This window comes from Melozone crissalis, unplaced genomic scaffold (genome assembly GCF_028551555.1).
Source record: "Melozone crissalis strain CALT ecotype California unplaced genomic scaffold, PUWL_Pcris_2 ptg000279l_1, whole genome shotgun sequence".
Lineage (NCBI taxonomy): Eukaryota > Metazoa > Chordata > Aves > Passeriformes > Passerellidae > Melozone > Melozone crissalis.
This window is the reverse complement of record NW_026536033.1, coordinates 78,506-220,692: the sequence shown is the minus strand read 5'-3', so window position 1 is coordinate 220,692 and position 142,187 is coordinate 78,506. Positions and strand designations below refer to the sequence as shown.

The following is a 142,187-nucleotide window of genomic DNA, read 5'->3' as shown; positions in this document are numbered from 1 at the left end:
CGTGGACGAGATGATAGCCCGCTCCAGACCTTTTGGACTATCACGAATACAGGGGTGTTCCATAGGCTGATGGAGGGTTCTATGTGACCCCTTTGCAGTTCGCAATCGATCAGTTCCAGCAAGGCTGCCGCTCGAGGCTCTGTCAGGGGCCACTGCTTGACCCATACAGGGTCTGATGGTTTCCAGGTCAGTTTGATTGGCAGCGAAGGGTGTACGGCAGTGGCCCTCAGGATAAATTTGTAATCTGGAATCCTAGCATGGAAAGAACGTCCCTTCCTAACAGGGGTGGAGAATTTTGCAGTATGTAGGGATAAATCGTGACTGTCTGTTCTGGCCCCTTTTTCGTGTGAAGTGTTATAGCCACCAGCTGTTGCCTTCTGGAGCAAGGCAGGCGACCTGGTTCAGACGAACAGCACGGTGGCCCACTCACCAGGGCCACTCGGGCCAATGACACACGCAGACATCAATGTGATGGACGGTCAAAAGGCATTTATTATCTCATCTCTTGGGTTTTTATAGTCTAAGGGGTCTCTACATCAGCATGGGTCTGTCTTTACCATCTATGGTTAGTAAGAGGTGGACTGTTACTGGGTAGGGGATGGAATGTTACTGGAATTTGGTTAAGGGAGGCTACCTTCCTATGTTAGTTTCTTATCTACGGGAAGCAGATGGTCTTATCTAAGGGGAACAGAGGGTCCTGGTTTTCCGTGACATCACGAGACCTTCCGCAGCGCCTTTCCCTATCTACCACATCTCCGCGCCCTTTTTCACAAATGAATGAGGTAGTCATGCTCATAGGTACTTAAATGAGGTATAAGGTTGTAACTTGACAAGGGAAAAGGGTCTTTGGAGTCCTGAGTAAGCTTTTGTCAGACAAGTTCGGAGGATCTTGTGACTGACAGTGTTCCCTGGTTGAATTCTCTGGTTGAATTCTCCGGTTGAATTCTCCGGTTGAATTCACAGCAATTGTTGTCAGCCTAAGAACAGGATGTTGGTCCGTTCCAGGCGGGTCTGAACGAATGAGACCAGCTTGTTCAGCAGGCGTGGTCCGAAGGTGACTGTTAGAAACAGCATCGCCAATGGACCTATCAGGACAGAAATCAGAGTGGTTAGCCAAGGTGATTGATTGAACCAGGACTCGTACCAGCCCTGTTGGGCCTCCCTGTCTTTCTGTCTCTGAGCCAGTCGGTTCCGGAGTTCTGCCATGGAATCTCTCACGACTCCCGTGTGGTCTGCGTAGAAACAGCACTCCTCCTTCAAGGCGGCACACAGGCCCCCTTGCTGCATGAACAGGAGGTCCAGACCTCGCCTGTTCTGCAAGACCACTTCTGAGAGTGAGGAGACCGACTTCTCTAGAAAGGAGATGGATTTCTCGCTCCTTTGCAGGTCCTCGTCAATCGTTGCCTGCAGCTGTGACAGACCTTGGTGCTGGGTCGCTAGGGCTGAGACTCCTGTGGCCGTTCCGGCTGCTCCCAGGCCAAGCAGCATTGCAATAGTTATACCTGTCAATATTTCTCTTTTGTGGATCCGGCTGTGTCCCTCAAGAAGATGGTACATTTCTTCGTCTGAGTGGTACAGGATCCTAGGAACAATCAGAACTTGGACACAGAAGTCGTTAGAGTCATTGAATTTGGGAAGGAACACACAAGGACTCACTCCGGATCGCTGGCAAACCCACATCCCCGACGCGGATGGGACTGCCCACTTATTGTTTTTCCTGTTAGGCTTGACGATTTTGGTGCAGATGTTGCCTCCCCGCTTAGCTAGGGTTGCATTGCCAAAGCATCTGCCTCGGCCTGTGACTTGACTCAGGGTGATTCCCTTGCGAAGGGTGTCCCATCTGCACTGGTGAGGGGCGTCGGCTGAGGAATAATTGAAGGGAGTGTTTAAGGCGACTCCTTCGAAAAAGGGGGGTTTGACGTAACAAAGTCAGCAGGATTCGGTTAGGTTAGGGTTGGATTCGTTCAGGGATACAAAGGTAGCTTCTAACATGCGAAGGATTGGGTCTGAGGCTGACTCAGTCAAGCGGCTCATCTGAAAGGTTTCCGCTTGACCGGTCGGGACTTCTCTGACCCCTGTGGGTAAGGTTTTGGGGTAGGTTACGTTTCTCCCTTTCAGCACGCTTTTAATCGCTTTGTTGGGTCCGATTGCTCAGGGTGCTGACGGTTGGAGCCTGATAATTTCCGCGTTCGCCCTCTCTTTTGACCCTTGAAGGACCACTGTCCATGTTCTGCCTGTGGCCCAGCTAGGATGATCTGGCTGCAAGACCGTCATGTTGTACTCAGTGCATGCCCGAAATCTGGGGACTTTATGTTGGTTTCGATGGAAGTTTCCGTGAAAGAGGGGTATTTTGCAACCGATGGGTGCCCAGGTGAACTGTAAGAATTTGTCGGGCTCTTGTGGATCCCACCCAGGCCCCGATGGTCTGGCATCTTAACTATGGTTTCGCAGCCCCAGTGCCCACAATATCCCCACCCTGGGTGATTGCAGTAGCTTTTCCCAGGGTTTGAAGCTGGGCACCAGTAGGATTGGTACGAGTGTGTGACGTGTGGGGAATAGGGGTGTAGCTTTGGCTGTCCTGGAAACAGGTCGGTGATGTGGAGCACGAAGGATGGGGTGTTCGGTGTGTTGATTTCTCTGAGCACTTTGCCACTACTAAGGTGTCGCATGACCCTCCTGAAGGGCTGATGGGGGTAGTGGTCTGGGCTGGCTTGCCCCCGGCAACAAGCCCCCCGGCTTGCCCCCTGGCAACAAGCCCCAACAGCAAAATCACACAGAAACACCCTTGGTGCTTGGGTCTCACCCGTGCGGGTCTCTCGGGTGCTGCCTGGAGGTTTGGTGGTCTGTCGCTTTCGTCTGGAACCGGGAAGTACGCATCACGAGAACGTCCCACGAGCAGGTCCTGTGAACAAAGACTCGCAATTCTCGTCAGTCTCATTCTGCTCGCCCTGAAGGTCCGGTTTAATCGACTTAAGTGGACACCGCCTGATTTTGCCGTCCTTTTTGACTGCTGCGTACCCTCGCCCCGTGAGCATCAGCCTCCAACCCCGTTCCCACTCGCCTAGCTCGTTTCTGATTACCACCTGCGGGCCCTCTTCTAGCGTTCGAGTGGCCCAGTGTTTTTGAATGGGACTGGTTGTTTCATCCCCCCTAGGGAATTGATTCAGTGCCAGCAAAGCGGTTGCCAGCATACGTGCCTGATCTCCTGGGGGAATGGCATTGGCAAAGCCCTCTGCTTCTGCCAACACTTCTATCTTGGTTTTCAGGGTCTGGTTTGCTCTCTCTACTATGGCCTGTCCAGTACTGTTATGTGGGATGCCATGCACTAGCATGATACCCCATTTCGAGGCGAATTCCTGTACTTGTTTGGATTTGAAGTTGGAGCCGTTGTCCATTTTGATCTGCTTGGGGATACCTAGCCAAGCCATGGCTGTCAGCCAGTGCTGAATTGTGGCTTTGGAGTTGGTTTTGGGGTGCTGTGTAGGTACGATCGTTTCGCTATAAGTGTCTACTGTCACTGCAAGCCATGCTCGGGGCCTCAATATTTCGCACCAGGTGAAGTCCGACTGCCAGATTTCTGAGGGCTTGAGACCTCTCGGGTTGACTCCGTAGGTCCAAAGGGGTGACTTCTGGCAATGAGGGCAGGTGGCTACCACATGTTTTGCGTCCGCTGTCGAGATTCCGCATCTCTTCGCCAGTGCTTTGACTCCGATGTGGAGTGACTCGTGCAGTTGACGGGCTCTTTGCAAGGTCCAAACGCCTTTTGCTGCGGCGTCCGCTTTGTCGTTGCCGATCTGGAAGTAACCTTTGACTGGGTCATGGCTGTTGATGTGGATGACTGACACGGTGCCCTGTCGCGAGGAGAGTGCTTCTTCCAGCATTAGGGCTGCTGCTGATGTTGACACTCCTGGTCCTGCCATGGCTAGGCTGAGCCTTGCCACGAATATGGAGTCCGTTACGATGTTGAGGTGTTCGTCTTGGAAGAGTCCGCATGCCAAAACCGCTGCTGCTGCTTCCAGTTGTTGCACTGACAGTGTGGGTTCCCTCGCTTTGACGCAGTGCCATTGCTCTCCTGCCTGCCACACTGCTGCTGCGGTTGAAGTCGTGGAGGAAGCGTCTGTGAAGACTGTTGGTCCCGGCTGCAGTCTGTCCTTGACCTTCGGTGGCATGTCCATGTCGACTATGGTCAGCAGCTGAGTCCAGGGTGGCTTGGAGGAGTAGGAGATTTCTCCTCCAAAGCCGGAGAGAGCAAGGGCCAGGTGCTCCGATATTGCGGCTGACTCTGGGGTTGGTTGCTTGCGAAACGGAAGGTGGATGCTTGTCGGCTCTGTCCCTAGGTGTTTCAAGGCGAGTTTCCTGCCTTTCATGATGAGGTTGGCGATGCATTCGATTCCTGGGGAAAATGCACGAGCGGGTCTTCCGAGGACCACCCATTGGATCGGTCGGGCCTTTTCTGCAAGTCCTTGGGCCAGTGCTCCCACTCCCCCCTTTGGTGTAAAGTGGACGTACAGGTCCAGTGGCATGGCTGGGTTCCACCTGGCAAGCGTGCCAGTGGCCATTTGTTTTTCGATGAAGTCGAGGGAGCTCGTTGCTTGCGGTGTCAGCTCCTTGGGATCCCAGGGGTGCTTTCCTTTCAGGAGGTCATACAGAGGGTCCATGACCTCGGGGGGAATCAGGATGATGTTGCGAAGCCACTGCAGCGATCCCACCAGGCGTTGCACGTCGTGGAGCGTCTCGATGTCTCGACGGACCTTCGTCTCAGGGGGGGCCACGTAGGAGCTTGTGATGCCTACTCCCAGGAAGGTCACCCCAGGAGGGTCCTCTCTTGATCTTTGCGCTCACGATCTCAAAGCCGTTGGCTTGAAGGGTTTCCGTGACTGTGGTCACCAGGTGATCCACTTGGCTTTTCGATGGTGCTGCGACCAGGATGTCGTCCATGTACTGGATGATGGTTGCGGTGGGGTAGGAGTGTCGGACTGGCGTCAGTGCTTTGTCCACGGTGATTTGGCATATGGTCGGGCTGTCGACCATGCCTTGCGGAAGCACTCTCCATTGGAAGCGAAGGTTGGGCCGCTCGCCGTTCCGAAATGCCACGGAAAAGGCGAATCGTTCTCTGTCCTCAGGGTGCAGAGGTATTGAAAAGAAGCAGTCCTTGATGTCCAGTACTGCACACGGCTGCCCTGTGGGGATGGCTGAGTTCGCGGGTAGCAGTGTCTGGACAGGACCCATGGGTCTGATCGTCTTGTTCACCTCTCTCAGGTCGTGGACGAGACGATAGCCTTGTCCGGACCTTTTGGGGACCACAAATACCGGGGTGTTCCATGGGCTGGTGGAGGGTTCTATGTGACCCTTTTGCAGTTCTCGATCGACCAGTTCCAGCAAGGCTGCCATTCGAGGCTCTGTCAGGGGCCACTGCTCAACCCATACAGGGTCTGATGATTTCCAAGTCAATTTGAGTGGCAGCGGGGGGTGTACGGCAGTGGCCCTCGTGGCAAATTTGTGATCTGAAATCCTAGCAAGGAGAGAACGTCCCTTCCTAACAGGGGTGGAGAATTCTGCAAAATGTAGGGGTAGATTGCTACTGTCTGTTCTGGCCCCTTTTTCGTGTGAAGTGTTATAGCCACCAGCTGGGTGCTTTTCCATGCCCGGGACTGCCCCCCCACTCCGTTCATTGGGGGGACTTCTTTGAATTGCCAATGTCCGGGCCAATGCGTTTGGGGAATAATCGTGCAGTCTGATCCCATGTCCGCCCAAAACTGAAGCCCTATGACGTGAGGATCTTGGCTGCCATAAAGGTGGCATGTCCCCCACACCATCAAGGGCTCCTTCCCTATTTTCATGACCAAGGCCACTCTGGGGCGTCCCCTGCTGTTCCTGTGACTCCGGCGCGGGTTGTGGTGGTGGGGGGTGCGAAGGTATTGAGGGTGCTGCACAGCTCTGCCATTGTATTGCTGGGAGGGATGCAAAGGTGACTGCTCCCCGTGGGGGCATAGGGTATGAGAGTCCCCTGCCCCACTGGGGGTTGCTGTAGCTGGGCCGCTGCATATTCCAGGTGGGGGGGGGCTGAACACGGCCCGGCCACCCCCTCCCTCTCCCGTTTCCCTGGGGCCTGGATCTGCATTCCTTAGCTAAGTGCCCCATCCTTCCACACCCCCAGCACAGTCCCCTGCCTCCCGCTTGGCGCTGGGGAGCAGCTGCTGATAGGCGCCTTGGCTGGGGGCAGTTTACTGCCAAGTCGCCTGCCTGGCCACACTTAAGGCACGCCATCACGCTGGTTATTGCAGTTTGAACTGCTTCTTGGATGGGGGCTAAGTGTTCCTCCTTTGCAACGTGTCTGATCATGGCAGCTATATTAGACCCCTGTGGCAGTGATCTTAAAATGTCCTTAGTGGCTGAGTTGCATTGCTGGCATAAGTACTCTGCCAGCACGGGACCCTTCGCCTCTGAGGGTAATGCGGAGGAATCTAATGCGGCCTGGAGCTTGTCCACAAATTGAGTGAAACTCTCACTCTCACCCTGTTTTATGGAAGACCATGGAGAGGGTTTAGCTACCACTTTAGAAGCGTCACGGATGGCTTTTCGGGCAGCTCGGGTCGTTGTCATGACCTCATGGGCTCGCAAGCCCTCAGCCTGTTGCTGGGGGGTGATCATAGTGGGGTCTGTGCCCATTAGCCTCTGTATGCTGGAGGCGTGCAGTGGATGGTCTGCCCCTGTTACCAAGGCTAGCTGTTTCATGCAATTATCCTCCCATTCTTGTTTGAAAACGATCATCCCTGCTCCATCGAATATCATTCTACACGTCTGCTTGATATCGAAGGGAAGCATATCGTCCCCACCAAAAAGGCCGTCAATAAGTGTGCAAACCATGGCAGAATTAATTCCCTTATCCGCAATCGCTTTAACAATTGCCTGCACATCTTTCGGATTGACTGGTGAATAAGTCCTTTGGTTTCCGCCTGTCCCCCCCACACGGACCGGGAACACTAAAGTGGCAGACGGAGCCCATTCCGCGCAAGCCATTTTTATTTTCCGCCAGTTTGTGAGTGGGGTTTGGTTTTTCTCTGGTAACCCCTTCACCCAAGCGGGAGCGCTGTGGCTAGTGACCTTACATGCCGCTTCTCTCTCTCTGTTAAAGCCGTAATCCAGATTGGAATCCTCCGATATTATCTCGGGCTCGGAGCTCGAGCCCGAGTCCAAGCCAGAAGTTGAATAAGGAGATGCTTCCGGGCTGCTCTGCCTTTTCCCCGGACTCCGACCCCGCCCCCCCCTGCGAGGGCCGTTCCCTCTCCCTGGGGTCCCCCCGCCTCCTGCTGGGGGAGGTCCTTGCCCTATAAGGAACTAATGTGAACTGAGGGCTCTGATTGATCTTACGTGTCTCCGCGGGGTCCGCCCCGTCCCCCCGCTCGCCCGCGCATGCGTTGTTAAGCGGGCTGACCGCGCTTCCGCCCCCCGCCTCCTCCTTTCCGCCTTGACCACGCGGTTCGGCGCCATTTTCAAACGCATATGGTGGGGGAGCGTTTTTATCGGTCCCTACGGGGTCCACCGATTCGGCCGCGTTCCGCGCCTCCTCCGCGAGCCCCCGCCAGAACATCCGCGGGTGTTCCCCCCCCTCCGATGGTGAATCCGCTCGCTGAGGGGGGTTTGGCATTCGCGCCTCCGCGCGCCCGCCCGGGTCAGGCCCCTCCGCGGTTTATGTCGCCGTGCCCACCCCCAACTGCGGCACGGCTAATAAACAAGTTCGCGCGGCTATCCAGGTTTCTTGCTCTTGTCGAGCCTTTTGCAGAGCCTGGACAACCCTGCCCCACGATTTTTGGGCTTTCCCTGAGCCCGAGGACATGGTGTCCTCCACCAGGGCTTTTGTACAATTATCCCACACGTCCGAATGTAGGACGTCCACGGGGCTTTCAATAGCCCCAAGCTTAATCAGTCTCGGCAATGTGAGAGATAAATCCCTAAGTTTACATTCTATACCCCATTGTGCATGCATCTCTGTTACAACCTTCGCAATGGCTTCCATGGTCCACGCTGGTCAGGAGGTGTCCCTCCCGCTGTGGTCAGACCTGCTGCCAGCAGCCGCTGATCTCTGGCCAGGAGAGTTCCCGAACCTCAGGCACTGCAGCAGTCCCGGGTTCGGCACCAGTTTGTTGCCTTCTGGAGCAAGGCTGGCGACCTGGTTCAGACGAACAGCACGGTGGCCCACTCACCAGGGCCACTCGGGCCAATGACACACGCAGACATCAATGTGATGGACGGTCAAAAGGCATTTATTATCTCATCTCTTGGGTTTTTATAGTCTAAGGGGTCTCTACATCAGCATGGGTCTGTCTTTACCATCTATGGTTAGTAAGAGGTGGACTGTTACTGGGTAGGGGATGGAATGTTACTGGAATTTGGTTAAGGGAGGCTACCTTCCTATGTTAGTTTCTTATCTACGGGAAGCAGATGGTCTTATCTAAGGGGAACAGAGGGTCCTGGCTTTCCGTGACATCGTGAGATCTTCTGCAGCGCCTTTCCCTGTCTACCACACCAGCTGGGTGCTTTTCCATGCCCGTGACTGCCCTCTCACTCCGTTCACTGGAGGGACTTTGAATTGCCAATGTCCAGGCCAATGTGCTTGGGGAATAATCGTGCAGTCTGAACCCGTGTCCACCCAGAACTGAAACCCTATGACGTGAGGATCCTGACTGACGTAAAGGCGGCATGCCCCCCACACCATCAGGGTTTCCTTCCCTATTCTCATGGCCAAGGCTACCCAGGGATCCTGCTTTGGGGTGCCTCCTGCTGGCCCTGTACCACCAGCGCAGGTTGTGGCAGTGGGGGGTGTGAGGGTGCTGAGGGTGCTCCATAGCTCTGCCATTGCCCCGTAGGCGGGGATGCAAAATTGACTGCTCCCTGTAGGGGCATTGGGTATGAGGGTCCCCTGCCCCACTGGGGGTTGCTGTAGCTGGGCCGCTGCATATTCCAGGTGGGAGGAGGCTGGTCCCACTGCCCCCTCCCTCTCCCGTTTCCCTGGGGCCTGGATCTGCATTCCCTAGCGAGGTGTCTTCCCGCAGCTCCTACAAATCCTTCTCGGGCGTGCTTGGAGTGAGGGTGCTGCCAGGGAAAGCCGTGCCAGCTGGGGACAGCTCGCTGAGTTGCTGCCCTTCCCCAGAAGCCTGGGCTAACACGGTCGTCCCGCCACTCCTGCCTAAATACAATCCGCCCCGCCCCATCAAAAAGCATGCAGCTTATTTGCGTAATATCAAAAGTGAGCAGATCGTTATTGCTAGAAAGGTCGTCCTCAAGAGTGGGTACTACAGCTGAGTTGACCCCTTTTTCTGAAATCGCTTTGGCTTCTTTTGGGTTAACTGGGGTATATGCCCTTTGGTGGTTCCCCCACATTCCGGCAACCCCCACCGGGAAAGCGTGCATGGAGGCTGCCGGTGCCCGGTCCCCACAAGCTGCTTTTAATTTTCCCCAGTCGGTGAGTTTGTGTTGCGATTGTTTCCCGATATTGTTTAAAGCTTTATTCGGTTTCGCTCGAAACTGTATTAATTCTGCTCTCTTGGTTTCCGAGTCCCAGCCGGACTCGGTCGGCTCTTCCGGGCTGTCCGAGCAGCTGTTACTTGACTCTGAGGCGGAAGCTGACTGCGGGTACACTTCCGGCGCTCCGTGCCATTTTGTTCAGCTTCGACCTCGCTCCTCCCTTCGGGGATGGTGCCGTTCCCTCCCCCTGGGCTCCCCCTGCCTCCTGCTGGGGAAGGTCTTTGCCCTATAAGGACCTAATTTGAATAGAGCACACTGATTGGTCTGATGCTCCTCTGCGGGGGCCGCCCCTTCTCCCCGCTCGCCCGCGCACGCATTGTTAAGCAGGCTGACTGCGTTTCCGCCCCCCGCCTCCTCCCTTCCGCCCTCGCCATGTGGTTCGGCGCGATTTTTAAATGCACATGGCGAGGGCGAGTTTTTACCGATCCCAGTGGGGTCCGACAATCCAGCTGCGTTCCGCGCCTCCTCCGCGAGTCCCTGCCAGAAGCATCGCGCGCGCTGCTCTGCCTCATGCACCGGATCGGCGACTGGCGGGGAAGGGACGGATAGAGAAACCGCGGATTTCTCGCATGCTTCCGCGGGGGGGCTGGGACCCGGCGGGCTCCATGGGAGGGTCGGGGGGTCCCCTGGGGGCTCCGGGGGGTCTCCTGGGGGCTCCGGGGGGTCAGGGCTCAGGCTCGGGAAGGGGTGAAATGCGCCCGGCCCCCGCATATTCCCACCTTCAATCCAATCACTCTCAGAGGCAGTTTGCGTCGCGGCCCCCACCCCCGGCTTTGGTGTAGGTAATAAACGTGTACGCGCGGCTTTTCGCGTCTCTTGTTCTTCTAACGTCTCGCATAGGGCCTCTTCTGCTTTCCCTCACGCTTTGCGGTTTTTACCACTGCCTGCGGACTTAGAGTCCTCTGGTAAGGCGGCAGTGCACTTCTCCCACGCTTCCGAATATAATATATTTACCGGACGTTCGATCGTCCCCAGCTCTAGGAGCCTTGCAATAGCAAGATTAGAATTCCTGAGCTCACCTTTAAATCCCCATTGCTCATGAGCCTGACTTACGACCTTTGCTGTGGATCCCATGGTCCACGCGGGCCCGAGGGCGTCCCCTCCGCTGCACTAGACGAGCTGTGCAGCCGCCGTCCTCTGTCCAGGAGAATCCCCATTCCCCGGGCGCTGATCGGCTTCCCGGGTCTCGGCACCAGTTGTTGCCCTCTGGTATAAGGCAAGGCGACCTGGTTCTGAGAAAATGGCACGGCGACCCACTCTCCAGGGTCGCTCAGGCCAAGGACACACGCAGACATCAATGTGGTGGACGGTCCAAAGGCGTTTATTATCTCATCTCTTAGGGTTTTATAATCTTGAGGGTCCGTCTACGTCAGAGGGGGTCTGTCTTTACCATCTATGGTTAGTAAGGAGTGGAAAGTTACTGGGTAGGGGATGGAAAGTTACTGGTATTCGGTTAAGGGAGGCTACATTCCTATGTTAATTTCTTATCTATGGGGAACAGAGGGTCTTATCTAAGGGGAACAGAGGGTCCTGCCTTTCCGTCACATTGCGAGATCTTCCGAACGCCTGTCCCTGTCTACCACAAGTAGTCCTTTAGGTGAACTTTTAATAAATTGGGATACTAATGAGGGAAAGAAGGATCTAGATAAGAGAAAAATGGTAAGATACTGTACACAAATATGGCCTAAAGAGAGTATTGCTGAAGGACCTATTTATTGGCCCTGGTACGGGACAAAAGAAAGATGGCTGTGTATAGCTTTAATTAGATATGTCAATACCCAAATAGAACCTTGTGACGAAGAGATTAGATATGCTAAATGTTGGTTACAATGGGAGAAACAGGAAGAGAAAATAAAATTATATAAATTATCCAGAGAAAAAGAAAAAGAAGAAACTAAGCTACCAGAACGGAGGTGGGATCCTTTAGAACATCTTCCTCCGCCTCCCCCTCCTGATCCCTTAGATGACCTCCCGTTACCTCCTCCTCCGTCTCCTCCTATAGACCATCTTCCTCCTCCCCCTCCAACATTGTACCCCTTGGTACCATCTCATGAGGTGGATGTAATTTCAGTATCTACTCCCACAGGAATTTTGAAATCACCTCAACATTTTAATTCAAATTGTCCTGCTCCCGGCATCCCCTCTTCAGTATCTCCTCCTTTCCCAAATATACCAGAACCTGCCCATTCTAGTGCTCCTTCAGTTTTGCAGATTCCCTCCAGTTCCTCAAGTACCCAGACGCCGGTCTCTAGTACCACTCAGAGCGTCCATACCCCAATCTTGGCTCCCAAAACTTTCCAAAATACCCCTCTTTATTTTTCCCCCATACTTCAACCCATAACCCAAAGTACCTCTCCCCTATTGTTATTCCTGGATCATCCCAAAACATTTCTTTTTATTTATCCCCTGTACCCCAACATACCGAGAGTCACAAGCAGGAGGAAAGTTTGCAAACAAAAGGTCAGGGAGTGAAAAAGGCCTGTTGTTGTAAAGATGTTGCGGTGTGCTGTAATGTCCCATTTTAGGCTTCCGGGTTCCTTCCCCAGGTGTGCCTATACCTCTCTCCCTTCCCCCTTGCCCCCATGCTGAGTGAGTCCTGTCAATCAGGCTTAACATTGCAGCAAGGCGTCGTGTGGTTGGTCAAGTTCAAAAGATGCCCCTATGCCCAGGGGTCATTGGCCAGTCTAGGTGTCGTCCCCCCCTGAGACCCAGCCCCCCTCACCTGGTTGGGTGGCTCACCTGTACCTCCCCTCCCCCTGTCCCTGAGCTTAAAAGGTTAATCAGACCATGCGGCTGGGAGTTCTGCTGGAGCAGCTGCTCCCGTCCAGACCTCTGTAACCATGGAATAAACCACTGGATTAAACCCTCCAGCAGAATCCATCTCCTTTTTCTCTTCACCATCGCCAGAAGCTCTTCCTCCTGAGGCAAACGAGTTCCTGACAAGCCTGGACTTGTTCAGTGCCCTGCTGCAACCACCAGCAAGCCACAGGTATCTCTGGGGTGATTTACACCGCAGTTGCTGCCTTTGGCCCAGCAGCGAGGGTCAGACTGGCCCAGGCACCATCTAACTGGTAATATTGGGATTCATATTCCAATAACTGGCGTCCCTGGGTGGGCAAAGCGACTCTGCAGCCCGAGACAGACTCGCAGTACCTCGGAGAAGCTTCTGGCAGCCGTGCATCCAGCTGAAAAGGGCTTTGGTTGCATCGCCCTCAGCTAGAGACTTTGGGAATATTCCCAGAAGTAATTTCGTGGATTGTTCGGCGCCTCTGGAAAGCCCAGCTCCATTTTGGTGAGCAGATTTTCCAGAGGAAGAACAGGGGAGCCTCTCTCGTCCATAGAGAAGTCCTGTTCCGGTGAGGAGACCTGCCTGTACCCAGCCAGCTTCAGCTTCCATTTCAGGTGAGTATCTCTGCTTTCGGTAGAGCAGAAGCTCAAAAACAGACTCTGCCGTGAGTTCTGATCCTTTTTTGCCTTTGCATTTTTGGCTGCGCAGCCCCACAGGGGAATTCATTGCGTTCTAGCGTTTAGCTTTTTGCTGCGTGTGTTACTCTCTTTTGGAATTCGCGCCGGAGCGGCGGGATTGCTCTGCCCTTCCCCCCGGCTTTGCAGCGCAGCATGCTCGGCTCTCCACGTGGCTGGGGGATCCCTCTCTCTCTTTCTCTCTCTGTGTGGGGGAGGGGGGGGCTCTCTTTCCACGTGGCCGGGGGATCTTTCTCGGCGGGGGGAGGGGGGGGCTCTCGGCTCTCGCTGCGGGAGACTCTCTTTCTCTCTCTGTGCGGGGAAGGGGGGGCTCTCTTTCCACGTGGCCGGGGGATCTTTCTCAGTGGGGGAGAGGGGGGTGTTCTCTGCACACGTGGCGCGGGGGGGCCCGGTTTCAGCTTGCCACGTGGCGTGGGGGAGGCTGCTCTCTCTCAGCTCCGCGAGAGGGCTGCATTCCACGGCGGGGGAGGCTTTGTTTCTACCTCGCTCGGCAGGGCGTGCCCTGCTGCTGCTGCCCGGGAATTTTAAAAGCAGTATATACAGCTGCATTGTGAAGCTTTTGTCTGCTCGTTATCGCTTTCTATCTGTGGTTTTTTTCGAAATCGGTAGCTGATTTTAGCTTTGTTTTTGGTCAGGCAGGATTCAGTACTTTGCTTTTTACATCTAACATGGGTTCGAAACTCAGCATTGTACAAAAAATGTATTATAATATTGTTAGCATTTTAGTCAGTGGTAATGTGAAGTTCTCTAAAGGAAAATTAAAACAGTTTATAAGATGGCCTTTCCTCCACTTCCCAAATATCTCCCCTGAAGAAATACACAATATTCAATTCTGGGATAAAGTTGGGAATGAATTGATAACCTTAGGACAATCTGGCAATGTACCCTCAGCTAAATTTGTGTTCTGGAGTTTACAAATTCGAACAGCATTGCTCAAACAAAAGGAAATGGAGAAAAAGCCAAATGCAAAGCCATGTACCTCTGCTCTCCCTGTTTCTCCCTCTCCTAGCTCTAAAACCCCTAAACCTCTTTCCCCAAAACTTGGTATTTTAAAGAGAGCAAACTCATTGGGAAGTCGACTCCCAGAGTCTGCTGAAATAACTGAGTTGCCCTGTCCACAAGGCCCTGGCCAGGCTGCGTGGAACCTTTCCCAATCCCCTGTGTCCCATCCTCTGAAACTCACAGCACATGTCAGCTTTCCAGAGAGCAGTGATGCCCAAAATGGCCCCCAGTCCCTAGGTGGTCCGCAAGATGGTGGATGCCACATGGCATCTTCCCAAACCTGGTCTTCTTCTTCCCAAAATCCTCTTAAGCATCCCAAAATTCCTGCCCCATCCCCCTCTCCTCCTGTTCCCCGTGACACCTTCCCCCCTTCCCCCCCCTTTCCTGCAGTACCCTCAGCTCCGCCCCTCTACTCCTCCCAGGGGGCGTCTGCTGACGTGATGTCACCAGGTGTCCCCGCCCCCTGCCTGCCCCTTGACCCCGCCCCTTGTTCCCACGGTTTCCCCGCCCCCTGCCAGCCCCCTGTCCCTGCCCCCTCCCCAGGTTCCCACGGTGGGGACACACCCACTGCCTGTCCGCAAACCTGTAGCTGTGATCCCAATGCTTCTGTTTCAAGGGATACAGAGCAGGGAACAGCAGATTCAATGCATAGTCCCATGTTGTCACTGGCTCCTGTTACCTTTCAGCCTGCAGCTCAGGGAGGAGCAGCCCCAACTGCTAATTGGAGTTCTTTTGGACGACAATTGATTAAGGAGATCTGTAAATCTCATAAAGAATATGGTCCACACAGTCCATATTTCTGTGGCTTTTTAAATTCTGAATTGAGTAGGACTGTGGTGATTCCGCATGATTTAAAACAGCTTTTTTCATGTCTCATGACCTCCACGGAATTCAAATTATGGGAAATTGCATGGAAACAACTGCTACAAGACGCTCTCCCAGGCTTGCATGCTGATACAAATACAGCCAAAGACAACAGTGGTAACCCTATTACCATTGAGCACCTCTGTGGTGAGGGCCAATGGTCTTCACCCTCAGTCCAAGCTACTGCAATTCCTGCAGAAACACTTGAGAAAGTAAAAGAAGCAGCTGAAAAAGCATTCTTTTCTCTCCAACCTGAGGGGCCTTTTGAGCCCTATAGTAAAATTAAACAGCTACCATCAGAGCCTTTTTTGAAATTTGTAGAAAGGTTAACTAGAGCTATTGAAATACAAATTAAAAAAACAGAATGCTAGAGAAGCAATTTTAGAGGAAATGGCATTTACAAATGCAAATGCACAGTGTCAAGCGGAAATCCTGAGCCTTCCTATAGAACTTTCCCCGACACTAAAAGACATGCTTCTAGTCTGTAACAGGAAAGTGCCTCTGATGAGTGTGGCTGAAGACACCAGACCAAGGCTGCTGCCAAGACCACCTCAGCGTGTCGCCGTTGCCAGCCCTGCACCTTTCCCCTCAGCACAGCAGTACCCTGGGCAGCAGCGGAGACCAGCAATGGTTGAGCCCACAAAACCATGCCTGCTTTGTAATAACCTAGGGCATTGGAGTAACCAGTGCCCCTTGAAAAGGGAATTTGATGAATTTAAACATGGCAGGGGAGGAGAACTACAAGCCCTCCCTGGGGGTCAACAACAAAAAAACTGAAAAGAGAGCGCTGGCCTGCCAGGCATGCAGACATAAAAAGAGCAGGCCAAAAGAATAAGGGTAGCAAAACAAATCAAGCGCGCGATAATATTAATATTTGTGTAAGTGGAGCAAGTGCTTCAAAGACCAAGTCTGCTAGTACGCTGTTGAAAGTGAAACAAAATAAGCTTTGTTATGATTTAAGTGATCCTGTGTTAACCACATCTTCTGTCAATGAGCCTTACAGGTTGCAGCTGACAGAGTCACTCCACCTGGAGGACACTGACTGGCATTTTGTCTCTGTCAACCCTGAACAGAAGGGTACTTGGAACCGAATTCGTTGTAAGTACATCCTCATTGGGGACACCAAACACACACCACAAGAGATCAGAATTGCTCCAGGAATGACAACATCAGATCCTGAGCAATTTTTTCTCAGCCTGCACTGTTTCCACCCGCCCCTGTTTCTTCCCAAGGGACAAATTGTTGCACAAGCTATCCCTGTGCCATCTTTACCTGAAAATATCGAAAAACAAGGGCCCACAGTCGCCCGGGTCCAAGTTATTGGGAAAGATAAACCCAAATTATTGTGCAATGTCAGTGGGGGTGGGGAGTCAAAACGCATTGAGATGCTTGTTGACACAGGTGCAGACTGCACAGTGATTCCAGTACAAGACTGGCCAGAACATTGGCCTTTGCAAAATGTTGCTGGTCACCTTCAAGGTGTGGGAGGCCTGCAATTGGCAAAACAATCCAAAAGCATTATTCAATTCGAGGGACCAAACGGACAATTGGCAAATGTCCATCCATTTGTTTTAGATTATTCGGAACCTTTGTTAGGGAGAGATTTAATGGCCCAGTGGGGTGTCGCAATTGATATTCCAGACTCTCCACAGCATATTTGTACAGCAGTCATTGAACAACAGCACCCCACCCAAAAACTGAAGTGGAAAACAGACAAACCAGTTGATGTGAAACAGTGGCCACTCAGTAAACAAAAAATAAAGGTGCTTGAGGAACTTGTAGAAGAGCAACTAAAAAAGGGCCACATTGTGGAGACCATGTCCCCATGGAACTCTCCAGTGTTTGTCATCCAAAAAGCTGACAAAAAGAGATGGCGGCTCCTCTGTGACCTCCGACAAATTAATAATGTAATTGAAGATATGGGTTCTCCCCAACCTGGTATGCCATCCCCAACAATGCTTCCCCAAGATTGGAAATTAGCTGTTATTGATATTAAAGATTGTTTTTTCCAAATCCCCTTGCACCCTGACGATGCACCGCGTTTTGCATTCTCAGTCCCTTCCATTAATATGGAATCCCCTATGAAAAGGTACCATTGGACCGTTCTTCCTCAGGGACTCAAGGTCTCTCCAGCTATCTGCCAGTGGTATGTCTCTTCCCTGCTTTCCCCAGCGCGTGCAGCCGCAGAGAAGGCCATTATTTATCATTACATGGATGATATCCTTGTGTGTGCCCCCAATGATGATTTACTCACACATGCGCTTGACCTAACGATTGATGCATTGATTGTTGCAGGGTTCGAGCTCCAGGAAAAGAAAATTCAAAAGATGCCACCTTGGAAGTATTTGGGCTTAGAAATTGGAAATAGGACCATTGTTCCTCAAAAACTAGAAATCAATCCAAGGATCAAGACCCTTGCGGATGTCCACAAGCTGTGTGGGTCTTTGAATTGGGTAAGACCATGGCTCGGTCTGACTAATGAAGACCTTGCCCCTCTTTTCAATTTATTGAAAGGGGGAGGGGACCCAGGTGCTCCTAGGTCTATTACCCCAGAGGCACGGAAAGCTCTAGAAAAGGTTCAGATTGCAATGTCCACAAGACAGGCCAACCGATGCCAGCCTGACCTGCCATTCAAATTTGTCATTCTAGGTAAGTTGCCACACCTCCATGGAATTATTTTCCAGTGGGAGGAAAAACAAACACCTAAGGCAAAGAACACACCAAAAAAGGACCGGGACCAGAGGGACCCTCTCTTGATCATAGAATGGGTTTTCCTCAGTCACAAAAGGTCCAAGAGACTGACAAAGCCTCAGGAGCTGGTAGCAGAACTGATCCGGAAAGCAAGGACCCGGATCAGGGAGTTAGCAGGATGTGATTTTAAGTGTATTCACATCCCAGTTAAGTTAAAATCAGGTCAAAATACTATGAAAATACTGGAACAATTGTTTCAAGAAAATGAAGTGTTGCAGTTTGCTCTGGATTCTTACTCAGGACAAATTTTGGTAGCACGGCCCGCTCACAAATTGTTTGAACAAGATGTTCAATTTACTTTAAAATTGAGAAGTGCTCTAAGTAGGAGACCTTTAAAAAGGGCTCTGACTGTCTTTACAGATGCGTCTGGGAGGTCCCACAAGTCTGTTGTGACTTGGAAGGATCCTCAAACCCAGCAGTGGGAGACGGACATTGCTGAGGTGGAAGGTTCACCTCAGGTTGCTGAATTGGCTGCGGTTGTTAGGGCTTTTGAAAGGTTCTCAGAACCATTTAATCTGATTACAGACTCTGCACATGTGGCCGGAGTAGTATCCAGGGCAGATCAAGCAATACTGCAAGATGTATCTAACATCGCACTTTTCTAATTGCTCTCAAAACTGGTAAAGTTAGTCACTCACCGAGAGCAACCATTTTATGTGATGCATGTCAGGTCAAACACTGACTTGCCAGGGTTTATCGCTGAAGGCAACAGAAGGGCAGATGCTCTTGCTGCACCTGCAGTGATGGCCACTCTCCCAAATGTTTTTGAACAGGCAAAAATCAGTCACCAGCTTTTCCACCAAAATGCACCTGGCCTGGTTTGTCAGTTTAACATCACTCGAGAACAGGCCAAAGCGATTGTGGCCACGTGCCCAAATTGCCAACAACATGCACTCCCTACAGTGAGTACGGGAGCAAACCCAAGGGGACTGAATAGTTGTGAACTGTGGCAAACAGGTGTAACACACATACAGTCTTTTGGACGGCAGAAATATGTTCATGTTAGTGTAGATACCTTTTCTGGAGTGGTCTATGCTTCTGCCCACACAGGAGAATCATCTATCGATGCTATTAAGCACCTCTTACAGGCTTTTTCTTTCATGGGCATCCCAAAGGAGCTGAAAACTGACAATGGGCCTGCTTATAAATCCAAGTAATTCGGGAGCTTCCTGCAGCAATGGGGAGTAGAGCACAAAACTGGCATCCCCTACTCCCCTATAGGTCAAGCCATTGTAGAAAGAACTCACCGTGATATTAAAAGGGTCCTGGACCAGCAACAACAGGTTCTGAAGGTAGAACCTCCCCACATCCAGTTATCCAGGGCTCTATTCACAATCAATTTTCTGAATTGTTCTTTTGACAGCCTGAACCCACCCATCCTACGCCACTTTGGGGGGAGCAGTCACAGGTTGATGAAAGAAAAACCTCCGGTTTTAGTAAAGGACCCTGAGACTTGGAAAATGGTGGGACCTTACAAATTGGTTACTTGGGGACGTGGATACGCCTGTGTGTCCACCCCCTCTGGTTTAAGGTGGGTTCCTTCCAAATGGGTAAAGCCCTATGTTCCCAAAGTCTCAGAGAAATCTGCAGAAGCACCCCAGGTTGCTCATGCTGCCTGGAGAAGAAAACGCCGCATGCGTTCTCTGGAGGAAATTCCATTTAAGCCTCCTATCTGGAATAGTTTGTAATATATGTTTGTCTTAAGTTTCCTTTTACCGATTTAGATCCTGCTGTTCGTGTGCAGTCTCGAGACGCCATGAGACCGAGCCTGCTTCTCGTCCTACTTGCGATCATTTGTCCAGCGATCTCCTGGTTAGTCCCTCAGCCCAAAGCGAATGTATGGACCACTCTAGCCAGAGCCCTTGGACAAGATCACATTTGCCTCTCCACCGCGACAGCCTCTGACCCCCTGTCAACTTGCCTGGTGGGAGTTCCTTTTAAATCCTCAGAATTCCCGAATGAAATGTGGAGTGCTTTAAATGAAGTTAACTTACTCGCACCTTCCCCTGGCCGTTACCCTGCTGACAATCCTTTGCTGTTTTGGCAGGAGTGGGCGAGAAAGTTACCAGTGTCAAAAAGGGAGCCACAAGAGTTCCATCTCTTAGGCTCCATGAATGCAACCTTTTGCATTCACTTTAAATTCAATTCCCGCTTACCATATCATGAAGCTAAACCAAACACCTATCCTGACCCTAGCAACCCACACTACACAGACAAGAACTGGTGTGAAAATTCAGTCTTAGTTATACACTCATCAGGTGGTGATTACAAGCCTTGTGAACTCCCAAAAGGTGTGTTTTTAATATGTGGAGACAGAGAATGGGCAGGTCTCCCTCCTCGTCTGCTCGGAGGTCCGTGTACATTTGGCAAGCTGAGCCTGTTAACACCAAATTGAACAAACCTAATACATTGACAAACTAAAAACAACACACATACATTGGCTATCAAAAAAAGAGACATAAGGCAATTAGACCCTGACTGTAGTTCAGAAATTGTTCACTGGTCCAGACTTAAGGCCACTGCAATTACAGTCCTTCTGCCGTGGATCTCAGCAGCAAAAACTATGGGAGAATTAGGCCGATTGGAATGTTGGGTTGCAAAACAGGCAAACCTCACTTCTACTGCCCTGAGTGACCTCTTCTCAGATGAGGAAATTACCAGGCAAGCCACCATTCAAAATAGGGCAGCCATAGACTATCTGCTCCTTCTGCACAACCATCGCTGTGAAGAATTTGAAGGACTCTGCTGTCTCGACTTGTCATCAAAGGCAGAGAACGTCCATGCCACAATTGACAAGATGAAAACCATGGTGAGCAACATCAAGAGAGAAACTGACGACTGGCTGAGTGGACTTTTCAAAGGCTGGGGACTCTCGGGCTAGTTGGGATCTATTCTGAAAACTGTGGTTTTAGTGCTGTTTATTTTAGTTATAGTTAGTAGTTTTTAGCATTGTTTTTGGGCTAATCAAAAGCATGGTCTTCAAGTTAATTTCAAGCTCATCTCCCCCTCCTGAGGTCTACCATTTGGAAGCCCTCAGTGCTCCAATGGATGACCTGGAGGCCTCAGTGGAAAACACTGACCCTCCTGTAGAGGAAAAACTGATTTACCAGCCATGGTTTGGCAATCATTCTGCACCACAAACCTCTTTTTTTTAAACAAAACTAGGGGGAGATGTTGCGGTGTGCTGTAATGTCCCATTTTAGGCTTCCGGGTTCCTTCCCCAGGTGTGCCTATACCTCTCTCCCTTCCCCCTTGCCCCCATGCTGAGTGAGTCCTGTCAATCAGGCTTAACATTGCAGCAAGGCGTCGTGTGGTTAGTCAAGTTCAAAAGATGCCCCTATGCCCAGGGGTCATTGGCCAGTCTAGGTGTCGTCCCCCCTGAGACCCAGCCCCCCTCACCTGGTTGGGTGGCTCACCTGTACCTCCCCTCCCCCTGTCCCTGAGCTTAAAAGGTTAATCAGACCATGCGGCTGGGAGTTCTGCTGGAGCAGCTGCTCCCGTCCAGACCTCTGTAACCATGGAATAAACTTCTGGACATCAAACCCTCCAGCGGAATCCTCTCCTTTTTCTCTTCACCATCGCCAGAAGCTCTTTCTCCTGAGGTAAACGGAGTTCCTGACAAGCCTGGACTTGTTCAGTGCCCTGCTGCAATCTCCAGCAGGCAAGGTATCTCTCGGGTGTTACACCGCAGTTGCTGCCTTTGGCGCAGCAGCGAGGGTCAGACTGGCCCAGGCACCATCTAACTGGTAGTATTGGGATTAATATTCCAATATAAAGATATAGAGGAAAAGAAGTTAATTGAACCAGATGAGCATGTAGCAAGCTATCAATATAATACAAGGTTCCAAGCAAAGAAAATTTAAGATGAATGAGGCAGAACTGAAAACTTGTTTCCTCTAAGGGAAGTGCCAATTTGTTTCCTCTAAGGGAAATGCCTAGGGGGGGGCAGAGGCGGTGTTGGTTTTGTGAATGCCCCATTAACCGCCTCTGAAGTTAGAAATTTTAAGAAAGAAATTAAGACTTTATTAGAAGACCCAATAGGCATCTCCCAACAATTAGACCAATTCTTAGGGCCTAACATCTTTACGTGGGAGGAATTAAATTCTATCCTAGAAATACTGTTCTCTTCCGAAGAAATACAAATGATTTGTACTGCAAGTATGAGGATTTGGGAAAGAGAAAATAGAGGAGGTCCTAGAGGAGAAGATAAAATGCCTGTTGACCCACCTAATTGGGATCCAAACCAGGAAGAGGGAAGAGCGAGCATGAGGCAATACAGGACACTAATTGTAAGAGGGATAAGAGAGGCAGTCCCAAGAACAAATAATGCAAGATTGGCATTTGATAGTCACCAGGAGCGAGATGAATCACCAAGCGCCTGGTTAGAAAGATTAAAATGAAACTTTCAGTTATTTTCAAGTGTGGATCCAGATAGAGCAAAAGGACAAGCTTTAATTAAAATTCAATTTGTAACTAAGGCCTGGGTGGATATACGAAGGAAATTGGACAAGTTAGATGATTGGCAGGAAAGAGGAATGAACAAGTTATTAAGAGAGGCGCAAAAAGTATATCTAGGGAGGGATGAGGAGAAGACCAAGACAAAAGCAAAACTTATGGTAGCAGTAGCGAGAGAAAGTGCTAAATTTGGGAATAGTGAGTCACCAGGTGATGGAAAAAGTGTGTGCACAGGTCCAAGAATAAGGGGATTTAAAGATCAGCCAAGTAGAAGGTATGAGCCAGACAGAGATAATAAGTCACCTTGGCCTGAAAGAAGACCACCTTGGGCAGAAGTCATATGCTTTTGTTGTGGTAAGAAAGGACATACCAGAAATTTCTGTAGAAAAAGAAAGATGGATGAGACTATTGCTCAGGAACAAGACACCTTAGGGAGAAGGCTGGAAGGAGAGGACTAGGGGTGTCAGGGGCTCTACGCTCTGAGGGATGATATTGGATATCAAAAGGAGCCCCTCGTAAACCTAGAAATTGGCCCTCAGAGTGAGGAAATGGAATTTTTAGTGGATACTGGAGCAGATTGTTCAAGTATTTCAAAGATTCCCAAGGGATGCAAATTAAGTAACCAAACCTGTAAAGTTAAAGGTGCTGAGAATAACCCTTTTAAGTACCCGTTACTGAAGAAGTACCTATAAAAGGAAGTTTCAGAGAAGGCTGCGCTGACCTGCTGTATATGCCTGAATTAGACTGTAACCTCTTAGGCCGGGATTTACAAGTGCAGTTAAGAATAGGTGTAGTCCCTGAAGGAAAACATATGGTAGTGAAAATGATGGTTTTAAAAGAAGAAGATGAGAGAGAGACAGATCTGAGAGTGTGGGCAGAAGGAGGGGGTCATGGACTGTTGGAAATTCCACCCATAGAAATCAAAATTAAACCTTACATTCCCCCAATAAGAGTTAAACAACATCCAATTTCCGTAGAAGGGAAACAGGGATTAACACCTGTAATTAAAGATTTAATTAAAGAAGGAATTTTAGAACCATGCATGTCTCCACGTAACACCTCAATATTACCCATAAAGAAACCTGATGGTACATACCGATTAGTCAAAGATTTACGAGAAATAAATAAGCAAACTGCTACTCGATATCCAGTAGTAGCCAACCCCTATAATTTATTGAGCAAAGTACCATCGAGACATGCATGGTTAAGTATTATAGATTTAAAAGATGCTTTTTGGTCCTGTCTGCTTGAGAAAGAATGTAGAAAATGGTTCGCATTTGAATGGGAAGATGAGGAAACCGGGAGAAAACAGCAATTACAATGGACAAAGTTGCCTCAGAGATTCACGGAGTCACCAAACCTATTCAGCCAAACTCTGGAAGAACTAATGAAACAGTTTATATCTGAAGAAGTATCTCAAATCCTCCAGTATGTAGATGATCTATTAATTTCTGGGGAACAGAAAGAAGAGGTACAAACAACAACTGTTAATTTACTGAACTTCCTAGGGGGAAAGGGGTTAAAAGTATCTAAGAGAAAGTTACAATTTGTGGAACCAGAAGTAAAGTATCTAGGCCATATAATTGGGAAAGGATATAAGAGATTAGATGTTGACCGAATTCAGGGAATACTATCATTGCCAGCACCAAAAACAAAATCAAATGTGAGAAAATTACTAGGATTAATTGGGTATTGTAAATTATAGATAGATGGACACACAAAATTAGTTAAGCTTCTATATGATAAATTAGTTGAAAATGAGCCCATAAGTTGGGATGAAAATGATGAGAAAAAGTTAGAAGACCTAAAAGAAAAGTTGGCAAATGCTCCAGTACTAAGTTTGCCAGATTTAAATGGACTGTTTGAACTATTCGTCAATGTAGAAGAAGGAATAGCTTATGGAGTTATTGTACAAGAATGGTGTAGGGTGCAAAACCCCATTGCTTATCTCTCGAAGTTGCTGGATCCGGTAGTTAGAGGCTGGCCCACTTGTCTCCAGGCAGTGGCTGGAACTGTAACTCTTGTGGAGGAAGGTTACAAGTGAGCACTAGGAAACAAGATCAAGGCGTATACTCCCCATGATATAAAAAGTATAATAAGCAAGAAAGCCTGCCAATGGATTTCAGACAGCAGGCTTTTAAAATATGAATTGATATTAAACAAAAGTGAAAATATAGAATTGACAACAACAAGGATCCAAAATCCTGCACAATTTTTATATGGAGAACCAAAAGAAGAATTGGAACATCACTGCCTTGAAACCATAGATTTGCAGCTAAAAGTTAGAGAAGATTTATTAGAACTACCTTTACCTGAGGGAGATATACTGTTTATAGATGGTTCATCACAGGTAGTAGATGGTAAGCGAGTATCAGGGTATGCTATTGTAAATGGACATACGATGACAGTCATAGAAAAAGGAAAGCTTCCCAATAGTTGGTCTGCACAATGCTGTGAACTATATGCATTATTAAAAGGGCTAAAATGGCTTGATCAAAGGAGTGGTACCATATTCATTGACTCTAAATATGCCTATGGGGTAGTACATACTTTTGGGAAGATCTGGGCAGAGAGAGGATTTGTCAACTCAAAGAGAAAAACCCTAATTCATGAAGGCCTCATAAAGGCAGTGTTAGAAGCCCTGAAGAGACCAAAAGAAATTGCAGTGGTACATATAAAGGGACATCAAAAAGGTGATACTAGAGAAATAAAAGGGAACAACTTGGCAGCCGCTCTAGAAGATTCTGAAAAGATCTTCACATTAAATGACGTAGGAGATGGGAATGAGAAAGATCAAGAAAAGGAGGAGATCCCTATTACTGATCCTGTGATCTGAGAAGCGATAGAGCATTCTCCCACACACCTAGAAATCTGGCTCTAAAAGAAAGAAAGAACAGCTTGATACAAAAGGGGAAGTAGACTCCTGCAACAGTAACTGGTAAGAACAGCACAAATAGTAAAGAAAGAGAAGAGAAGGGGGGGCAAGACCTGATCAGGATATACTCTTGCCAACAAGAGTCGCTCATCCTCTGCGGAGAGGAGACATGAATGGGAGAGTAGCCTGTACCGGACCCCCAGTTCTATTGATCCTCCTACTTATCAGCATCAATAAGGGGAGATACAACTGTGTGAAAAGTGCTATCATCCTTTGTATGCAGGAGAGTCTCGGACAGCCGTCCTCAGAACACACTCGAATCCGAGCCCCAATTGTATCAACTTTTTATCGTTAACCACCTCCATAGAGGACGGCAGAGTGTATTGGCTATTCGAAAATATAGGGAATTTTTAAACAGAAAGTGTTGGGGGAATGCCCTATGAAAGAAAAATGGATCTGTTCAGAAAGGAAACAGATTAAAGGAGAAGTAAATCATGTGGCTTATGAAACAGATTTATCAGACATTGAGACAACTAAACATGATTGAAGAGGAAACATGTTAACAAACTGATTAAAAGACTGGTCAAGAGACTAATTGAATAACTGTCAAGAGGTTGATGCGGGCTAAAGCCCGATCAAAGTTTTAGAGGGGGAAGTTGTTATAGGTAAAAGTTAAGTTAAAATAGGATATAGTTCAATTATATTGTATTAATTATGTTATATTATTTGTATTATGTTAAAGGGCGGGGGGGTTATTAGAATGTGCTAGAAGGGTCTAGGGTTTGGTGAAACAGGTGTCTGACGGGGCAAGGCAAGGTTGAAGAGAGATTGGACGAAAGATCTGACCAATCATTCGAAGCCCTGCAGAAACGATTGGTCCAGAATGAGCGGCGGTAAGACCAATGAGAAGCCTGGAAATGGACCAATCATCATGAGGATCCAAAATGCACCAATCATGGACTCGAAGGGGGCTATAAATGGGGGGAGTTCAGTTGGGTTGGGGTTCTTCTTTTTGGATACTTGTTTTGTGGGGAGAGCCCCATTGTTTTTCTGGGGAGAATCCAGTGCACTTGGGGTTAGTGCACTGTTTTGTTTTTGGCTCGCTGTGTGGGTGCCTGGGCTTATCCTGGGCACTCCGTTCCTTGTAGCTATTTTAATAAACGAGAACCTCTTTCTCTGGAGAAAGTTTGGCCTTGTTCGTATCCATAACAACAATTGTGGTGGGATTTCTACCACACCAGAGGACAATCAATTTTTTGTTTTCTCCTGGAAATAACTACAGCACTTCTGGGTAGCAAGGCAAACATGAGCCTCTTTTAATGGCCCTTGAAACTGGCCATGTGAAATGAGGGACACAAAGCCAAAGGCCAGCTGAACCTGTGATCTCTGAATGTCTTCACAATCTTCCCAGGAAGATGAATGGCAATCACTGTTCTGCCAGGGAAACTGCATGTGCTGTGAATGGGGTGTAGAAAATGTGCTTTCTGCTCCTCTCAGAGCCAAAATTCCTACACATTTCTTGTAAGTCCCTCTTAGAAAAGGACCATGTTCAGCTGAGTGACAGTGAAGCAAAATGGCAGTCCAGGAATAAATGTTCCTGTGCACAACATCCTCCATTCACATGGATGCTTCCTCACTGGCACACAGGAAAATGGAAGGAACAAAAATGCATCATTGTACATCAAGTCAAATATGTTGAGGGATGAACAGATCTCACAGGCATATGGAAACTTCCCCTGAAAACCCAGTCCAGGGAGAGCCTGAGCTGTTTTGTGGTTCTAGACATGAAGATGCTCAGGATCTTCCACAGATGCTCAGGATTGTGCCTGGATCTTGCTCTGGAAATGCCAGTGGCTCAGCTGAGAGCTGTGGGGATGATTTACACTGCACTGAGAGGGGCCACAGTCCTGCAAGGGTCTTTTATCAGGAGCAAACAGCAGCCTGGAGGGTGGGGAATGCTGGGTCTGAACCACTGCTCATCCTTCACCTTAATGTGGAGCTGCCCCCAAAGTTGCCATGTATCACTTTTTATTTTTCTCCTGTTGGGTATATTTTGGAGCAGCTGTTTTATGTGGCTTTTTATGGTGATCCTGTGGGAAGCAGCCATTTGCCTGCTGTGATATCCTCACAACTAACACTAACTCCTCATTCCCTTTGGTTTTATTTAGGGTTTTTTATTTGTTTGGTTGGTTTGCGTGGGTTTGTTTATTTGGGGGTTTGTCTGTTTTGGTTTGAGCGTTTTATTTGCTTTTTTATAAATGACTGGTTAAGTTGGCATAGCCAAACTCAAGAAAACGTAAACCAGGCTTGACTTTCCAGAAATTACTTTTGGCTGGGTTTAGCTGCATCCCTAGACTCAGGATCACCAGTATATTTGCAGGTTTTGCTCTGCATCATCAGCCTGCCCAGACTCTGCTTGGTGTTTCACAAATGGAGAAGACAGTGGACATTGTGCCAAGCTTCCTTTCAAACAGAAAAACCATCAGCATGACAGAAAAGAAGAAAAAAATAAAATTCACTAGTTAGAACAAGTGTCCCACCATCTTTCCCTCCACTGTTATTAATTTTGTACATTTAGAGGTAAATCTGGGTCTAAAACTTCCATCTCTCAGTTCCTGATGCTATTTGCTACCCTTCAGCCTTGACATCTCCTGATCTGACTGACTGCTGTCCAAGTGAGACTGGGGATGCTCAGCCTGAAAAGAGGAGACACTGGGAGGCCCCACTGTGGCTGTGCAGGACTGGGAGGGTTCCACAGGAAAGAAGGGGACAGAGTGTTCAACAGGGCCTGTGGTGACAGGACAAGGGGGATGGCTTTCAACTGCCGATTGATTGAAGCTGGATCTAAGGAAGCTGCTGTTTTACACTGAGGACAGTGAGGCACTGGCCTAGGCTGGGCACAGAGGCTGTGCATGCCCCATCCTTGGGAACAGGACTCCCCCAAGGTCTGGGGGAAGATTGCTCAGCTTGGAACAAGATGATCTTCAGGGTCCATTTCAAGCCCAACCATTCAGGGATCCCCAGTGACCCATTCTGTTGACCCTGGAATCTTGGGATCTGTGTGATGTCACTTCCAACGTTCCAACTGGAACTGCCACCACCCAGCACAGAGAACAACTCAACCACTGGCCCTTGTGTCAGCCTACCGTTCGGTCCGCTCCTGCTCACCCTCGTCACAGTTCTTGCGGCCCTTCTTGTCACCTGCCTGCTGCTACTGCCATCAGTCCTGAGAGTTCCCTAGTGCCTGGATTTTGTCATCCATCACTTCAGGATGCTCACGTTTATCCTTTGTCTCATTTGTCAACTGAGGGAGGTATGGTGCCATTCCATGGAGGTGGACACCTCCAGCTGCCCGAGTGGGCTGCAGCTCTGTGGGGATGGTGTGGGACAGGGACCCCACTCTGAGGTTTTGCCACCTCTGCAGGCTGTCATGGATAGAGAGGAAGAGATGGAGGTGGACGTCCAGACTCCTACAGTGGAGGACGTGGAAATGGAGGAAGAAGAGACTGAAGAGGAAGAGATGGAGGTGGATATGGATATGGATATGGATATGGATATGGAAGAAGAGATGGAGGTGGATGTGGATGTGGAAGAGGAAATGGAAGTGGATGTTTATGAGGAAGAGGAGGAGATGGAAGTGGAAATGGAAGAATACATTGAGGACATGGACATTGATATAAAAGATGAGGAAGAGGAGATGATTTGGGGATGAAGACCAATGCCAGCAGCAGGACAGGCACATGATCCCCACAGGCAGAGTGGGTCCCCTGCTGCCAGACTGGAGCTAGGCTGGTCCCTGTGCAGAGACATGGTACCTCGCGAACTGGAGTCTGGTGGCCACACACTGCCTGTCCTGTGCTCACTTTGGGCCACTCAAGCTCCATCCCACAGCCAGCCAGGCTCAGCTCTGGTAGCAGAGTCCTGCTTTGCCCACATGTGCCAACCTGGGGACACATGGAAGAGCTCTCTGTGCCTAACTGCAGAGACCACGGCACCTGCTTTTCTTCCAGCACTGGTGAACGTTCCGGACAGAGATGCCACCCTTTTATACATATATTCTACAGTTTTTTGTCTTTAGGAATAGGATTTAGGACTTAAGACTTTTAGAATTTTTTTATCTTCTACAAATGCATTTCATATATTTTAGCTAGATAGGTTCTTATGTATATACGTTCTACGGATTGTTGTTGTTACAAATGTTCTTACATTGTTAAAGTGTTCTGTATTGTTGTTGATGTTCTTCTGTAATAAACAATTTTTTTTCACACCCCCGCTCTCTTACCATTTGCATTGGGCACAGGCAGCATTTGCAAATTTGTGGTTTCCACTTGCTCCAGGTTCTCAGGGCTGGAGGTCCCTGGGGGAGCTGGCACAGCCACCCCAGGAGTGGGGGCACCTGTGCACAGAGGGGTCCCACTGACAGAGGTCACCCCCTCCCTGCAGTTTCTCTGGACACACCTGGTAGCTGCAGGGGCAAATCCCAGCGTGCCCTGTCCCATGGGATCCCATGTTGGAGCAGGGCTGAGCCTGCCTGCTCCTGCAGAGCTTCAGCCATGGCTCTGCCCTTGAGAGCCCCAGGGCTAAGGAGGGTGCACTGGGCTGTGGGGAACCCCTGTTCCTGAGCACCCTGAGGGGCTGGACCAGCCTGGAGGGAGCCCCAGCCCTACATGGACCAAGATTTCCCTTGGAAACCCCGTCCGTGCCCAGACTCTGGTACAAGCACAACAGGAATTGATCCTCCTAGTTAAAGGTGTTAATTGGCACAAATTTATCCCTTGGACTTTCTAGTACAGTAAATGTCAGCACTTGTAATCCCTTTTCTGCACTCCCTGGTCAGGCACCAAAACATCTGAACCTGACAGAACATCTTTAATTAGCACCAACCTGCAGAGAGCTATAAGGGAGAACCTACCCCCAACAGCCAGAGAAACACTTGACATTGATAGTCTGGGGCAGAGCTGAAACTAAAGCATTTTAATGCCAGGAGAGAGGATTTTTTTATTGAACAATAATGAAAGCTTTTGGTCTCCTCACCTGCCACAGATGTGTATTGCCAAGGTTTGCTTCTGGGTTATGACTGATTTTTATTAATCTGTTCAGAACTCTGCTGCTGTTCCTGGCTAAGATGCAGAGATGATATTTCAGAGCCGGATGAGCTCAGCACAGCTTGTGCAACACACAGTTTCCACACCCAGACATTCACACCGTGCAAACTGATACTTTTTCATCTCTGTGCAAAGATGAGTGTTGGGACATCCCTGACGTACCACACACTTCTCAGAGCTGTCCCTTTCATCCAGCTCTCCCCAGTCACTTCACAGACTTCACTCCAAGCAGTTTATCTCTGATAGAGTTCAGTGGCACATGGGATTTAATCCTGGTTTTTCTTCATCTTCTCCTGAGCTGTCTCCAGACACAGTGTGTGGGCACTGTCAGACAGCAGCGGCATTAACGTGTCACCTTCCTGACAGTGAGGTTCATGTCACAACTTTTCATCAAAAACAGCAAATAAATGATGCCCACTGCGTCCCACACAGCTCCATGGGGATTTTGTGTGGCTGCAGTTCCAGCACCAGCCCTGGTGCACAGGAATTTCAGGAGGAGATACAGAAGGAATCAGCCATTCACAGAGAAAAACATCACTTTGCACGGCCCAGATCCCCACAACACTGCAGACTCTGGTGACACAGACTCTGCATTTACACTTGGCCTCTGTGCCTTCCTTTTCTTCTCACTAAACTCCTCCCAGTTTCCCTCATGCTCAGGTTCCCAAGATAATCAAAAGCAGCATTAGGAGCACAGATAGATGACGGGAACTGTCCCGAGGCTTGATAAAATTTATCTTTTCAGAGAATTCCAGCCAAGGAGAGAGGAGAAGCGTGCGTGAAAGAGGTGTGAAATCAAAGCAGTAATCAAATTGAGGTATAATGAGAGAAGCTGAAGAGGTTTTCAATGTTCAGAACAAGATTAGCAACTCCAGGCACAGGAGGGATGGGACAATTTCCCTGCTGTAACAACTCTGTGATGCAAATTGCATCTCAAACCATTCTCCCCAGCTCTGGGACCTGTTCAGCCACAAACGTGGTGCTGAATTTTTTAAAGCAAAGTGGAAGCTGGTCAGGGAGGTGGTTTGCAAATAAAAACCACAGAGGACAGCTGGGAAGCAACAGCTGGAGCAGAGAGGGGCAGAGCCTGTCCCTGAGGTGCAGCACAGCCTGAAACTCTAACAAATTAAAGAACTTACCACTTGGTTATTTCCCCCCAGGAGCTACAGAAGCTGCTTTATGGAATCCCTACCTCCTTCACACCGCACCAGCCTGCAGGAGAGCCCAAGGATGAAGATTACAGCCCCTTCAGCTGCTGCTTCCATCTCCTGACTCAAATCTCATCAAAATCTGTCACCACTGGGCCTTCCCAAAGCCTCAGATTCACTCGGTCTGTGCAGGATTTCAGTTCTGAGGAGCATGAAGGAAGATAAAGGCACTTGCAGACACCAGAGAAGCAATTGCTGCCTGAGGTGCATTTCGCTGCCCAGGTTAGTGCCTCTAAAACCATCAAAATCAGCCCCTTTGAGAGCACCAAGCCAACAGCAGGACATCAGGGCCTGCACATGGTTGAAAATGCCATTTTTTAATATTCCTCTCTCTGTCTCTCATTTCATGGTGCTATTGCAGGAGTTAATTCCATCACTTGGCAATCAGCTTCAGATGGATTTTTAGTGCTGAGCAAATAAGAGGCAATTTTGTCTCCAATGAATGAAATTTCACCTAAATCAGACAAACTCTGTGTTCTGAGGCTGGCCAGGCACTAACCACTGCCAGGTCCCCAACCTGGATGTCAAACAAATCAAAAGTTAATTTGGCTTTGTGTACAAGATTATTCTCTCTCAAAAGAATTGGAATCCATAAAATTGCATTTCCAAGCACTAAACTCAGACCAGCCACAAAGAGCACAAGAGACAAGAAAAGAAATAGGGATTTCTAAGGAGATGGAAATTGAATGCTGAGTTTTTTCCCATTATAGAAAGTTTCATAAATTATCACCTGCCAGCTCCTTGCCTTCACTTGTGTGGCCACCACTGAATACACTCACAGATAATGTGAAAATGTTTGTCCTACTGAAAAATGGGACTAGAAGTAGAAAAAGGCTCAGATATCTGAATTAAAAGACAACATAATGAAAAGAGCTGCCTTATAATAGCAAGATATGATGGACAGCAGGAATGGCTGAAGCCAGCACAGATAAGTCCATGCTACAAAGATTTCTGACAAAACCCCCAATAACCCAAATACAACGTTTTGTCTGGCAGAGCTGATAGGAACCCTGTGCATTTAATTCAGTCATTGGCAGCAAATAGAGATCAGCTTGAAGCTCCTTTGGTCCACTACTACTTATTTTTTTTCACCCAAAAAATGTAATTACATCTACTCTTTGGGAAGAAATTACTGCTTTGAGTGGTTCAGTGCAAAGAGTTTCTTTCCATACCCACTGATAATCAGTCACCAAGAGAAACATTTTCTAAAAAGATCTCTTCAAAATTTTGGAGTGACTTTCAACATAAATAACTGGGTTATTTTGCTCAAAATGATAAGGGAATTGAATTGGGCTCCCTCATCTTAAAAAGAAGTGTTTCTTCCTGGTTCTTCACAAAGAGGAACAAAACACTTTGTTGCAGCAGACTGAACGGAGGAAGAGGTTTCTTTCCCCCTGAGCTGCACAATAGGAGACAATTTTGTTGCCAAGAGGCAACAAAACCCAGCCGATTTACAGTTCTTTTAGTGTAAGGGAAAAGCTCTGAGGATCACAGCTGTGGGAGACACAGAGTGGCAGGAGAAGGGGATCTGCTGGGGGGTTTTGGAGTGGGGGACAGATTAAAGAAATACTCAAGCAAAACCTGTGAGAGGTCAAGACTCCATCCCTCAGAGGAGAAACACGATTTGACCCAAATGCCATTCAAATCCAACCAACATTGAGGCATTTCCCCAAGCTCTGCTGAGCCATCAGGTACAACCCAAATCACTCTGTGGGACCAGGGCAGCAGATCCCAGGCATGCGACAGGGATGCTCCCCTGGAAAGTCACCTCCATTGCCCATGGGACTCACAAAATCTGCTTCTAAAGACCCCAACATCAAAAAAACTCCACATTAAAAGCCTTTAATTTGGGGTTTCACTTCTCCACCTGTCTGCTGTCACTAGGCAGCTGCTCCACTTCAACACCCTTCTGATGAGTATAAATTTTCTCCTGATTCCCAGCCTAAAGAGGAAGTTATTTCCATTTATTCTTCTGCAAGTATGGGGAGCTTGTACCTGCTTTGCTCTTTCTCTCCTGGTGTGCACATAAAATGCCAAAGCCAAGAGCATTTCCTTGTTTAAATCATGTCATTTGTCCTTATTATTTCTTTCCCATAAAATTGCATGGATTTGGTGCTGGCTCAACACTCAGAATATTGACAGCACGAAGTCCAGTTCTTACACTGACCTCTCCAAGTTTTGGACCAAGCTTGCAAAGAAGGAAATACAGCAAAGAAATTCCAAACAGGGGCCCTAATAAAGGTAATAAAATGCCACCTGTGTTTGCTGCAGGGAAGAATAGTGCTGATTATTAAATCATTACAATTAAAGCAGCAGAGGGGAGGAAGACAGCGCTATCGTTTCCAGCTCCCCAGCCCTCTGCCACTGGCAGGAATTTCATAAAGCACAAATCTCCCAGCAGAAATCCCTCAGCAATTGATTTGTTGCTCGTGGAACACAGCAGGCACACACCCTGGTTTTCCTGACCAGAAAAAGAGAATTTGCCTCGATGATTTTCCCTCGATGTTTTGTGATGTCAAATCCCCCTCCCTGCCCTGAAGTGACATGTTTCTGTAGGGTGACAGTCCTCTGGAGAGGCACAGAGAGCTTTGTGTCAGTGTAAGGGATCCCCACAAGGGCAGATCCCTAATTCAGGCTCCATCCCTGCTTACATGCAGTTCCTAGCAGAAAATTCATTGCATTTCCCCAGAACAGGTAATTTCAAGCACAGAGCTGTTCTGCCTTCCACAAAAGCAGCGTGCCAGGGATTGCTTTGGAGACCAGCATCAGGAAACACAGCAACACCTAACAGCCAAGACCATCCAAACCCACTTGTCAGCTCACCCCCACATCTCCTGGACTCACTTGAATGCCCAGGAGGGTCTGAAGAGCCAACTGTTTTCTAAGAAATGGTTGTGCAATCAAAAGGTAAATGACAGGGACAACCAGCCCCACACAGGTGCCCCAGGCAGGAGAAAGAGCAGGAGGGATCCACCCCTTACTGACAGAGGTGCAGCTCAAGTGATGCTCTCTCACTGTTTGGGTTGGTTTTGTTACTTTTACATTAAAAACACATCCTCTCAAGAGACAGTCTCATTTAAATCTTCTACCTCTTTAGCTCTGTACACTCAGCCCACTACATTGAAAGATTTTACCTTAATTTCTTCTCCAGGAAAGAAGTAATTGATCTTTTATTTGTGGCACTTTAAATTGGCATGTTGACTACAAAAATCCACTGCTCATCACATCAAAAGTTGATCCAATAGTGCCAGTTACTCCAGTAATGGAGATCTTTAGAGGGATGGGTGGAAAGGAACAGGATCAAAATGGATGGGTCTTCTCAGAGGAAGAAGCAGAATCTGGGAAGACAACACAGCTTTAAATTAGGATATCTGCTGTGCATGGCAAGACAAAACACAGCCCATTCCTCATCCTGGCTCCGGATGTGATTCAACCCACTCGTCCCCAGCTCTGGAGGTGTGGTGGAGTCTGATCCTCAGTCCCCTGGCAAATGACAGAGCTGAGCTGATCTCAGCCTGGAATCCCTGAGGGTTGACAGCAAGGACTCCTACCAGATGTAACTCGTGTGTTTGCAACAAGCACAGCAGCCACTGGCAGGGAATGATTTGCTCTTCATCCTTCCCACTCTCCAGGTATTTCTCTAGGAAAATCCACTCTCTAGTGCGGACAAAGCAGTAGATATGGAAGGTTCTGTGTACCCCAAAAAGCCACTAGCCTGTTCACCCCACAGCTCTGCCATTCACAGCCACCAGCTCTGCACAGAGCAGGCAGCAAACTGGTGACTACTGGCACTGCCTGTGGTCTGAACTGGGAACTGTGGATCACCATCAAGCTGCAAGTGTTTTCTAGTGGGAAGCATTTTACCCAGTTCCATACAGATTCTTGTTCTGGGTCAGCCCCACAGCAGCTTTGGGGAGTGTTTAGGTCAACAGGATCTCCCCAGGCTGCAGCTGGAGCTTGGGGCCTCCTTCCAAACTACAGCACAGTAAAAAAGATATACTAAGGTCACAATGAAAAATCCTCTGCTGAGCCTTCTTTAGTGTCCCTCAACTCCTAATTCTGATTGTAAAATGCTATTTAGGAAGATCAGACTAATCAAAATCAGGACACCTTTGTGGATTTTTGTAAAAATGTGTTTTGAAGCTTTAAGATGAGGTATTTTCACTGAAGTCGTTATTCCTCTTAGAAGTTTTTCAGCATCCTGTTGTTTTGACTGTCCACTCTTATCTCCTGCCAACTTTTACCTGCCCAGAGCCAATTGTTTTGCTGACAGCTGCCATGCCCATGTGCCATTTTCTGAGCATCACCTGCATGAAGCCTCAGGGGCTCACTAAGGAAAACTCACTCCCTCATATTCTTTGCAGAACCAGGAAAGATCTTGCTTGGAAGATCTCTTGCCCAATAGAAAAAAGAGTTTTTTATTCAAACCTACTCTATGTGCCATCACTGATGTATTTTTGACTCAGAGAAATCTGTTTATTTTCTATTCTTAAATCAGGAGTGAGCAGCTCCATGAGCAGCAGAGGAAACACAAACAGGCTGTTACTCAAACACCATCTCTGAAAGGATTGTGCTCTGCTTTTCAGATGAGATTAAGAGCTCAATTGCAGTAGAGAAAAAGGCTTTCATTAAATCACACATAGAACATAATAAGGATAAATTACAAAGCTCTTCAGAAGCAAATCTGTGTCAGACTGCCTGGTAAGGAGGCCCTTTAGGGGAGGTCTTCAGAGGTTTCTCCTGCCCTTCTGAAGAAATGAGTCCTGCACACCTCATCTCACCATGTTTTTGAGGAAAGCTCACAACCAGAATCCTATGGGGCCTCCAGTGTGCAAATCCCATAGACAGAAATATCCACTGGCCTCTGGATTTGCAGATGTGAACCTGGAGGTGAGGGACTGGATGCTTTTCCCTCCCCAGAAACCCAAGGCACTGCATGGCAGAGCTCAAAGTGGCCAGCAAAGGGTTACCCAGAATCCTGCACCTGGGAAAGGGGAAGCCCAGGTTCAGTCACAGAGTCGTCACCACTTGATTTTGTTCCCTTGTTATTTTGCTCTCCTGGAATGTATTATGGTTAATTAAAGGCAGTTAGCTAATTGGATGGTAAGCAGGTGCTGGTTAAAAAAAACCAAACCACTGTTCCCCTTTGAAATGCCAGACAGGAGATTAATTGAAATTCCCTTTGAAAAAATATCCCCAAACCTCCTAATCTGTTGATGAAAACAGTCAAGGAAAAGTCAAGGAGAAAAAAACAAACAATGTTTTTCAGGAGGTTTCACAACGCAGGCAACTGCAACCCCCATCAAGCATTAGGATTGAGGATTGTCATTGCCACACCAGGAAACCTTTCAAAGTCTCAAAATCTTTCACTGAACAGCAGTGCCAGAATGCCCCAAAGCTGAATAACAATCCCATGAAGGCATAATATTTCCACCAAGACCAGGATGAGATGAGTAGGAGAGGATGACTGGGGCTCTTCAAAAGCCAGACCTCAGAGCTGAGACAGGATTTAATCCTGATATCCCTCTGGTTATCCAGAAAATGATCAAGACATGTGAGGGAGCTCAGAAAGCCAGAGTGCTCAAAAAAGCAGCATGTACACAGAAGGAAGAAGAGAAAATACAGCTGGATACTTCCTAATGCTCTTCTTTGGACTGACCTGGTGCAGTGAGTCACAGAAAACTTGCTCTAAACATGGGTGGCAGAACTGAAAATGCTCACTGGCAAGTGTGGAGAAATGGCTACATGAGAGAGGTCACGTAGACATTTGCTTGTTAGCCGACCAGGAGCTGGGAAAGTACCGAACACAGCTAGTTTGAGTTTTGCACCTGCAAAATAGCGTGTCCTTGGGCCTAGCTGGGTATGATAACAAGTGGACAGAGAGACGTGGGAAATAGAGAATGTAGGCCCAAAGGAATGAGGAAGAGTTGATGGTATAGTTTAACCAATAGATTGCTTGGCTTACAGAATATTCTTAAGCTTATTATTTGGTGTATAAGTGTCTGATGCTCTCTTCAATAAATGGAACTTGCTGTTGACTCATATTGAGTGTCCGAGTCTCCCTTCACCGACAAATGGCTCATCCCCGACAAAGGCCTCATTCTGCAACAAATGGTGCCCGAACAGAGACCCTATGGACTCTACAGACTCTACAGACCCTACAGACCCTACGGACTTCACAGAAGATTTGGGCCTGCGAGCCACGGTTGGTGCAGTATTTGGGTGTCAGTCCCAACGCAGCCCGGGAGGCACAAAAAGCGGGCCCTGCCTCAGGCGACCTTACAGAGGAGTCCTGGAAAAAGGCGAAAGGGCGGGCTTCGGTGCCCTGGCGACCTCACAGGAGAGTCCAGCTGATTGAATGCCATCGACGTTTTGCAAAGGGCTGCAGCAGCGCTGACTATCAGGTTAGAAGGTAATGGAAAGGCAAGCGGCTAATCACCTTTTTAGATGCTTTTTAGAGAAACGAGGATTGCAGGGTATAGATTTGCTTTTTAGAAAAGCGGGGAGTATAGACTGTCGACTTGGGAAGAGAATTCCCGAGATTGCTGCATATAGACTTGCAAAAACATGCGTTGTGGTGCTGGCACTGCAAGTACACGCACAGTGGGCCAGCGACCCTGCTGTGATGGCGCTAGCAGCCGCGGCTCGGGGCGCCTGCGGGGCTGTGCCACTCCGAACTCGGCATGGGCGCTGCACCATGGGGAGCAGCCGCGGCGAACAGCTCGCCTAAAGTGGCAGCGGCGGATCCAAGCGGCGGCGGGCATGGGCTGCTCGCCTGAAGCGGCAGCCAAGGGGGAAGCGGAGCCCCGCCGCAAGGGGAGCCACCCGCACCGCCGCGGATGCTGCGCTGCGAGTCCGGCACACACAGTGAGTCAGCCTACGGCACGTCTCACGAAACAAGAAGCCCAGCGCCAGGGGTTCGCCCGCTCCGACACAAGCAGCGCAGGACCAGAGCGCTTCTCCAGCGCGAGCGCTTCTCCCTCCGCCCCGCGGCCGGCGGGGGCCTTAGTTTCAACTTGGCAACCTAAACAAACTGTACCTTAACAGACTCCAAGTATAGCTGCGCGGCTGAGCTGGTGCCGCCATGGACAGTGTCTCCGGCACGCAAAACTCGGTGCGGCCGGCCGGCGCTCGGTGAGCAACAATACAAACAGCCACGGAGCCTGAGTGAGGCGGGCGGTGCCGTGCCCGCGGTGCGGTGCGGTGCGCACCGGCCAGGCTGGGTGCGCGGAACTCAGCGGTGAGCGGGCAGCCTGTGGCGGGGCCCGCCGTGCCCTGCTGGCAGCCTGAAGCAGCGGCAGCGACGGCGCAAAGAGGGCGCAGAAGGGTGGAGGGGCCCCCGCCGCGGGGCCGCGACTCGCGCTGCCGAAATGCTGCACTGCGTCCAGCAGCAGCTCCGTTAACCCGCCGCACCACAGCGACACGAGCAGCAGCGGCCCGATCCCAGGGCCTTCCAAGCGCGACTACTTTCCCCCCTCCGCCCCGCGGCTGGCAGAAGCTTCAGTTTTAGACCTAATAGCCGTAATAAATGTGACTCTTGTCAACAAAAGAAAAGATCCCTACTGCAATTAAGAGACCAGTGATAATAAATAAGCGACACTGAACAGCATTGCTATCAAGACGCTCCTCACCTAAGTTAAAAAGACTTTTTCTTCTTCCTGGCAGAGACTGTTCAAAAGAAATCAGCGTGGTGAATGCGTGGGCCAAATTCCAGCCGATTTGGCTTAGCATCCATTATTGCTGCCTTTAAATCACCTGTATTAACATAGACTTTAACATCAGAAGCCCAGATAACTCAGTCGGTGGAATATCAAACTCTGAAATTGTATTTTGAAAAATTTAAAAGTGTTAAAGATGTGTTAAAGCGATTGTATAAGTAAGATGTAATGAGTGTGCTTTTTGAATTCTTTGAGCTTTGCTTGGATGTGGTAGATGTAAAAGCAAGCACTTAATTCAAAAGAATTTTTCCACAGCTATACCTTGGACAAACTCCTTATGTTTAGGTGCATTCAAGTGTAAAAATGCTGTAGCAAACACATGAAAGAAGTTGTTTTAGCTTAGTATTTTAGAGTCAGGTCTGTAAGTAAGTTATAGTAAATTCTACATTCTATTCTATTTCTATAGTAGGTTCTATCTGTTGCTAAGTAATTTAAGTTAAATTATCTATTAAGTGCCATTAAATGTTAAATACTGTTAAGGTTAAATTTTGTTAAGTTTATGTCCTGTTAGGTTTAAGTGCTGTTCAGTTTAGTTTCTGTTAAGTGTTATTAAGTGAAGTTAGATTCTGTTACATTTAAATTATATTAAGTCTAAGTTATGTAGAATTTAAAGTCAGTTGATTTCCGTTAAAGTTAAGTTCTGTTAAATTTAAGTAATTTTACAAGTAAGTTCTGTTGATTTGAAAATGTTTTAAGTTTAAGTTCTGTAAAGGTTAAGTTTTGTTAAGGTTAAGGTCTGTTAAACTTAAGTTCTGCTAAGTTAAAGTTCGTTGAGATTAATTTCTGTTAAGTTTAAGTAAAGATAAGTTTAAGTGATGTTAAGTTCTGTTAAGTTTAAATATTTTAAGTATTTTAAGTCTAAGTGCTATTAAGTTTAAGAGATGTTAGATTGATTTATGCTTTTATTCTAGGCATTTATTTTATGACTTGTGTGCAAGGTGTTGTCGTGAACATCAGAGAAACTCTAGTTAAAAGGGACAATCAGAAGCATTTGTGAGTAAAGCCATTCTAGTTTGAAGTATATCTGCTGTTTGAGAATGGAAAGCAAACTTACCAGACGATCAACGCAGATGAAACCTGCGCACATGTTGTTCCTTTAGCCTATTGTTGTAGGTTGTACTGGCACACCTGAGTTTTGTTTGAGCCTTGTAGCAGCATAGAATCCTTTTTGTATCTGTCGTATGGCATATCCTATAAATAGTGATAGCCTTTTTGGTTTGTCTCCCTGGCTTAGATCCCTTGTAAGAGAGAAACCTTGCTAGCTGAGAATACTGCTTGTAATGTCATAGTTGTTAGAATTACCTATTCTTATATTGCAAAGAGTATGATGCAGTTAACCCATCAAACCTTGCTTGTGCAACAAGAAAACAGGGGAATTGTGGAGAAATGGCTACATGAGAGAGGTCACGTAGACATTTGCTTGTTAGCCGACCAGGAGCTGGGAAAGTACCGAACACAGCTAGTTTGAGTTTTGCACCTGCAAAATAGCGTGTCCTTGGGCCTAGCTGGGTATGATAACAAGTGGACAGAGAGACGTGGGAAATAGAGAATGTAGGCCCAAAGGAATGAGGAAGAGTTGATGGTATAGTTTAACCAATAGATTGCTTGGCTTACAGAATATTCATAAGCTTATTATTTGGTGTATAAGTGTCTGATGCTCTCTTCAATAAATGGAACTTGCTGTTGACTCATATTGAGTGTCCGAGTCTCCCCTCACCGACAAATGGCTCATCCTCGACAAAGGTCTCATTCTGCAACAAATGGCTGCGCCAACAGGGACCTAAAGGAAGTTTGAACTTGAGAGCCATTCTGCAACAGCTTGGAGCATGGGAAGAGCTTCAGACAGAGCTCCGAAGTGATCAGCCACCAGATGATCCGCACCGGGGAATGGCCCTACAAGTGTGGGGAATGCGGAAAGGGCTTCAGCTGCAGCTCCGCCCTCATCACCCACCAACGCATCCACACTGTGGAGAGGCCTTATGAGTGTCCCCAGTGTGTGAAGAGGTTTCAGACCAGCTCCCGTCTCCTCCTGCACCAGCGCATTCAAACAGAGGAGAAGCCCTTCTGCTGTCCTGACTGCGGGAAGGGCTTCAAGCACAACTTTACCCTCATCAGGCACCGGCGCATCCACACTGGGGAGAGGTCCTATGAGTGTCCCCAGTGTGGGAAGAGCTTCTCACAGCGCTCGTTCTTTACCGGTGACACCAAAAGAGTCACCGGTAAAGGCAGCCCTGTGAGTGCCCCAGCTGCAGGAGGAGCTTCATGCACTGCTCCAGCTTCATCCCCCATGGGAGGACCCACGTTGGTCAGAGCCCTGGCAATCCACATTCCCTATGATCCATGTTGGGAAGACACTGGGCTGGTTATTCTTTTGTTTTGGCCCTAATTTTTTTTTATTCATCTTCATCCCTTTAAAACAGAGAAAATTGGGGTAAAAATCAATAAATTCATCAAGGGCATCTAAAGCCTCACTTTTTACTTGTGTTTCAGGGGAATCTGGGATTCAGGGAGATAACTGGGAGAATTTGGGGGTTTTGGGGGTATTTGGTGTACTTGTTTCCCTTTCTTGGCACTGAAAGAGACAAGAGGGTTCAATCTGTCATCTCAATGCCACTGAAAACTACTCAATCCCACCCCAAAATTCCTTGATTCCACAGCTCTTTGGTGTGGAATGGGGTTGGAAGGGGATTGAGCAAAGTGGGGTTCAAATCAGGAGGGTTGAGATGGGCATTAGGTGGGGCAGGATGGGAGGGATGGGGTTTGGGAGGTGGGAAATGGGGGAAATATGGCTTGGGAAGGGGGCATTGATGTCCAGGAGGGGTGGGATATGTTGAGGTTGGGACTGGGGAGGTGGGTTGGGGTCTGGAATGAGACAGCCAAAGTTTGGGGATGATGAAGGGAGGGGGACCCCATTACTGAGTGAGTTTTTTTAATAATCCACATTCCTGAAGAGATTTTGAGGTATTTCATGTTTCTGAGGTGGTTTTTGGGCACTCCCCAGCTCTTGGGGGTTTCCTGAGAGCAGCTCCATGGACCCCCATTGCCAGAGGTGGTTGCCTTGGGCACGAGCTCAGAGCTGTAGCCAGAGTTCGTTGCCTTGGTGCTGGAGAGCAGAGAAATGATGAATGGCCCCAGACATCTCCAGTGTGTGTTTGGGGGCAGGGAGAGTTCTGGATAGGTGGGGTGGTCGCTGCCCCACCCCAGCCACTGCAGCCTTTGGGGCAGCCCCAAAGTGGCTGCCAAGCCCCTGGCACCCCAAAAACCCCACCTGAGAGAGGGACCAGAGCAGGTCAGGCTGTGACACAGGTGTGACCCTGACACATCCCACGGCCCGGGAGCTCACAGCAGCTGAGGTCCAACACTGACTGTGGATCTCTGTCTCCCTCTCTCTCTTCTCCTGACTTCCTTTTATCGAAATCTGGATAACTTGAAGTTGGACAGGTTAGAGTTTGCGAAGCCAGTGCTTTGTCAAGTGATTTACTGTAATTCAATGCTGTTTAAGATTTCCCAAGTACCTCATTCTCTGAAGTTTGCAACTAAAAATTTGTTCTCCACCCTCCTGAGAAATTTGTTGTTTTCTCTCCTTGGCCATCTGTCCTGCAGGCTGTGCCCCCCGTGCGTGCTGCTCCTCTGCCCTGGCCGGCTGCACTCGCCCATCTTGCTGTGCCCCAGCATTTCTCACCCAGCCTTTCTGTGCCCTCCCTGGGCTCCCTGCACCCAGCGCTGCCGGCTCCTGGCACACAGAGCCAGGGCAGGAGCCCACCCTGCCAAGGGGCTCTGGAGCAGGGCGGGGGCTGCGATGGCTTCTGAGCTCAGCAGCTGCTCCTGGCATGGTTCCATGGAGACCGAGCACAGCAACGCTGCTGCACATTGTCCCTGCTGAGGGTCACACACTGCCAGGGCACATTCCCTGCCTGCAGGATTGCTGAGCATTTTCCCTGCTGAGGGTCACACGCTGCCAGGGCACATTCCCTGCCTGCAGGATTCGTGCCCGACCCAAGCGCTGCACTGATGGCTCCAGCATTGCTTTCCAACAAAAACAGGGGAAGGCAAACTGTGTGCAGCTCATGGTATTTTAGAGTGTCTAAAACTCACTAACTCATTGATCTTAAAGGTGAGATGCATTTGGAACTCATGGCATGGAGAAGTAGTGCAAGATTGAAAAGGGGAGCATGGAAATAAATAGAGGAAAACATTTCAGATGGTTTCTTTCCATTTTCATTTCACTTCTGGAAAGCTGGTTCAGTTTTCCAGGAATCTTCTCCACAGTCCTGTCTGCTTTTCTCAAAAACCTTTCCTAGAAAATGAGGTCGAGCTCCTGTCACAAGATCTGCCACCAACTGCAGCTTCTCTTGGCTTTCCACACTGTGCATGCAGCAGGACTCTTGCAGCAAAGCAGGACAAAGGTTTGGAGAACTTGACATCTTGTCCTTTCTTTTCCTGGTGGACTGGGGAGTTGTGGCATTGGTGAGGTTTTCATTGTGGGTGTTCCAACCTTGGAAAACAGGAGGTGGTACCAGGACTTGTTGGGGAATGCAACCCAGCCTGAATTCAGAGAAAGAATCTCCATGAGCTGCAGCCAGAAATGGAGGGTTGTATGATAATCATTCACACATCTCCATAGACACCTGGAAAGTTATCTGGAACATGAAAATTGGTTGTCAGAGGCAGTTTCTTTCTGTTTTCAGTTTAGATGATTCTACATCTCTCACGTTGGTATAAATTAAGAGCAGAATCAGTTCATGATAAGCAGCAGAAGAAGCTGCACCTCCCAGAGTAGTAGATTGAAAGAATCTGGAAAGGAGAAATGCAAGGAATGACTTGGTGAACCTTGTCTGTAAGAAGGGTAATTTTTTCTAAGAATTTCTAATCAATTTCCTCTGCTTTTCTCCTTCTTAATAAGGCCATTTCCATCCCAGATTCCTCATGAAATGAGAAGCCTGAGCTTGTGGAAGTGCCTGAAAGATGCTCTGTTCCTCTGCAGGGACAGTCAGGGGAAACAGGACCAGCCACCGAAGTCAGGCTGGAAGTGGGGTGTCTGCCAAGGGGTTTGCTGCAGGGAGTCACCCAGGAGCCAGTGCAGCAGTTCGTGTGCTGCCGAGCCAAGGCTGTCGGGGCAGTCCGGCCAAGCCAAGTCATGTCAGGGGGGAGCTGCTGAACCAAGGGGGTCAGGCTGGGCCAACTGCTGAGCCAAGCCAAATCAGGGCAGGCAGAGACGCTGAGGCTGAGCCGAGTCAGGCCAGGGGCAGGACTGCAGCTGCTGAGCCAAACTGGGGCGGGCAGAGCCTCCAAGTTGAATTGGGGTGGGCAGAGCCACTGAAGCCAAACCAAGTTGGGTCAGAAGTTGGATGGAAGCCACTGAGTTGAATTGGAGTGGGCGGAGCCACCAAAGCTGAGCCAGGTTGGGCCAGAGGTGGGACTGCAGCTGCCAAGGTGAATTGGGCCAGGGCAAGCCATAGCCAAGCTGAGCAAGGCGGAACAGGGAGCAGCGTGCGACCGTGGGACCAGAGCATTGAACCAAGGAGGAGAGGAAGGGTAGGGACCAATCCGGTGATATGGAAGCCCCTGGATCATAAGAATTTTTTTATTTTTACTTGTAAAAAGAGAAGTACAGTTTTTTAGGTTTTTTCTCTCTCTTCCCTTTCCTTCTCTTTCCTCTTTTCCTTGTTTCTTTTCTTCCCACTCCCCCTTTCCTTTTCCCTTCTGAGAGAGGCAGGCTCTGTCTGGAGGGCCTGTGGTTGGAAAGGTGGGCTCTGTCAGAGGAGAGCCTGTGATCGGCCAGTCAGGATGGGACAATGGGCAAATAGGGAATCCCCAAGGGGAGGAGTAGAAATTGAGGCAGTACCAATAGTTATACCCCCAGATGGCCCACTGGGAAGGAAACTAGCCCTGTGGAAATATGACCCAAATACCAGAGATAAGGATGAGCTCAAAGTGATTCATTATCGCATGGTAGAATGGACTAGAATGGACCAAAAGGGAAATTAGGAGCAATCATGTATACTGGCCGAGGTATGGGTCAGATGAAAGGTGGATGTGTCAGGCATTAAACATCCATGTAAGAGCTAAGAAGCCAATCAGGAAGAGAGTGACTACCCTGCCTGCTGGGACGGGGAGACCTCACCCTCAAAGGCGAGCATGTTTAAGGTATCAGAAAATAAAGAATGGGACCCATTAAAACACACAGCCCCTCCACCTTCAATAGCCCCATGCACTCCCCTACTCCCTGATGGGCCTAGTCAAAACACCAGAAACAGGGTGGCACAATGAGAGGAAAGCAGATCAGGGAATGGGAACCAAGCAGTGGGATTATATCCTGTGAGGGAAGTACTCCTGTGTGGGGTGCAGGGAGTAATTAGATTTGTAACCGTGCCTCTCAGTTCTTCTGACATGAGAATGTTCAAGAAATAATTGAAAGGATTACTAGATTAGTGGAACAGTTGATCAGTGGAATAGTTTCTGAGGCCCAATATTTACACATGGGAGAAGATGCAATCAATAACAATTTTGTTGTTCACATCAGAGGAAAGACAGTTCACATCAGAGGAAAGACGTCACAATGATCCGAGTGGCTGAGATATGGATATGGGGAAGGGAGCATGTGCAAGGACTTCCTGGGGATCTGAAAATGTGCATAGCGCACCCCATCTGGGACTACAACAGCACTGGGGGGAAGAAAGACATGGAGGAATACAGAACACTATTTACAAGTGGTATCAAAGAGGCGGCTCCATGTAATCAAAATTCCCATCAGGCTTTCGATGAGCAGAAAAAGAGGGAAAAAACCCCAACAGAGTGGTTAGAAAGGTTAAGGAAAAATATGAGGCAATATTCAGGAGTTGACCGTGACATGGTGGCTGGACAGACTTTACTAAAGATAAATTTTGTCACTCATGCCTGGCCAGATAAATGGAGAAAGTTAGAAAAGCTCGATGGTTGGCAAGAAAGGAGATTAGAGGATCTTTTAAGAGAAGCACAGAAGGAGTATGTAAAGGGGACTAAGAGAAGGCCAAGACAAAAGCCAAGGTAATGGTAACTGCCATTAGGGAAGGAAACCAGCATGTAAAGAACAATCCAGGTAAGGGAGGAGGATTCCAAGTGCGGGAAGATAGATGGAGGGGGGATGCATCTCCTTGGGACTGGGCACAAAAAGGAGAGTTTGGTAAATGGGGGAACCTAGGACTAGTTTGATTTTACTGTAAAGAGAGTGAGCATATCAGAAAGAATTGCCCCCAGAAGGAAAAGGAGCTGAGGATCTATGAGACTGAGCAAAAAGGAGAAGTGGAAGACTAGGGGTGTCAGGGGCTCTACCTCCTGGGTACCATCAGGAGCCCTTGATAACTTTAAAAATAGATCCCCAGGAGGAAGAATTTGAGTTCTTAGTAGACATGGGGGCTGAAAGAATTTGTGTTTGTAGAATCCCAAAGGGGTGCAAAAAGGGTCAAGATACCATGCAAGTAGGAGGTGCTAAAGGGGAAGGGTTCAAAGCCTCAGTTATAAAGCAAATAAAGTTTGAAGAAATAAATTAAATTGGGGATGTTGGAGATGATCTATTAGTTCCAGAAGCAGGGTGAAAATAGTTAGGATTTACAGGTGCATTTTGATATTGGAGTGCTTCCAGAGGAAGGGAAAATGATACTTAAGGGAAAGGATACTAATGATACTTCTCCAATTAAGGGAAGAAGATGAGGACAAAATTCATGAGATGGGGTGTGGGCAAAACCAAAAAAACAAGGAAAATTGAAGATGAAACCTGTAGTAATAAAAATAGCTAATGACAACCATCCAGTTCAGGTATGACAATACCCACTCTCCCTGGAAGGGAGACAAGGACTGCAGCCACTGATCCAGGACCTACTTAAGGATGGGACCTTAGAACCATGCATGTCACCCCGTAATACACCCATATTACCAGTAAAGAAGTCAGATGGAACTTACAAGTTTGTCCAAGATTTGAGAGAAGTGAACAAAAGAGCTGTGAATTTATATCCAGAAGTGTCCAATCCCTATACAATACTGAGTAATATCCCCCCAGCACATCAGTGGTTTAGCACGATGGACCTGAAAGAGGCTTTTTGGGGGTGTCCCCTGGCAGGGGAAAGTGGATGATATTTAGAATGGTGGAAATTTTTGCTCGTGATAGTAGATCACTTGATTCATTGGGAAGAGCTGGTACCCAGTGTGAAAGCCAATGCCAATGTCGTGAGTAAAAGACTTCTAGAATCAATCATTTGCCAATATGGGATGGTAAACAGGATTGATTTAGAATGGGGAACTTATTTCACATCGAAATTATTGCAGAAAGTTGTTCAGGCCCTGGGAGTAAAGTGGGAATTACACACTCCATGGCATCCACAGAGTTCCAGTTGGGTTGAGAGAATGAATCAAACTCTTAAAAGAGATCTAGTTAAGCTAATGACTGAAACCCAAATGTCATGGATAAAATGTCTCCCTTTGGCCTTATTAAGAATTAGAACCCAACCCCAGTCAGATCTGGGGATGCCCCCCTAGGAAATGATGTTTGGGTTACCCTTCCTGACCTCACCCCAGAAGGTTGCCACCTATGAGGAAGAGAAAGCCAATGCCAAGAAATAAGTGATGTCCATAGCACAAACCTTAGAAGGGCTAAGACATAAAGGGGCAATTCCTCAAACTACCACCCTGGATTTCAGAATCCATAATATTAATCCCAGGAATTGGGTGATGATTAAGTCATGGAGAGATCAGCCTCTAACTCCTCAGTGGGAAGGTCCCTTTCTGGTACTGCTCACCACCGAATCGGCCGTGCGAACTGCAGAGGGGGGATGGACTCATGGCAACAGAGTCAGGGCTCAGGAGAAGAACCCAAAGAGTAGACTGTAACATCCAGGCTGGGTGAAACAAGGTTGACTCTCAAGCAGCGACTGAGACAAACCAGAAAAACACCAAGATGCCCAAAAAGTAGAGTCAAGCTTCCACCAACCAGCTTGAGAACTGTCTTCCTATTTTCATGGGTGAGAATTACCAGCATCTGTTGAGGAGAAGTACACAAGGGACTGTAAAAGGTAATAGGACAGCTTCTTTAAGAAAAGAAGACAAAGGAAGGAGGACAAGGCCGGATTGCCCCCTTTGTTTGCTACCAAGAAGGCTCCATAGCCCTGCTGTGGGTAGCAACACCATAGGCATGGTAAGGTAGGGACAAAAGGCCATACCAGACGGCTATAATTCCTCAGTTGTCTTTTAATACACAAGGACTGGAGGGCAGCACCGAGTTGGCCTCTGTACTCACCGTAAGATACACTGACAATGGGTAGAAGCCACATAGGCACGGTAGATGGGAGTCAAAGCCATACTGGACCTCTGGGATTCCCTTTTGTCCATTCCAAATAAGCGCGTCTAGGGAAAACCTGAGATTTTTTTTTTCTCCTCTTCCCACGGTCCTTGCCCACATCAACAGATGCTGGTATGACTCATTCAAGAGAGAGAGAAAATTTTTTACTTAATTGTTCAAGCAAAATGACTTATAGGAAAAGAAAAGGGGGGGGGGGGGGTTGTTACAGATGAGTGATTCTGTGGTTGACTCTCACAATTAAGGGGCAAATATTAAATGTATGTTAAGAGAAGTTTTGTAGATGTTTAGTTATCCTTTCCCTCCCCCTTGCATTGTTATCACCGGATGGCCTCAGTATTCAGGGCATTTGGGAGGGTCAGCTTGTTACTATGGCAGCACCTGACCTCCAATCAAGGTGTAGGACAGTGATCTCCACCACTGGACAGTGAAGAAGGAGTCGATTGACAAGACCTTGGGAGGGGTTGGAGGTATAAAAGACAGACCATCCGTTATGGAGATAAGTACGTGGTGACTGAATTGTTTGCTCCTGGTGCTGTATTCATTTCTTTATTCAGTCTTCTGTTGTATTTTTATAAGGTCTTAATAAAGCATTTAAATTTTTGAAAGTGAAAATCGTTTCTCACATGGGGTTGGGGAATGTGAGGCAAGGTTTTCCACACTGGGTCGGCTATCAAGGTATAATTTCTCTGACCTGGCCAGACCTCCTTAGGAGAGACCCTGTATCAATATCAATCACAGAATGCTGCAATCACCTCTTGTATAATAAGAACAGCAATAAAAAACACCCTTTAAGGTAGGATTACATATTTCTTAGAAGCTCTTTGAAATATTTATCCATAGCGGTAAAAAGAAATATTCCTAATGAACTGCTCCAGACCAGAGGGAAATCAAGGCAGAGCCATGGTTTGTCAGGACTTGCTTGATCCTAATGAGCCCTGTGGTGCATTTGGAGCTGAGCCCTAGAAGTTCGGGCTCAGGAGGAGATTGCACAAACCTTTCCAGGAGTCAAAGTCAGAAGAAAACCCAAAGTGTCTCAAAGCATGAATGTGTTCCTCTGAGGTCCATCCCCAACACAGGCTTCTTGGAGGAGAGAACTGGAGGCCAGGATGGCACAAAAACTTCTCAGAGATTCAGAGTGGAAAGGAAAATCCAAAGTACCTTAACAAACTTGAGTATCTCAAAGCATTAATGAGCCCCACTGAGTGTCAGTACAAAGTTCTCAAGGGACTCATTAAATCAGAAAATTGGGGCCATGGTTGCACAAAACTCTCCCAGAGTCTGTATCAAAAGGGTGACACTAAATACCTTAAAATAACTGAAGTACCTTGAAGCATTAATGAGCCCACTAAGTGTCATTGCTGATAAAGGCTCTCAAGGGACTAATTAAAGCAGGTAATTGGAGGCTGTGAATGCACAATCTTTTTCACAGAGTATGTATCAAAAGGGAAACATCAAGTACCCTAAAAAACCGAAGTATCTTGAAGCAATAATGAGCCCCACTGAGTGTTGGTACTGACAAAGCCTCTCCAGGGACTAATTACAGCAGAGAGTTGGAGGCCATGACTGTAGCAACCTCTCAGAGACTCCAAGGCAAAAGCCAAACCCAAAGTCCTTTGAAAAACCTGCAGTCCCTGACAGCATTCACGAGCCCCCAGGGCCATTGCTGAGCAAGGCTCCCCAGGGACTCCTTCCAGCAGATCCTTGAGGCCACTGGGATGTGGGCTAGGGGGGGATGCTAAGGGCAGGACAAGGGGCTGACAGTGCCCAGCCTGGCTGGGGCTGTGCCAGGAGGCCCCAGGGCCTCAGGACAAGGTGTCTCCTCACAGCCCTTGGTGGCACGGACCCTGCTGTGCCCCAAGGCACCAAGACTTGGCTTCTCTTTGTCCCCACCTGTCATCACTGCCTGCAGTTCTCTGCTCTGCCTGAGGCCTGGGGACACTTTCTCAGTCGTGTCCCTCAGTGGGACCCATTAAAAGTCCAAGAAAATTTGGAGTTGGATTCTGACTTGGAGTTCTGGAGAGGTTTCTTCAGCTCCCTCTCAGGGCCTGATGTTCAGGGCATGAGCACAAAGCCCCAGAGGCTCATTACAGTCATTGTGCTGTGTCTGTGCTGCTGAGCTGGGCTGGGCTCCCGGCACAGAGGCAGCTCCTGGTAACCAGGAAGAGCTTCAAAAGCACATTTCTCTTGATGAGCAGCTCTTCTGCCAGCCCAGCAGGACTGGGACACTGCCTGCAGCCACCCCAGGCACAGCACAGAAGCACAGAGAGCTTCAATCAGTCAGGGCTCAGAAGGTGCTGAGAAGTTCCTGGAGCAGAATTATTGAAGTGAAGGGAGACACGACCATCCGATTGATGCATCGAACTCCGATTTTATTGATCAATCAATCACCTTAAATAACAATACTAACGAACTTCATGAATATTCTGTAATCCAATTTCATGATAGGCTAACAGAGAAACTTCTAACCACTCCCTTTGTTTTAGAATACCTACAATTGTTTATTAAAAACAGAAACCAAAACCAGAAACCAGAAACCAAAACAGAAACCAGTGTTCCCAAAACTTCTGCATCTGTTCTCAGGATGGCAGGCCTTCCCAGAGACGGTGTTCTACTTGTTATGAGAAGATAGCACGAGAACTCCATTGTTTATAGAATGAGGCCTGAGAGAGTCTAATTGTTTATACAAATCAGAAGACTGAGAACTGTTAGAAACTGCTTTTACTTTTCCCTCTTACTTTTCTCTCAATTATATGTCTCATGGCCTTTTTCTTTAAGCCATTCTTGAACTAAACTCTCCACACAGAATCACTGCCAGCCCTTGGCACAGGAACCTCTGGCTGCAGGACAATGCAGCTGCAGCTCCTGGAGCCATCTCCTAAAGCTGGAACTTCCCAATGCCTACAGACCCTATGAGTACATTCTCTGATTGTGTCTTGTGCAGAGCAGCCAAGGGTGCCCAGGGCTGTCGTGCAGAGCAGGGTCCTGCAGCCCAGGGCGCTGTGCTGGGGCAGGGACTCTGCTGCCTGCCAGGGACAGCTCTCAGCCAGCCCTGGCAGCTGCTCCCAGTGCTGGGGGACAATATCTGGGTGGATGGATACTGCTGGTAAGGCTTGGAAGTGTTCTTGTGTGGTGAGGATGCTGCATTTTTCAGGACTGCTTCCAGCATGACATTTAACTGCAGAACATTTCCAATTACATTATACCAGGAGCACAGACAGTCGGGGGCTGTATAAAAGGGAAAATCCTGCTTTTTGAATCTGCTGCTCTGGGTTGCCTGGATAGGAAATTGCACATAGATATTCATCTCTCAGTTCAGGCTGAGGAAAATAAATACCTTTTCTCTCAGTTCTCATTAAACTCGGCAGTGACAGAAATCAGCACCGGGCCCCTCACAGGCAGTATCAGTGTTGCTTTTCCAGCCTCCTCAGGGTTGCTCCGACTTCGCCATCAGAGCCTGCAGAGCCTGAGCTGCCCCTGGGCAGTGCCTGAGCTGGAAGGTGTCTGCAGGGCAGAACTGAGCCCCCAGAGCTGGGCTGGGCTCTGGTAGCACTGGCAGGGCCGAACCCTGGGCATGGGGAAGCAGCTGCTGGCAGGAACAACTCCAGGCAGCAGAACCCGGAGCAGGCAGTGGGGGAAAAGTGTCCCCAGGCTGTGCTGGGATATTTAAAGTTGTCTCCAAACATAAATATTTCATGATTACTTTTCCTACAGGTCCCCTTGCCAAGACAGCACAAATGTCCAACAGCAGCTCCATCAGCCACTTCCTCCTGCTGGCATTGGCAGACACGCGGCAGCTCCAGCTCCTGCACTTCTGCCTCTTGCTGGGCATCTCCCTGGCTGCCCTCCTGGGCAACAGCCTCATCATCAGTGCCGTAGCCTGCAGCCACCACCTGCACACACCCATGTTCTTCTTCCTGCTCAACCTGGCCCTCACTGACCTGGTCTCCATCTGCACCACTGTCCCCAAAGCCATGCACAATTCCCTCTGGGACACCAGGAACATCTCCTACACAGGATGTGCCACACAACTCTTTCTGATTTACTTCTCCCTTGGATCACAGTTTTATCTCCTGACTATCATGTGCTACAACCGCTACGTGTCTATCTGCAAACCTCTGCACTACGGGACCCTCCTGGGCAGCAGAGCTTGTGCCCACATGGCAGCAGCTGCCTGGGCCATTGCCTTACTCACTGCTCTCATGCACACGGCCAATACATTTTCCCTTCCACTGTGTTATGGCAATGCCCTGGGGCAGTTCTTCTGTGAAATCGATCAGATTCTCAAGCTCTCCTGCTCACACTCCTATCTCAGGGAACTGGGGCTCATTGCTGTTAGTTCCTGTTTAGCATTTGGTTGTTTCATGTTCATTGTTTTCTCCTATGTGCAGATTTTCAGGGCTGTGCTGAGGATCCCCTCTGAGCATGGACGGCACAAAGCCTTTTCCACCTGCCTCCCTCACCTGGCGGTGCTCTCTCTGTGCCTCAGCACTGTTATCTTTGCTCACCTGAAGCCTCCCTCAATGTCCTCCCCATCCCTGGATGTGGCCCTGTCAGTTCTGTACTCGGTGGTGCCTCCAGCCCTGAACCCCCTCATTTACAGCCTGAGGAACCAGGAGCTCAAGGCTGCAGTGTGGACACTGACGACTGGATGCTTTCAGGAACATTAAACTGCTGGCTAATTTCTGCAAACTTGTAATAAAAGTCATCTTTGATACTTCTTGTTGGTTTCATTTAGGAGGTTCTTTTCCTTTGCAATACTTTTATTAATCTTGTCCATGAAGAAATGTCATTCTTTCTGCTATCATTAATTTAGTTTATCTCCACCTTCCCTGTGGGCACAGACTGTGTCAATGAGGGACTGCTCTCTCAGTGGCTTAAAATTAACTAAGAGATGTCCCAGCAGAGTTTTCTGCAGAGATGCCCTTTTGTTGCCTTCTCTGGAGCTGCAGCAGCAATGTCTGTGTGCAGAGCTGGGGGCAGATTAGTGCTGACCCAGCAGCTGTGCCCAGCAGCAGCAGCACTTGGTGTTGCCAGTGCTGCTGCCGTGGCTCTGCCCCGCTACCCTGGTGGCCCTGGTGTTGTTGTAGGGCCTGAGTGCTCTCAGGGCCAGGCACAGCCCTGGGGGTGGCAGTGCTAGGGCTGCAGCAGGGACAGGCCATGGGCACTGCTGGGGCAGCGCTGACGCCTCAGGCCGGGGCCTGGGGGCTCCAGGCACCTTGCCCAGGCTCTCTCAAGAACACACACAGGCCAATGCTCAGCACAGAAAAGCCCCATGAGCAGCCCCAGGCTGGCCGTGGGCAGGCTGGGGGCAAAACAGCATGGCTGGGGCTCTGAAAGGGCCCTGGGATAGACGGGAAGGAGCAGCAGAGCAGGGGCTGATCCATCCCCAGTGCGCTGCACAGCCCAGGGCAGCATCCCAGAGCATCCTCATGGAGCTGCCAACAACATCCCCCCTCTGCAGCCCTGGCCTCTCCCCCAGCTCACACAGGTGCCCCATCCTTGCAGCCACAGACACAGCAGCACTGGCTCAGCAGCCCCTGTTTGCATTGCACAGAGCAGGGGGAACACCCCCATGCTGTTGATGTGGGGACGTGAACCTGAGGGAGCACAAATGCCATCAGCCCCTGGGATCAGCAAGGGCTGGGGGACACCAGGGAAACCACTCAGCTTTTTCCTGGCCTCTGCAGTCAGCCAGAAAGTTTGTTCCCATCAGCTGGGAGTTTCCTGTCCCACTGCAGACACTGTTGCTCAGAGCCAGGGCTGCCTGGCAGCCACCCCCAAACTGCCCTGAGCATTTCCTTGGATTCCCCTTTGTTTTCTTTCCTCTTCCTGATACAAATTTCTTCCTAGTGCCCAGCCCTGTTCCCTGCCCTGCAAACAGCCCATCCCTGTTTGCCCTTTCCTCTCTGGCCCCACTCCCCATTGCAGTTCCTGACTTGGCACCATGGGAACGTCCCTTGGGCAGCAGGATCATCCTACAAGTGCTGCAGGAATTGTCTGCAGGCTCCTGCAGTGCCTGGTGCTGCTCCCTTGCCAGAGGCACCCCAGGCCAGGGGGGCACATCTGGGCTGCTGTGTCTGGCTCTGGGGCTCCCTGTTCTGGGCAGTGAGGAGGAGCTGCAGAGGCTCTGCAGGACTGACAGGATGGGCTTTGGGGCTGGCAGGAAAAGCTGAGGGACCTGGGCTGCTGGAGCTCCTGAAGAGGAGGCCCAGGGCTCATCCTGCAACTGCTCCAAGGGTGGTTTCAGAGAATCCCAGAATCAGCAGGGGTGGAACAGGCCATGGAGATCATCAAGTCTACCCTGTGCCCTGACACTACCTTGTCTCCCCTGGGCCTCCTCCAGGATAAACAACCCCAGCTCCCTCAGGTGCTCCTCAAAGCTCTTGTGCTCCAGACCCCTCCCCAGCCTTGTTGCCCTTCTCTGGACACACTCCAGCCCCTCCATGTCCTTCCTAAATTGGGGGCCCAGAACTGGACACAGCACTCGAGGTGCTGCCCAACCAGTGCTGAGTGCAGGGGAAGAATCACTGCCCTGCTCCTGCTGGCCACACCATTCCTGATCCAGGCCAGGAGCCATTGGCCTCCTTGCCCACCAGGGCACATGTCTGGCTCATGTCCAGCCTGCTGTCCATCAGTCCCTGCAGGTCCCTTTCTGCCTGGCCGCTGTCCAGCCCATCTGTCCCCAGCCTGTAGCACTGCAGGGGTTGTTGTGGACAAAGTGCAGGACCCGGCACTTGGTCTTGTTAAACCTCACCTTGTTGGATTTGGGCCCTGGATCCAGCCTGTCCAGGGCCCTGTGCAGAGCCCTCCTACCCTCCAGCAGATCTACACTCACACCCAGCTTGGTGTCATCTGCAAATTTGGTGATTTTCTATTCTTTTTCACGCATGTGATAATCATTTCCCCAAAATCTTTAGCATATTTCCCCTCCCTTTAATCCATGTGCTCTTCTGTCCTGAAGGTCTCTCTGGTGGTCCCTGGTGGTTGTGGACCCCAATATTCCAGAGAGCCTGGCTGAGCTGGCAGGACACTGAGGCTGCTGAACTTCCAGTTCCCTTCTCACAAAATGGGCATTGTGTGGTTTCCACAGGCCTGGGCTTTGGAGAACAAGCTCCAGGTGTCAGCTCAGCTGGTGGAGACAATTTATCATCTGGTAGCATGAAGTCACAGAGTTGGCTGTGACATCACAGAGTGGGTTATGTGAAGTCATTGAGCAGCTATGACATCATAGACTGTCTCCGTGACATCATAGAGCCAGCTGTGACATCACAGTGCAGATTATGACATCACAGACTCTGGTGTGACATCAGAGACCAGCTGTGTGACATTAGAGAATGGGCTGTGACATCACAGAGCAGGCTGTGACATCCCAGAGGGGCTGTGTGACATCCCAGGAGGGCTGTGTCAGGTCACTGGGTTGGTCACTCTGCCACAGCCCCACCTCACAGATTCCCCCCAGAAGTCCAATGCTGTTCATGCCCAGCAGAGTCCCTGTCCCCTGGTATCCCCCTGGCCCACCTGGAGCCACTGCCTCCCCCAAGGATGTGCCACAAGATCAACTCCAAAATGTGACACAGGGACAAGGGGCCAGGACTGTGTGACCAGGACATCAAGGACGTGGATTATCCAGGTCACTGTGGCCTGGGTTGGGTTCCCCAGGGCAGGAAAGATGTCTGGCAGCTGGAGCAGGGTCTGGGAAGGGCCTCCAAGGTGGGGCTGGAGCCCTTGGGCTGTGAGCAGAGGCTGAGGGAGCTGGGCTTGTCCAGCCTAGAGCAGGGAAGGCTGAGGGGCTCCTCATCCCAGCCTGGCAGTGCCAGCGAGGAGGGGATGGAGAACACAGAGCCAGGCTCTTCACTGGGGGGGCTGGTGGGAGACAAAAGCCAATGGGTGGAAGGGGAAAGAGGGGAGATCAGCCAGGACAGGAGGAGATGAAAGGAGTCAGGCTGGTTTCAGCATTTCCTCAACACCAAAAGCAGCCTGAAACCCTTCTCCATGTACCACTGACAGCTTTGCAAATAGGGAATTGTTCAGGCTGTTTTACCCCACTTCCAGATGAGCATCCTGATACAACTTAACTCCATTTATATCTATCACAGAACCACATTTCTCTAAAATTAATTTTAGTATGGAAATCACTTGTGGATGGTGGACATGTCAGACGCTGCTGGGACATTGCACATAGCTCAGGAAAGAGCATGATTGTTATTGAATTGTGTCCTCTTCAACCATGGTCTGTTGGCCATGAAGAGAAATTTCCTGTGCCTCTGAGTCCCACCAGTTCCTGACCCCCTAAGGACACAAACCTGGTGAGTTCTGGTTCCCACTCCAGTGCACCTCCCTCCATCCCCATAGCAGAGCTCCCTCGTCCCAGAAAGTCCCTGGCAATGCAGGGATGAAGGAAACAGGACAGGCTGTGGGGATCAGGGGCAGGGCAGAGCCAGGGATTTGGGGTGGTTGTGAGCCCAGGGCAGGACCCGGCCCTTGGCCTTGGTGAACCTCATCCCATTGTCCTGGGCCCATGGCTCCAGCCTGGCCAGATCCCTCTGCAGAGCTTCCCGCCCTCCAGTACAGCCATGCTGCCACCCAGCTTGGGCTCACCTGGGAACTGACTGAGGGTGCCCTCGATGGCCTCATCCAGATCAGCAATAAAGAGATTTCACTGACCTGGCCCCAATCCTGAGCCCTGGGGACAGCCCTGGATGTGACTCCATTCCTCATCTGCTGTGAACGCCAGGGGTTGGATGAGGGAAATGGTGGGGTGGGGGTAGGGACAAAGTGTGATTGATTGTCAGCCATGAAGGGACTTGGTTTTCATATCTGTTCAGACCGCATGAGGAGGGGCTGGGGATCAATATCAAGTGGGGATTGCTGATAGCAATTTAAAAAGGGGAAAAGAAAACTAAACAGGACAAAACAATTCTCCCTTCATTGTTTTCAATATAGTAGATTCACTTTGAATACACTTCTGGAATCTGTCTAATTAACCACAGAAGTATTCAAGACTTGAATTATTCCCATGGGTTTGTCTTGTTTGGGTGTTTTGAAAAAATGTTAATCAGCTTTTCTCACTGAATTTCTCAACTGAAGAGCTCAAGAAGGAAGAGGCCTCTGAAAAAGTAAAATTCATCACCAACCTCCAAGGTGCTGAGGATCTATCCTGATCAGAGCAGGAATGAACAGAAATGGGCAGAGCTTTGTGTCTGTCCCAGCTTTGGGATGTACCCTGGGCCTGGAGCAGGAGCAGCTCTTGAGGGCCCCAAGGCCACGGCTCTTGTGCTGCCCTGGGCAGATGGGATGGCAGCAGGGGCTGCAGAGCTCTCAGCACCTCAGCCCGAGGGGAGCAGGGCATCCAGGGAGCCTCCTTTGGCCTTGGCCAAGCACCTTCCCCCATGGCTGGGGCTGAGTCCTGTGGCAGCTGCAGCTGCTGCTGTGCCCTTGCCAGGGGCTGAGGCCGTGGGGCCAGTGCCCAGAGCAGCCTGGCCTGAGCAGAGCTGTGGGGCCAGAGCCAGCTGGGCTGGGTTGGGGAGAGGCCCTTGGTGCTGCCCAGAGCTCAGGGCAGCTGGCAGAGCTTGCAGGGAGCTGGGCTGGGCTCAAAGACACTGGCCCAGAAACCATCAGTGTCCATCTCAGCCTGGCTGAGCGTGCAGGGGCCAAGAAGAGCGGCCCAAGGTCTGCAAGTTCTCTGGGTGGGAGCTGAGCTTGAGAGCCCTTGAGCCCTGCCAAGTGCTGGGGCTGCACCTCCAGCTCCAGAGGAGATGGAACAGATGGGAGCAGAGACAAATCATTCCTGCTGCATTCTTTCTTTTGTTTTCCTGTACAGGTGACCTGGATCCATATATAGAGGAGGTGATTTGTGTCAGGTAAGACTGGTAGAGTGAGAAGAATAATGTTTCCTGACTTAAAATAATATTTCATGCATAATACACAATGAGAAACAATAGACATATATTTGATCAGAAGAGCATCTGAGTTTTTCAGAGGAGGAGAGACTCATTGAGGTTCCAGTAGTCAAACCTGTTCAAATACTTTCCTCAGGGCTTCCTTGAGATGAGAGGTGACCACCAGAGGCGAAGGCCAGCCAGAGCTCTCTGTCCTGGCAGCTTTTGTGTGGAAGAACCTTGCAGATAGGGAATTTTTTAGTGGGAGTATAACTTTTGGCTGTGAGAAGTTGGGAAGACAGATGGTTCTTTTCCATAGGAAGGAAAGCAGAGAGCCCCAGCTCTCCAGGGGCTGATGAGAGGCAGCCCTCAACATTCCAAGATCACCTGGACCTGTCAGGTGGGCCCTGGGAGGCCAAACTGGCCAGACCTGTTCCATGTTCCCTTGGTTCCATGAGGCCCTGCAGTGTCACAATGTTCTCCTTGCTTCTGCAGTGTCACAGTGACCCTGTGCTTCCATGAGACCCTGCAGGGTCACAGTGGCCCTTTGGTTCCCTGGGGCCCCACAGTGTCCCAATGGTCTCCATGATTCCATGGGGCCTTGCAATGCCACAATGCTCTCCATGGATCCACAGTGCCCCACAGGATCACAACGGCCCTTTGGTTCCACAAAGCCCTGCTGCTTCACACTGGACCCTAGGGACCATGCAGCCCAACAGAGCAACAGTGATGGCCTTGGTGCCACGAGGCCCCAAAGTGTGTCAGTGGTCTCTTGTATCCGTGATGCCCACAATGTCACAGAATTTTGGATGAAAAGTGCCATTTTTGGCCTGTGCAGGACAGATTGCTCTTTTCCATAGCAAGGAAAGCACAGAGCCCCAGGGTCTGAAAGCAGCTGAGACCAGCTGACATGAAGACAAGGGCAGCCAGACTTGCTGGTAATGGCAACTTTTGTCTGGGAGCAATCCCTGGATAGTGGGAATTCTGGAGAGGGAATCCCATTTTGGCCATGGATGCTTGAATGAGAAGGGTAGATCTTTTCCAATTGAAGGAAAGCCCAGAGCCCCAGTGTTTCATGGGTACATGAGAAGAGACTCTTGACATGCCAAGGGCAGTTGGACCAGTCAGGCCAAGCCAACCAGACCTGTTCCCTGTTCCCTTGGAGGATCCAAGTGTCACAGGGGTCTCCTTGGTGCCAAAGTGTCACTATGGACCCTTGCTTCCATAGGGACTCACAATGTCAGAAGGGTCTCCTTGGTTCCATGAGGCCCTGCAGAGCCCCTTGATTCAATGATGCCTCCAAGTGTCATCATGGCCTCCAGGATTCCATGAGGCCCCACAATGTCACAATGGACCGTTGGTTCCATGGGGTCCTGCGCTGTTCCATAGATCCTTAGTTCCATGGGGCCCTGCAGTGTCACAATGGACTCCTTGGTTCCATGGTGCCCCTCAGTGTGACAACTGCCCCTTGGCCTGCCAAGACCCCACAGTGTCACAGTGGTTCCTTGCTTGCATGAGGCCTTGCAGTGTCACAATGGTCTCCATGGTCCCATAAGGCCTTGCAGTGTCACAACAGACCATTGGTTTCATGGAGCTCCACAGTGTCACTGTGGTCCCCTTGGCTCCACAAGGCTCTGAAGTGCCACAATGGCCCTTTGGTCCCACAAGGCCTCCAAGTGTAAAAATGGCCTCCATGGTTCCATGAGGCTCTGCTGTGTGTTGCCTTCTCAAGGCGTGGTGACCTGGTTCTCAGTCCGGCACGGTGGCCCAAAGCCCAGGGTCACTCGGTCCATATGCTTCTGACACCAACATGGTGGACAGCAAATGGCGTTTATTGAGGGGTCAAAAGGGTTTTTATAGCTTGGGCAGTCCGTGTCATTTCCTTCTGCTCACGTCCGGCTGGGTGCAGCCAGGTACGGAGCAAAGGTCTGACTGTGGGGGGAGGGATCTCCTGACTGTCCGTACAGCCGGATTTCTTCCGCACGCATATCCCTAACTCTCCACATTTCCCCCCTGCCTCATGATTAGTAAAAATCGTATAAAATTACAAAATGTAGAGGTTACAAAATTTCATGGGTTAGTAAAATTAGTATAAAATTGTAAGTGTGTTAGTAACTGGCATGCCTTAAAGTAATAATCGGCGCTTGAGAAACATAATGTTAACCGTTTCTAAACGCTTTTTAACAAATAGCACCAGTTTGTTTAATATGCAAGGCCAGAAGATTAGGGCTAGTAAGATTATAGTGAGTGGGCCTATTAGGGTAGAAAGCAGGGTGGTGAGCCATGGGGACTGGTTGAACCACGACTCAAACCAGCCCCGTTGAGCTTCTCTGTCCATTTTTCTTAGGTTTAGTGTCGGTTTCTCAGTTCAGCCATGGAGTCTCTAACGACTCTGGTGTGGTCTGCATAAAAGCAGCATTCCTCCTTCAAGGCGGCACACAGGCCTCCTTGCTGCATGAACAAGAGGTCCAGTCCTCGCCTGTTTTGGAGGACAACCTCTGAGAGCGAGGAAAGGGATTTTTCTAGGGAAGAAATGGATTTCTCGATCCTCTGCAAGTCCTCGTCAACAGTCATCTGCAGTTGTGCCAGTCCTTGATGTTGTGTTGCAAGGGCCGAGATGCCTGTGGCAGCGCCAGTAGCTTCTAAACCGAGGAGCATTGCGATGGTGATGCCTGTTATCACTTCTCGTTTTTGGAGCTGGTCGGGTTCCTTGAACAAGCGGTACACCTCTTCCTGGCGATACAGGACTCTGGGGAGAATTAAAACTTGGACACAAAAGTCAGTAGAATGATCGAATTTGTCAAGGAGTACACATGGGCTTACCCCGGATTGGTGACAGACCCACATTCCCGATGCAGCTGGGATCACCCACTGGAACTTCCCTCCCTTAAGTTTGACGAATTCCCAGCAGACGTTGCCCATCTGCTTTGTCAAGGTTGAATTGCCAAAGCATTTGCCTTGGCCCGTAACCTGACTTAGGGTAATGCCTCTCCAGGGGGTGTCCCATCTGCATTGGTGTGGATTGTCTGACTTTGAGAAGATGAATGGGAGATCGAGGGCAACACCTTCATAAAAAGGGGGTTGTGCATCATAGCATAACCAGCATGACTCTGTGAGGTTCAGGTTGGATTGGTTTAACGATAAGAAGGTAGCATTTAACATGCTTAAGAATGGATTGGAGAGGGTTGGTTTGGCTAAGAGATTGGATGGGGAGGAGGTTAGTTTTAGCATCTGTGTTTTGTGGCTGGAACTACCGTTAGCTGCGATCCCCTTCCTGGGTCTACTCATTGCAAGAATCGGATTGGGTCCGACTGATTGGGATATTGGAGGTGGGAATCTGATAATTTGTATGTTCACCCAGATGCGGCGAGAGAGATAAACAAACGCTGTCCGCACTTTGCCCGTGGCCCAGCCATCATGGGTCGGCTGCAGGACTGTCGTTATATAGCCTGTGCAGGTGTGCTGTTTCCTGCCTTGGGGCAAAATTACTGCCACGTGGCCTGCCTGGCCACACTTAAAGCATGCCATCACACTAGTTATTGCAGTGCGAACTGCTGCTTGGCTGAGAGCTAGGTGTTCTTTCTTTGCAACATGTCTGATCATGGCAGCAACACTGGACCCAGGTGGCAGTGATCTTAAAATGTCCTTGGTGGCTGAGCTGCATTGCTGGCGTAGGCAGTCTGCTAGCATAGAACCCTTCGCCTCTGAGGGTAATGCAGAGGAATCTAATGCTGCCTGAAGGCGGTCCACAAACTGAGTGAAGCTCTCACTCTCACTCTGCTTTATAGTGGACCATGGCGATGGTCTGCCTATTACTTTGGAAGCAACACGGCTGGCTTCTCGGGCAGCACGGGTTGTTGTCATAACCTCATGGCCCGCAGGCCCTCAGCCTGCACCTGGGGGATGATCATAGTGCCCATTAGCCTCTGTATGCTGGAGCCATGCAGTGGATGGTCTGCCCCTGTTACTAAGGCTAGCTACTTTACACAATTATCCTCCCATTCCTGTTTAAAAATGATCATCTCCGCCCCATTGAAAATCAGCCTGCCAGTCTTTTTGATATCAAAGGGAAGCATATCATCGCCTCCAAAAACGCTGTCAATGAGTGTGGAAACCATGGCAGAATTAATCCCCCTGTCTGCAACCGCTTTAACAATTGCCTGCATGTCTTTCGGGTTTACGGGGGAGCAGGTTCTTTGATTTTCGCCTGCCCCGCCCACACGGACCGGGAACACCAGTGTGGCAGACGGAGCCCACTCCACGCAAGCCATTTTTATTTTCCGCCAGTCTGTAAGCAGGGTTCGATCTTTCTCTGATATCCCCTTAACCCACACAGGAGCGCTGCAGCTAGTGACCTTGTATGCCGCTGCTTCCTTTTTGTTAAAACCTGAGTTGGTGTCGGAATCCTTCAACCACCTTCCGAGCCCGTCCCAGCTCGAGTCAGAGTCCAAGTCGGAAGTCGACTGGCCAGACATTTCCGGGCTGCTCTGCTGTTTTCTCGGGCTCCGACCCCGCCCCTTCTTGCAGGGGTCGGGCCGTTCCCTCCCCCTGGGCTCCTCCCGCCTCCTGCTGGGGGAGGTTCTTGCCCTATAAGGACCTAATTTAAATTGAGCGCTTTGAATGGTCCCAAGTCCCTTCTCAGGGGCCGCCCCTCCTCCCCGCTCGCCCACGCTTGCTCTGTTCAGCGAGCCTTCTGCATTTCCACCCCCCGTGTCAACATTCCAGCCCTGGTCACGCGCTCCAGCGCCATTTACGAACGCATATGGCAGGGGTGCCTTTTTATCAACCGCTTTGGGGTCCGATACTACAGCAGCATTCTGTGCCTCCTCTGCTAGCCCCTGCCAAAACGTCCATGCGCGCTCCCCCCCCCCGATGGTGAGTCTGGTCATTGAGGGGGTTCCGGCATTCGCGCCTCCGCGCGCCCGACCAGATCAAAGTCCTCCGCGGTTTGCGTCGCTGCCCCTACCCGCAGCTGCGGCGTGCCTAATAAAAAAGTTCGCGCGGCTTTCCAGGTTTCTTGCTCTTGCCAAGCTTTTTGCAGAGCCTGGATAACTCTGTCCCACGATTTGAGGGTTTTCCCTGAGCCTGAGGACATGGTTTCCTCAGCCAGAGCCTTCGTGCAATTATCCCAAATCTCCGGATGGAAAATTTCTACCGGGCTTTCTATAGCCCCTAGCTTTATGAGTCTCGGCACTGCGAGAATAAAATCCTTAAGCTTACACTTGATACCCCACTGTGCATGGATCTGACGACCTTCGCGATAGCGTCCATGCTCCTCGCTGGTCCGGGGGCGTCCCCCCTGCTGCACTAGGCCAGCTGTGCAGCCGCCGGTTCCTTGTCCAGGTGATCCCCGAACCCTGGGCGTGATCGTGTCCCGGGTTATCGGCACCAGATGTTGCCTTCTCAAGGCATGGCGACCTGGTTTTCAGTACGGCACGGTGGCCCGAAGCCCAGGGTCACTCGGTCCATATGCTCCTGACACCAACATGGTGGACAGCAAATGGCGTTTATTGAGGGGTCACAAGGGTTTTTATAGCTTGGGCAGTCCGTGTCTTTTCCTTCTGCTCACGTCCGGCTGGGTGCGGCCAGGCACGGAGCAAAGGTCTGACTGCAGGGGGGGGGGAGGGTGGGGATGTCCTGACTGTCCGTACAGCTGGATTTCTTCCGCACGCATATCCCTAACACTCCACACAAATGCTTCATAAATAGATTTCAGAACACAGTGTAAAACATTCCAGAAGTGTTCCCTGTGGAGACATTGTCCTAGAATTGCTACCACCAGCAGTTTCACTTTGCATAGGCTCACAGCTTTGTGTTTTTGTTGCCTGCTACATTTTAAAGCCTCATTAGTCAAAAGCTAAATTTTGTTACCAGGAGCAGCATAGGCTTAGAGTGCATGGCAGTCTCTACAGCTTCAATCTCATCCTAGGCTCCTGAAGCCCAGAGCTGCAAGTAGTGATGGCTGGGACTTGTCAGTCCCATGTGACCACTTGATAGAACCTATAGTTTACTGCTCTGTAAAGGGGCAGGAAGGAGTAGCGGTTGTTGAAGTAATTGTAACTTAGCAACATGCTCACCTTCTTGGTAGGGGAATCCTCAGCAGGGTCATTCTCTTTGGTTAGGAGGAAATTTGCCATCTCCCTCTGCATAGTGCTGTGGTTGGGAATGTAGTGATCCCCCCCAGCCTTTGTGGGGTAGCTTTGAATTTTGGATCCAGATTTACCTGCATTCACGTATGAAAATATTGTCTTACAGCTATATAACAGCCTGTATTACAGCTTTCTCGGGAGTAAACCCAACACTCTTCCACATCACACCCACCAGACAAGTAGGACTCTGAGGTCTCATGCCACTCAGTCACAACTAACTTATATTTTCCTCCCTGCCATCAAGCTGGTTGGGGACTGTGTGGTGCAACTCCTTGGGTCTAGTGCAACAATTCCAGAGTCCAGAGATAAGGGGAAGATACAAAAACGCTCACAGGATGTAAAGCTGTCAGCTGACAGTCCCGCCCACACTCGTCCTAGCATACAGCTGTGCCAGCAAGGCTCAGCTGGGCGAACAGCAGCTCGCCAGTCCCAGTGCTCAGAGCTCTGCCCCTCATGCTGGCAAGGAGGTGGGTGGCTGTCAGGAGCACAGCCCACCTCCTCCTGCCTGAGCAGCAGCCGGTAGGGCAGCGTGGTAGGCAGCCCAGAGCCCCGTGGCTGCGGACAAGCAGCCTGGGCGAGGCTCCCGCACTCAACCTCTGCCGCTGGTGGCCAGCGCTCACCGGGTGTCTTGGACAGTGTCCTGCTGGAGCTGTGGGAGCGATTGGCTGGCTTCATGGGCGACACGCCGACGGGGCTGCCCCTGGGATCGCTCTCCTTGGCCTTGCGCTGCCATCGCGCAGGCGGCGCGTTCAGGATCAGCGTGTCCAGCTTCAGCAGCCCGTGCAGGTCTGCCTCGAATAGGACCTGCGCCATGGTCCTGCGGGCGGGCAGGCGGTGTTAGCCGTACCCACCGGCCGGGCTGAGCCTACTCCGACAGGCCCCGCCGGCCTCCCCACCACTGGACCGTGCAAGCGCTCCGGCCGCTCCTCCCCACACACGGACACCCCCACTCTCCCCAACCGCTCCTCGAGACACCCCATCAGCCGATACGCCCTCCCTCCGCTCCTCGGGGGTCCTTGATCAGCCGGCATCCCTTCCCGTCGCTCTTTGGGGCTCCCTCCGATAAGCGACATTCTCCCTTCCCCTGCCTGCCTCATCACAGCCTCCCCGCTCGGGACTGCGCCTCCAGACCACCTCTCCGGCCCTGTGGCATGCTCAGCCCCGCGGCGCCGCCGCCGCTGGCCCGCCCCGCAGCATTTTAAACAGCGGGCGGACGGGGCCCCATTTGGCCGCTTCACACCCAACGGCTGCGCACTGCCCGGTGACGGCTGCGCCACGCAACGCGATTGGCTGAGCCGCGGGACGGGGCAGGGCGCTCCGCGCGAGCAGTAAGGGGGCGGGACTGGGGTGGGACCAGGGCGGGGCGTTCTTGCTGGGGCGGGGCGATCCAGGCCGGGGGCGGGGCGGCGCAGGAGGGACCAGGCGGGGGCTCAGGGGAACAGGAGTTTATGGCGGGGTGGGGGCGGTCGTGGCTGCCCACGGCTCGCAGCCGCTCATGAGCAGGTAGGACTAGCTGGCGATGTCGGTGCTGGACAGGCGGCCCCCAAGGTGCTCCAGCGGCGGGCCCGCCTCACGCCGCGGGCCGGGGAGCACCTCCAGCCGGCAGGGCAGGACGGCCTCCTCCGGCGGCTGCTTGTCGAAGGCGCTGGCCTGGGGGGACACGGAGTGGACGGGGTAGGGGGTGCCCTTCGAGCTGCCCCCGGGAGCAGCTCAGCCACCCTGCCCACCCACTCACCTGGCCGTGCTTGCTGCTTTTCTGGAGGAAGCTGCCCAGAGCACGGTGCAGGTCAGGAACAGGCAGCCAGAGTTTCTGCTTCACGTTGCTGGGTACGGAGGAAGGGGCATCGAATTTACCCTCAGACTTGAGGTGCCCTAATGCCCCGTGCAAGGTGCCCAGGCTTGGTGCTGGACCCCCTCGCCTGCCCCCGGCACAGGTCTTTACCTGTAGAGGGAGGGGAAAGTGCAGCACAGCCCCAGGAGCGCTACTGAGAAGAGCAGCGGCACCGCCGTAACACTGGGGATGAGCCAGCCTGCATCGGAGGAGGAACGCTGAACTGTAGCCCTTCCCAGACCCACCATCTCTGAGCCCCTCGCAGCCCCCTGCCCCGTGCTCCCCTCGCCATTTCCAGCACTCTCCGCCTCTTGCCGTCAGCCGTGTGGCTCCTGCGGCGGCAGCCTCCAGCCCTGCCCCTTACCCGCATCGGCCACGGCATCAACCACAACGGGTTTGGGCCCGGCGCTCCAGCTGCCCCAGTACCACGGCCCACTGGGCTGGGCCCGCATCTGCGCGGGGTAGCGGGACCCTGGCCGCAGGTCCAGGACCTCTTTCCTCGCTGCTCGGGGAACCTGCATGACCTGCGGGGCAGAGCCAAGCTGGAGGTATGGCTGCTGTGGGCTGGCACCAAGGGGTGGGTCCCGCTTGGCCCGACCCCGCGCCTGCCGTGTGTCAGCAGCGGAGGGGGGCAGCGCTGCTTGGGGTATCCTGGGCAGGCCTTTCCTTCCAGTCATGGCTGTTCTCCGTGGCATAGCGGACCTGGTAGTCCAGCTGCTCTGCCAGCAGCTCCAGGGGCGGCAGCCACTGCAGGCTCAGCCGGCCCGGCGACACTGTTGCCTGCACAAGCTGTGGGGCATCTGTGAGCACTGCTGGTGTTGGGGATAGGCATTTGTCACTCCTGTGAAACGGGACACGGGACACTGTGTCCCCTGTGAGCCATGCAGGGGCTGTGGTGGCACTGGGACTCACCAGCCTGGTGCAGCCAAAAGGGCTCCTTGAAGTAGCTGAGTGTGGGCAGCATGTGGGTCCTGGTGACATTCACCAGGACAGAGATGGCACTGCCAGCCTTGGGCTGGAAGGTGCAGGCATAGGTGCCCTGTGTCCCCCTGCTCACCTCCTCACACTGTTGCCATGCATCTCCCCTGTAGAAGGAATTTAGGAAATATAGGGATCAACTTTTAAGGATTATGGAACATAGATAGCTTAGATAATAGAGGATTGTTTAGCTTAGAATAGTGTTGTTAATTTAGGGAAGCTTTTAAGTAGAAATGAAAGAATTGTCATAATAAGAATTAAGCTGTGCGAGGAAAAGCTGGGCTGCAGCCCAACTGGAGCCTGTAGGTGCTCCAATCTGTCAGCCTGAACAGGCCACCTGCAGGACAGAAGGATGAAGATGGAGAAGTAGTGAGGGGATACTTTGTTTCAGCCCAAGTGCCAATAGAAGTCTAAAATGTCCCGAGTATTGTTAGACTCCCTTCCTTGCCAGCCAGGCTGTAGCTAAGTGGACAATCCTTTTCAGAGGCCCAAAGAACATAGTGAGGTAAGCAGCTTTGCTTACCTGAAGTGTGGAATGCCCGTAGGAAGCTGCGAGACTTGTCGGTATTGAACGCCAGGAGATGAGCTCACATTCAGGACAACACTAGGAGGCAGATGTGCAGTCCTTGCTGGGCCTCTTGTCTTGAAGATGTCACGGTGATCAGCAGCAATCACCATTTGGTTCCCACCCTCCCCTCACTATGTCACCTATGGGATGGAATGGCATTGTCATAGCAGCATCTGGCCCTTCCTCCCTGATTCTCTTTTCCTCCCTTTTCAGCTCAGAGCCGCAGGGACCATTTGGGCCAGCCTCATCCCCCACGGGTGTGTGCAACCACCAGGGCCTCCTCAGAGCCCCATTCCCACTCTGCTGCCTCCTTGGCCTTTTCCCACATCTGGGCCAGCCTGCTGTTGCCAGCTGTTGGGCACACACACACACAGCATACCACACCTGCCAGGGAGCAATTTGATGCCAGAGCCCCTGCTAACCACGGCTCAAGAGCCTGGCACTTTTCCCACCCAGCTGTGGCTCCATTTGGACTCCATCTGCTGGGATACCCACTGTGAGGGACTGCTCAGGGACTGAAAGCTCCTTGAATGGTGCCCACAGGCCTGATTTCCACACCTCCCCATTCCTCCTACCCCTAAGGCTGCCTCAGCCTTCTAAACACAATTTTTCTTACTCTAATGGCTTCCTGTGCTTCACTGCATACTGTAAGCAGGAGTACACAGTTTTGATTGTCTTTATTCTAGAATTAATAAAGAGAAGTTGGAAGTGCTGCTAGAGCTTGTCATTTCAAACTTGAAGCAACTGCAAAAAGTAGAGAAGCTTTCTGTGCAGCTTTTCAGTGAATTTGAAGTCTCCTTCCTCTTCACTCAGTTTCAGCATATCTGTTGATTTTCCTTTGCTGTCCTCTTTTAAACTTCATCACTTGTCTATCGATCTGTAAAAAATACCCTGTAAACCCAACACAAATTTACTATTCTTTGTATTTTTCCTCTTCTGGAAAAGTTGAGGCTCCTGTGATCTTCTCCTGTGATCTAGACTTTGATTCCCATCTTGGCACTGGCTAAGAGCAGAACAAATGGAATTTGTTACCTGCTAGTAAGATCTGCTAGCAAAGGTCACAGTTAGAGCTAAGCATGGTGCTTCTCTCCCTCCGCTGAATACACATCTTTGTGTCTAGGCCTGGTAGTTTCCAGGAGCACCTGGGAACAACTGCCAAGGACAAAAGTCTCACTCTTGCTGGTTTGGACACGGATGTTTGGTAGGATTTTGATCTACATCTACAGTGACCTACAGGAACTGGATCTTTGACACAAAGTGCCTTCAATCAACATTTCAAAGCATAGTGGGCAATGAAGTCCAGATACTAATGAGTAGTGGTTTGTTTGAACTCTGTGTAACATATGAGACAATATCCCAAAACATGTTATTTTTGAGTGTTTCAGGCATTTAAAACTCAGGCTTATTCTTGTCAACGCTTTTCTTTCCTCCCTTCAGAAATCTGCATGCCCAGGTACTAATTTCTTTCTCAGTTTGTTGACAAGTGACCTGTCAGACAATACTTGTTTCTTGACCCACAGATGGGGCAACTGTCACCATTAGGCCGTGAAATAAACAGGGCCAGGAGACACTTCTTCTCCTTTTTAATGCCGTTATTAAAAGTGATCAGCTCAGGATTGGGCGGCTCGACGGGTCCGCAGCGTCCCGTTGTCTCCCAAGGCGACTCAGAGGAGGAGGATATGCACAGCTTTGTCCACCAGGGGCAGAGCTGGGGATCAGATCCTCGTGGGAGCCTTTAGGGCCTGCTGATCCCTTGCAGTAGTTCCTACTTCTGCCGGCTGTCTTAGCAGGCCCTCATCCCTGGGGGCTACTCCCATGGTCAGGGCGAGAGGCTCCGAAGGTGTTCCGCATCTCTGCAGGCTCAGCACTCGGCTCCTCACGTCCAGACATCACTCCAGTCTCTCAACTCTTATTTGGCTCGTTGTTTTAGGGGTTTCTCCATGGGTTTGGAGTCGGGGGTCCCACAAAGCATTCTGGTCCTTGGAGTCACTTTGCATAACCCCCTCACCTTCTCAGGTGTCTTCTCCTCACTGTTCGGGAAGGTTCCCACCCTTCACTGTGTCAGAGAAGGGCCATTACCTTGCCCTAGCCAGGGCTTTTACTAATACAAAAACAACCATTAACGACAACGACCCGTAATTACCATAACACAGGCAGCAGCCCAGCAGTAGTGGTAACTTTTTTCTCACAGAAAAAAATCAACTGAATTTTTGTTCATAACAGGCCAGACGTGACATACACACATGATCAGGGTCCAAGAAGAAAAAGGGTTTTTTTATTCTGCGTTTTCTCCCGCTTATACATTCTTAACAAAGCGTGATCTTCAGTCCGCCGCTGGCCTTGGCTCACAGGTGGCCATCAAGCGAGTGTCCCGGGAGCGCATCTCAGAGTGGGCACGGCTGGTGAGTGAGCGGGGCCAGTGGGAGGAGTCAGCAGGGCGTCCCAGGCGAGGCCCGGCAGGGCGGCAGCGAGGGCAGCGAGCATGGAGTGAGTGGAGGCCACGCAGCACCACGGGCCGGGCCATGGCGAGCTGCAGCGGGGCCGGGCAGGGGCTGCCCGAGGTGCGGCGCAGCATCGGCCCCGCTGACGGCATCACGGTCCCCTGTGCCACTGGCCACTATATACATTCATGAACGAGACGGGGCATCCAAACCAGTGTCGTGAGCTATTTATTCAACACATCAGTCTCAGTACATTGTTAGGACAATGGAGACAGATTATGTTAACAGCTCTCTGATCCAAAGGAAATGCCAAGGGGGTGTTACATTACAGCATAGCATAAAGCCATCTCAGCCTAGGTTTTAGCTAATGACACATAGAGCAAAACATATTGACAAAAATTCTATCCAATCATATGAAACATACGTAATGGTACTTAGCACAATAGCTCATTCATGAGAGACAAAGCACAGAGAATCATTCATCCTAACCTTCTAAAGATATACATTAAATAACCTTGTTGCAATCTATAAAGAAAGATTACAGAAGTCTATTGTGCAATTTCTCAAGTCTGCTCTACTGCTTAGAAAGCTTTTCACTGTATTAGCAATGTTCACAATTCTACTGTCAAAAGCCTGCCTTTATAATCACTTTTCTAAAAACCCTCTCATTTTATGAATCCCAGCACTCCCGCAGCGCAAGGGCACCCTTGTGCCCCTGGAGCCGGCGCTGCTGTGGAACGTGTCGTGGCCTGGCTTCCGCAGCATCGTGCAGCTCCTGGACTGGTTCGAGGTGCCCAAGGGCTTCGCACTGCTCATGGAGCGTCCGCAGCGCTTTCAGGACCTCTGGTGCTTCCTGCACGAGTGGCGGTTCCTGACAGAGCCCGTGGCGCAGGGGCTGCTCCGCCAGGTGCTGGAGGCCGTGCGGCGCTGCAGCAGGTGCAGCATCCTGAACTGCCACATCAAGGCCGAGAACGTCCTCGTCAACCTGGCCACAGGTGAGGCAAAGCTCATCAACTTTGGCTGCGGCATGGTCCTCCAGGACACGTTCTACACCCGGATGTCAAGTGAGCCCAAAGCCGGGACCCAGCCAGGCAGCAGAGGTTCCCCCCTTGGCTGGCAGAGCGGGAAGAGGGAGGGAAGGAAGGAGGGGGAATCCTTCTTCAGCCAGCTTCAGCCAAGTTGCTTTTTGGCAGGGCAGGGGCTGGCTGTTGTAGAACAGGAGCTGGCTGGGAGGGAGGGGGCAGCAGGGCCTGATGAGCTGCCCCCGTGTCCCATAGGAACCTCAGAGTACAGCCCACCGGAGTGGATCCTCTTTGGCTGCTACCATGGCCAGCCAGCCACCATCTGGTCCCTGGGCATCCTGCTCTGTGAGCTGGTCTGCGGGCACCATCGTTTCCACACCAACGAGGACATCGTCCAGGGCCAGCTCTTCTTCCCACCCCAGATGTCTCAAGGTGGGGATGTGCCTTCAAGGCACGAGGGGAAGAACGGGGTTGTGAGAGGCAGCTGGCACATAAGCGTCCTGCTCTTGCAGCTGGTGAGGAGGTGGATCTCCTGGGCTCAGCTGAAGGAGGTGGCACCTGTGCCTCTGTGCTGGTGTCCTCCGCAAGAGAGGATCGATAGGAAGCTTTTGGGTGCAGCTCTGAGCACTCCTGGTGTGGCCTGGGCACTGTGGAATGTGGGAGGGCATGGACTGGAGCCTTGTCCTGCTGAGCAGTGGTTTCTGGCTTCTCTCTGCAGAGTGCCAGCACCTCATCAGGTGGTGTTTCTGCATGGACCCCACAGACAGGCCATCACTGGAGGACCTTTTTGAGCATTCTTGGCTGCAGGAGCCCTGCCTGGCCCAGGAGACAGCAGAGATGCATCCCTGTGCACAGTAGGATCCAGGAGCCCAGCAAGTAGCAGCGGCACGTGTCTCGTGGCGCTGGAAGAAAACCCCGGAGCGTTTCCCTGTAGCCACAGCACGGAGGAGAGAGCGCAGCCGAGGAGATGCTTCTTCTGGTCCCCATGAGCTGTGGAGGGAGCGGCTCCATGCTGCCTGTCCCATTGGAGAAGTGGTGGCAGGGCGGTGAAGGTGCCACAGACTGAGACAGGGGAAACATCCCCCTGCAGCTCAATGGCATCGTGATGTCCCCACAAGCCGAGGCACAACTGGCGTGTTCTTCTGGAGCACGACGTGGAGCTGGGAACACCATCCTGGAGCTGGCCGCTGGCAGGGCAGAGCCCATTGGCTTTGGCTGTGGCCCCTGCCTGGAGGACACGCTCTGCGCCCCGATGGAATCAAGATGAGTCCCCAGCCAGCGCAGGGACGGGGGGATGCTGGTGCTTCCAGGCACGGCAGGGCTCGGCCTGGCCACGTGCCGGAGGTTCCCCACTCAGCGGTGCTGGGGAATATTAATTTTCCTACCGGCCGCCGAGCTGCTTTTTGGCGGGACAGGGGACGGATGTTGTGGAAGGAGAGCCGGCTCCTGGCCTTGCTGACAGCTTCTGCCAGCCAGCCTGGCACGGGCTGAGGCGGGGGCAGCCAGCCTGACAAAAGCATCCATCCATGTGGATAGGGGCAGCAGAGGGGGCAGGTTGCGAAGCCGTGCCCCAGTTGGCCTGCTCTGCAGGCCCTTGAGGAAGGGGTGCCTTTATGGGCGGGAAAGGTGGGGATTTTCCCCACCTGTGGACAGGTTTAATTCTCCCATGGAGTGGTCAGACCCTCTACAAGCCTGTGAAACGGTGACAGGCTTTGTGCTTTCTCTTGTTTCCAGGTCTCGTTTTGAATTGACTTTCATGCAATTGTTCTTTGTTTTTCCCAGGAGGATTACACCTGGTGCCCGGACTGGACGGGGAAGCACCTGCAGCATCCATGGAGCGCATCCAGTGCCAGTGCTGCCCCAGGGGCCACAGTCTGCAGAGACAGCCCCTTCCAGAAGGATGAGGACCTGGTGCGGGATCGGCTCCTCTCCTGGCAGCAGCTCTCCAGAGGTGGGCACCCGGATCCACAGCTGGGCTGGCAGAAGGGCTGTGGGCAGGCGGCAGCGGGCACACGGGCATCCCGCTCCTGCAGCTGCTGAGGAGGTTGCTGTGCCGTGATTAAGCAGAGGAGGTGGAACGTGGCCTGCCACGCTGCCCTTCTCTAAAAACAGAGAATGGTTCGGGAGGTTTGGGCTCTGAGCACAGCCAGCAGCCTGGCCTGGGCACAGCCATGGTGGGACAGGGGCACAGGAGCCTGCTGTGACTGACCATGGCTCTCTGGTTTCTCTCCGCAGGCTGCCAGCGCCTCATGCCATGGGAACCACCCCACTTGGCCTGCCAGGCTGGGAGGGCTGGAGGGCGACTGGCGTTCATTTGCTGTCAAAAATAAATTGGGGGTTTTTTGTCATTGTCATCATCGGAGCGTTTCTTTCATCCTTTTCCAAGCTTTTGGCCTCCTGTGATAAATGGATGTGGTTCATGCTAAGAAAATTGTAATTATATCAATATTTTTGGAAAATAATTGGAAATGTAAATATGATTAATATTATGTGTTGCCTTCTGCAAGGCAAGGCGACCTGGTTCTGAGGAAACAGCACGGCGACCCACTCTCCAGGGTCGCTCGGGCCAGGAACACACGCTAACACCAATGTGGTAGACGGTCCAAAGGCCTTTATTACTTCTTCTCGTGGGGTTTTATAGTCTAAGGGGTTCTCTACGTCAAAAAGGGGGTCTGTCCTTATTATCTATGGTTAGCAAGGAATGGAAAACTACTGGGTAAGGAATGGAAAGTTACTAGCACTACTGTTAGTGGGGCCACACTCCTAGGGTAATCTCTTATCTTAGGGGAACAGGGGGTCCTGCCTTTCTGTGACATCGCGTAATCTTCTGGAGCGCCTGCCCCTATCTACCACATCTCCCCCCCCTTTTTCACAAATGAATGAGGTAGTCATATACATAGGTACTAAAATGAGGTATAAGGTTGTGACTTGACAAGGGAAAGGGGTTTTGGAAAACCTGAGTAAGCTTTTGCCAGACAAGTTTGGAAAATCTTGTGACTGGCAGTGTTCCCTGGTTGAATTCACAGCAATTGTTGTCGGCCTAAGAACAGGATGTTGGTCTGTTCCAGGCGGCTCTGAACGAACGAGACCAGCGTGTTCAGCAGGCATGGTCCGAAGGTAACTGTTAGAAGCAGCATCGCCAATGGACCTATCAGGGCAGAAATCAGAGTGGTTAGCCAAGGTGATTGATTGAACCAGGACTTGTACCAGCCCTGTTGGGCTTCCCTGTCTTTCTGTCTCTGAGCCAGTCAGTTCCGGAGCTCTGCCATGGAGTCTCTCACTACTCCTGTGTGGTCTGCATAGAAACAACACTCCTCTTTCAAGGCAGCACACAGGTCCCCTTGCTGCATGAACAGGAGGTCCAGGCCTCGCCTGTTCTGCAAGACCACTTCTGAGAGTGAGGAGACCGACTTCTCTAGAAAGGAGATGGATTTCTCGATCCTTTGCAGGTCCTCATCAATGGTCTGTTGCAGCTGGGACAGTCCTTGGTGCTGGGTCGCTAGGGCTGAGACACCCGTGGCTGTTCCGGCTGCTCCCAGGCCGAGCAGCATTGCGATAGTTATACCTGTCATTATTTCTCTTTTGTGGATCCGGCTGGGTTCCTCAAGAAGATGGTACACTTCTTCGTCTGAGTGGTACAGGACCCTAGGAACAATCAGAACTTGGACACAGAAGTCGTTAGAGTCATTGAATTTGGGAAGGAACACACAAGGACTCACTCCAGATTGCTGGCAAACCCACATCCCAGATGCGGATGGGACTGCCCACTTATTGTTTTTCCTGTTAGGCTTGACAATTTTGGTGCAGATGTTGCCTCCCCACTTAGCTAGGGTTGCATTGCCAAAGCATCTGCCTCGGCCTGTGACTTGACTCTGGGTGATTCCTTTGCGAGGGGTATCCCATCTGCACTGGTGAGGGGCATCGGCTGAGGAATAATTGAAGGGAGTGTTTAGAGCGACTCCTTCGTAAAAGGGGGGTTTGACATCATAACAAAGCCAGCAGGATTCGGTTAGGTTAGGGTTGGATTCGTTCAGGGATACAAAGGTAGCTTCTAACATACGAAGGATTGGGTCTGAGTCTGACTCGGTTAAGTGGCTCATCTGAAAGGTTTCCGCTTGACCGGTCGGGACATTGCTGACCCCTGTGGGTAAGGCTTTGGGGTAGCTTACGTTTCTCCCTTTCGTCACGCTTTTAATCGCTTTGTTGGGTCCGACCGCTCGGGGTGTCAACGGTTGGAGCCTGATAATTTGCACGTTCACCCTCTCTTTTGACCCTTGAAGGACTACTGTCCACGTTTTGCCTGTGGCCCAGCTAGGGTGATCTGGCTGCAAGACCGTCATGTTGTAATCAGTGCATGCCCAAAATCTAGGGATTTTATGTCGGTTTCGATGGAAGTTTCCTAGAAAGAAGAAGGGTGTTTTGCAGCCGATGGGTGCCCAGGTGAACTGTAAGAATTTGTCTGGCTCTTGTGGATCCCACCCAGGCCCCGACCGTCTGGCATCTGTAACTATGGTTTCGCAGCCCCAGTGCCCACAATATCCCCACCCTGGGTAATTGCAGTAGATTTTCCCAGGGTTTGAAGCTGGGCACCAGTAGGATAGGTACGAGTGTGTGACGTGTGGGGAATAGGGGTTTACCTTTGGCTGTCCTGGAAACAGGTCGGTGATGCGGAGCACGAAGGATGGGGTGTTTGGTGTGGTGATTTCTTTGAGCACTTTGCCACTCCTAAGGTGTCGCATGACCCACCTGAAGGGCCGATGGGGGTAGTGGTCTGGGCTGGCTTGCCCTCTGGCGACAAGCCCCAACAGCAAAATCCCACAGAAACACCCTTGGTGCTTGGGTCTCACCCGTGCGGGTCTCTCGGGCGCTGCCTGACGGCTTGGTGGTCTGTCACTTTCGTCTGGAACCGGGACGTACGCGTCACGAGGACGTCCCACAAGCATTTCCTGTTGACAAAGACTCGCAATTCTCGTCAGTCTCATTCTGCTCGCTATGAAAGTCCGGTTTAATCGATTTAAGTGGACACCACCTGATTTTGCCGTCCTTTTTGACAGCTGCGTATCCTCGCCCCGTGAGCATCAGTCTCCAACCCCATTCCCACTCGCCTAGCTCATTTCTAATTACCACCTGTGGGCCCTCTTCTAGCGTTCGAGTGGCCCAGTGTTTTTGGACGGGACTGTTTGTTTCATCTCCCCTAGGGAATTGATTCAGTGCCAGCAAAGCGGTTGCCAGCATACGTGCCTGATCTCCTGGGGGAATGGAATTGGCAAAGCCCTCTGCTTTTGCCAACACTTCTATCTTGGTTTTCAGGGTCTGGTTTGCTCTCTCAACTATGGCCAGTCCGGTACTGTTATACGGGATACCTTGCACTCACGTGATGCCCCATTTCGAGGCGAATTGCTGTACTGGTTTGGAGGTGAAATTGGAGCCATTGTCCATTTTGATCTGCTTGGGGATACCAAGCCAAGACATGGCTGTCACCCAGTGCTGAATTGTGGCTTTGGAGTTAGTTTTGGGGTGCTGTGTGGCTATGATCGTTCCGCTATAAGTGTCCACTGTCACTGCAAGCCATGCTCGGGGCTTCAGCAGTTGACATAAGGTGAAGTCTGACTGCCAGATTTCTGAGGGCTTGAGACCTCTCGGGTTGACTCCGTAGGTCCAAAGGGGTGACTTCTGGCAATGAGGGCAGGTGACTACCACATGTTTGGCGTCCGCTGTCGAGATTCCGCATCTCTTCGCCAGTGCTTTGACTCCGATGTGGAGCGACTCGTGCAGTTGACGAGCTTTTTGCAAGGTCCAAATACCTTTTGCTGCGGCGTCCGCTTTGTCGTTGCCGATCTGGAAGTAACCTTTGACTGGGTCATGGCTGTTGATGTGAATGACTGACACGGTGCCCTGTTGCGAGGAGAGTGCTTCTTCCAGCATTAGGGCTGCTGCTGATGTTGACACACCTGGTCCTGCCATGGCTAGGCAGAGCCTTGCCACGAATATGGAGTCTGTTACGGTGTTGAGGTGTTCGTCTTGGAAGAGTCTGCACGCCAAACCCACTGCTGCTGCCTCCAGTTGTTGCACTGACAGTGTGGAGTCACATGTTTTGACGCAGTGCCATTGCTCTCCTGCCTGCCACACTGCTGTTGCGGTTGAAGTCGTGGAGGAAGCGTCTGTGAAGACCGTTGGTCCTGGCTGCAGTCTGTCCTTGATCTTCGGTGGCATGTCCATGTCGACAATGGTCAGCAGCTGAGTCCAGGGTGGTCTGGAGAAGTAGGAGATTTCTCCTCCGAAGCTGGAGAGAGCAAGGGCCAGGTACTCCGATATTGTGGCTGACTCCGTGGTCGGCTGCTTGCGAAATGGAAGGTGGATGCTTGTCGGCTCGGTCCCTAGGTGTTTCAAGGCGAGTTTCCTGCCTTTCATGATGAGGCTGGCGATGCATTCGATTCCTGGGGAAAATGCACAAGCGGGTCTTCCGAGGACCACCCATTGGATCGGCCGGGCCTTTTCTGCAAGTCCTTGGGCCACTTCTCCCACTCCCCCCTTCGGTGTAAAGTGGATGTACAGGTCCAGTGGCACGGCTGGGTTCCACCTGGCAAGTGTGCCAGTGGACATCTGGCTTTCGATGAAGTCGAGGGAGCTCGTTGCTTGCGGTGTCAGCTCCTTGCAGGGGTGCTTTCCTTTCAGGAGGTCATATAGAGGGTCCATGACCTCGGGAGGAATCAGGACAATGTTGCGAAGCCACTGCAGCGATCCCACCAGGCGTTGCACGTCATGGAGCGTCTTGACGTCTCGGTTGACCATCATCTCGGGGGGTGTCACGTAGGAGCTTGTAATTCCTACTCCCAGGAAGGTCACGCAGGGTGCTCTCTTGATCTTTGCGCTCGCGATCTCGAAGCTGTTGGCCTGAAGGGTCTCCGTGATTGTGGACACCAGGTGATCTACTTGGCTTGTCGATGGTGCTGCGACCAGGATGTCGTCCATGTACTGGATGATGGTTGCGGTGGGGTAGGAGTGTCGGACCGGCATTAGTGCTTTGTCCACGGTGATTTGGCATATGGTGGGCTGTCGACAAGGCCTTGTGGAAATACTCTCCATTGGAAGCGAAGGTTGGGCCGCTCGCCCTTTCGAAACGCCATGGAAAACGCGAATTGTTCTCTGTCCTCAGGGTGCAGAGGTATTGAAAAGAAACAGTCCTTGATATCCAGTACTGCGCACGGCTGCCCTGTGGGGATGGCTGAGTTCGTGGGTAGCAGTGTCTGGACTGGACCCATGGGTCGGATCGTCTTGTTCACTTCTCTCAGGTTGTGGACGAGACGATAGCCTTCTCTGGACCTTTTGGGGATCACAAATACAGGGGTGTTCCATAGGCTGGTGGAGGGTTCTATGTGACCCTTTTGCAGTTCGCGGTCGACCAGTTCCAGCAAAGCTGCCACTCGAGGCTCTGTCAGGGGCCACTGCTCAACCCATACAGGGTCTGATGATTTCCAAGTCAATTTGATTGGCAGCGGGGCGTGTATGGCAGTGGCCCTCATGATAAATTTGTAATCCGAAATCCGAGCATGGAAAGGACGTCCCTTCCTAACAGGGGTGGAGAATTTTGCAAAGTTGACTGCTCCCTGTGGGGGCATAGGGAATGAGGGTCCCCTGCCCCACTGGGGGTTGCTGTAGCTGGGCTGTCTCGCATTTGCAGCGGGAGGAGGCTGAGTGTGGCCCGCGCGCCCCCTCCCTCTCCCGTTTCCCCGGGGCCAGGATCTACAGTCCCTAGCGAGGCGTCTTCCCACAGCTCCAACAGGTCCCTCTCGGGCGTGCTTGGAGTGAGAGTGCTGCCAGGGAAAGCTGTGCCGGCTGGGGACAGCTCGCTGAGTTGCTGCCCTTCCCCAGAAGCCTGGGCTAACGCAGTCGTCCTGCCTTTCCTGCTTAAATACAATCCGCCCCGCCCCATCAAAAAGCATGCGGCTTATTTGCGTAATATCAAAAGTGAGCAGATCGTTATTGCTAGAAAGGTCGTCCTCAAGAGTGGGTACTACAGCTGAGTTGAGCCCTATTTCTGAAATCGCTTTGGCTTCTTTTGGGTTAACTGGGGTATATGCCCTTTGGTGGTTCCCCCGCATTCCGGCAACCCCCACCGGGAAAGCGTGCATGGAGGCTGCCAGTGCCCGGTCCCCACAGGCTGCTCTTATTTTTCCCCAATCGGTGAGTTTGTGTTGCGATTGTTTCCCGATATTGTTTAAAGCTTTATTCGGTTTCGCTCGAAACCGCATTAATTCTGCTCTCTCGGTTTCCGAGTCCCAGCCGGGCTCGGTCGGCTCTTCCGAGCTGTCTGAGCAGCTGTTACTTGACTCTGAGCCAGAAGCTGACTGCCAGTACACTTCCGGTGCTCCGTGCCATCTTGTTCGGCTTCAACCTCGCTCCTCCCTTTGGGGGTGGTGCCGTTCCCGCCCCCTGGGCTCCCCCCGCCTCCTGCCGGGGGAGGTCCTTACCCTATAAGGACGTAATTTGGATAGAGCGCTCTGGTTGGTTTTGCACTCTACTGCGGGGAGCGCCCCCCCTCCCTGCTCGCCCGCGCATGCGATGTTAAGCAGTCTGACTGCATTTCCGCCCCCCGTCTCCTCCCTTCCGCCCTGACCACGTGGTTCGGTGCCATTTTCAAACACATATGGTGGGGGGGGCGTTTTTATCGATCCCTATGGGGTCCGACAATCCGGCCGCGTTCCGCGCCTCCTCCGCGAGTCCCTACCAGAAGCATCGCGCGCGCTGCTCTGCCTCCTGCACCGGATCGGTGACCGGCGGGGAAGAGACAGATAGAGAAACCGCGGATTTTTCAGATGGTTCCACGGGGGGGCTAGGACCCGGCGGGCTCTGCGGGAGGGTCGGGGGGTCCCCTGGGGATTCCGGGGGGTCTTCTGGGGGTTCCGGGGGGTCTCCTGGGGGCTCCGGGGGGTCTGGGCTCAGGCTCAGGAAGGGGTGGAACGCGCCCAGCCCCCGCATATTCTCGCCTTCAATCCGATCGCTCTCAGAGGCGGTCTGCGTCGCGGCCCCCACCTCCAGCTTTGGTGTAGCTAATAAACGTGTACGCGCGGCTTCCCGCGTCTCCTGTTCTTCTAACGTCTTGCGTAGGGCCTCTCCTACTTTCCCCCACACTTTGAGGTTTTTACCACTGCCTGCGGACTTAGAGTCCTCTGCTGAGGCGGCAGTGCACTTCTCCCGCGCTTCCAAATATAATATATTTACCGGACATTCGATCGTCCCCAGCTCTAGGAGCCTTGCAATAGCAAGATTAGAGTTCCTGAGCTCACCTTTAATTCCCCATTGCTCGTGAGCCTGACTTACGACCTTCGCTGTGGATTCCATGGTCCACGCTGGTCCGGAGGCGTCCCTCCCGCTGTGGTCAGGCCTGCTGCCACAGCCGCCGTCCTCTGTCCAAGAGAATCCCCGTTCCCCAGGCGCTGCAGCTTTCCCGGGTCTCGGCACCACTTGTTGCCTTCTGCAAGGCAAGGAGACCTGGTTCTGAGGAAACAGCACGGCGACCCACTCTCCAGGGTCGCTCAGGCCAGGAACACACGCTAACACCAATGTGGTAGACGGTCCAAAGGCCTTTATTACTTCTTCTCGTGGGGTTTTATAGTCTAAGGGGTTCTCTACGTCAAAAAGGGGGTCTGTCCTTATTATCTATGGTTAGCAAGGAATGGAAAACTACTGGGTAAGGAATGGAAAGTTACTAGCACTACTGTTAGTGGGGCCACACTCCTAGGGTAATCTCTTATCTTAGGAGAACAGGGGGTCCTGCCTTTCCGTGACATAGCATAATCTTCCGGAGCGCCTGTCCCTATCTACAATTATGAAGCAAATGGGTTTCTTTGTAGATGATACATGTGGGAAAAAGTATACAGGAGATTGGAATTGGCCTTGATGAACAAAAGTTAGGAAGACTCCCAAGTCAGAATTGGCATCAAGACAAAGTTAAGACAACTCCCAGGACAGGATCGGCCGTGACATGAATAAAGTAGGGACAATTCCAGACAGGGAGTCTAAAATAGTGCTCTTATCTATAAAATAATAAGGCTTACTTAGAACACAGTGCTTACTTACATAACACAGGACTTGGGGCACGTGCACAACCTGCCAGGTTATTCAGAGGACAGCGAGGAAGACTGCTGGCCTTCCTCCAAGAAGAGCACCAAAGAGCCAGAAGCCCCCTTAGCCATAGCGGAAGCATGCGCTGTGTGTGCTGTGGTGATGTAGATTTCAAGAATCGGAAATAGGAGGAGATTTACAGGAAAATATTGATGAATATGTATTAGCACACAGTATATAAGCTGTATTTGGATCCTTTTGCCTTTTGCACGTGAGGCAGGGTGGGAAGCCCTCCCTGTACCCCAATCGATCAGTTTTGCTTATGCTTTATCTGAACCACTGCCAAATTTCTTTTTGTAACTACTGGATGCTATTTGATCGAATTATTTTATCTCAATTAAAACTGCTGCTAAATTGTAAGTTTGTGGTTTATTAGACATATGGGACCACATATATAAGATCAGGAATATGACTTAATAGTTTACAAACCAAAATGAATATTATTCAGCTAAATTAACAAGGAATAGAAAAGCATTCGAGACTTAATCACAAAGGATAAAGTAACAGAAATGATGATACTTGATTAAATGAATACGTTTTTACTTAATGAGTTAATAGCTCAGTCTCCTCTGGCTTTTGATCTCCTCCCCAGGAGGGGTGCAGTTCTTTGATCTCCTCTCCATGGGGGGCACAGTCCTTACGGTTTGGTCTAGGCTTTGGCATGGGGTGTTGTGTTTTGGATGATGATGACTGCCAAAAACCCCCATAAAATCTCCCCCGGAACCCCCAAATTAGCTCAAACCCCCTCAAACTTCTTCCCAACCACCTCAGGAAAAATTTTGGGTGGATTTTGGGGGTGGTTTGGGTACCTCATGCATGCCGAAGTGGGCGTAGGATTCAAACCCACTAAAAATTCTCCCCTAAAATTCCCCTAAAATCCCTCCAAATCTCCCCCAAACCCCCAAAGGATGGATTTGGAGGAAATTTTGGGTTAATTTTTTGTAATTTTGGGTCAATTCTGGGTGGATTTTGGGTGGTTTTGGTACCTCCCGGACACCAAATTTGGCGTAGGATTCAAACCCAGACAAAATCTCCCTCAAATCTCCTCAAAACCCTCCAAATTCTCCCCCAAAATGTGGGGGTTCCCAGGAGGGGGCACCGCTGATCCAGGGCATCGAGGCGCTGCCTGCAATCATCCATAACCACCCCCAACGAGCCTCCAGGGCTTTACTCTCCATGAGCTGCAGCAGAGTGTCAGGAAAGGTGACAAGAGCCTGTGAAATGGTCCCGTGAATAGCCACTTGTAGCTCTTCAAAACTCCCTCCCACGAAAAACAAAAAAATTTAAACCGTTCCTAAATGTGAAAAACATGTTCACTCTCCTGTGAAAATGTAAAAAGTTTAATAAAGGACAATGGGAGACTAGGACCATGGAGCAAAGGTTATCAAGGCCGAGTGCATCTTGGCACCTGGGATCCCCCTGAAATACCTTTCCCCTTACATCAGCCTGTTGCATATTCATAGACCCTCATGCACAGCAAACTTTACCCCCAAACTAGTTTACATGCTTCAAGAACGGTTTAGCATGGCTCTTCCTTGGATCTGCCTTTTTAGGGCATGCAGATTCCTTGGTTGTGGTTTTAGTCCATTCTTATCACCTCCAGTTTTTGGGCCTTGGTCCACTCTGCCTTCAGATGGGGAGTGCTGATAGTTGGCAGATCTGTACAGGTGTTCTCATCCTGTGTGCATTGGATGTTATCCCATTCAAGCAGGCAGTTTAACACAAGCAGCTATTTCACTAAGCTTAATTAATGACAGAAAACAAAACTATATCTTTACAACACAGTTACTTTAACATCACACATATAAAATCTATTTTAATATCTGTGAAAAGCCAATATTATAATACGTACCCACAAAAATAAACCTCTCGCTGAATGATGGTAGATGTCGGTCCCATGGCCGAGTCCCAGTACTGGGAATTTTGCTTCCCTTACTGGAAATTCCCCTCCTCATAAGCTTTCTACCCCCATGTTTTTAAGGTCACTATCGTTATACACATATATTGTAATATTGGCTTTTCAAAGATATTAAAATGTATTTTATATCTGTGTGTTAAAGTAACTGTTATTGTCTTGGTTTGAAAAGACAGGTGTCAGCTAAGGAAGGCAGGTTCCTCCCCTGGAATGGAAAATGTAAACCCCCTCCCTCTGAATTGTTGTAATTTTGAAATTAAGGGGCTCTCAAGCAAAGATATGGGAATAGGAATAACAGGTTTTATAAGGAAAAATTAAAAATACAAATGCTGTAGTACAAACAAACAAAACCACTGACAGAGTCAGAACAGTACCTGACACCCTGTGGGTCAGGTTGTTGGCAGCAGTCCCAGTGAATGGTGGCTGCAGCCCTCCTGCAGTGCCAGGTGTAGTTCTGTTGGAGCAGGGAGCCTGGAGAAGGGTGGAGTTTTCCTCTGAAGGTCCGGGCTGCTGCAGATGGGCCGGGGAATCTTCCGTCCTCTGGGAATACAGTGGAGAAGACAGCTGCTCCTCTGGGAATGCACTGGGAAAAGGCTGATCCTCTGGGAATCCAGTGGGAAAAGGCTGCTGTGGTGTTCCAAACCTCAGATTCTATCCAGGTAGGAATGCTTGGCTCCTCCTCCTGGGCAGAACATCACCTAATGGCAGAATGTCATTTTATCAGCCATGCAGGGACACTCAATGGCCCATTAACAGCAGATAATTAATAATTAATGGCCAGTCCATTATCAGAAGATATCTCCTGGAGGGAGGATTGGTTGTGGAAGAGATAAACTGCCCAATGAACAGAAGATAACTGCCCCACCTCTGACAGATGGCAAACAGAACACACACTGATCTTGCAATCCAGGACCTGTCCTCACCGGCTGCCCCCATTCTCCAGAGTTCATGGTATCCAGGGAGGCTGCAGCTGCTGATGTCGGGAACAAACAAGTTGGGTCTTGGTTTGAGAAAGCTCCAGAATCCATTTCTGACCCCCGACGGACAGGGCAAAGGCAGAGCCATGGGGTTTTTATAGGGTATCCCAGGGCTGGAGTTGGGGTTTGGGTCAAGGGAGGAGTTCTTAGCAACACAAGAAGGGTGAAATCAAATTCCTGCCTCTTAGACACAGAGCCACTCCACACAGAATGTGTCCCCAAGTCCTAAATTCCCCCTTAAACTCCTGATTAATGGAGGGACTTTGGACATCTTTGATCAATTTCATTCATTTAACCCTGTTTGGCTGCTTTTAAGAGATGAAGATGAAGCAGAAGAAAATTCAGGCCAAACGGAAAGGAGAAGCAGCCAGGTGTGTTCCCAACATGGATCACAGGAATGTGAGTGACCAGGGCTGTGCCCAAAGTGCCTCCTCCAGTGGGGGATGGAGCTGGAGCAGCGCACGAAGCTCTGCCCGCACTCGGGGCACTCGCAGGGCTTCCCTTACTGGTGGCTCCGTTGGTGCTTGTTCAAGTGAGAGCGCTGTGAGAAGCTCTTCCCACACTTGTCACACTCGTAGGGCCTCTCCCCAGTGTGGATGCGCCTGTGGGTGACGAGGGTGCAGTTGTGCTTGAATCCCTTCCCGCAGTTGGGGCATTGGAAGGGCCTCTCCTCTCTGTGAATGCGATAGTGCTGGAGGAGATAGGAGCTAGTCTTAAACCTCTTCCTGCATTTATCACACTCGTAGGGCCTCTCCCCAGTGTGGATCTTTTGGTGGTAGATCAGGTGGGAATGCTGCCTGAAGCTCTTTCTACATTTCCCACACCTGTGCGACCGTTTTCCAGTGTGGATGTTCCGGTGCTGAATCAGGTTGGTGCTCTGTCTGAACCTCTTCCCACACTCCCCACACTCATAGGGCCGTTCCCCAGTGTGGGTCCTCTGGTGCCTGATCAGGGTTGAGCTCCGACTGAAGCTCTTCCCACATTCCTCACACTCGTGGGGCCTCTCCCCACTATGGATTTGTCGGTGCATGACAAGATGGGACTTGCGCCTGAAGCCCTGCCCACAGTCGGGGCAGCGGAAGGGCCTCTCCTCTGTGTGCATGCGCTGGTGCTCGAGGAGATCAGAGCTGGACTTAAATCTCTTCCTGCACTGATCGCACTTGTAGGGCCGTTCCCCAGTGTGGGTCCTCTGGTGCCTGATCAGGGTGGAGCTCCAGCTGAAGCTCTACCCACATTCCTCACACTCATAGGGCCTCTCCCCAGTGTGGACCACCTGGTGCCTCATCAGCTGGGATCTCAAGCTGAAGCGCTTCACACATTGCCCACACTCATAGGGCCTCTCCCCGGTGTGGATTACCTGGTGCCGGATCACGCTGGAGCTCCGGCTGAAGCTCTTCCCACATTCCTCACACTTGTGGGGCCTCTCCCCAGTATGGATTTGTTGGTGCATGACAAGATGGGACTTGTGCCTGAATCCCTTCCCACAGTCGGGGCAGCGGAAGGGCATCTCCTCTGTGTGCGTGCGCTGGTGCTGGAGGAGATGGGAGCTGGTCTTAAATCTTTTCCTGCATTGATCACAATCGTAGGGCCGTTCCCCAGTGTGGGTCCTCTGGTGCTTGATCAGGTCGGAGCTCCTCCGGAACTTCTTCCCACACTCCACACGTTTCTGGGGCTTCTCCCCATCATGGAGCTGCTCATGGAACACCAGCTCCGAGCTCTGGCTCCATCTCCGGCCGCCCTCCCAGCCCAGGCTGGCTCTTTCCCCCTCAGATCCCAGCCAGCTGCGTTTGCAACCCCTCCTCGTGTGGCATCTCGAGGGCTTTTCCTCCCCATTGTCTTCCTGCGCCACGGAGCCGCTCAAAACGGCCTCTTCCACCAGGTTCTGCAGCGGGCATTTGTCCTCCCTGCTCTCCATGCTCAGCTCCTGCTCTGGGGGAGGAAGGACAAGGACAGGATAGGATTTGCCTCCGTACCACAGGCAAGGGCAAGGAGATCCCCCCCAGGGCTGTGCTGCAGCCGGAGCCATGCTGGGCTGGGAGATGGAGCAGCACAGAGGGGAAACGGGCACTGACTTCCTCCTCACCTGCCTCAGTGTCCTGGGGCATATTCCTCTTCCTCACAGCCTCCCAGGGGCTGGGAATGGGAAATCCTGGTTTGGGAAAAACAAGGGATGACCACATTGAGTTTGAAGGTCCCTCTGCCCAAGTCCATCTCTAGGAGTCAGTGGCAATCTGGGTGGCATAAAAACCTCCCAAACACCAAGATTCAGCCCTGGAAAAGCCTCCCAGGAGTTTCCTGTCCCTGGTCCCTCCTCTTTGGTGTTTGGGGGTTCCCCCTGTCTCAGCTGCTGGGGTCACGCTTGCATTGGGGGCCCCCATTCTCCTCGGTGCCTGCCCTCCCAAGGCTGCTGACTGTCCCAGCAATGCCAAAAGCTCCCCCCTCTTGGCTCTCGACATTTCGGGATGCTGGGGCTGTTTGGGCTCCCGGGCTCCCTTCTCCCCTCATTCTCTGCTCTGGGCTGCAGCGGCTCCAAGGAGTCCCCCCTGCCCCTCTCCAGGCTCTTGAGGCTCCCGCCAATGGCGGCGCTGCCCCCTCTCTGGGCTCCCCACTTTGGGCTCCTGGGGCACACAGGGCTCTGCTCCTCCAGGCTGCCTCTGCCGGCAGCCGACACCGGCACTCCCTGATGTCCCCCCAAGGGGCCTTTTCTGCTCAGCCTTGGACTGCTTCATTCTCCAAACATCCCCCCAAAAAAACCCAAGCCAGGGACCCCCCGGGATATCTGGGCTGAGCTCCCCCTCCCCCCCCCCAATCGCCGCTCACCTGCGCGTTGTGGGGGGGCAATGATCCCACGGGTGGGGGCTGAGAATTCAAGGAAGGCACGACTGAGGGCTTCTTTCTCCTTTCCTTGATGCTCCTTTGTCCCTCCTCTTCCTCCCTCTCCTCTTCCATCCCTCCTCCCCCCTAACCCCGCCTCCTTCTCCCCCTCCATCCCTGCCCTTCCCTCCCTCCTCCTCCTCCCCCAGCAGCAGTCACACCCTCGATGCCCCGTTCCCGCAGCCCTGGCAGCCTGTGGCAGGAGCGGGGACAGGTCGGGATGGGCAGCGCGGGGCTCTCGGCTGCTCCCAGCCGCTGCGGGCGGGGGTAACGAGGCCCAGGCCAAAGGAGAGGCAAACTGGGCAAACTGGGGGCTGCACATCCAAACTGGGCCTTGCTGGGGACCCTGCCTGGCCACTGCCAGCCCTTGGCACATCCGCCAGGGGGAACGCCCCCTGGTGCGCTCCCCCTGGCCACAGCCCCCCTCGGCACATCCACCAGGGGGAACGCACCAGGGCTGGGGGATCCCAGCAGTGGCAGCACTGCCAGGGACCGGGCTGGACTGGGATTGTACTGGCAGTGACTTGGGCTGTACTGGGTTTGTACTGACATCCTACTAGGATTGTACTGGGATTGTACTGGGTTTGTGTTGATATTATACTGGGAACATACTGGGAGTGGCTGGGATTGTACTGTGTCTGTACTGACATCATACTTGGATCGTACTGCCATGCCAGGCCAGCGTGTGATCGCACTGATGGACACTGGGATCATACTGGGATCATACTGGGAGTGAGCAGGAGCCTGTGGGGAGCAATTGAGACTATGTTAGCGGCAAATGGAATACACTGGGAGTGACTGGCATTATACTGAGGATGACTGGGAGTAGCTGTGAGCAAGTGGGGACATGATAGGAGAAACTGGGAGGAAGTGGGAGTGACTGGCTGCATGCTGGGGGTGATTGGAAACTGCTGAACTTCAACTGGGATCATGCTGGAGGTGACTGGGATCATACTGGCAGTGAGTGCCACTACACTGAGGCTGACTGGGAGTGCTTGTAAACAAATGGGATCATACTGGAAGGAACTGGAAAGATGCTGGAGGGAACTGGGGTACACTGGGAGATACTGGGAGTGACGGGAAGGAAAGTGAGGGTGAAAGAGAGCAACTGGAACCACGTGGAGCACAACTGGTTCATACTGGCAGGAACTGGGAGCACACTGGGATCATCTTTGGATCATACTGGGAGGGACTGGACTAATACTGGGAGTAACTGAGAGTGACTGGGAACACACCCTGCACATCATCCCCCATACTGGGCCTGACTGGGAGCAACTGGGAGCACGCTGGCAGCAAATGGCGTCAAACTGGGACTGACTGGGTTGATCCAGGAAGCAACTGGAACCACGCTGGAGGCAGCTGGGACCATACTGGGAGAGATTGGAAGCAACTGGGATTATACTGGGACCACACTGGGAGGGCTGGCATGTGACTGGGATCAAACTGGAGCTTACTGGGATCATACTGGGGTTGAAAGGGAGTGACTGGGATCACACTTTGGGCTACTGGGAGCAACTGAGAGAAAGTGGGATGATGCTGCAAGTAAACTGGAGGAACTGGGAGGGACTGGATGCATGCTGGAGGCAACTGGGATATACTGGGCATGACTGGGGGATCATACTGGGAGAACTGACACCTTACTGGGGCCACTGGCAGGGCCTGGTAATGACTACAGACATGCTGGGGGCAACTGGGATATACTGGGAGTGTCTGTAACCATACTGGGGGGACTGGAACCACACTGGGAACAACTGGGACCATGCTGGGGACAACTGGGACCATGCTGGGGGCAACTGGGAGTGAGTGGGACTGTGCTGGGAGGGACTGGGATCATATGGGCCGTGACTGGGACTAGAGCAGGGGCAACTGGGTTCAACTGGGACCATACTGGGAGTGTCTGTAACCATAGGGGAGTGATGGAAGCACACTGGGAACAGCTGGGCCCATGCTGGGAGCAACTGGGATCACACTGGGGACGCTGGCATCAGACTGGGAGTGACTGGGAGCAACTGGGATTAGACTGCAAGTGACTGGGATCATACTGGGAGTGGCTACACTCATACTGGGATTATACTGGGTGTGAATGGAACCTGACTGGGGCTTACTGGGAGCTACTGGGCCCATGTTGGGAGGAAAATGTGACACACTGGGAGCAACTGGGATTGGCTGGAAGGTACTGGAACCATGCTGAGAGGACTGAGACTACAATGGGGCAACTGGGAACATACTGGGAGCAACTGGAGCCACACTTTGTGAAACAGATGGAAACTGGGATTCTGCTACAGGAAACTGGGAGTAACTGGGAAAGACTGGGATCATTCTGAGCTAACTAAAACAAACTGGGAGTGTCTCTAACCATACTGGGGGGACTGGAACCACACTGGCAACAGCTGGGATCATGCTGGGAGCAACTGGGACAATGCTGGGGGAAACTGAATCTACCCTGGAGGCAACTGGGCATGACTGGGACCCTGCTGGGAGGGACTGGGACTATTCTTGGAGCAACTGGGATCATAATGGGAGGAACTGGGAACATCTGGAATTATGCTGGGAACAACTGGGATCACACTGGGATCACAGTGAGAGCAGCTGAGTCCATACTGGGTTACACTGGGATCTCATTGAGAGCGACTGGAATCATACTGGGATTGACTGGGAGTGGCTGGTTTTGTGGATTTTGGGGGGTTTGGATTTTGGGGGATTTTATTGGCATTTTGAGGGGGAGTTTTTCTGGGGGTGTTTGGGGGTTTATTGAAAGTTTTTGTTGCTTTTTTTGAATTTTGGGGTTTTACTGGGATTTTGTGGGATTTTTTGGGATTCTCAGAAATTCTGGGGGTTTTATTAGGATTTTACGAGATTTTGGGGCATTTTACTGGTATTGTGGTGGCATTTCGTGGGATTCATTGGGGATTTGGGGTTTTTTGGGATTTTTGGTGGGATTTGGGGGCTTTTGTGGGGGGTTTTGTGTGTTGCCAGGATTTCTTTGGATCTTGGAGAGATTTTTGGCACTTTTTATTGTCTTGGAGACAATTTTGGGAGATTTGCAGAGTTTAATCAGGATTTTTGGGATGATTAGGATTTCAAGATATTTTTGTGGGCTTTTATTGGGATTCTAGAGTGTTCTGATGGGATTTTGAGAGATTTAATTGGGATTTAGTGGGTTTTTTGGGACTTCTGGGGGCTTTAAGGAGATTTTGATGCCTCTCAGCCCTTCCCCATACCCAAGGAATGCCCCAAAGCCCCCCTAAAATTCCACGAAACCCCACAAAATCCCCAAAAATTACAAGAAACCCTTAAAATCCCAGATAATCGACGAAAATCTCAGTGGAACTCACAAAAATTTAAAAAACTCCCAAAAATTTCAAGAAATTCCCCCCCAAGAAAACCCCATGACCCCAAAATAAGACCCAAAATCCAAAACCTCCCAAATCAACAAAACCCCCCAAAATCACGTAACCATCCCAAAACCCAATATTCTCCCCAAAAAACCCAATAATTTCCACCTAACTCCCAACAAAATTCCCCAAAGCCCAAAAAAGCCACCCCAAAATCCCCAAAAGCCCTCTCAAAGCCCAAAAGTCCCCACAAATCCCCTCTGAACCCCCCCAGACTCAGTGGGGCCGCCCTGGATCAGGGGGCACCGGCCGGTGCAACAGGAGCCACTTCAGGAGCCCTCGGAGCTTTTTCGGGAGGGCGCACCATGGGAGACCCCCAAAAAAGGGGGGGGAGGAAACCCTGCTGTGCCCCCTTACCCTAAAACCCCCAGACCACGGTTCAGGGTGGGCCTGGGACCCCGCGGGACCCCTCCATGAATGCCAAACGCCCCACAGCTCCCCCAGGGTTGGTCCAGAACCACCATGGACCCCAAAACCTCCCCAGGACTCTCAGACCCCCCAGTTCTCCCAAAGATTCTACCCAGACCCACCTGAGACCCTTCCAAATCCATCCGACTGCCCCAAATCTCCCTCAGACCCCTCAATCCCGCCCAACTACTATGAAATCCCCTCAGACTCCAAATTAGCCCCAGAGCCACATCAGAACCCCCCAGATCCGCTCAGAACCCCCCAGTTCCTCTCACAATCCACCAAAATCCCCTCAGACCCTCCCAATTCCCCTCAGATGCCCCTACACCCACCTGAGAACTCTCCGGACCCTCTCAAGCCTCCCCCAAAGCTGCCTAAAGCCTCCTCAGACCCACCAAAGCCCTCTCAGACCCCCTCATTCAATCCAAACCTATCGCACACCCCCGTGTTTCCCGTCAATGCCCCAACAATCCCCAATTTCCCCTCAGATTCGCCCCAAACCCCCAGTTTCCCCCGGCCCCACCTCAGCCGCTCTCCCCTCACAATCTCCCGTCTCCGTCGCATGCGTGGGCTCCCAACAATGGCGGTGCGCACCGCCGAACCATCCAATCACCACGCTGCAAGTCCCTGGACTAACAAATCACAGTGCGTCTCTCCTCAGGAACGCCCGCCTTCCCCGCGCAGCCCCGCCAATCAGAGGCGAGCCGGAAGCGGCGCCCCCTTCCCCGCCGCCGCCGGGACCCTCCGGGCTCGGGACAGGAGCGGGATAGGCCTGAGAGGGGATCGGGGGGGCGGGGAAGGGTCTGGGGAGGTCTGGGAGGCTTTGGGGAGGGATCCAGGGTTTTGGGGAGGTCAGGGGGGTCTGGGGAGGGGTCCTGGGGCATTGTGGGGGGACCTGGGGGGTGCGGATGGGTCCTAAGAGGGGTCTCGAGGTGGGGGGGGGTTGTGGGAGGGTCTGGGGGGGTTTTGGGGAGGGGTCGTAGGAAGGTCTTGGGAGGGTCTGGGGGTGTTGAGATGGTCCTGGGGGGAGTTTGGGGAGGGCTCTGGGAGGTCCTGAGGGTGTCCTGGGAGGGTTTTGGGAAGAGGCTTTGGGGCTCTAGAAGGGTTTTGGGAGAGGGACTCGGGGGGGTTTGTGGGGTTTTGCGGAGAGGTCCTGGGGGGATCTGAGGAGGGGCTGGGGGAGCCTGAGTTGGGTTTGGGGAGGGGCCTGGAGGGTCCTGGCAGGGTCCTGGGTGGGGTCTTGGAAAGGGTCTGGGGGGTATCTCAGGGAGGTCCTGGGGGAGATTTGGGGGTCCCGCGGGGTCCCAGGCCCACTCTGAACCGGGGTCTGGGGGTTTCAGGCGGGAGGGGGCAAAGCAGGGGTTCCCTCCCCCGGTTTTTGGGGGTATCCATGGTGCCCCCTCCCCAAAAGGCTCCGAGGGCCCCCTGAAGTGGCTCCTGTTGCACCGGCCGGTGCCCCCTGATCCAGGACAGCCCCACTGAGTTGGGGGGTTTGGGGCCTTTTTTGGGATTTTGGGAGGGGTTTTGGGGATTTGGAGGTCTCTTTTTGGGCTTTGGGGGATTTTGCTGTTTAGGGGAGAAGTTTTGGGTTTTTGGGGGCATTATTGGGTTTTTACGTGGGTTGTGGATTTGGAGGATTTTGGATTTTGAGGGAGTTTATTGGGGTTTTGCAGGGGGTTTGGTTTCTTGGGTGGGAATTTATTGAAAATTTTGGGAGTATTTTTTAATTTTGGTCGGTTCCATTAGGATTTTGTGGGATTCTCTTCGGTTTTGGAGGATCTTACTGTAATTATTAGGGGATTTTAGGGGTTTTAGTGGAATTTTAGGGGGCCTTGGGTGGTCTGAGGGGGCTTTGGAGTTGTCCCTGGATGTAGGGAAGGACTGAGAGGCACCAAAATCTCTTGAAAGTCCCATTAAAACCCATATTATACCAATTAAATCTCAAAAAATCCCATTAGAACACCCTAGAATCCCAATAAAAGCCCACAAAATCTCTTGAAATCCCAACAACCCCCCCCATAATCCCAATTAAGCCCCACAAATCCCCCAAAAATGTACCCAAAACCACCAGAAACCCCACAAAATCCCCCAGAAGAGCCAAAGAAATCCCTGCAACACCAAAAAAGAGCACAAACTCCCCCAAATCCCACAAAAATCCCAAAAAACCGCCAAAAATTTCCTCAAAAAAGCCAGACCTCCAAAGAATCCCACTAAATGCCTCTTTTATTCTAATAAAACCACCCAAAATCTCCCAGAAATTCCAATAAAACCCCCAAAACTTTAGAGGATTCCCAAAAAATCCCCACAAAATTCCAGTAACCTCCCCCCCCAATTATAAAAAAAAGAAAATTTTTCAATAAACCCCCAAAAACCTCCAGAAAAAAATACCCCACAATAACCCTTCCGGCATAACCCAAACCTCCCAAAATCTACAAAATCCCCCAAAATTCCCCAACTGCCCCAAACCCAATCACTCTCTCCAAAACCCCAATAATTGCCCCTGAACTCCCAACAAACTCCCCCAGCCCCAAAGCCCCAAATGCCGCAGCCCTGCCCAGCCCTCCCTGGTCCCTCCCAGTCCCGCCCCGGCCCGTCCGGGGCCGCGGCCAAAACTCCCCGGAGCGAAGGCGGAGGGCCCGGAGCGAGCCCGGAGCCCATCCCGGGCTCGGCCTCAGCCTCGGCCCCTCGGGGCGTTTTGGGCCACCCTGGGCAGGTTTAGGGTGGGCTCAGATCCCTGGCAGCCATTCCCAGGCTTGCAGGGTGGATTTTAGGCCCCTTAGGCTGATTTGAGGCTGAATCTGGTGGGTTGGAGGGGGGATTTTAGATCCCTTTGGGTGATTTGAGGCCCATATGTGTGAATTTAATCCTGTGTGAGTGATTTTAGGTTCTTTTTTTTTTTTTTTTAGATTTTGGGCCCGTTTGAGTAGGATTTTGCTTCTTTGCATAATTTTAGGTCAAACCAAGTCATTTAGGGTGATTTTAGGTCGTTTTGTGTTGCTTTCAGGCACATTTGCCTGATTTTTGGTCAATTTAGGTGATTTTTGGCAAAGACAGATGGATTTTAAGCTCGTTTGGGAGATTTTAAGCCAAAGCAGGTGCTTTCAGGGTGGATTTGAAGCCCGTTTTGGAGATTTAAGGCTGATTTTAGGCCATTTTGAGGGAGGTGTAAACCAGTTTGGGCAATTTTAGGCCCCTTTAGTTGGATTTTAGACCCCTGTGGATAATTTTAATCCCGTTTGGCTGATTTTAGGATGTCACCTGCATTTGAGGCGCTTTTGGATGATTTTAAAACAAACCGGGCCCTTTTAGGACCGCGCGTCCCCTTGGCCCCACCCCTTTCCCCTCACGGTTCCCGCCCTTTCCCCGCCCCTTTCCCCTCACGGTTCGGCCTTCGGGAACGGGGCAGGAGGAGGAGACAGGCTGTAATTTGCTCCCAGCAAGGTCCCAGTTGCTCCCAGTTCCTGCTGCTTTCATCCTGCGTGTTCCCAGTTCTCCCAGTTACCCCAGTCACTCCCAGTATGATCCCAGTCTCTCCCAGCAGGGCCCCAGTCACTCTCCCTTGCCCACAGCATGTTCCCAGTTCCCCCAGCACATTCCCTGTTGCTCCCAATTTGGTCCCAGTCACCACCTGTATGGTCTCACACCCTCCCAGTACATCCCAGTTGCCCTGAACATTGTCATAGTCATTGCCAGGCACTCCCAGTTACCTCAGCGTGGTTCACTTGCCCTCCGTTTTATCCCAGTTGCTCCCATTTCCTCTGATTATGCCCCCAGTTGGCTCCCAGAATGGGCTTGGTAGCTCCCAGTAACCCCCATTCAGGGTCCAGTCACACCCACTCTGCTCCCAGTATGATTGTGGCCACTCCCAGTATGATCCCATCATTCCCAGTCTGATACCAGTGCCCCAGTGTGATCCCAGTTGCTCCCTGTAAATTCCAGCCTGACCCCAGTAGCCTCCAGTGTGATCCCAGTGACTCTCTGTCTCTCCCAGTATATCCCAGTCACCTCCCCCACATGCTCCCAGTCACTCCCACTTTCTCCCAGTTGCTTTTAGCACAATTCCAGTTGCTCACAGCCACTCCTAATCAATCCCAGCATGATTCCAATCACCCTCAGTGTGATCCCAGTCTAACCCAGCATGGACCCACCTGCTCTCACTGTGATCCCAGCATGATCCCAGTTGTCCCTAGAATAGTCCCAGTCCCTCCCAGCATGGTCCCAGTCACTCCCAGTTGTCCCCAGCATGGTCTCGGCTGTTCCCAGTGTGGTTCCAGTCCCCCCACTGTGGTTACAAACACTCCCAGTTTATCCTAGTTGCCCCAGTAAGGCTTTAGTTACCTGAGAATGATCCCAGTCTTTCCCAATTACTCCCAGTTGCCTCCAGCATGATCCCAGTTTCTGTCAGTTGCCCAAAGTGTAGTCCCAGTTGCTCCCACTATGATCCCAGTTGTAGTCTCAGTCCTCTCAGCATGGTTCCAGTACCTTCCAGCTGATTCCAGTTGTTCCCAATGTTTCCACATTTTCCTTCCAACATGGGCCCAGTAGCTCCCAGTAACCCCCAGTCAGGATCCATTCACACCCATTGCAATCCCAGTGGCTCCAAGAATGATCCCAGAAACTCCTGCTACAATCCCAGTCCCTTTCACTATGATCCCAGTTGCTCCCAGTCACCACCAGTATGACCCCCAGTCACTCCCAGATCCTCCCAGTGTTATTCCAGTCATGGCCAGAGTGACTCCATGTCACTCCCAGTGTGGGCCCAGTTGCTCCCATTCACCTCCAGTATGGTTCCAGTCACGGCCAGCACCTTTCCAGTCACTCTCAGTCTGGTTCCAGTAGGATCCCAGTCACTCTCAGATACTCCCAGTACTCTTCCAGTCACACCCTGTATGATCCTAGTCAGTGCCAGTGTGATCCCAGTATGACCCCAGCATGGACACAGCTGCTCCCATTATCACTCAGCATGGTTCCAGTTGCTCCCATTTACCCTCACTATGGTTTCAGTCTCTCCCAGGAAAACCCAGTTGCCCCAGCATGTTCCCAGTCACTCCCAGTTGGTTGGAGTGGCTTCCAGCCTGATCCCAGTTGCTCACAGCCACTCTCAATGCAGTCCCAGTTGCTGAAAGTGTGATCCAGTATGATCCCATTCTTCCCGAGTGTGGGCCCAGCTGATTCCACTGTGATCCCAGTAGGATCCCAATTGCCCCTAGCATGGTTCCAGTTGCAGCCTGAGAGGGGATTGGGGGGGCGGAGAAGGGTCCGGGGGTGTCTGGGGGGGCTTTGGGGAGGGTTCCGGGGGTTTAGGGGGGTCTGAGGGGTCTGGGGAGGGGTCCTGGGGCATTGTGTGGGGACCTGGGTGGTGCGGATGGCTCTTAAGAGGGGTCTTGCGGGGAGGCGGGGGGGTCGTGGGAGGGTCTGGGGGGGTTTTGGGGGGGGGGGGTCATAGGAAGGTCTTGGGAGGGTCTGGGGGTGTTGGGATGGTCCTGGGGGTAGTTTGGGGAGGGCTCTGGGGGGTCCTGAGGGTGTCCTGGGAGGGTTTTGGAGGTTTTGGGGAGGGGTTCTGGAAGGGTTTGGGGAGAGGGTCTGGGGGAATCTCTGGAGACATCCAGGGCTGGGCCCGACTGGGGTCTGGGGGCAGGTTCCTTCCAGCCGCAAGCATTCCAGGATTCTGTCAGGGACTCCCTGCCCTTCTTCCCTCTGTTCCCAGCTGCAGAATGTGCAGCAAAGCCACCTTTGCTGTCTGCTCAGGGAGCCCAGCCAGGTGCTGCAGCCTGACCCTGCCCTGCACAGCTCCCCTGGCAGGAGCAGTGCCCCGGCAGCCTCAGCAATTGCCCTCTGACATGTCTGGCACACACTGCCATGGGCTGCAATTCCAGCTGCCAGCAAGGAAAAGATGCTCCTGCCCTTCAAGGCCAAATTCTGAAGGGGCCAAGACACAAGTGCAGCAAGATCTTACACAGACATTTCACTGCCAGCTTCCGTAACTTCATCCAGGGCTGTTTGAGCACCTGGATGGGGAAGGAAAAAAAAATCAGGGGAGGGTCTTTGTCTGGGAGCTGCCACAGGTAAAGAGAGACCCTGGAAGGGAAAAGGAGCAGACAAAGGGAGGCAGGAGAGAATGCAGGACACAAACGGCAACCAGCAAAGAAGGTGGCACTCTGAAAACCAAACCTGAACTTACGGAATAGGAATGGGACAGAAAGGAAGAATTCTGAAACTTAATTTACTCTACTTCTCTGAGCAACCTGTGAAGCCAGGACTTCACCACCCTCACAGGGAAGAAGCATTTTCTAGATCAAACCTGAATTTGATCCCTGTTACTCTGAGCCCAGTAAATCACAAGGAACTCATTTGTGGTCATTTCCATCAAGGGCCCAAGGTCTTTGTTCCAGCACATCCAGCAAGCACCAGGCAAGACAGCACAGGAACCCAACTCACAGCTGAGGGACTCAGAACATCTAAACACCAGCAGGGCACATTGCTCATGTTTGCTCCAATAGATTTGAGAAATGAAACGCTGGAGATGAGAGCTCTTTTTCAGAGCAGTAATTGCTGGTTGATGTTAATGAAGTTGATAGGGTCTGAATTTGAAGTGTTGGTCTGTTGTTAAACATTGAATGTTACAGTTCTAGGACTTGCCTTTAGTTGCCGCTATTCAGTGTCACCCATTTTACCCTGTATTTGTATCTCTCCCCGGCATACTCTGTATTTGTGCCTCTTTCCGTCTCAGCCTGGATTTGTATCCCTTCCCTTCCAAGACTGAATTAAACTGAGAGGCTATGGGAACTCCATGAACCCTCTCAAACAACAAACCAGCACATAAATGATGACTTTAACCCAGCAGAACCACACTAAATCACCCACCCTTGACCAGAGCCGGATTCCATCCTGCCACCATAATTTTAATAGTGCTCGGCTTGGAGGATCCCCCTAAGCTCCAAGCCAACGTTCCCTTCCTAAGGACTCTGGTGAGGCCGGAAGCCCCATCTGTGCCGGGAGACAAAGCTGCGCTGCTGCTGCTGCTGCTGCTCAGCGCGGTCCTGTGGGAGCAGCGGCGCCGTGCGCGACCCCTCGGGTTCCGCACCCAGAGCTGTCTTTAATAAAGGCCTTTGGAAAGGAGCTGCTCCAATGGCCCTGTTCATCACACTGCTAGAGCCCCCAGAGCCCCTCCCCAAAACCCTCCCAGGACACCCTCAGGACCTCCCAGAGCCCTCCCCAAACTCCCTCCAGGACCATCCCAACGCCCCCAGACCCTCCCAAGACCTTCCTACGACCCCTCCCCAAAACCCCCCCAGACCCTCCCACGACGTCCCCTCCCCCCCCCCTAGACCCCTCTTAGGACCAATCAGCGCCCCCCAGGTCCCCCACAATGCCCCAGGCCCCCTCTCCAGACCCCCCTGACCTCCCCAAACCCCCGGACCCCTCCCCAAAGTCCCCCCAGAGCCCCCCGGACCCTCCCCCGGACCCTCCCCCGCCCCCCCCCCCCCCGATCCCCTCTCAGGCCCCTCCCGCTCCTGTCCCGAGCCCGGCCGGTCCCGGCGGGGAAAGGGGCGCCGCTTCCGGCTCGCCTCTGATTGGCTGGGGTGGCGCGGGGAAGGCGGGCGTTCCTGCGGAGAGCCGCGCCGTGACTGGTTAGTTCAGGGACTTGCAGCGCAGTGATTGGTTGGCTCGGGGCGGGGCGCGCCGCCATAGTTGGGAGCCCGCGCACGCGGCAGAGGCGGGAGATTGTGAGGGGAGAGCGGCTGAGGTGAGGCCGGGGAAACTGGGGGGGTTTGGGGCGGATCTGAGGGGAAATTGGGGATTTTTGGGGGCATCGAGGGGAAACGCGGGGGCTGTGCGTTGGGTTTGGATTGAATGAGGGGGTCTGAGAGGGCTTTGGTGGGTCTGAGGAGGCTTTAGGCAGCTTTGGGGGAGGCTTGAGAGGGTCTGGAAAGTTCTCAGGTGGGTTTAGGGGCATCTGAGGGGAATTGGGAGGGTCTGAGGGGATTTTGGTGGATTGTGAGAGGAACTGGGGGGTTCTGAGCGGATCTGGGGTTAGAGGTGGGTCTGGGGGGAATTTGGGGGAGTCCGAGGGGATTTCATAGGGTTTGGGGGCATTGAGGGGTCTGAGGGGGATGTAGGGCAGTCTGGTGGATTTAAGGGGGGGTCTCAGGTGGGTCTGGGGTGAATTTTGGGGTGAAATGGAGGGTCTGAGAGTCCTGGGGAGGTTTTGGAGTCCAGGGTGGTTCTGGGCCAACACTGGGGGAGCTGTGGGGGGTTTGGGGATCCTGGAGGGGTCCGGGGGAGATTTGGGGGTCCCGCGGGGTCCCAGGCCCACCCTGAACCGGGGTCTGGGGGTTTCAGGGGAAGGGGGCATAGCAGGGGTTCCCTCCCCGGTTTTTGGGGCGTCTCCCATGGTGCCCCCTCCCCAAAAAGCTCCGAGGGCTCCTGAAGTGTCTGCTGTTCCACCGGCCGGTGCCCCCTGATCCAGGACGGCCCCACTAAGTCTGGGGGGTTCTGGGGGGATTTGTGGGGATTTTGGGATTTTGAGAGGGATTTTGAGGATTTCGGAGTGGCTTTTTTGGGCATTAGGGGATTTTGTTGGGAGTTTGGGGAGAATTATTGGGGTTTTTGGAGAGAATTATTGGGTTTTGGGATGGTTGCATGATTTTGGGGGGTTTTGTTGATTTGGGGGATTTTGGATTTGGGGTGTTTTGTTGGGGTTTTGGGGTTTTCTTGGGGGGGAATTTATTGAAGTTTTTGGGAATTTTTTTAAATTTTGGTGAGTTCCACTGAGATTTTTAGAGATTCTCTGGGGTTTTTGAGGGTTTTCTTATACTTATTGGGGATTTTGTGGCGTTTTAGTGGAATTCTAGGGGGGCTTTGGAGCATTCCCAGGGTGTGGTGACAAACTCAGAGGCACCAAAATCTCCTTAAAAGCCCCAAAAGTCCCAATAAAACCCACTGAATCCCAATTAAATCTCTCAAAATGCCATTAAAACACCCTAGAATCCCAATAAAAGCCCAAAAATCTCTTGAAATCCTAATCATCCCAAAAATCCTGATTAAACTCTGCAAATCCCCCAAAAATGTCCCCAAAACCATAAAATGTCCCACAAAATCTCCTCCCAAGATCCAAAGAAATCCTGGCAACTCCCAAAAAATCCCACCAAAAATCCCAAAAAACCCGAAATCCCCAGTGAATCCCACTGAATGTCCCCACAATGCCAATAAAATGCCCACAGAGTCTCCTGAAAATCCCAATAAAACCTCCAGAATTTCTGAGAATCCCAAAAAATCCTTACAAAATCCCAGTAAATTCAAAAACCCCCAAATTCAAAAAAAGCTACAAAAATTTTCAATAAACCCCCAAACACCCCCAGAAAAACTCCCCCTCAAAATGCCAATCAAACCCCCCAAAATCCACAAAACCAGCCACTCCCAGTCAATCCCAGTATGATTCCAGTCGCTCTCAATGAGATCCCAGTGTAACCCAGTATGGACTCAGCTGCTCTCACTGTGATCCCAGTGTGATCCCAGTTGTTCCCAGCATAATTCCAGATGTTCCCAGTTCCTCCCATTATGATCCCAGTTGCTCCAAGAATAGTCCCAGTCCCTCCCAGCAGGGTCCCAGTCATGCCCAGTTGCCTCCAGGGTAGATTCAGTTTCCCCCAGCATTGTCCCAGTTGCTCCCAGCATGATCCCAGCTGTTGCCAGTGTGGTTCCAGTCCCCCCAGTATGGTTAGAGACACTCCCAGTTTGTTTTAGTTAGCTCAGAATGATCCCAGTCTTTCCCAGTTACTCCCAGTTTCCTGTAGCAGAATCCCAGTTTCCATCTGTTTCACAAAGTGTGGCTCCAGTTGCTCCCAGTATGTTCCCAGTTGCCCCATTGTAGTCTCAGTCCTCTCAGCATGGTTCCAGTACCTTCCAGCCAATCCCAGTTGCTCCCAGTGTGTCACATTTTCCTCCCAACATGGGCCCAGTAGCTCCCAGTAAGCCCCAGTCAGGTTCCATTCACACCCAGTATAATCCCAGCCACTCCCAGTATGATCCCAGTCACTTGCAGTCTAATCCCAGTTGCTCCCAGTCACTCCCAGTCTGATGCCAGTGTCCCCAGTGTGATCCCAGTTGCTCCCAGCATGGGCCCAGCTGTTCCCAGTGTGCTTCCATCACTCCCCTATGGTTACAGACACTCCCAGTATGGTCCCAGTTGAACCCAGTTGCCCCTGCTCTAGTCCCAGTCACGGCCCATATGATCCCAGTCCCTCCCAGCACAGTCCCACTGACTCCCAGTTGCCCCCAGCATGGTCCCAGTTGTTCCCAGTGTGGTTCCAGTCCCCCCAGTATGGTTACAGACACTCCCAGTATATCCCAGTTGCCCCCAGCATGTCTGTAGTCATTACCAGGCCCTGCCAGTGGCCCCAGTAAGGTGTCAGTTCTCCCAGTATGATCCCCCAGTCATGCCCAGTATATCCCAGTTGCCTCCAGCATGCATCCAGTCCCTCCCAGTTCCTCCAGTTTACTTGCAGCATCATCCCACTTTCTCTCAGTTGCTCCCAGTAGCCCAAAGTGTGATCCCAGTCACTCCCTTTCAACCCCAGTATGATCCCAGTAAGTTCCAGTTTGATCCCAGTCACATGCCAGCCCTCCCAGTGTGGTCCCAGTATAATCCCAGTTGCTTCCAATCTCTCCCAGTATGGTCCCAGCTGCCTCCAGCGTGGTTCCAGTTGCTTCCTGGATCAACCCAGTCAGTCCCAGTTTGACGCCATTTGCTGCCAGCGTGCTCCCAGTTGCTCCCAGTCAGGCCCAGTATGGGGGATGATGTGCAGGGTGTGTTCCCAGTCACTCTCAGTTACTCCCAGTATTAGTCCAGTCCCTCCCAGTATGATCCAAAGATGATCCCAGTGTGCTCCCAGTTCCTGCCAGTATGAACCAGTTGTGCTCCACGTGGTTCCAGTTGCTCTCTTTCACCCTCACTTTCCTTCCCGTCACTCCCAGTATCTCCCAGTGTACCCCAGTTCCCTCCAGCATCTTTCCAGTTCCTTCCAGTATGATCCCATTTGTTTACAAGCACTCCCAGTCAGCCTCAGTGTAGTGGCACTCACTGCCAGTATGCAGGATGGGATAACATCCAATGCACACAGGATGAGGACACCTGTACAGATCTGCCAACTATCAGCACTCCCCGTCTGAAAGCAGAGTGGACCAAGGCCCAAAAGCTGGAGGTGATAAAGAGAAGGAGCCGAAACCACTGCCAAGAAACACAAATGCTCTGAAAAGGCAGACCCAAGGAGGGGCCATGTAAAATCGTTCCTCGAATATGTAAAGTAGATTATGGATATGCATGAGGGTCTATGAATACGCAACAGGCTGATGTAAGGGGAAAGGTATTTTAGGGGGATCCCCAAAGGTAACAGGGTGCTCCTGGCTGAGTGCCAAGATGCACCCGGCTGTAATAACCTTTGCTCTATGAATGGTGTTCCCAGCTCCACGTTGTGCACCAGAAGAACACACCAGCTGTGCCTCGGCTTGCGGGGACATCACGATGCCATTGAGCTGCAGGGGGATGTTTCCCCTGTCTCAGTCTGTGGCACCTTCACCGCACTGCCACCACTTCTCCAATGGGACAGGCAGCATGGAGCCGCTCCCTCCACAGCTCATGGGGACCAGAGGAAGCATCTCCTCGGCTGCGCTCTCTCCTCCGTGCCGTGGCTACAGGGAAACGCTCCGGGATTTTCTTCCAGCACCATGAGACGCGTGCCGCTGCTACTTGCTGGCTCCTGGATCCTACTGTGCACAGGGATGCATCTCTGCTGTCTCCTGGGCCAGGCAGGGCTCCTGCAGCCAAGAATGCTCAAAAAGGTCCTCCAGTGATGGCCTGTCTGTGGGGTCCATGCAGAAACACCACCTGATGAGGTGCTGGCACTCTGCAGAGAGAAACCAGAAACCACTGCTCAGCAGGACAAGGCTCCAGTCCATGCCCTCCCACATTCCACAGTGCCCAGGCCACACCAGGAGTGCTCAGAGCTGCACCCAAAAGCTTCCTATCGATTCTCTCTTGCGGAGGACACCAGCACAGAGGCACAGGTGCCACCTCCTTCAGCTGAGCCCAGGAGATCCACCTCCTCACCAGCTGCAAGAGCAGGACGCTTATGTGCCAGCTGCCTCTCACAACCCCGTTCTTCCCCTCGTGCCTTGAAGGCACATCCCCACCTTGAGACATCTGGGGTGGGAAGAAGAGCTGGCCCCGGACGATGTCCTCGTTGGTGTGGAAAGGAAGGTGCCCGCAGACCAGCTCACAGAGCAGGATGCCCAGGGACCAGATGGTGGCTGGCTGGCCATGGTAGCAGCCAAAAAGGATCCACTCCGGTGGGCTGTACTCTGAGGTTCCTATGGGACACGGGGGCAGCTCATCAGGCCCATGCTGCTCCCTCCCTCCCAGCCAGCTCCCGTTCCACAACAGCCAGCCCCTGCCCTGCCAAAAAGCAACTTGACTGCAGCTGGCTGAAGAAGGATTCTCCCTCCTTCCCTCCCTCCTTCCTTCCCTCCCTCTTCCCGCTCTGCCAGCCAAGGGGGGAACCTCTGCTGCCTGGCTGGGCCCCGGCTTTGGGCTCACTTGACATCTGGGTGTAGAACGTGTCCTGGAGGATCGTGCTGCAGCCAAAGTCGAGGAGTTTCGCCTCACCCGTGGCCAGGTTGACGAGGGCCTTCTCGGCCTTGATGTGGTGGCGCAGGACACCGCGCCTGCTGCAGCGCCGCACAGCCTCCAGCACCTGGCGGAGCAGCCCCTGCGCCACGGGCTCCATCAGGAACCATCGCTTGTGCAGGAAGCACCAGAGGTGCTGACAGCGCTGCGGATGCTCCGTGAGCAGCGCGAAGCCCTTGGGCACCTCGAACCAGTCCAGGAGCCGCATGACGCTGCGGAAGCCAGGCCGCGACACCTTCCACAGCAGCGCCAGCTCCAGGGGCACAAGGGTGCCCTTGCGCTGTGGGGGGACCACGATGCCGTCAGCAGGGCTGATGCTGCGCCGCGCCTCAGGCAGCCCCTGCCCGGCCGCACCGCAACTTGCCATGGCCCGGCCCGTGGCGCTGCGTGGCCTCCACTCACTCCATGCTCGCTGCCCTTGCTGCCGCCCTGCCGGGCCTCGCCCGGGACGCCCTGCCGACTCCTCCCGCTGGCCCCGCTCACTCACCAGCCGCGTCCACTCCCAGATGCGCTCCCGGGAGACTCACTTGATGGCCACCTGTGAGCCAAGGCCAGCGGCGGACTGAAGATCACGCTTTGTTAAGAATGTATAAGCGGGAGAAAACGCAGAATAAAAAAACCCTTTTTCTTCTTGGACCCTGATCACGTGTGTATGTCACATCCGGCCTAATGGTGACAGTTGCCCCATCTGTGGGTCAAGAAACAAGTATTGTCTGACAGGTCACTTGTCAACAAACTGAGAAAGAAATTAGTACCTGGGCATGCAGATTTCTGAAGGGAGGAAAGAAAAGCGTTGACAAGAATAAGCCTGAGTTTTAAATGCCTGAAACACTCAAAAATAACATGTTTTGGGATATTGTCTCATATGTTACACAGAGTTCAAACAAACCACTACTCATTAGTATCTGGACTTCATTGCCCACTATGCTTTGAAATGTTGATTGAAGGCACTTTGTGTCAAAGATCCAGTTCCTGTAGGTCACTGTAGATGTAGATCAAAATCCTACCAAACATCCGTGTCCAAACCAGCAAGAGTGAGACTTTTGTCCTTGGCAGTTGTTCCCAGGTGCTCCTGGAAACTACCAGGCCTAGACACAAAGATGTGTATTCAGCGGAGGGAGAGAAGCACCATGCTTAGCTCTAACTGTGACCTTTGCTAGCAGATCTTACTAGCAGGTAACAAATTCCATTTGTTCTGCTCTTAGCCAGTGCCAAGATGGGAATCACAGTTTAGATCACAGGAGAAGATCACAGGAGCCTCAACTTTTCCAGAAGAGGAAAAATACAAAGAATAGTAAATTTGTGTTGGGTTTACAGGGTATTTTTTACAGATCGATAGACAAGTGATGAAGTTTAAAAGAGGACAGCAAAGGAAAATCAACAGATATGCTGAAACTGAGTGAAGAGGAAGGAGACTTCAAATTCACTGAAAAGCTGCACAGAAAGCTTCTCTACTTTTTGCAGTTGCTTCAAGTTTGAAATGACAAGCTCTAGCAGCACTTCCAACTTCTCTTTATTAATTCTAGAATAAAGACAATCAAAACTGTGTACTCCTGCTTACAGTATGCAGTGAAGCACAGGAAGCCATTAGAGTAAGAAAAATTGTGTTTAGAAGGCCGAGGCAGCCTTAGGGGTAGGAGGAATGGGGAGGTGTGGAAATCAGGCCTGTGGGCACCATTCAAGGAGCTTTCAGTCCCTGAGCAGTCCCTCACAGTGGGTATCCCAGCAGATGGAGTCCAAATGGAGCCACAGCTGGGTGGGAAAAGTGCCAGGCTCTTGAGCCGTGGTTAGCAGGGGCTCCGGCATCAAACTGCTCCCTGACAGGTGTGGTATGCTGTGTGTGTGTGTGCCCAACAGCTGGCAACAGCAGGCTGGCCCAGATGTGGGAAAAGGCCAAGGAGGCAGCAGAGTAGGAATGGGGCTCTGAGGAGGCCCTGGTGGTTGCACACACCCGTGGGGGATGAGGCTGGCCCAGATGGTCTCTGGGGCTCTGAGCTGAAAAGGGAGGAAAAGAGAAGCAGGGAGGAAGGGCCAGATGCTGCTATGACAATGCCATTCCATCCCATAGGTGACATAGTGAGAGGAGGGTGGGAACCAAATGGTGATTGCTGCTGATCACCCTGTGACCCTTCAAGACAAGAGGCCCAGCAAGGACTGCACATCTGCCTCCTAGTGTTGTCCTGAATGTGAGCTCATCTCCTGGTGTTCATTACCCGCAAGTCTCGCAGCTTCCCACAGGCATTCCACACTTCAGGCAAGCAAAGCTGCTTACCTCACTATGTTCTTTGGGCCTCTGAAAGGGACTGTCCCCTTAGCTACAGCCTGGCAAGGAAGGGAGTCTAACAACACTGGATATTTTAGACTTTTATTGTCACTCAGGCTGAAACAAAGTATCCACTCGCCACTTCTCCATCTTCATCCTTCTGTCCTGCAGGTGGCCTGTTCAGGCTGACAGCTTGGAGCGCCTGCAGGCTCCAGTTGGGCTGCAGCCCAGCTTTTCCTCTCACAGCTTAATTCTTATTATGACAATTCTTTCATTTCTACTTAAAAGATACCTCGGAGCTTCCCTAAATTAACAACACTCTACTCTAAGCTAAACAATCCTCTATTATCTAAGCTATCTGTTCCATATGTTTGGATTCATAAAATTTGAGGGTTTTGAGAAAGTGGTAAAAAAGTCAGGCCTCAGACAGCAGATTTGTGAACATTGCTAATACAGCAAAAAGTTTTCTAAGCAGTAGAGCAGACATGAGAAATAGAACAATAAGCCCCTGTGATTTGCCCTTATACGTTGCAACAAGGTTATTTAATGTATATCTTTAGAAGGTTAGTATGAATGAGCCTCTGTGCTTTGTCTCTCATAAACGAGCCATTGTGTTAGAAAATAAGTCCTTATTTTGTTAACTACTGTTACGTGTGTTTCATATGATTGGATAGAATTATTGTCAGTGTGTTTTGCTCTATGTGTGATTGGCTGAAACTTAGGCTGAGAGGGTTTTATGCTACCCTGTAATGTGACGTTTCCTTGGCATTCCATTTGAATCAGCGAGCTGTAAACATATCCCGTCTCCATTGTCCTAACAATGTACTGAGACTGATGTTTGAAATAAACAGGTCACGACACTGATTCAGGGTGTTCCGTTCCATTTGTGGCTGTATATAGCGTGCCAACAGCACCATAGTCCTTAGAAGTTGATCCCTATATTTCCTAATTTTTTTAAACTTTCATCTTTTTGAGAAAGAAAAAACAACAGAGTTTTAAATGGAACCTAACACACCCAACATAACCTAACCTAACCTAACCTAAGACCTAAACTGAGCAAATATGAAAACTGTCACATTTCCTATCTAGGGCACAGCTCCTCTTAATACTTGGGGGATGGCTGAAGCTCTGCCTCAAGATGACACATCCCCTTTTCCTTCCTCTCAGCTGGCGGGGCATAAGGGCCTCCTCAGGCGCAGGTGTCTCCTCTCCAGTCTTCCTGCACTTGCTTGGCTGAAATGATCAGAGCAGCCAGGCTGGAGGCAGGATGGCCTGAGGTCACAAAGGGATGCTGCCCAGAGGAAAAAGAACAAAGAAAGGAGCTCTTACTTTCCAGGATCCCATCCTCACGGGCTCAAGCAGGATTCCCTGGCTACCAGGAAGACACACCAAGAGCACCGAGGGCAGCGTGTCCCCCTGCACCTTCCTGTCCTGGGAGCTGTCTGCGCCACGTGGCCCACACTCCTCCTCATCCCTTCATGCAGGTGTCCTCAGCTGACAGGGCTTTTTGCCCCTTTGCTTTTTCTTACCTGCAGGAGTTCCTGGGCAGAGCAGCGCCTGTCCTCGTCTGCCTGCAGGCAGCAGTGTGGAGGAAGTCGTGCAGGAGAGCCGAGTGGTGCCTGGGCTTCTGCAGTTTTGGGGGCCCATTCCTTTCTATCAGTTCAAAAACCTACAGCACAAAGATGCAAGAGGACACTGCACCTGCTCCTTTGCTAGCCACATCAGCTCTCTCCATGATAGTGGAGCTCTGGGAAAAGTTAAAGATAGAATCTAAAATGTTAATCTTTGTGCTTTCCCAGATCAACTGCAGCTGCGTAAGCAGTATGATAAATTACATAATTGTTAGATGTGATGATTGTTTAGTAATCAAATATAATTACTATATAACCAGAAGAAGAATAATGAGAAAATATGTTGGAAATTCAGAGAGGGGCTAAATTTATGTATACAATAGAACAATATAAGTTTAATAATTAACATGAAAGTTTTATAACGATAGAGTATAAAAACATGATCATTTCAGATGTATGGTCGGAATCAAATTTGGGTAATACCCTGATTCCCAGAGCTCTTTAATAAAAAGCACCGCATATAATCCCTACGTGATTATGTGTTTTTGAATGCTAACATTTTGATGACCCAGATGGAACCGTTGTGAGTGCTGCTGAGTGAGTTCGCAACTTGATCACGCTCCAGCCGGCACCGAGGGATTCTTGGGGAGCGCATTGGCCGCGACCACTCCTGCCACTCACAACGTCCCTGGGAGAAAGGTAAGGTGCTTTTTTTACTTTGGTTTGGTTTTGGATGCCTGCCAAATAAGACGCAGCAAAATCTATGCTTGGTTGGGCTGAAGGAATTCCTGTTGGTATAAGCCTAGGCGCCATTCCATAAGACAATCACAAAAGCATTGCGGGTTCGGCATTTGTGGTGTATTTGAAATGGAGACATTTAAAGGGTTTTTGGGCAGTAACATCCCTATCCCGCAAACTTCTCCTTTGGGGTGCTTATTAGCACATTGGAAACAGGGTAACTTTGGGGAAGAATTACGTAAAACTAATTTGATTGATTACTGTAATTCATGGTGGCCAGAATATGCCTTGGAGAATGGTGAAAAATGGCTAAAATACGGTACTCTGCAATATAACACTATTTTGCGGTTAATGTCGTTTTGTAAACAAGAAGGAAAATGGGATGAAGTCCCATATGTTGATCTGGTTTTCTATTTACAGGGAAAGCCAGAATGGCAGGATGAATGTGGATTATTAGTGGTTAAAACATCTGCAAAGTGTGGGGTTTTGAGGAACGTTGTTTAGAACACTTGGCGTTAAAAGAAAGCTTGAGTAGGGAAAATTATACAGATGTTGAATTACAAGTAGCTCCAATAGGAGCTAAGAAAGCTACAAGAGAACCTAACCCTATCCCACCTGTTTCACCTGTCCCTATCCTACTACCTGCTCCTCACCCACCTAGTCCTGAGCCCGCCTAGTCTAGTACACCTTTCCCTCTTTATCTTCCTCTCCCATCATCACCCGCTCCCTCTTCCTCGGAAGATGAGCAAAACCTAACTGTGATAGAAAGGAGAAAGAGGTATGCAAGTGAAAAAGATAGCAATGGTAATGAATCAGTGACCCCAATTGCCCACAGAACCCGGAGTCGGTCAAAGCTTGCCCCAGTTGTGCATAGAAAAGGCATAAGCAAACAAAAACGGACTGTGATTGCCCCCTTGCGACAAGGTGTCGGAGTGGAAGGGCCAGTATTTGTAAAAGTGCCTTTTTCCCCTGCAGACTTAGTTATTTGGAAACAGTCAGCCGGAACTTATAGAGAAAATCCTGATAAAATGGCACGCGTAGTAAAAATGGTTATGAAAACTCAAAATCCTGACTGGGATGACATACAAGTAATATTAGATACTCTGATGGATTCTACTGAAAAAGAAATGGTACTTAAGGCAGCCAAAGAGAGGGCAAGAGAAGATTTTAGAAATGGGCTAGTAACAGGGAATTTAGATGTGAATTTCCCAATTGAGGATGCAAATTGGGACCCTAATTTATTGTGCGATATGAGGAAACTACAGAAATATCAAGAGTGGATCCAAATAGGAGTTCAGAACGCTGTGCCCAAAACTATAAATTGGTCCAAACTATATGAGGTTTGACAGGAAAAGAAGGAATCTCCCACTGCATTTTTGGAAAGGCTTAAGGAGGTAACAAGGAAATATACAGACCTCCAAATGGATACAGAGCAAGCAAAGGTTCAGCTCGCTCTCATATTCTTAGGCCAATCACAGGATGACATTTGTAGGAAATTGGAAAAATTAGAGGGGGAAGAATTAAGGAATTTGGATAAGTTACTTGAGGTTGCTTGGATGGCATATAGCAATTGGGAAAAAGAAGCTAGTAACAGACAGCAGCAGAATCTATTGGCAGTAATACAAGGAGAAGGGGACCCAAATTTCAGGGGACGTAACAGGAATATCTGCGGTAAGAGACCAGTCACACAAAGGTTAAGCCTGAATCAATGTGCGTATTGTAAGCGGGAGGGGCATTGGAAGTGAAATTGTCCAAGCTTGAATAACCAGTTTGACCAGGGCAATCAGTTCCAGCAGGGAAACACTGCCAAAGCCATGGTGTTAGGAGAATATAACTAGCTGAACCTGTGGAACAGGTTCAAGAACTCACCACAAATATAGAATAGAATTTAATCCACCAATATTTCCAGTAAAGAAAACAAATATCTGAATATAGGTTAGCGCAGGATTTGAGAGTAATAAATAAAAAGGACATTTATCCAGTGGTAACAAATTCTCACAAATTGCTAACATCCGTAAAGGGGATTTATAAGTGGTTTACTGTAATTGATTTAAAAGATACCTTTCTCTGCATACCCTTTGACAAAGAAAGTAGGAAACTGTTTGTTTTTGAGTGGGAAAACCCAGGGAACGGAAGAAAGACCCAGCTCACCTGGACACGACAAGAACTCGCCGACCCTATTTGGAAACTAACTGGCAAAGGAACTGGAGATTTGGACCGAAAATGGGCTAGTACCAAGAGACCAATTATTGTTGCAGTATGTTGATGATATACTAATAGCTACCGAAGAAAAAGCAACCTGTAAAAAGGTAACCATTGAGATTTAAATTTGACAAGGGCAACGAAAACTAGGTACTAACCATATCCAAGCTATTTGTGCTATTCCAGAGCCCCAGAATTTACATGAGCTGCGAGTCTTCCTTGGGATGGCAGGATGGTGTCGCTTGTGGATCATGGACTATGGACTGATTGTGAAACCCCTGTATGAAGCTCAGAAGATGCAGCCATTCACCTGGGGCAAACCACAGAAAGAAGCCTTCCTAAAATTAAAGGAAGCACTGACAACTGCTCCAGCATTAGGGTTACCTGATTTGTCTAAAGATTTTCAGCTGTTTACCTGATTTGTCTAAAGATTTTCAGCTGTTTGTACATGAAAGCCTGCACCTAGCACTAGGAGTCCTGACCCAAAGTCTGGGAAGCTGGAAAAGGTCGGTGGGATAGTTCTCCAAACAACTCGACAACATAAGTGCCGGGTGGCCCCCATGTCTGTGGGCAGTCGCAGCTACTGTGATCCTGATACATGAAGCCAGGAAACTTACTATGGGAAGGCACATAGATGTCTATGTACCACACACAGTAACCACTGTCTTAGAACAAAAAGGGGGGCCATTGGCTATCTCCCAGCAGGATGTTGAAATTCCAGGTAGTCCTGACTGAGCAGGATGATGTCACATTAAAAACAACTAACCTTTTGAATCCAGCTTTCTTCCTAGGTACCACAACTGAAGAAGGCCCATTAGAACACGACTGTGTAGAAGTAATAGAGTACACCCATTCAGCAAGAGAAGACCTGAAAGATGTCCCACTAGAGCAGCCAGAGTGGGAGCTGTTTACAGATGGGAGCAGCTTCATGGAAAACGGAACCAGATACACTGGATATGCGGTAACAACAGTCAATACAGTAGTGGAGGCAAAGGCATTACCACCAAATACATCTGCCCAGAAGGCAGAACTGGTTGCTTTAACCAGGGCACTAGAATTAAGTGAAGGGAAAAAGGTAAATATCTGGACTGACTCAAAATATGCTTTTGGAGGGGTGCATGTACACGGAGCACTGTGGAAAGAAAGAGGACTGTTATCTTCTCGGGGTACACACATTAAACATCAGGATGCAGTCCTGCAATTGATAAAAGCAGTACAAAAACCTGAACAAGTGGCAATCATACACTGCAAAGCACACCAATCAGGAAACTCCAAAATCTGTGAGGGAAATCAAAAGGCAGACTGGGCAGCCCGACAGGTTGCTCGAGAGGTACAAACAACAGTGGCATTGATACCTTTGAAGCTTAATGTATCCCAATTCAATTTACCTCCAAAACCAAAATATTCAGTAGAAGATGAGAGACTGGCACGTTTGCTAAATGCACAAAAGAATTCAAAGGGATGGTATGTGACTGCACAAGGACAGATAGTGGTACCCCCCTTGATAATGAGAGAAGTTCTATAAATTAAACATAATGAATGTCACTGGGGAGCAGAGGCATTGGTAAAATTGCTAAAGCAGAGTTTAATTTCAGTACGGATGTTAACAATGGAAAAATCAGTAATGACAAAATGTGATATCTGCTTGAAAAACAACCCGGTGGCCAGGCGACAGGCACAGCTGGAAGAATTCGGGTAGGAATAGAGCCAGGAGACTATTGGCAGGTAGATTTTGTAGAGCTACCAAGGACTCGAGGATACAAATACCTGTTAGTGGGGGTTGACACATTCTCTGGGTGGCCAGAAGCCCTTCCCTGTCGCACGAACCAAGCAAAGGAAACAGTTAAGTAGTTACTACAGGAGATTATTCCCAGATTTGGGGTACCCCTAGGGGTATCATCAGATAGGGGACCCCATTTCATAGCTACAGTAGTAAGAGAGGTAAGTAGATTGCTGGGGATAAATTGGGACCTCCACACACCGTGGAGACCCCAGTCAAGTGGACAGGTAGAGAGGATGAATCAGACACTAAAAAGGCAAATCAGTAAAATATGCCAAGAAGCCAAATTGCAGTGGCCCCAGGCTTTGCCAATAGCACTGTGGAGGATTCGGATAAAGCCTAGCAGTGGGATGTCAGTCAGTCCTTATGAGAAACCATATGAATCTCCTGAACCCTAATGTACACATCACAGGAAAGGAGGAAGTGTATAATTATGTTTTATCTCTTGGGAAAACTTTAGCTTGGCTCCGGAGTATCCTTGTGTGGAATAGACCACTGACTCTCGAGAACCCAGTTCATAACATACATCCAGGAGACGAGATGTACATCAAGAACTGGAACGAGGAACCGCTGAAAGAAAAGTGGAGTGGACCCCATCAGGTACTACTGACCACCTTTACAGCAGTCAAAGTAGTCGGCGTGGAACCCTGGATTCACTATACCTGAGTGAACAAAATTCATCCTGGATCACAGACTGTATAAACTCTGGAATGAACAAAGGCTGCAGATAAGATGTGTTTAATTGCTTTCAGAATGCTATCAGTAATTGTGCTAACGTTATGGTCATCAATGTCTTTGGGATGTGGAATGCAAAATGATCAACTAACCACTCTTCATTGTAGAATGAAGAGAGAGGTACAAACAGAAACACAGGTGATAAAGGTTTCTAATGCAGTTCGGGCTGAGAATGTAATGATTGGATTAGTCAAAGATTTTGCCAAAATGCAAAACACCAGTCAAATAACTGCCTGTCTGCCAATACCAAAGGCAGCAGGAGACCCAGTAAATTGGGGAATCATAACATCAAAACTACCTGAAATACAAAAGAACAAAACAATTACATTTAAACAGGTACCCGAATCGAGGCAAATTACAGAAACCACTCTGGTATGGAAATGTGAGGCCAAAGATAGGAAAGATCAGATAGAACCTTGGGACAGTGCATGATCTGTGAGTATTCTTCAAAGATTCCAATATATGGCAAACACCCCTTGGTGTATTAAGTGGGAAGGCCTCAAGAATTAAACAGATCCAGCAATAACGAACACTGACACTAGTAGCAGAACGAGGGCAGACAAAGTAAGTTGGTGGGCATGTAATAAAACTTACGACTGCACTTCAGATGATGAAGAGATAAAACAGATGCCACCCCTGGCAATAGCCCTACAAATTGGTTGTGCTTGCAGAGGGATCAAACATAAACAAGGCAGAGTGAATTATAGAGTAATTATAGGGTGTACCAGGGTTACAGTCCGAGGTCCAGGACAATTTGTATGGGCAGCAAGTGATGGTACCTGGACAACACATCTGCCTGTAGACGGGAAAGTAAAGGAGATTACTTTAGGCCTCCCAACCTTATGTCCAATTTGGAAAAAGTCCCCATTTAATGGAAAACATGAACTTCTGCAGATAAGAGCAAGACGAGAAGTTCTAGACAATGAAAATCCAGATGACACTTGGCAAGAACCCTCTAGTGGAGTGAAATTTGGATGGGCCCTAGAGTCATTGCTTGGTCCTATAGCAAACTATCAGAGTAGAGAGATGCTATACAAACTTACAGGTCAGGTAGGTAGACTGGCAAGAGTCACCTGGGAAGGATTTAAAGAATTAAATATACAATTACAAGCCACTACAAAAATGACTTTACAAAATCGATTAGCCCTAGATATGTTACTCCTGAAAGAGCATGGAGTATGTGGATTCTTAAAGGGACAAGTTGATCACTGCTGCATTCATATCCCAAATGTAACTGCAGATGTTGAATATGACATCAATCAGTTGAAACAAATAGAGCATGAAGCACAAGAAGAGCAAAAGGATTTGGCTACAAGCTGGTTAGGAAAAATCTTTAAAGGATTAGGGTGGAATGTGAGTTCATGGATTAAAATCTATCATTGAGAGTGTGATAATCTTACTAATTGTATTCTTAGCAATTTGGTTCGTTTACAGCATCTTAAAGGGAGAGATACAGAAGAAAACGTCCTGGAACCAGAGGATAATAAAGGCACTAACACGAGATCCACGCCCACCATCTTCTGTTTCTCCAGTTCGTAACAGCATCCACGACAACGTTTACATCGACCCTGGATTTGAAGAACCAAGTACGAACTGAGGAATAAAGGACTGTATCAAGTGAAAACATTTACACCTGTAGTGAAGTGAAAATGCTTTCAAAGGGGGGAGAATGATAGTGGAGCCCTGGAAAAAGTTAAAGATAGAATCTAAAATGTTAGGCTTTGTGCTTTCCCAGATCAACTGCACCTGCGTAAGCAGTATGATATATTATATAATTGTTAGATGTGATGATTGTTTAGTAATTAAATCTAATTCTTATATAACCAAAAGAAGAATATTGAGAAACTATGCTGGAAATTCAGAGAGGAGCTAAATATACGTATACAATAGAACAATATAAGTTTAATAATTAACATGAAAGTTATATAAAGTATAAAACATGATCCTTTCGGATGTATGGTCGGAATCAGATTTGGGTTGAATATACCCCGATTCCCAGAGCTCTTGAACAAAAAGCACTGCATATAATCCCTACGTGATTATGTGTTTTGAATGCTAACATTGCCAGCAGTTGCTCCAGGTGCTCCTGCCATCAGCCCCGGCAGGAAGGAGCACAGCCGCCAATGCACGTGGGCTTTGGCTCCCTGTGGCACAGAAGCCCCCCGGGGGCACAGGTCTCTGGGGCAGGAGACGGGCACCAGCGCTGCCAGGGCTTGGGGGGTGGCAGCTCCTCTGCTTGGGCAGGGACTCTGCCACACCTGCTGATGGCAGCGCAGCCCAGGCCCCAGGGCTCAGAGCAGCATTGGTGCCCGGGCCCACACGTTCCTTGTGCGAGTCACACCTGTGGGTTTAGAATGGCCACGGGCCGGGACATGTCCCAAGGAGGCCGTGCCAGCGTCCCTGGAAGGCCCCATGCCCTTCCCAGCACGGCTGCGTCGGCAGCCCTGGGGGCTCCTTCTGCTGCCCTGAGCCCGCAGAGCAGGGCAGCGTTTGCTGATGCTCTCAGCCCTTCCTAAAGATCCTGTCAGGCTGCCTTAGACACCTGGGGCCAGGCATTCCTTCCAGCCTGGGCCACTTTGGCTGGGCTGGGGGCGGCCCCAGGGCAGGCAGCCGTGGGCGCAAGGGCCCTTGGTGACACGCTGCAGCACGGTCACTGTGACATGGAACGGAACCCGGTGTCCAAGGTCCCTTTGTGACACGTGAGAAATAGAAGCGTGCCGGGTGCTGGGAGAACACAATGGGACAGGACGGGACAGACTAGTGCTGTGAGGAGCCCCCGCACAGCGCACTCGTTAGTGTCCCACTTGGAAGTTTTCTGAGGCGTTGTTCTTTTAGCTGAGCTCGAGGCCAGACCACAGGACTTGCTGACCCGTGGTCTCCCCGAGGCTTCTCTTTCACAGCTGCCCTTGAGGGCAGCGTGTGGGACTTGGTGCCCTTGGAGCATTTCCAAGGTATCTCTTCTGCAAGAAGCTAGTGTCACTGACATGAAGCACAGAACCCCAGGAGTGCCCAATATGGCCTGGGGGGAAGAGGAGGAAGAAGGCCCTGGAGCTGCTTTACCACTGGTGACTAAACAGTTGGAGCCATTCCAGCCACCACAGGAGGGTGAGTGGCAGAGCTAGGCCACAGGACTGGTGCCTGCAGCCAACTTGACCCCATGCCATGCCATGCCATGCCATGCCATGCCATGCCATGCCATGCCATGCCATCCCCTGGGGAAATGCCCAAGGACAAGACGGAAGAGGGGCCGGGCAGACACCCCGCAGTGGCTGTGCTCCATCCCCCGGCACATCCCGGGGCTCTCTCTGCCTGGGCAGAGCAGGGCTGGGCCATGCTCTCCGGCCTCTCCCGCAGCCCCTCAGCTCTGGCTGTGCTCGCTCTTTGCCAGATGCAGCCCTGGAGCGCACGCAAGAGCAGGAATCCAGCCGTGGCCGCTTCCACAGCACAGCGCAGGTACCTGCAGCCACCCCCACCTGGGCTGGACCTGCTGTCCTTGCTCAGCCCAGCACTGTGTGTGGAGCACTCCATGCAACATCCCTGGCTTCCTGCCCTTCTGTAGGAACAGTTGGTCTGCAGATTCATGAAAAGAATTCGGCAGGAAGAGGGCATCGCCATGGGCACTGGGCTCAGAGCACATTCAGAGCTCCTCGAACATGAGACCAGCGCGATCTTCCTGTGTATGCTTGTAGAGGAAGTTTTTTACAATCCAAAGCAAGTAAGCAGCCTGTGGCCAGGCTTTGATCCTCCCAGGAATTGCTTGGCCTCCCAAGCCACGCGTGCTGGTTGCTCTGAGCCTTTCAGGCCACATGGCAGTGGGGTGGGAAGGGAAGCACTCCTCTGGGGAAGCTGGGAACATTGCTCCCTCTGGCAGCTTTCCAAGTCTCCCCGTGCCTTCTCCAGGTGCCCGCCATGGTGAGGTACATCCACCAGAGGATCATGGCCAGTGATTCTGCTGAGCACAGGTTGGACAAGGCCCTGCTGGATCTCACTGAAGCACAGCCAACTGACGCAGTCATGACGCTCCTGCGTGTGGCCCTGTCCTGTGACAGGTATGGGGCCCACCTGCCCAGAGGGCTCAGGCCTCCCCAGCCCATCACCCTGTACAGCCTGCCCCAGGTGTCTGACCAACAGAGACTTCCAGGGCCCTCTGGCTGCTGCCTTTCCAAGCCCTGGCACGTCAGCCCCTGAGTCTGCTGCCATGCTCCCTCCCTGCCCCTCAGGGTTCTGTCCCCACAGGGCTGGGCTGCCTGGCTGCTGCTGGCCAGGGCCAGTGGGCAGAGGCAGAAATGGCAGCCAGCTCAGCTCCCCTCGTTGCTGGGTCTGAGACCCCCCTGAGACACAGCTCTGACCCCACAGAGCTGCCATGGCCATGTGGAAGACCATCATGGGCTCAGCCAGGACTGTGGAGCTGGCGCAGCTGATCCTCCTGGATGTGCTGGGGAGCTGGCCAGAGTACAGCACGTGCACCTCCGATGGGGATGAAACGGGTGTCTTTGCCCTGGCTGTGAGTTTCTGACACTGGCCTTTGCTGGCCCCAAGGCTGCCTCTCCATCAGCTCTCCATCCTCCTTCCCCCACTGCATCTCCCTGCCTCAGGCGCTGGCCTGAAACCTGGCCCAGTGGCAGCTTCAGGCCCACCAGGCCCCGTGCTCCCCCTGCCAAGGTCTCTCCTGGCCTCTCCCTGCCATGCTCAGGCCCTGCCACATGCACACCTCAGCACTTAGCGCTGTCTTGGGGCCTTTGCCCTTTGCAGGCAACCGTGGTGATGTGGAAGATCCTCCAGGAGCCCGACGTTCCATGTATATTGAAGGTGTATTTCCCCCGCCTCTTTGTGCATCTGCTATTCCAAGTGTTTCTCAGCACAGAAGAGATGCCAGAGGAGGTCGATACATTCTGGAAGGGATGCCAGGAAGAGCACGGCCTTGCCACCAGCCCCAACAGGTGCTCCATCCCACTCCTCCTGTCTCTGCCAGTGGCCTGGGAAGGAGCCAGTGCTGCCAGTGTGACCTGGGCTTTGCTGTGCACACAGGTTTGCAGTGCAGACCCTGAAGTCCCTGCTTTGCCGAAAGCAGTACGATGTGGTGGTGGCAATGGAACGCAGGTGTGGCTGGGACACACTGCTCTCTATTGACACCCGCCACTATGCTGTGGGTCTGCTGGCCAGGTGAGACCCCCTTCTCCCCACCGCCTCTGACAACTGTGCCCTGTGCCCTGAGTGACCCACACAGTCCCTGTGGTCATGGGCCAGAGGGCCTTGTCACTGAGGGACGGCCAAGCAAACTGGAAAGGCTGGGGGAGGAGGGTGGCCAAAAGAGCCGCCTCTGAAGTAGCCCAAGGGCGCTTGCAGGCTGCTGGAGAAAGACCTGACCTGTGTGAGTCACTCCTGTGACAGGTTTTATTCTCCTGGCTCACAGTCTTGCTGACTTTTTCTCCTGCCAGGGAGATGTCCTGCGTCTCCATACCCTCCTGTTTCCGGATCCTTCACTACCTGCTCTGGCTGCTCAGAACACGGGAGTCATGCTGGGATCTGCCCGCCCTGGCGTTCCTTGTGGAGGTGAGCCTGGTGGCCAGCGCTGCCTGGCTGAGCTGCCTCCCAGCTCTCTGCCCTCTCACAGCCACAGCTGCCAGGACGGTGCCCGTGCCCTGTGCTGCTGCCTGGGCCCAGCCCTGTGCAGCTCCAGGCTCCTGCTGGCCGGCTCCCTGTCACTGCCCTGTGCCTTTCAGGTCCTCGAGTGCCTGCACTTGAGGGAACGTGATGCTGAGAGAGTCCTGCGAATCTTCTCAAGGTACCTGCAAAGCGAGTGCAGCGAGAGGCGTCGCCTGGCATTCAAGGCCCTTCTCAAACTCACTGACGATCCCTCGATGGTGAGAAGGGGACAGTGGCTGAAGCCGTGCAGGCAGCGTAGGACTGGGCAACGCAGTCACTTGGCCTTGCCTGGGCTTTGGGCGCTGGGGCAGCTGCTCCCAGCTCTCCTGCCTCCCGCTTCAGCTGCCCCAGTGCTTCAGGACAGGCCTTTGGCCTCTGGGCCCTGCAGCAGCAGGGTGGTGTTTCACAAAATTGCGTTCCACACAGACCAAAAAAATGTGGAGCCTGACTAAAAGACTTGTGGGGCTCCTGCGGGATGAAGATGGAGAGATAGTTAAGATAACAGTCATGGTGCTCAGCTTTATAATCTTGGAGAAGGACACACCAATACCCAGCCCCATCGCCCTGCAGCTGGCTGAGGGGATCCTGCCACTCTTTGACCACGTAAGGCTCTGTGCCCACAGCCGTGGCCACTGGCTGCTGCCCTGACACTTGGTGCCCTGTGCAAATGCAGGCCTGCACCCAGGTGAGCCCCTCACAGCCCATGCTAAGATCTTCTTTTCTTCTCTTCCTACAGGATAATAGCCAGGTGAAGCAGCTCTCCATACTGCTCTTCCAAACATTGCTGAGTCTTCCACTGGAAAAGAAAACAAAGGACCTGAAGACACAAGTGCGCCACAGCCTGCTCCCACTTTTCTTCCACTGCCATGATGGGAATCGGCGTGTGGCACAGGTGAGGACCTGTGGGCTGCTGGTGTGCCCCTGGGAGGGGACTCAGCTGCCTCCTGCTCTGGTCACCTCCCAGCCTGCATCCTCCCCCAGGCTGTAGCACTGGGACATGGGTCCTGCACCCTGGGCTGTGTCGCCATATCTGGGACTCTGCTGCTCTCCAGGTTTCTCGGGAAACGCTACATCGTGTGGTCAAGTTCCTGAAGAGGAAAGATCTAGAAAAACTGGTGAAGAAGGAGAAACTCTGGATTTTCGCCAATTGCCTAGTAAGGGCAGCCTGCAAGCCCCAGCCTCAGCCTGGAGAAGGCCCCTGAGGGCAGTGCTCAGTGTGCGGGGCTGGGCAGATGTGCCCCTGCCCGCTGCTGCAGCCAGAGGCCGCGCGGGCTCTTCTCCAGGCTCCTGTGGGCCCGAGCCGGGTGCCCATGGAGCCCCAGCCCAGCGGGGCTGCGGGGCTGCGGGCCGGCACCGTGGCTCCCAGGGCAGCAGCCGGCCTCTGCCCCCAGCCCCCGGGAGCCCTTGGCCAGTGGCTGCTGGCCGCGCCTCAGGGCTGTGCGGGCAGGGGAGGCCGGGGCTGGGCGCAGGCAGTGTCTGGCCCAGGGGCTGATCCCGCGCCAACCCTTCCCTCCTGCCACTCTCTGCAGCTGGCAGAGGACAAGCGCCGAGCGGCCGAGTACCTGCACCAGGCCCTGCCCTACCTGGTGAGCCCACAGGAGCCCCTGCAAGAGGCGGCCATCAGGTTCATGGGTGAGCCACCAACCCGGGCTCCCTCCCCGGCCTGGCCCGCCACAGCTCGGCTCCAGCCCCGCCTGGTGCCCCCGCAGTGCCAGCCGGGCCCGGCGCCGTGGAGCCCCGCCTGGCCTGGGCGTTGCTGCTGCCGCCCTCTGGCAGCCGTGCCCTGGGGAGGCAGCGTGCAGCAAGGGCCGGGCTGAGCCCTGCCGGGCCAGCAGCCAGTGTGGCCACAGCGCCGGCAGCGCCGCTGGCAGGGAGCTGTGCCGCTGGGGCCGTGACAGGCTCTGTGTTCACAGGCATCGTGGGGCAGCACCTGAGGGGGCAGCAGCAAGAACTGCAGCTGATCTGCACTGGTGAGTGAGGGCAGCGGGCTGACAGCGGGGGCTGCCGGGGGAGCTGCAAGCCCTGCCCCGGCTGCTCACACACGGAGAGATTTCAGGGCCACGTGGGCCATTCGTGGCTGCTCTTCGGGCTGATCCCCTTGCTCCCTGCTCCCTCCTGGCCATGGCAAGAGCCGGCTGTTATGGCCCTGGCAGGGGGCTCTCCTCAGCTCCCCACAGATCCGGGATCTGACCTTGGCTCTGTTTCTCTGTCTTGCAACCCTGGAAGACATGGCAAATGACATCACCCTCTGTGTGAGAAGCCTGACAATTCAAACTTTGCATATTCTCAGGGCACTACACAGAACTCAATATTTCACTTTTACGAATGTGCCCGACCTACTTTGCAGGGTGTGGAAGACAGGGCCACAACTGCTGGGGCTCAGCTGGCTCTGCTGCTGGAGCTCTGCGAAGAGATGATCCCTGCTGGTTCCACCAGAGCCAGCATGGATTTTTTCAGTTTGTTCAAGACTGTTCTTTTCTTCTTTTTATTTTTCTTTTGTATGTAAATATAGAATGTGTTGTTATAGAGAGAATCCCAGGATCTTTCTTTTGCTGCCCAGGGTCTGTAGGGCATAGAAGAAGAAGGGAAAAAGGTGCTTGTGCTCAGCCAGCTGCCCAGGCATGCAGTCCTGCAGGGGAAATGGCCAGAAGCCCCTTGGCCTTTGGTGGTTCTGCTGAATTCTTTGTGCTGCCCACAGAGCGGCTGGGCAGGGGCCAGAGCTGTGGGGATCCCTGCCAGAGCGGTGCCTGGAGATGGCCACAAGCCCAGGGCCAGGCAGGAAGTGCCATCCGTGTCCTCCTGCCCGTGTTCTGCTGGCTGCCTTGCTGAGGGCTCCCAGGTGCCTCTGGATGGGGCTGCTCTGGAGCTGCTGTGGGGCTGCGGCGCTGCTGCTGGGCAGCTTGTCCGGGCTGGGGCAGCCCCTGAGGGGCTGGGGCGCTGGCAAGCCCTGAGCAATGGGCTGTCAGAGGCCACAAGCAGCCCCCTGGCAGCTGCCTTGATCCTGACAGCCGCCTGCTCTGGTGCTTCCTCAGTGGGCGGTTGGAGGGACCCCCTGGAATCAGGCGTGGAACCCTGGTCCCGGCCTTTCAGGGCTGTGAGGCCAGGAGTTGTGGGGCTGGGCGTGTGCCCTCCCTGTGCTCCAGACTGGAGCCCCTGGCCCCTCAGCCTTAGGCACTGAGCACCACTGCCTGCCTGCCGAGTCTTGTTCCTGTTGCCGTGGGGGAGGCCAAGCTTTGTGGTTTTAGGCCCCATTGAGCCAGAAGAGCAGCAGCTTTGAGCTCAGAGGGGCCACAGAAAAGCCCCCTGCACAAAGGGCATTCCTGGCTTTCCCAGGGCAGGGACACATGAGATTGTGGCAGGTACCTTCAGGATGCCACGCTGCCTTTGCACTGGGCCACCTCCCTGTGTGCAGGGCTGGCTCTTTCCTTTGCTGTCCTCGGCCTGTTGCCGTCGTGCTCCTTTGGCTGCCTGCAGCGGGGCAACCCTATAAGGAGGGTGAAAGGCCCTGTCTCCAACATCTCAAGGGGGAAATGGAGCTCTCCTGCTCCTCAGCCCATGCTGTAAGCAGAGCAGAGCCTTTTCCCCAGCTCTCATGGATTTCTGCCTGCTGCTGGCCCCTGGCCCCCATGACCCACTGCACTCGCTCTGAGTCACCTACAGCATGGCTGGTGCCTCTTCATTTGCTGATGGGACGTGAGGGGCACTGAGGGAAAGGTGGGTGTCCCAATGCTGAGGGCACACAGAGGTCACTGAGCAGACTTGAGGCTTCCCCAGCAGGTTGCAGGTGCCTTCTGCGTCACTGAGGGGAAGGCAGATGCCCTGCATGCCACTGAGGCCAGCGAGAGTCCCTGAGGGGAGGCGGGTGTCTGTCGTGTCCCTCAGGGTACGGCGGTGTCACTGAGGGAACGGGAGCGTCACTTGAGGGGGACACGGGCACGCCGCATGTGGCTGAGCGCACATGCCGCTGGCTGAAGGGACGCCACGGCCGCTGAGGGGCCGTGGGCTCGCCCTGAGGGACACGGCAGGGCCGGGCCGGTCCCCGCTGCGCCGCCACCGCCCGCTCCCCTCAGCCGCAGGGAGCGTTCCCCGCCCAGGCGCGGACGGCCCCGCCCCGCTGCTCCCCTCAGCCGCGGACGGCAACTCGAACCCGCTGGGGCCGCCCCGCAGGGCCGGGCGCCGGGCGGCCTTCCAGAAGCCCTGGGGGAGCTGCCCCGGGGCTGCCCTGCGCTCAGACACACCGAGGAGCATGGGCCAGCCTTGGCTCAGCGCCAGGGAGTGTTTCACTTTGCCAGGGGTGAAGCTGCAGTAGCTTAGAGGGACAGAACTTCCTAGCACAGGACTGCTGGAATTACCTGGTGTCACCTGTAGGGCACAGAATGAACGTTTGGGCTTTCAAGTTGAGGTAATCATTGGACTGTGAGAATAATGAAATCGGAGGTGATATGTCGAGTACATGTAGTGGATATTTGAGCAGGAAGATCTGAGGTGATCTCCAGGAGAATAAATTTCTTTTCAGGCAAAGTCTGAGTAATTACTAGAGGGCACATATAGATCATTTTGTGACAAAACCTGAGGTAAAAGTTACGGCAAAGCCAGAACATTTGGGGATAAAATTTCAGGTTCTCTGCCTTCCCACTCCCTCATGCCATGCCCCAGCAGGGCAGCTTTGCCCTCCCTGTGCCCAGCCAGCCCAGCCTGGGCACCTCAGGGGTGCCCCCACCCTCCTGCTGAGGCCCGGCCTCGAGGGCTTCTGCCGCAGGCCTGGGAGACGCTCTGGGCAAGCGCCCGAGCAGCCGGATGCCAGGGACAAGGCGGCTGCCTGGGGGTTGGTTGTGCCCTCTGACACCCAATTCCTCAGGGCTTCCCAGCACCCCGGCTCCTCAGGTGTTGCAGACATTTTTCCACAGAAATCCTTTCTTTCAGATTTCTGCATTTTCTGGGAAGCTGAGGGCCCCCAGAAAGAGAATGTAAACAATTGTTATCAGCTGCTGTGGAATGCAATAGGATTCACCTTGATTGGCTCATTTTCTATGTTTATAATTAAGGGCCAATCACCAGTGCAAGCTAGGGGACTGAGTCCCTGGACACAACTTTGTTTTGGATTCTTTCTTTCTATTCTTAGCTGTAGCAGCATCTGCAACCTCTCTCTTTATTCTATTTAGTATAGTTATAATGTGTTATATATCATATATCAATAAATCCAGCCTTCTGATCAAGCTACAAGATTCTCGTCTCTCTCTCACCAGCAGCGACCCACTCAGGCGCTGTAATACTCAGGGGCTTCCTGGTGTTCTGCCAATTGACTGAGGTGATAAAAAGGACACATCACTGGAAATAATGTTCTTCTTTTACTGTGAATATGAAGGAACCACAATGTAAGATGATACATTCAATAAAAAATATGCTTTTGGTTTAAGTGACAAGCAGTAACAAGCAAGGTAATGCACCTAATACAGTAGTATAAGAGAGAAATGAGAGCGATTCAGAAAGATGCATCACCAGTTGTCTAAATTGTTTATCATCTTGCAGATCTGCACTCTCTGGTGAGTCCCATTTTACACCATGGACCTGGGGAACCATTCCCCATAATTGGGAAAATCCTAGGTCATCTGTTCACACAGAGATGAGATCTCCAAATTTGCCCCAAAAGTGGGTCCAGCTTTTCTAGACCAAAGAGAGCAAGTCAACATGACTCAATTATATTTTAAGCCCAGAAACACCTGCAGCTGATGGCACACTTCACAATCAGCAGGACACACAGCCAGGCCAAAGCCCAGACCTCTGCTGGGAGGGTTTCCCCTCAAATACCCTTCAAACAACCTCTCTTCAAGTCAGTTGGGAATGTTTCTTCAAATGATCTATTTCTGGCACCTAGCCCCACAGTGTTATGTGAAAATTTCTAAAGCAGCTGCTTTGGAGTCAAAGAGCCATCATTAAGAGTCCTTGTCATCTATTTCCGGCTAAATCACACTTAGGAGCATTTGAAGGGTTTGGACCAAGCGAGAAACCAGACCTCTGAGCTTTTTAGATGATGCCATTTCTTTTTCTTATCTTCTGCATCGATAGGAAGGATGAGTTTGGCTCACATCTCCACTACAAGGCTCAGAAGGTCACAAGACTTCTTGTTCAAAGACCTTTTAAAGATTTATTGGCCAATAAAACATTGCCAACAAGGATATGTATGTTTCTGACCCAATCCTTCAATATTTCATTCTATGGACTCATGCTCCAGTGTAAGCTTTCTTAGGAAATCATGTTCTGACACACAAACCTACAGCACTGCAGTCTAAACTTCATGTTTACTGATTCAACTACTTTTATTTTTTCTACATCTTAAACTCTAAAATGCTAAACTTTCCTCCACTTAGCTTAAGGTTTCTGTGCCTTATACTAGAAATCTACATTCTCGCTTCTAGCACCTGAGTTTGGAAGCCCTTTGCAAGGCCTCAGCTCAAATCCTGTGTTTAACTGTAGGCCTTGGCTAACAGGCCCAAAGATCTGAGAACTCCCTGCATTTCTGTTTCCAACAACACTGATGCTGTCAGTTCCAGAGTGCCCAGGAACCATCTTGCAAGTCACTCTGTCAGGAACAAGGCGGCTGCCAGGGGGCTGCTTGTGGCCTCTGACAGCCCATTGCTCAGGGCTTGCCAGCGCCCCAGCCCCTCAGGGGCTGCCCCAGCCCGGACAAGCTGCCCAGCAGCAGTGCCGCAGCCCCACAGCAGCTCCAGAGCAGCCCCATCCAGAGGCACCTGGGAGCCCTCAGCAAGGCAGCCAGCAGAACACGGGCAGGAGGACACGGATGGCACTTCCTGCCTGGCACAGGGCTTGTGGCCATCTCCAGGCACCGCTCTGGCAGGGATCCCCACAGCTCCGGCCCCTGCCCAGCTGCTCTGTGGGCAGCACAAAGGCTTCAGCAGAACCACCAAAGGCCAAGGGGCTTCTGGCCATTTCCCCTGCAGGACTGCATGCCTGGGCAGCTGGCTGAGCACAAGCACCCTTTTCATCCTCCTCCCCTAAGCCCTGCCGATCCTCGCAAGGAAAAGATCCTGGGAGTCTGTCTACTATACATATTTTTATTTACACACAAAAGAAAAATAAAAATATGAAAACAAAAATCTTGAATAAAAAGAAAATCCCTGCTGGCTCAAGTGGCCCCAGCAGACAAGAGTCTTCCAGATCAACTTTACACAGAGTTCCAGCAGAACAGCAAGGCTCTGTGGCACAGACGAGGCCGTTTCTTCCATGCGCTGCGGAACTCATCTCGCAGCTTACGCCACGTGGAGTAGGGAGCCCTCTGTACAGCCCGGAGAACAAACCCAGCTTCAGCTGACAGATTTCTGATGGCAGGACTGCTGTCATATGCCATTTCTTCCAGGGCTTCAAGAGAGAGGAACAGAGTCAAGGTCAGGTGCCAGATCTGCGAGGAGCTGAGGAGAGGCCCCTGCAAGGGTCATCCCAGCTGGCTCTTGCCATGGCCAGGAGGGAGCAGGGAGCAAGGGGATCAGCCCGAAGTTGCAACCAACAAAACCCCCATGTGGCCCTGAAATTTCAGTGTGCTCTGCCCACGGGAGAAGAGCCCTCCACAGCCGGGAGGGCTTGCAGCTCCCCCCGGCAGCCCCCGCTGTCAGCCCGCTGCCCTCACTCACCAGTGCAGATCAGCTGCAGCTCTTGCTGCTGCCCCCTCAGGTGCTGCCCCACAATGCCTGTGAACACAGAGCCTGTCACGGCCCCAGCGGCACAGCTCCCTGCCAGCGGCGCTGCCGGCGCTGTGGCCACACTGGCTGCTGGCCCGGCAGGGCTCAGCCCGGCCCTTGCTGCACGCTGCCTCCCCAGGGCACGGCTGCCAGAGGGCGGCAGCAGCAATGCCCAGGCCAGGCGGGGCTCCACGGCGCTGGGCCCGGCCGGCGCGGCCGGGGCAGCCGGCAGGGCTGGGGCCAAGCTGCGGCTGGCCAGGCCAGGGAGGGAGCCTGGGCTCATGGCTCACCCATGAACCTGACGGCCGCCTCTCACAGGGGCTCCTGTGGGCTCACCAGGTAGGGCAGGGCCCGGCGCAGGTGCTCGGCCGCTCGGCTCCGGTCCTCTGCCAGCTGCAGAGAGCGGCAGGAAGGAAGGAAGGGTTGGTGCAGGCTTGTCGGATTCCCGGCTGTTTAGATGGTCTGGAAAGGCCCGGGATGGCCTTGGGCAGCCCGCGCTCCAAAGGACGAGAAGGGACTTCAGATCTTTTCTCGGTCTTGGTGTTTATTAATTGTTTATCTAAAAGATTTTCCCTCTGCCTGACAGAGGTCTGCTCAGCAGTCAGCCATGGGCACACTCCGAAAGCCCCCGGGATGGTCACTTATCTTTATACTCGGAGTTACGTATACAATATTTATCATTTTTCTCCAATACCCTCTACCCTTATTAACCAGTGCACTTTTAGTAAGGACCAGTCCCAAAGTGCCAACATCACCACAGAAGATGGAGGCCAAGAAGAAGAAGAAGAAGAAGAAGAAGAAGAAGAAGAAGGGCACACCCCAATTCCTCCATCTTACTTCTTTAGACCCCCCTGTACAGAAATCTTAAACCCTGTATCTCACACTCCAATTAACTTATCCCTTCACCATTCACCCCAGTGAAATCCTCCTATCCTCATACTGATGTCGTCTCCCGTGTGGGACCAAAGTCCAGCCACCAGACATTTCTGGCAACATTCCAGGACTCCCGAGCCCCCCAAGGGTGGTCTCGGTCACTCTGCACCTCAGTCCTGAGAGGCTGAGATCCCACACAGGCTCAGCCCCTGGACAGGGCGCTGCCTGTGCCCAGCCCCGGCCTCCCCTGCCTGCACAGCCCTGAGGCGCGGCCAGCAGCCCCTGGCCACGGGCTCCCGAGGGCAGGGGGAAGAGGACCGGCTGCTGCCCGGGGAGCCGCGGTGCCGGCCTGCAGCCCCGCCGGGCCGGGGCTCCATGGGCACCCGGCTCGGGGCCACAGGAGCCTGGAGAAGTGCCCGCGAAGCCTTTGGCTGCAGCAGCGGGCGGGAGCACAGCTGCCGGGCCCGCACACTGAGCACCGCCCTCAGGGGCCTTCTCCAGGCTGAGGCTGGGGATTTGCGGCAGCTATTACCAGGCCCTCGCCGAACCTCCATGTCTGATCCACCTGGAGCATTTGTTCAATATCCCTCCTTTTCAGGAATCTGGCTGCAGAATGCAGCGTTTCCCGAGAGGCCTGGAGAGCACCAGAGAGGCACAGTTGGCCCCACAGGCCAGGGCACAGGAGGATCCCAGTGGCACAGGCTGGAGGAGGCTGCAGCCCGCAAGGTGCCAGGGCAGGAGGCAGCCCAGCCCCCTCCCAGGGGGACAGCAGCTGGCCACAAGTGCTCACCTCAGCAACAATCTGATTCTCATCATGGCAGTGGAAGTAGAGAGGGAGCAGGCTCTGGCACACATGGGATTTCAAGGCCTTTCTTCCATCTTCTGTTAATAACTCCAGCATTTCTTGAAAGACACACATGCAGCTCAGCTGCACCTGGATATCATCCTGGATGAAAGGAAAGGCCAAAGACCTCAGCATCAGCTGCTTCAGGCCCCCAGGGCACAGGCGTGCATCTCCACAGGGCACGAAGTGTCAGGGCAGCAGCCAGTGGCCGTGGCTGTGGGCACAGAGCCTTACATGGTCAAAGAGTGGCAGGAGCGCCTCAGCCAGCTGCAGGGCGATGGGGGTGGGTATTGGGGCACCATTATCCAGCAGCAAATATCTCAGTAGAAGGATGGTCATCCTGATCACATTGCTTTCATTTTCCTTCAGGAGCTCCACAAGACTTTCAGTCAGGCTCCACATTTTTTCAGCCTGTGTGGAACACAAGTTTGTGAAAGGCCACCCTGCTGCCGCAGGGCCCAGAGGCCAAAGGCCTGTCCCAAAGCACTGGGGCAGCTGAAGCAGGAGGCAGGAGAGCTGGGAGCAGCTGCCCCAGCGCCTGTAGCCCAGGCAAGGCCAAGCAACTGCATTGCCCAGTCCTACGCTGCCTGCACGGCTTCAGCCACTGCCCTCTTCTCACCACGGAGGGATTCTTGCCCAGCACTACGAAGCCTCTGAGTGCCAAGTGATGCTTCTCCCTGTGCTCACTCTGCAAGTTCTCTGACATGATGTCCAGAATGCTGTCACTGCATTCCCCCAAGTCCAGGCACTCAAGGACCTGAAAGGCACAGGGCAGTGACAGGGAGCCGGCCGGCAGGAGCCAGGAGCCGCACAGGGCTGGGCCCAGGCAGCAGCACAGGGCACGGACACCGGTCTGGCAGCTGTGGCTGTGAGAGGGCAGAGAGCTGGGAGGCAGCTCAGGGAGGTAGTGCACCTGGAGAAGGCATGAGGAGACTTGGAAAGCTGCCAGATGGAGCAAAGTTTCCAGCTTCCCTTCCCACTGCACTGCCATGGCCTCAAAGGCACCCCAGTGACCAGCAGGCGTGGCTCGGGAAGCCATGTGATTCATGGGGGAATTGAAGCCTGGCCACAGGCTGCTTACTTGTTCTGGCCTGAAAACACCCTTCTCCACAAGCAAATGCATCAGGGTGATGCTGGTCTTAAGTTTGAGGAGCTCAGAGTGTGCTCTGAGCTCAGTGCCCATAGTGCGGGTGTCTTCCTGCTGAATGCTCTTGGTGAATTTGCAAACGAGCTGTAAGAGAAGGACAGGAAGCCGGGGATGTTGCATGGAGTGCTGCACACACGGTGCTGGGCTGAGCTGGGACAGCAGGCCCAGCCCAGCTGGGGGTGGCTGCAGGTACCTGTGCTGTGCTGTGGAAGCGGCCACAGCTGGATTCCTGCTCTTGTGTGTGCTCCAGGGCTGCATCTGGCAAAGAGCGAGCGCAGCCAGAGCTGAGAGGCTGTGGGAGAGGCCGGAGAACACAGCCCAGCCCTGCGCTGCCCAGGCAGGGAGAGCCCCGGGATGCCCCAGGGGATGGAGCACAGCCACTGCGGGGTGTCTGCCCAGCCCCTCTTCCATCCTGTCCTTGGGCATGTCCCCAGGGGATGGCATGGCATGGCATGGCATGGCATGGCATGGCATGGCATGGCATGGCATGGGGTCAAGCCGGCTGCAGGCACCATTCCTGTGGCCCAGCTCTGCCGCTCACCCTCCTGTGGTGGCTGGAATGGCACCACCTCCTCGGTCTCCAGTGCTGGAGCAGCTCCAGGGCCTTCTTCCTCCTCCTCCTCCTCTACCCAGGCCAAGTTTGGCACTCTCAGGAGTCTCTGCTCCATATCTCTGATTGGATTTGTGGCAACTTGCAGGAGAGATGCCTTGGAAAAGCTCCAAGTCACCAAGTCCTGCAGTTGTGCCTGGGAGCCACCTTCAAGAGAGAAGCCTCAGGAAGGCTGCAGGACAGCAAGTCCTGCACTTGGTCTAAAGGGCTCCTGCCACAAGGACCGGAGACTCCTGTCAAGGATTGTGGTCTGTCCTCGAGGGCGCCAGCGGCAGGGATGGGAGATGCTTCAGAGAAGTTCTGAGTCACCAAGTCCCACAGTCTGGCCTCATAGGCTCCTGCAAAAGAGAACCTCGGGAAGGCCACAGATCAGCAAGGCCCGCAGTCTTTCCACGAGGTCACCTGTGGAAGTAACGCCTCGGAAAAGCTCTGGGTAGGACACGAATGAGCACGCTGTGTGGGGGCTCCTCACGGCACCGCTCTGTCCCGTCCTGTCCTGTCGCGTGCTCCGGGCACTGTGGCCTGCTCCTGTCACCGCCAGCTCCTTTGTCACCACGTGTCACAAAGGGACCTTGGACACCCGGTTCCATGTCACAGTGGTCGTGCGGCATCGTGTCACCAAGGGCCCTTGCACACACTGCCGCCTGCCCTGGGGCCGCCCCCAGCCCAGCCAAAGTGGCCCAGGCTGGAAGGAATGCCTGGCCCCAGGTGTCTAAGGCAGCCTGACAGGATCTTTAGGAAGGGCTGAGAGCATCAGCAAACGCTGCCCTGCTCTGCGGGCTCAGGGCAGCAGAAGGAGCCCCCAGGGCTGCCGACGCAGCCGCGCTGGGAAGGGCACGGGGCCTTCCAGGGAAGCTGGCATGGCCTCCTTGGGACATGTCCCGGCCCGTGGCCATCCTAAACCCACGGGTGTGACTCGCACAAGGAACGTGTGGGCCCGGGCACCAATGCTGCTCTGAGCCCTGGGGCCCGGGCAGCGCTGCCATCAGCAGGTGTGGTAGAGTCCCTGCCCAAGCAGAGCTGCCACCCCCGAGCCCTGGCAGCGCTGGTGCCTGACTCCTGCCCCAGAGACCTGTGCCCCCGGGGAGCTTCTGTGCCACAGGGAGCCAAAGCCCATGTGCATTGGCGGCTGTGCTCCTTCCTGCAGGGGCTGATGGCAGAACCACCTGGAGCAACTGCTGTCTACACTTGCTGTCTGTCAGAAGGCAGAAGCTCTTTGTCAGTCCTGAAAGGATTTTCTCATGGAAGGGATTGGCAATAGCAGCACAACACCATCAGCTTTGGAGCTTCCCAGGACAATCAGATTTCAGTGGAACGCTGTGCTTTCCTCACTCTCTTTTCCGCATTCTGGAAAAAATAGAATCTGGGCAGCCTCTGATATTCTTGGCTTCAGTTGCTGTCTGTCTGGCGGAGGCAGCTCATGTCCAAACAAAACTGTGTCCCTGCTGAGCACAGCAATGGACAGCCACAAATAGAGAGGTTCCACAGTGAGTAGGAAGGCAGACACATGGAAGTGCAGAGGATAAGGATAACTCTGAGAGGAAAAGCTGTTCTGTGTCTCTGATGATGGTGCCCACACCCTGAAGCAGCAGCCAAGAGAAGTGCTGTAAGCATATAGGTGCAGTTTTTGGCACCACAATATACAAATATATTAAGCCATTAGCCAGAATGCAAAGGAGGACTGCAAGGATGAAGCGTGGTCCGGAGGGGAAGCCCTAGATGGAGCTGAGGCCACTCTAGTCTGTTCAGCCTGGAGGAGAGTAAAGGGCATCGTTGTGGTCTTCAACATCCTCCTGAGGGCAATCAGAGGGGCTGCTGCAGCTCCCATCACTGTTGGGACCAGTGACAGGACTCGAGAAAAGGGCAGGGAGCTAGGACAGGGCAAGTTTCATTCCCATATCAGGAAAAGGTTTTTCACCCAGAGCACGGTCAGGCACTGGCACAGGTTCCCCATTGACGCAGCCCAGCGGAGCCCAGGCTGGCTCTTGGGAAAACTCCGGCACTGTGCCAGGAGTGGGGAACGGCCAAGGCGTGGGTCCTGCCCGCCGCTGAACCTGGTGAGCCACTGCTCAGTGGTTCAGGATCTACTCACTGCAGCACAGAGCAGGCAAAAGAGAAGGAGGAGGCTCCTCGAATGTGAGGTTCCACAGGCAAAGGTTTATTCCAAGGGAAGGATTCAGCACGAAAGAGCTGCCAGAACTTCTGTGCACGGGATTTTATCGGGGTACAACTCAGGGGGTGGATTCAAACGACTGAACAAGAAGGAATCTGCAGGGGAGGAGCGAGGGGATTACATCAGTTGCTTGGGACTAATTAGGACAGAGGAGAGGGGAGGGGAGGTCCCATGGGCCAGTGGGGTTTCCTGCAACAGGGGAATTCCAAAGGCGTGGTGCAGCCAGGGATTGGTCCAAGACAAAAGTTACAGGGAAGGTTCAGGAATAAAGAGCTGGGTCATCTTGACAGGCAGGGAAGGAGCTGCAACAAAGAGTGGGGCATGGCATGAGGGACAGCTTTGAGGGAGGGAAAAAGCTAGGGGTAAACCAACTTGGGGAAAACATGAGGTACATTAAAAAAAACTATTATACCATAACTGATAAAAAAACACGAACTGCAACACCCCAGGGAAACGGGCACAGCACCAAGCCCATCTGAGGTTGAGAAGTGTTTGAACAACATCGAACAGTCACCCAAGCTTTTAGACACTACATAAAAAGTCAAGGGTTGTGAACTCTAGGTTTACATGAGATCTATTCCTGAATATTATTTTAGGCAGTGTTGTAAGAAACTTGTTTTATCTCCGATCATACCCCAGTTCCTTGTAGATTGTGTGGAACGTGTAATCCTTTTGTGTCCATTGCTTGTTAGGACTATAAAAAAGAATATTGGTGCTGGGTGATTCGGAGACACCCAGTGTGTGTTAGGTGCAGTATACAGGGCATAAGGAGAAGGAAAAGAGAAGTACTAACACATACTGATATGTTTCAAGATTTAGATAGCATTAAGAATGAGTAACACAAGAAGTAAAAATGTTATTGAAAAGAGTGCACTAGAATGTATTTTAGCACATGAGAAAGATTTGGGAGGAATCCCAGAGGGTAATTTTTCAAAGAAAGCTAATCTGATTAAATACTCTACCTAATGGTAGCCTTGGTATCAGTTAGAAAGTGGTGAAAAGTGACTCCCTAATGGAACTTTAAATTATCATACATTCTGACAGTTGATGTTATTTTTAAGAAAAGAAGAAAAATGAGATCAAGTGATATATGCAGACATTTTTTTTCCCTGAAGAATAAACCTGAGTGGCAGAAAGAATGTGGCTTTTATTTGGCCCCACAGGACCCTTTAGTCCTAACTTTGGAAAGAGGTAACAGGCAGGAAATGAAGCGATGTTGTTCTGCATGTAGCATAGGGCAGAGATGTTTGAAATTGACTAATAAGCACGAGGAAATTGATTTCTAGGTGTCCAAGACTTCCAGCCGAGTTACCCCAGGCCAACTCGGGTACATTCCCCCCCACAAAACCACTCCGGCCCCTGAATTAAACCCAAATGGCAGTGAGGATGAGATGAATAATCCTGGTGAGGGGACAATTTCAGAGACCCCAGGGACAACCAACACAAGGAATCAAACCAACAAAGCTGTGCCTTTAGTCTCCCCCTTAAGGCAATTAGTGGGTCCCCCAGGTGAACCCATGTGGGTGAACTTCTGCTTTTCTACTAATGACCTGAATCATTGGCAGGAAAAAGTTAAAATGGATATTGAAAACCCCAGCAAAGTAGCAAAATTATTTGAGTTCATAGTCGAAAATCAAGACCCAGACTGAGGTGATAGTGATTTCATGCTGACAGAGTTAAGAAAACCAGCAAAAGAGGTGGTGATAAAGATAGCCTGAGCCCATGTGCAGGGACAAATTGCTAGTGGAGCCTGACAAGGTACAGTGCACCAATTGTTTCCTATTGTAAATCCTTTGTGGGACATGAATGATACAGGCAGCTGTGCAATGTAAACCAGATACCAAGAACTAATCAAATTTGAATTTAAAAATGCCATTTCAAAAGCAATAAATTGGTTAGTAATATACAATGTTACACAGGGACAGCACGAGTCACCCACTGACTTTGTGGACAGGCTCTGAGCAGCTGCACGTAAACACAGAGCCCTGGATCCCTGGTTGGATATGGGAAAGCAGCAGTTCATTTCCCTGATGTTTGGGCAATCTAGCCCAGATGTCAGGCAGAAACTTCAGAAGCAGAAAGAGCCTGTAAAGAGAGAGTTAAAGGCATTAATGAAAAAAGCAGAGAAGGTGTATGATAAGAAAGACAGAGAAAAAGGAAAAGAACTCCCTGCAGCCATGGTGGCAGCTCTGGATCAGCACCAGGGAGAGGACGTGGGCATGGATGAAGCAGAAGCAGGGGCCAAAATAGCAGAGGCAGAGGAGGTTCAAAGCAGCCACAGACCAAGCTGGGGCCAAATCAAGGAGAAGGAGAGGGGACTCCAGCTGGGGGCAAAGTCCAGCTTTATTAGAGAGCTCCAAGGACATCTGCAATCCCAGGGATCCAGCCAATTGCAGACAGAGAACTGGGCTGTGCAAGGGGCGAGTGAACAGGGGAGGGGATCGCCCATCTGCCAATGGAATTACAGGAGGGTGTGGGCAGCAGGAAAACAGACATATAGGGGAACCAATTTGGGTAAACCAGGGGAGGGGCCCCAGTGCCTGAACCTATCACTCGACGCCCTTGGAAGAAGTTTCTGGAGGGAAGGGATGGACTGTGGAGTGACAGACAGGACACAGGGGAGAGGTTGAGGGGATGACAAGGCAGTTTTCAGGGAACAGGGGAGGAGGCAGCAAGATTGACATTAAAAAGGAGGGAGGAGGCAACGGGGGCAGAAGCACTGTAACAGGGAGGAACTGCAGCAAACCAAAGTACAGCTTAATGCAACTACAACAGATCAGAACACAATACAACAAGCAACAAGTGGATATGGGGTCTCAGGAGGATAACGGTCTTTGGGAACTGCCTGGAAGGAAGCAATTTGCAGACACCTCAACCACAAACTTTAAGATAACTCCCTGCTTTCCTTGGAATGACAGCTGGGTGCCAACTGCGCATATACAGCTACAGATTGATCATGAAACCTTTATACAAATTGGTGAAAATCTCTAAAAATACTGTGATATGGATGCCTGAATTGAACAGGGCCTTTGAAGAACTGAAGCGTGAACTCATGAGGGCCCCTGCTGTGGGGCTGCCTGATGAGAGCAAGCCGTTTTGGTTATTCCCAGTGAGAGAGAGAATAACTTTAGGGGTTCTGGCACAACACCTGGGTCCTTACAAATGGGCAGTGGCCTGATTTCTAAACGACTCGATACTGTGAGAAAGGGCTGGCCTGCCTTCCTCAGGGCAGTAGCAGCAGTGATCATGAACATTGAAGAAGCATAAAAGTTTATATAGGACAAAAGATTAGTGTCTCAGTGTCACACACAGTGTTGGCTGTTTTAGATCAGAAAGGGAACAATTGGCTGTCTTCCTCGAGGTTCCTGAACTACCAAGCAGTCCTGGCCAAATCTGATGATACTGGAATCAAGTGACCAATATTGTTAACCCAGCCTCTTTTCTGCAATGCAAGTCCAAAGCTGAACCTGTAGTACTCGACTGCCTAGAGGCTATGGAAGCTATGCACTCCAGCCGCCAAAATCCAGAGGAACAGCCGCTCCCAGATGCCATGAACTGGTTCAGCCATGAACTGCTGCTGTGATGGCAGCAGTTTTGGGAGACAGGGAGTGCGAATGGCGGGCTACACTGTGAGCACAGTCTTAGAGTAATCGAGTCAAAGCCATTTCCAGCAGGAACTTCAGCAGAGGAGGCTGAGCTGATAGCCCTCCCTCTGGCATTAGAAGTGGCAAAAGGAAGGGAAGTTAATGTTTGGACTGATTCCAAACATGCCTATGGAATTGTTCATGCCCACGGAGCCATATGGAGAGAAAGAGAACTCCTGACTGCGCAAGAGAAGATGGTCAAATATGCAGCTGAAATCCTCAGGCTCCCCAAGGTGGTGGAGCTCCCATTGCAAGTGGCAACTGTGCATTGCTGAGGGCACTCTAAAGGTAACACCCTCCTGGAAGCAGGTGACAGATTTGCAGATTATGAAGCTCAAATCGCTGCTGAAAGAAATGAACCACTTGTGGCAGCTCTAATACCTACTGCAGTATCAACTAAGCAGCCATAAGATACCAACCTTCTCATTATAAATGGATTAACGAAAGTAAAGGAAAACATTCAGAAAATGGTTGGGGACAATTAGAAACAGGTCAACTCATAATACCAGGAAAGTAAATGAGACAATATGTGAAATCTGAACATGATAAGACTGGCTGGGGAGCAGAAACCAATACCTGCAGGTAAGAACTGCAGGCCCAGACATGCAGAACGCTGTTAAAGAAGGATCATCACAATGTGTGACTTGTTTGAAGAATAATGCAAATCCAACAGTCAGGCTAGAACAAGGGGTTTTGAGCAGAGGAGCTTTTCCTGGAGACTTGTGGCAGATAGACTTTGCTGGACTCCCAAGAAAGTGAGGTTTCCAATATTTGCTGGTACTTCCTGATACTTTCTCTGGGTGGGCAGAAGCATTCCCTTATAGGACAAAGACAGCTAGTGAATTGATACGAAAAGTATTGCTGAATGAGGTCATACCTAGGTTTGGTGCACCTAGAGAAATATCCTCTGACAGAGGATCTCATTCCTGTGCCATCTCAAATGGTGCAAGCTGTCAGCAATGCATTAGAAATCCAATGGCAGCTTCACATGCCCTACAGAACACAAGATAGTGGTCAAGTAAAAAGGCTGAATCATATGTTCAAAGAACAGATAGCTAAAATTTGGCAGTCTTCTATTGTATTTTTTATGAGATTTTAATTATCCTTTTAAATTTTTGGAAGTGAGCATAATTTCTCACAAATGGGGACTCGTCTGGGAAATACACCTGATGTCTTTAGGAGTTTTCAAAAGGGGCACCCTGCCACAGATTGGGCAGAGTTTGTTGGACTCTCCCAGTTCCACCAATGGTTGCGGGTTGGAAGCCCAAAGACACCAGGAGACTGGATAAAGAAAAGAGAGGAAGGGGGGTGAGCACCATCCACATAACTATTTTTGGCCAGATTGTGACTCCATAATTCCAGTGTATGAACGTGAGCTTCACCCTAGTAATATACTGGATCCATCCTGGTCCCTTAAGTGTCAGGATATTGGATGGTAGAAAGAAAAAAGGAACAGCGGGATGCATAGGAGGGAGGAAAGCAGGGATCCCATAGACAAGGACCCCATGGCTGGTGGGACATGTGGGATTGAAGGGTTTGTGGGGACTTGGGAGCAGGGTTCACCCATCAGGGACCCACAGCGGGATTCCTATCCAGCACGCACCAAGGGAGCCGGTGAGCTCCACATGGCTCACGCAGTGCTCAGAGTGGGGGCAGCCTCTGGGGTGCAGCCAGTGCTGTAATTTCCAGGGCCAGCCAAAGCTGGGCTGGAAGTGGGGTGACCAGTGAAGGGTTTGCTGCAGGGGGTAACCCAGGAGCCGGTGCAGCAGTTTGTGTGCTGCTGAGCCAAGGGGGTCAGGGCAGTCTGGCCAAGCCAAGTCACGTTAGGGCAGAGCTGCCGAACCAAGGGGGTCAGGCTGGGCTGGCTGCTGAGCCAAGCCAAATCGGGGCAGGCGGAGCCGCTGAGGTTGAGGCGAGTCAGGCCAGGGGCAGGACTGCAGCTGCTGAGCCGAACTGGGGCGGGCCGAGCCTCCAAGTTGAATTGGAGTGAGCGGAGCTACCAAAGCCACACCAACTTTGATTTGAAGTGGGATGGAAGCCATTGTGTGGAATCAATAATCGATACTTATACATGGCGGAGTTGCCGAAGCCGAGCCAGGTTGAGCCAGGAGTGGGACTGCAGTTGCCAAAGCGAATTGGGCCAGGGGCAGGCCACAGCCAAACTGAGCCAGGTGGGACAGGCAGCAGAGTGTGACCGTGGGACCAGAGCATTGAACCAAGGAGGAGAGGAAGGGCAGGGACCAATCCGGTGATACGGAAGCCCCTGGATTGTAAGAAATTTTTTTATTTTTACTCGTCAAAAAAGAAGTACAGTTTTTTAGGTTTTTTCTCTCTCTTCCCTTTTCTTCTCTTTCCTCCTTTCTTTGTTTCTTTTCTTCCCTGCCCCTCTTTCCTTTTCCCTTCTGAGAGAGGCAGGCTCTGTCTGGAGGGCCTGTGGCTGGAAAGGTGGGCTCCGTCAGAGGAGGGCCTGTGATCGGTCAGTCAGGATGGGACTGTGGGCAAATAGGGAATCCCCAAGGGGAGGAGTAGAAATTGAGGCAGTACCAATAGGTATACTCCCAGATGGCCCACTGGGAAGGAAACTAGCCCTGTGGAAATATGACCCAAATACCAGAGATAAGGATGAGCTCAAAATGATTCAGTATTGCATAGTAGAATGGACCAGAAGGGAAATTAGGAGCAATCATGTACACTGGCTGAGATATGGGTCATATGAGTCAAAGGATGGATGTGTCAGGCATTAAACATCCATGTAAGAGCTAAGAAACCATTCAATCAGGAAGAGAGTGACTATGCTGCCTGCTGTGGGAGGGAGAGTTCACCCTCAAAGGTGAGCATGTTTAAGGTATCAGAAAATAAAGAATGGGACCCATTAGAACACTTAGCCCTTCCACCTCCAATAGCCCCAGATGCACCTCCCCTACCCCCTTATGGGCCTAGTCAAAACACCAGAAAGAGGGTGGCACGAGAGGAAAGCAGATCAGGGGATGGGAACCAAGCAGTGGGATTGTATCCCCTGAGGAAAGTACCCTTGTGTAGGGTGCTGGAAGGAATTAAATTTGTAACCGTGCCTCTTAGTTCTTCCTATGTGAGAATGTTCAAGAAATAACTGAAAGGATTACTAGAGGACCTCACTAGATTAGTGGAACAGTTAGATCAGTTTCTGGGGTCCAATATTTATACATGGGAAGAGATGCAATCAATAATGACCATGCTATTCACACCAGAAGAAAGACAGATGATCCGAGTGGCTGAGATATGGATATGGGAAAGGGAGCATGTGCAGGGACCTCCTGGGAATCTGAAAATGCCCATAGTGCACCCCACCAGGAATCACAACAGCATTAGGGAGAGGCAAGACATGGAGGAATACAGAACACTGATTATAAGAGGTATCAAAGAGGCACCTCCATGTAATTAAAACGCTCGTAAAGCTTTCAATGAGCAGCAAACTAAGGAAGAAACCATGAGAGAGTGGCTAGAAAGATTGAGAAGGAATATGAGGCAGTATTCAGGGGTTGACCCTGATACAGTGGCTGGACAGGTCTTACTAAAGATAAATTTTGTCAGTCACGCCTGGCCAGATATATGGAGAAAGTTAGAAAAGTTAGATGGTTGGCAAGAAAGGAGATTAAAAAGTCTTTTAAGAGAGGCACAGAAGGAGTATGTAAAGAGGGACTAAGAGAAGACTAATACAAAACCAAGGTAATGGTAAATGCCATTAGGGAAGGAAACGAACACGTAAAGAGCAACCCATGAAAGGCAGAGGGATTCCGAGTGCGAGAAGGTAGAGGGAGGAGAGATGCAGCACCTTGGGACTGGACACAGCAAGGAGAGTTTGGGAAACACAGGAACCTAGGACCAGTTTGCTTTTACTGTAAAGAGAGCGGGCATATCAGAAAGAATTTCCCCCAGAAGGGAAAGGAGCTGAGAGTCTATGAGACTAAGCAAAAAAGAGAAGTGGAAGACTAGGGGTGTCAGGGGCTCTCCTGGGAGACAGAATACCATCAGGAGCCCTTGATAGCTTTATAAATAGGTCCCCAGGAGGAAGAATTTGAGTTCTTAGTAGACATGGGGGCTGAAAGAACTGGTGTTTGTAGAATCCCAAAGGAGTGTAAAAAGGATCAAGATACCATGCAAGCAGGAGATGCTAAAATGGAAGGGTTCGAAGCCTCAGTTATAACACAAATGAAGTTTGAAGGAACAAATAAAATAGGAATTGGGGATGTTCTATTAGTTCCAGATGCAGGGTGAAATTTATTAGGATGGGATTTACAGGTGCAGTTTGACATTGTAGTGCTTCCAGCGGAAGGGAAAATGGTAGTTCAGCTTCTCCAATTAAGGGAAGAAGATGAAGACAAAATTAATGAGATTAATTCTGGGCAAAACCAAAAAACCGAGGTAAATTGAACATGAAACCTATAGTAATAGAATAGTTAATGAGAACCATCCAGTTCGGGTACGACAATATTCACTCTCCCTGGAAGGGAGACGAGGACTGCAGCCAATGATCCAGGACTTACTTGAGAACAGGACCTTAGAACCATGTATGTCCCCCCATAATACACCCATATTACCAGTAAAGAAGTCAGATGGGACTTACAGGCTTGTCCAAGATTAGAGAGAAGCGAACAAAAAAACAAATTGATACCCAGTAGTACCTAACCCCTATACACTACTGAGTAATATCCCCCCAGAACACCAGTGGTTTAGCATGATAGACCTAAAAGATACTTTTTGGGTGTGCCCACTGGCAGAGGAAAGTGGGATATATTTACCTTTGAATGGGAGAACCTCGATTCTGGGAGGAAGCAACAGCTTTGGTGGACTAGGGTAGCCCAAGGGTTTTCTGAATCCCCAAACATATTTAGTCAAGCCGTAGGAGAAGTACTACAACCCTTCTCCATCAAACTTTAGATAAAGCTCATCCTATATGTAAATGATTTGCTCCTCTCAGGACAGGAAGAAAAACAAGCTCGGGAATCTACCATAGTGTTGTTAAATTTTCTGGGGGACCAAGGACTTTGGGTATCAAAAGGGAAACTTGAATTTGTAGAAAGGGAAGTAAAATACCTAGGACATGTGATTTGTCAAGGGAGCTGGCGGCTAAACCCTGAGAAAATTGCAGGGATAATCTCACTCCCATGGCCAAAAACTAAGAGGAAAGTCAGAATGTTTTTAGGCCTGTTGGGATATTGTAGGCTATGGATAAAAGGATACAGGCAAGCCGTCAAGCTCTTGTATGAAAAGTTAGTTGAAGAAGAGATTAGGCGGAAAAAAGACGATGAACAAAAGTTTGAAGCTTTAAAGCAAAAATTAGTCAGTGCACCAGAACTGAGTCTTCCTGCCTTAGACAAACCCTTCTATCTGTTTGTAGATGTAGGAAAACAGGCAGCTTATGGAGTACTAACCCAGGACTGGGGAGGATCCAGGAAACCAGTGGCCTATTTATCAAAATTACTACATCCTGTCAGCCAGGGGTGGCCAACCTGCATTCAGGCAGGGGTAGCGACTGCTGTACTCATAGAGGAAAGCAAAAAATTGGGAGAAAATTGATAATATGTACCCCACACTCAGATAGAATTATCCTGAGCCAAAAGGCTGAGAAATGGCTCACTGATTCCCAAGTGCTAAATTATGAAGCCATCTTAATACATAATGGTTTAGGGCAACCAACTCAACCCTGACCAGTTTTTGTATGGAGAACCAGATGAGGAACTAATACATAATTGCCTAGAGGTTATAAACTATCAAACTAAAGTAAGACAGGACCTAAACAGATCGAACTCTCCAAGGTGGAAGACGATTGTACATCAATGGATCTTCACAGGTAATAAAGGGACACAGGGTATCAGGATACGCTATAGTGCATGAAGGTTTAGTGGCCATAGAAAAGAGAAAGTTACCTTCCAACTGGTCAGCCCAAGCATGTGAGTTGTATGCCCTAAAATGAGCTCTGGAAATATTAGCACAGAAAAGGGGAACAATAGATACAGACTGAAAATATGCTTTTGGAGCAGTGCATATCTTTGGAAAAATTTGGGAAGAGAGGGGGATATTAAATTCAAAGGCAAAGGGACTGATTCATAAAAAATTTATTTTAGAAGAGATAGAAACCTTACAATTACCAGAGGAGGTAGTGGTGGGATATGTTGAAGGAAATCAAAAAGGGGCGCAAGGGAACAATTTAGCTGATTTAGAAGCTAAAAATGCAACTGAATCAGAGACAGAAAAACTAATAATAGTATTAACACCCATGAGAGAAATGCAAAAAGTCCCTGTAGTCAGTGGGACAGAAGAGGAAGAACTCCTCAAAATAGGAGCCAAGAAAAATAGTGAAGGGAAGAGGAGATTAACAGATGGGAGATAAATGTTGAATAAATCCCCAGCCAAGAAAACATTAGAAGGCATACATGGAACAACACATTGGGGTACACAAGTGCTAAGTGATCAATTTCTGAGGGATTGGGGATGCATAGGAATTTTCAGAATAGCTAAGCAAATAACTGAATGGTGTGTGATATGTCAACAAGTAAATAAGAAAATCACGAGGAAAACAATCAGAGGACGAGAACTAGTCTTAAAGCCCTTTCAAAACATCCAAGTAGACTTTACTGAGCTTCCCCAGATACAATGGTGGAAGTTTTTGCCAGTGATAGGAGATCACATGGCTCATTGGGTAGAGGTGGTACCCACTGTGAAAG

General features: G+C 51.3%; 3 protein-coding genes across 3 annotated transcripts; 2 read left to right on the top strand and 1 right to left on the bottom strand.

Moving 5' to 3' along the window:
- The first annotated feature begins 52,051 nt into the window (after nt 1-52,051).
- LOC128949758 (olfactory receptor 14A16-like) lies at nt 52,052-52,984 on the top strand. Its single transcript, XM_054294616.1, has one exon. It carries the CDS (start codon nt 52,052-52,054, stop codon nt 52,982-52,984), a length of 933 nt encoding a protein of 310 aa, XP_054150591.1.
- Nucleotides 52,985-70,243: 17,259 nt separating this feature from the next.
- Nucleotides 70,244-98,217, top strand: LOC128949759 (serine/threonine-protein kinase pim-1-like). Its single transcript, XM_054294617.1, has 6 exons — nt 70,244-70,325; nt 70,846-71,226; nt 71,440-71,616; nt 71,903-72,033; nt 72,967-73,135; nt 98,207-98,217. Exons 1-6 carry the CDS (start codon nt 70,244-70,246, stop codon nt 98,215-98,217), a joined length of 951 nt encoding a protein of 316 aa, XP_054150592.1.
- A 4,297-nt stretch (nt 98,218-102,514) lies between these two features.
- On the bottom strand, nt 102,515-103,930 carry LOC128949757 (serine/threonine-protein kinase pim-1-like). The gene is given in 4 exon segments (XM_054294615.1): nt 102,515-102,658; nt 102,660-102,784; nt 103,071-103,247; nt 103,474-103,930. Coding segments are annotated over 4 exon segments (903 nt in total).
- Nucleotides 103,931-142,187: the final 38,257 nt, after the last annotated feature.

Excerpts from the sequence above, each read along its gene's own strand:
- LOC128949759 (XM_054294617.1), top strand. The coding sequence starts at position 70,244 with ATGGCGAGCTGCAGCGGGGCCGGGCAGGGGCTGCCCGAGGTGCGGCGC. Across the intron at positions 71,227-71,439 it reads GTTCTACACCCGGATGTCAA|GAACCTCAGAGTACAGCCCA; the intron begins GTGAGCCCAAAG and ends CGTGTCCCATAG. Across the intron at positions 71,617-71,902 it reads CCCACCCCAGATGTCTCAAG|AGTGCCAGCACCTCATCAGG; the intron begins GTGGGGATGTGC and ends TTCTCTCTGCAG.
- LOC128949758 (XM_054294616.1), top strand. The coding sequence starts at position 52,052 with ATGTCCAACAGCAGCTCCATCAGCCACTTCCTCCTGCTGGCATTGGCA.